The 144,179-nt window shown below is 41.8% G+C and overlaps 1 protein-coding gene and 1 long non-coding RNA gene across 5 annotated transcripts in view; one reads left to right on the top strand and one right to left on the bottom strand.

Annotated features, from left to right (window-relative positions):
* LOC115834676 overlaps window positions 1–2,122 on the top strand; it is a 6,882-nt gene extending 4,760 nt beyond the window's left edge. The window contains exon 3 of the long non-coding RNA XR_004029560.1: window positions 1–2,122. This exon is cut by the window's left edge and continues 1,761 nt beyond it. This is a non-coding gene — a long non-coding RNA (uncharacterized LOC115834676).
* A 53,574-nt stretch (window positions 2,123–55,696) lies between these two features.
* Window positions 55,697–143,937, bottom strand: RNF152 (ring finger protein 152). 4 transcript variants are annotated; one of them, XM_030810308.1, is made up of 3 exons: window positions 143,668–143,937; window positions 142,335–142,458; window positions 60,984–64,227 (listed from the first exon to the last, which is right to left on the bottom strand). In XM_030810308.1, the coding sequence occupies exon 3, from the start codon at window positions 64,090–64,092 to the stop codon at window positions 63,481–63,483; it is 612 nt and encodes a 203-aa protein (XP_030666168.1). In that variant the 5' UTR covers window positions 64,093–64,227; window positions 142,335–142,458; window positions 143,668–143,937; the 3' UTR covers window positions 60,984–63,480. The 4 variants fall into 4 exon arrangements, with proteins under 4 accessions (XP_003264340.1, XP_030666168.1, XP_003264341.1 ...); XM_003264293.2 differs by having other exon boundaries at window positions 143,672–143,937; XM_003264292.2 differs by lacking the exon at window positions 143,668–143,937 and having other exon boundaries at window positions 55,697–64,227; window positions 142,335–143,281.
* Window positions 143,938–144,179: the final 242 nt, after the last annotated feature.

Here is a 144,179-nt window from a genome sequence, read left to right as displayed (position 1 = left end):
GGTGGAGGGGCAGCACTCTACATTTGGGAGGGGACTTCTTGCTGAACTCCTTCCAGTGGGTCAAATGGGGTAGACTGAGGGAGAGGTGTGGGAGGTGATAAAGAACCAGGTAGGGACTGGATGGATCCGGGGAGTTCACAGGGCTGCCTCGGAGGCAGAGGGCACCGAGACAGAGAAGACCCTGGGGGGCACCAAAGCGATCCCTGCAGTCTATGAGTGTAGGATCAGAGAGGGTTAAGGGCCAGAAGCCCCTGTGTGTTTAGGACTGTGGCACCATGGGTGCATCCCCTGAGAAGCAAAGCTCAGGCAGGAGCAGCAGTGGGCAAAGAGCCTGGTGGTGCAGGTGCAGGCCCTGTAGAGGAGACAGTGACAACACCCAGCCCAGGCCGGCTCTCTCTGCCTGTCCCCTGAGTCCCCTGGCACCTCTCCACATCTGCTCAGCCCTCCCAGCTAACCTAGCACTTGTAGATGGTTGATATGATTTGGATCTGTGTCCTCAAATCTCATGTTGAATTGTAATCCCCAGCGTTGGAGGTGGGGCCTGGTGGGAGGTGATTTGATCATGGGGGTGAATCCTTCATGAATGGCTTAGCTTTATCCCCTTAATGCTGTTCTTGTGATAGTGAGTGAATTCTTGCAATATCTGGTTGTTTAAAAGTGTGTAGCACTTCCCCCCGACCCTCTTTTGTTCCTATTCCAACTGTGTGAAGTGCTCACTCCCCCTTTGCCTTCCGCTATAACTGTAAGTTTCCTGAGGCCGTCCCAGAAGCGGAGCAGGTGTCAGCATCATGCTTTCTGTATAGCCTGAGGAACTAGAAGCCAATTAAACCTCATTTCTTTAAAAATTACCCAGTCTGAGATATTTCTTTTCTTTTCTTTGAGACAGGGTCTGGCTCTGTCACCCAGGCTAGCATAGTGGCATGATCACAGCTTGCTGCAACCTCTGCCTCCAAGGCTCAAGTGATCCTCCCACCTCAGCCTCACAAGTCACTGGGACCACAGGCACGTACCACCACACCCAGCTAGTGTTTGCATTGTTTGTAGAGACAGGGTTTCACCATGTTGCACAGGCTGGTCTCAAACTCCTGAGCTCATTCGATTCTCCTGTCTTGGCCTCCCAAAGTGCTGGGATTACAGGTTTGAGCCACTGCACCCATCCTAGGTATTTCTCTATATCAGTGCAAGACAAACTAATACAAAGGTGAATCCATCTGCAGATCCAGACTCCACAGGAAGCCAGCAAGTGTGATCGCGGGCTCTGCTGCATTTCGGGGCGGTTCTATACTTGGCATGTGCATGCTTTCCTCCGCCTAGCATATTAGCTTGCTGGGGCTACTAGAACAAAGTACCACAAACTGAGTGGCTTAATACAACTGAAATGCATTCTCTCACACTTCTAGTGGCCAAAGTGCAAGATCAAAGTTTTGGCAGGGTTGGCTCCTTCTGGACACTCAGAGGGAGAGTCTGCCCTGTGTCTCTCCCCTGGCTTCTCCTGGTTGCTGGCAACCCTTGGCATTTTTTGCTTATAAATGTATCCCTCTTATCTCAGCCTCTACTGTCACGTGACCTTCTTCCCTGTGCATCTGTCTCTTGTCCTCTTCTTCTAAGGACAGCAGTCATATTGGATTAAGGGCCCAGCCACTCCAGTATGACCTCCGCTTAACTTGATGGCATTCAAAGCCATCAAGTTTGGAAACAAGGTCACATTCCCAGGGACCGGAGGCTAGGACTTGAAGATATCTTTTGGGAGGAGACACCTGCAACATTTGGATTGGAGAAGACTCAGTGACCTTCTGGGATGTCATTTACCCTCCCTGGGCTACAGCTTCCTTGTTTGTAGAGGAAGAGGTTAAATTAAACAATCTCTTCCAGGTCTCATGGTCTTCGAATCTGTTTTCTCCTCTGCTGTTTTCTCGGCTTCCTTCTCCCGATGGAAATAGGGGGCCAATGTATTTCCCCTGCCTCCCCTCCCTCTCAGGCCTGCTTTCAAGTCTTAGAGCTGGCAAGGGCTCTGTGCAATATTCCAGGTCCTACCCTCAATTTCTGGTGGAACAACAGAATAAGCGGTCTCTGCGTGCACACAAATCCCTTCAGCTCCGTCTGGGCCCGGCAACAGCAGACCAACCAGCCCATCACACACCTTTCTGCAGGCCCCTTCCCCACCCGGCCTCTTTCTCTACTCCTTTTGTTTATTTTTTATTCGCCAGTCTCTCATCTCTTACCTACACAGTCAAGTTTCCAGCCTCTCTTTCCACCCATTGTTCAGCCATCAGTCAGCCTAAACATTCTACTTTCTGCCTTTCTCCCCACAAGCAACTTTGTTTGCACAGAACACACGGAGCTTGACATGTTGTCTGCAGACTCTCTGTCCACAGGCTGCAGGTGTAGTGGAGCCCGCTCCAGACTGAGAGGCCCAGGTTTTTACCAGGCTGTGCTGCTGCCAGCCTGGTGTGACTACCCATCCCACCCCTTCGATACCTGTGCCTCAGTTTCTCCCATGGATAATGGAGTGGGACTCAATGGGAATAACAGACTCCAAGAACATGAATGGGGGTGAACAGGGACCACCAAACACGTCCTCTGCCCATCCCATGTCCGACCCACTCACCTCCCAAGTAACAGGCACAACTTCACCAAATCTGTGGCCCCCCAACTGGGTGGATAAGGCCAGGACTTGCTTCTGATTTGCACAGCACATCTCCCCAGCACTGGAATAAAAGCTACTCAGGATGGCCCTGGAGATAAGGTTTTCAGAGCTCTAGGGATCCAGACCCAAAACTGCAGGACCTCTAAGGAAGCACAGATTCCTGCACTGAAGGCAGAGCACTGGCCATGTATTTTGACTCTAAATATTAGGAGGAATTCTGTGAGCTGTTTCGTAAGCTGCACCAAGGTAATGCTGTGTCATGGAAACCAGTGCAGGCAAGATTTCTAGGGAGAGGCAGTGTTTACCCTTGTTACAGGGACTAGAGGTCAGCAAAAGCGGAAGCCCCTCAAGAGCGTGCGCAGAGCCACAGAGGTAAGCTGGCAAGTCCCAACCAGTCTCCAGCAAATTTGGCCATGAAATGAGGAATCCCTGGGACCTCGTTTTCCTTGGCCATGTCCCTTGCTGGGCACCTAAATGCGTGATCTCATTTCAGCTTCATGATTCTTGAAGGCATCATTATCAATGTTTTTGTTGCTGTTTTAACTGTGGGGTGGGCGGGGGGAGGGAGAGGGGAAATCACGTTCCCAGAGACGTATAGCTAAAGAGAAAGTGAAGATTTGAGCCTGACACCAGCCATGCTTTTCCTGACATTTCTGGCAGTGTGAAAGGAAGGACAGCAATATGGTTGTCTTGAAGGGGTAACAAGTTTCAGCAAATAATTTTGCTTATATCTTAGGAGAGAGGCATGGATGTTTGCTGGGAGGGAAAGGAGCTACTAGCAAGGGGAAGAGGAAAGACTCCAAGACCAAGAGGAGGGCTCTTCTCTCCCAGAGTTAAGGAGAAAAGGATGGGAGGGAGGTAAGGGTCAGAAATCTCTCTTTATTTGGAATGGTTTGCACAGAGGCTCACACTCGGAGCTTCCCTCTGCCTCAGACAGGCCTCTTCTCTAACAGGTGTAATGCAGTGATGTTTTCCTTTGGCTTCCTTGCTGAGTCATGACTAGATTTGCCTGGGAAAGCTCAGATATTACTGGTTCAGTGTTCCTTCCTTTTTCCTCCTTACCACCAGCCTTCAACACTCCATATGACACCTTCAATAGGAAGGGAGGAAGATCAATAACATGGAAACAGAGAGAAGCACCTGGACCAATTTTGGTATTAAAAAACCTGGAAAAAGCATTACATGTTTGTTTTTAATTTTTCTGCCCTCAGAGTGAATCTTGGTCATCGTTACAGAACTGCAGAGCTCCAAGATGAAACCTTTTATTTCTAAGGCTCCTGCATGGAGTGTGAGAAGCTGGCTGATATTGCTAGCTCCACTTCAAAGGTAAAGAAACTGAGTCAGGCAGAGAGAACACCAGATCTGTCTGAGCTCAGTGGAGGCAACCAGTCAGAGACTCGACTGAATAACAGCCTCAGAAAAAGGATGCAGGGCCGGGCGCGGTGGCTCACGCTTGTAATCCTAGCACTTTGGGAGGCCGAGGCGGGTGGATCACGAGGTCAGGAGATCGAGACCACGGTGAAACCCTGTCTCTACTAAAAATACAAAAAATTAGCCGGGCGTGGTGGCGGGCGCCTGTAGTCCCAGCTACTCGGAGAGGCTGAGGCAGGAGAATGGCGTGAACCCGGGAGGCGGAGCTTGCAGTGAGCCGAGATTGCGCCACCGCACTCCAGCCTGGGCGACAGAGCGAGACTCCGTCTCAAAAAAAAAAAAAAAGAAAAAGGATGCAGTTTAGTCTTCCAGCTACGGGCTAAGGTGTCTTATTTTTTCTAGAGTAATAAAAATCAGAATTTTAAAGTATATTCCCTTACCCTGGAGGGCTCAAGAACTCTTTCTTCTTGCTTTTTATGACTCTGATTTTACCTGTAGAAGTAAGTGGCACTATAAATCCCAAACAGCTTCCGACCTGCTGTTCTTCCCTAGTGAGGCTTGAAGTGATTACTATATATGGTTTCAGGCTCTGCAAAATGACAGGAAACTTAGGGAGTTTGCTTTCTTCTCAGATTTACCAGGAAGACAGGGTAATTTAAATGGCATTTCATTATCTCAAAAGAGATGACAATAAATATATTCTCTTACTGAGAATAGACAAGTAATTTCTATTATTGGAGATCTTTCCGTGGGAATTAGAGTAAAACTTCCAAGTTCAAACATGTTGCCTTTCCTTATTAGAAAATCTTGTACTAAATTGTCACTTTTTAAAACCAGTCACAGTTGAAACTCATCTCTTCCTTAACAATGGGTGGAGGTAGAGAAGAGAGGAATTCAGAGTCCCACAGACCCTAATGCCCATGAAGCCCCCCTCATGCTTGACCACTTTAGAGGCTGTCCCCACTGCCAGATGGGAAGAAACTGGTTGACAATCTGCAAGTTGTCTTAAAGAGGACAGCACCTGCTCCAGGCCCCAAGTTATTAAGAAGTACACATTAAACCAGAATCTCATTACAGCTGTCAGAATTATAATGATTGACAGCTGGAAAATCTTATTATGCATTTCCACAGGATTGCAGCAAAGCTTTGATTAGCATTTAGGCATTCATATTTGCCGAAGCAGCATTTTTATTTGCTCTTAAATAATTTTTTATAACACTCAGACCCAGCACTGAAATGCTATAGTGTACTGATTAGGAGGCTGGTGCCACACAAAACCAAGATGGGCTTTGTTTTGTTTCTCCTCAATATCATCCTGGCTAGCATGACTCTGGTTTTCCATCTCTTGGATAAAGAAGCAGCTGAACAGAAGTTATTCAGCTTGTGATTTGCACCAGGAGATGACACAGACTTGCTCTTGACCTCTAAAAAGCACTTCCGAATTCTTATGTGTAATAGAAATGAACAGCACAGAGGATGGTTTTAAGATAAATAAATCAAAGTGCCATCTGAATTTACAACCAAGAAGGGGCATGTCTATACATTATACTAAATAAAACCCCATGGTTACAAGAAAATAAGCATATGGCCAGTAAAGGTATTTTCATATAATCTCGGCTTAATATTTAAAGTCATTGGTAACTAATGGTGAAAAATGAGATTTTTTTTTCCCAAAACTACTCCTTTTGGCAGAGAATATGGTACTATTGTATCAAAAAGGCTCTGAGCTCCACTTATTGCCATAGTTTTTGGAAATAGTAATTGTGTTGGTTTTTAGCTATTGATTCCCAGATCCAAATCCACTATTCCATACTGTGCTTTATGATTCTGGCACTGGGATGCCATAAATGTCATTTCTCCTTTTTCTATGCTGCTAACTGATATAGAGAGTTTTATCTTCCTGATGCCTATTGCAAATAAAAAGAGATTTTTAAAATCCAATATTTGGAGTGTTTTATTCCCACCAAAACTCTTTCAAATGGGGCATTTTATGGAAATGGGATGTTTGATGAAGCTGCTAGGGTCAGGGACCAAACACTGAGTAGATGAGAATGCAGCAGCTCCCTCTGGGAAAGACCTGCTCATTCTACTAATCTCATGATAGGTAGGTAATCACAGAAAACTATTGCAAATCTCCAAGACTGCAGAAGACTATCTATTGCCTTAAATATGCTGGAAGTAAGTGGCACCACTGGGAGCTGTGGTGCTTGCAAGGCCCTGAGGTATCTCTCTGATGGTCTTAAATAACAGGGCATGATTGCTCAAGTTCCCCTCAAAAGCACCACATACCAGAGCCCTAGGCACCATTCCTACCCAGACTGGGGCAGTGAAAGAAGTCCTGGTGGATCAAATGGCTGAGGAGATATGACCCATTGGGAGCATCAAATCTCATCTCTAAATCCCTGAGCTGAATTTGATAATCTCCATGTTAGCAATTTTTAATATATTGACATTCACGATGGGTAACTCCTGAGACTTTCTCCTGAAATTCCACTATTCATAAATACTATTGATAATTGGCAGGCCACTATAGCATTTTCCCTGTAAAATAAAGGAGAACATGTGGAAACAGAGCCACACTAAGATGCAAATGCTAGTAAGCAACTTTGCATGTACGTGACTGACCTTCACTCCCCAGACTCTTAGGGCCAGAGATTCAGATCATGTCTCAGAAAATTAAACTCTTAAGTCATGGCGCTTCAAGGTCATTTGCTAGTGGTGCCCAAGAATAGGCTAGCAAATAGTCAAAGCCAGGAAAATTAAATCTACAAATGCCAAGGGTCTAGTCTGTATATTTACATTGGTTGGTCTATTTTGATTAAAATCTAGTAACTAAAGCTCATATAAAGTGAGAACAGAGCATGATGCATTGAAAATAGAATGAAATTTGGAGTTAAGTTTTACATGTAAGTCCTTGGGTATAGCATTTGGCCTCCCTAAGTCTTTGTTTCTTCCCAGTAATGTAGAGCCAAGAAATATCTACTTCTCCATATTGTTGTGAGGATAAATGCAACATTTTATGCTGAAACACTCTCCCACAAGGAGAATTTCAGAGCCCAGGAACCACTTTAGAGCTCTTGATAAGCCCCAAGCTAACATAGTGCCTGGCATATAACAGATGTTTAATAAATGTTTGTTTAATGAATGAATAAATGAATGAATGAATTCCATGATTTATTGAAAAGTCCTGACAGCATTGTTGTGTTATAAGAGCGTTTATATATATCTTAAAAGAGCCCATGTCAAAGGAGAAGCAACCTAGACACTGAAAGGATTTGGACAATTTAAAGTCTGAGATTGTGTTGTAATTCATTTAAATATGCTCTTTCTTCTGCAAAGCTTTAAGGACTTTCCAGGAATTATATCATTAATCATGAATCCTTCTGATAAGAAAAAATCATACCAGGTACAGCAGCTGCATGGCAGCTAAAGAAGCTGAAGAACAGCCTTCTTACCTTGATCGGCCATCTTGGACCCTGAGCCTTGTGGTGCTCAGAGATTGGCTGTTTCCAGAAATTAGGGATAAAGAATGGCAAAACATGTCTTTTGGCTATAAATAACCTAACCACATTTCCACTGGCAGGCCATATTCTCATTTCTTCTTCTCTCTTCTGGAGAACAGAAATGGATGTTATCCAATGACTCTTGGTTATACAGTTTGGCTGTGTCCCCACCCAAATTTCATCCCCAATTGTAATCTGAATTGTAATCCCCACATGCTGAGGGAGGGACCTGAGTTTAGGTGATTGGATCAGGGGGGTGGTTTCCCCCATGCTATTCTCCTGATAGTGAGTTCCTACAAGATCTAGTTGTTTAATAAGTGTCTGGCACTTCCCCCTTCTCTCTCTCTCTCTTTCTGTCTCCCCCACCTGCTGCCATGTAAGACGTGCCTGCTTCCCCTTTGCCTTCTGCCGTGATTGTAAGTTTTCTGAGGCCTCCCCATCCAGGCAGAACTGTGAGTCAATTAAACCTCTTTCCTTTATAAATTACCCAGTCTCAGATATTCTTTATAACAGTGTTAAAATGGACTAATACACTTGGTATGGTATAGCCTGATGGTAAAATTTGCTCAGTAAATATCACTGGAGGCTCTGGATCCTCTGTAAAGCAGCCTCAGTATTGAGATAAAATAGGGCAGGGAGATCATTTGACCAATACCCACTCAATCCTCTTATTAACCTCCATGGTCTCAGAGCTGTGTGTCTAATGAAAACAAGACCCCACTGCTTAGATTGCTACTAGGGAAAGTGAAAAGGTGGGCTTGTTGCTGACTACCCCCTCTCCCCACCAGCTCTATTTCACTGCCACTGTGAATCCATTACAGGCCAGATGAATTGACCAAACACTATCAGTGAGAATGCCATTGCTTCCAGGAATCCAAAGATGCTTTTTATGTTGCTTAGAGCACTGGGCATTTCACTTAAATATTAGGCAAAGCTGTAAATAAAAATGCCTGTTTATATGTGACATTATTCCTTCTGAATTTCCTTACTGAGACAACAAGGATGACAACACCACTAAGTCCCTCGCAGCACCTTTATAAAGGGCAATCCAGTACCAATGCCAGCCAGAGATACTCAGAAGCACGAAATGTCACATCAAGGTGATTTGTTATTGGAAATAAAAAGTAGTAAGTAACCTGTGAAAAACTGCAGAAAAAGAGTCACATTTTTTTCTGACTGGTCAGAATGCAATCAGGGATGTCAAAAACAATAGTTTTGGGGTTATATCCTATAATCATGAGAGATTCTGCCAATGTTCAATGGTTCCTAATAATACATGAAATTATTAGGAACATAGGTGGTGAATTCACTTTGTAAAGCACATAAATGAATTATTAGTACCTTCCCACTCGGCATAGCTGGAGGCTCAAATAGAATGAGGAAGAATGAAAGAAAGGAAAGGAAAATTTAAGTAACTGCTGCAAGGGGCATAGTAGAGAAGTCCCCGGAAATCTTCATAGGTGCCCCTCTCCTGAGAATATAAAGGGCCATCTGACAGATGGAAGAAGAGGGTTCTGGGAGGGGTAGAGGGGAGCAATGGGAGGCACATTATCAAAGGTAGCTACCTCTTTGGAAAAGGAGCTCAGAGATTTACACAGGCAGAGGCAATAGAAGACCAAAAATATATATTTATGTTTAAATAACATCTGCTGCACCATCTTTTCAGGGCTTGCCCATCGATAACCATTTCCCCTGGGTTTTCTGGATCTGGACGCTTCTCTCAGCAATTAGGCAGACCAGTGACTGAAATCACCGGAGGGTGCCATGGAATCCCAGATCTGCCGTTTGCTAACTGTTGGCATCTCCTTGAACTTCATTTCTTCAATTGAAAATAAAAATGATGATAACTCCCTGGGGATACTATTAAGTTTCCAAGGAAGTAACTTATAGTTTGTGGCACTCAATTAAAAAGAAACACTATTGAATATGTGCTATATTATAGCAACCTGCTACTGCTATGGGCTGACAGCTGTCAGATGCTGTAACACACTTGGGGTCAGTGGGAAGATGGGTGGCCCAGAAGTGTTAAAAAATAGGAATTACTAGAATAGAATACTTATTAAAATACCCATGTAGCACCATAGTTATCACTCAACAGGTATTATTGTAACTTCCTCAATTACAATAAATGATTATTGTCAACTACAACTTTTTAGGATCACAGAATGGGTGACTCAATGGAGCAAAAAATCCATGGGCACACAAAAGCTCTGTCTCTCCTATAAAAATTCAGACCCAAATCTCACCAGTTTCATCTAGAATGGGCAAATAAAAGAAATATGCATAAGAAGACTCTGTCATCAATATGTTCATTACTTAATTAAATTATCTCAAAGACCTGTTTAGAAGCACTGGGAAAGTGCAGCAAGGATCTGATGAAATAATGGGAGAATAATTATGTTGAAAGCAGTAAGAAGCAGTGGGTATACTGGAACTCACATGGATACTGGACAGCTGGGAAGATGAGCTCCTAGTCAAGCCTTGCTCTTACTGTTTGTGTGACTGTAGGCAAGTTCCTTAACCTCACCAAGACTCAGTTTGTAATCTCTGTAGAATGGGCCCATTAATGCATACCCTGCAAAGCTGCAGGGAGAATTAAATAAAATGAGGCCCATCAAGTCCCTGGCTCATAAGTATTTGTTTTTCCTCCTCTTGAATTCCTCTTATAATAATATATCAGGTTTATACCATATCACCAATGATTAGCTTATTCCATTCATTAAAATATGGGCTAAAAATATGTATTCTTACTTAGGGACAATGTATATTATTATACAGCAGGTAATTCGTCCAAGAGAATTAAAGAGATCTGGCAATGGTCTCAACTGCCCTTCTATGACACAAGCTTCTGGTGGGCAAGGAGTGTGTTTTACTCATCTTTATACCCCCTAAGGTTTCAAACACAGTGCTGGTCACATAGCAGGCTCGATAAGTGTTTGTGGAAACTGATCCATTTGTCTCAAAATATTCACATGTTCTGTTCTATTAGTTCTGCAGGGCATTTCCAAAGTATATCATGGAGACCCTCAATCTTTATAAGACATGCTATGTTCAGTTATTCCCACCTTGAGTTTTTCAACCCTTGGGTTTCCAAAGGGATCTATGGAATTGAGAAATTTGAGAACCGTGATGTCATTTACTTATTCTTTTCATGTTTTATGTCCTCCCAGTTGAGCAAGGCAGTGAGTAGAGCCACCAGAAGTGTGATAGGATCCTAGATCTGCCATTTGCAACCTGTAATGTAGACAAGCAGCATCATTTCCTCAAACCTAAATTATTATGATGATGTTATCCAAACTTACTGAATCTAAACAAAAGAGCTGGATCTATTATCCCAGGGATAATTGTAGTAGTTTCTCCTTCTAATTGTATTAAGCTTCACAGAGCCATTTTTAACTATAAATGGAAAAGGTAGTTTCTACAAGTATCTGAAATGTTCCCTCCAACTCAACTCACAAAAGAATACTTTTTTATTCTCACTAGCTTTCCCAGACTTCTAAAATCGCCTGTACTACAGATTTATTCTCTTGGGGTTAAGGCATCACCCGTCTGCCATCCTCTCATTTAATATCAACCATTAGCTTCTTTGCTTATGAATTTAAAAATAAAAGGTTGGTTCCTCAAAAGATTAAACATAAAATTACCCTATGATCCAGCAATTCCACTCTTAGGCATATACCCAGATAATCGAAAGCAAGGATGCAAAAAGATACCCTTACACTAATGTTTATAGCAGCATTACTCATGGTAGTCAAAATGTGGAAGCAACTCAAGTGTCCATTGACAAACAAATGAATAAATAAACTGGTGTAGACATACAATGGAATATTACTCATTCATAAAAAGAAACTCTGATACATGCTACAATTCAGATGAACCTGGAAAACATAATATTAAGTGAAATAAACCAAATGCAAAAAGACAAATATTTTATGATCCCATTTATGTGAGATACATAGAATAGTCAAATTCATAGACAGAATGCAGAATGGTGTTGCCAGGGGCTAGGAGCAGGGGGGAATGGGGAGTTATTGTTTAGTGGGTACAGAGTTGAGAAGATGAAAAAGTTCTGGAAATCGTGGTGATAGTTGCAACACATTGTAAATGCATTTCATGCCACTGAATTGTATACTTTTAAATAGTTAAAACAGTAAATTTTCTATTATGTATATTTTACCAATGAAAAAAACAACAGGGGCTGGTCATGAGAACCCCCTCCACTTTCCATTGTATTCTAACTCTCTAGATAATTTATATACGGAAATTGCTCCTATGATGAAATTATTTTTGGTTGATTGGCTACAATGATTAATTTTCAAATCCTAATAGGAAAATAAAAGAAATGAATTCACTCACCAAGTTCACCTCAACCTTAAAAGGGGGGGGGTGAGAAATGAAGTCAGATGACCGAGACACTCATTCTTATCCTCAGAAACCACAGCTGTCAGAGAGTGCTTTAATTTATTCATTGATTGGCTGTGAAAACCACAGCTAAATGTCTGAGGTGCAACTTCTCACCCAGAAAGTTCAATTACATCATGTGAAGCAAAGTGAAGCAATTTTTTCTATTGAGGGGATGATGGCAAGGGGAATCTGGTTTAAAATGAATTTTGGAGCGTAAGCAGAATGTGGGGAGTGAGACTCAGACTGAAAAACTGAGAATGCCAGTGAACAACCACCTCATATCTGGAGGATGAAGGGGTTGTTTTATTTTGAAGGAAATTTCAGCAGTCAATAGAAATGAGATCCAAGGAATTCAACTAACCATGGAACCTGAGGTTTTACTGCCTGGATAATGCAGGCAACTGGTTGCTTGGGAGACTTCACACTGAATATTTCACAAATCCCATTTCAAAACATGTGTGTTAAGGTCACAATTTTGTGAAATGTCACACCTTCACTTCTTAGCACAAAGTTAAGAAGAGGTGGTTATTGGAAATAAAATAGGCCATAAATGGAAAGGAAAGTGAAAATTGCAGACTTCTGCCAATGTTTCATACAGAATAAAGCCTGTCCAAAGGAAAAAATATTTGCAATGTTTCCCGTTAACACACTGTATCAGAAATCTCTGCTTCTTGCTGAATTCTTATGTCCTAAATCACCTCTGTTAAGCTGGTTCCATCCCAACTCACTACTGGTTTTCTTCTCAATGAGTAATGTTAATTGGCCTCCTCTGAAAGTAAGGGGGATGCCTGCATTGATGAACAGCCTTATCTGTGGAGCACAGCCTCCCAGGACAGCCAGAAGAATTTGTAGTCTGTGCATTTGCAGCGTCAGCTGGGTTTTGCCTGGGCCTGACTCCTCCACTTCACACAGGGACATGTAAACAGCCTCACTTGCCGTCACTCACCTTCAAAGTTTCCCACAGCCCATTTTTTATGTCCACCTCCTTGCTCACGGACCATGCTGCAGTCCATTTGTTTTTTTTCCATAGGTTCTCTCCTTCTGAAGGCTGCACATATATTTTTGAACAGAAATGGCTCCATTTCCTTATTCTTGTTTTCTCTCTCTCGGCAACTTTTGCAATGGCTGCAGTGACAATGTTTATCTCGGGCCTCCCTGTTCGTAAAAAGAGGCCCCCGTTCCAGCCTGCTAAAAGCAGAGCCAAATCTCAACTTTCCCCACCTGATTTAGCCTTTTACGAGTTTTGGAACACAAGTTTGGAGTAAAAGAGAGTTGGGGCCAGGTGCAGTGACTCATGCCTGTAATCCCAGCATTCTGGGCGGCCAAGGTGGGCCAATCACTTGAGGTCAGAGGTTCGAGACCAGCCTGGCCAACATGGCAAAACCCCATCTCTACTAAAAATACAAAATAAATTAGCCAGGTGTGGTGGTGCACGCCTATAATCTCAGCTACTTGGGAGGCTGAGGCAGGAGAATCACTTAAACCTGGGAGACAGAGGTTTCAGTGAGCTGAGATCTCACCACCGGACTCCAGCCTGGGCAACAGAGCAAGACCCCGTCTCAAAAAAATAAAAAGGGTTATTTGGATTCCCATTCCATCGTTTACTACTTGCCTCTGTCAAGTACTTTAAACTCGCTATGCTTCAATATCCCTTTTCTATGAGATTAGTAAGACCTATCTCAAATAATTGTTGTAAGAATATAATAAAATGGCATATGTCAAACTGCCAAAACCAGCTTAATATCTAAATGGTAGTTCAACCTCCTTATCAGTGGAGGCCTGTTGGTACATTGCTTGCTCTGGCAATTATATGAAAGATTTTGTTATCATTTGGTTTTCCATTTTTTTCATTTTTAGTTGTTTAATTAAAGCCTTACATATCTCAAAAATATGTGTATGTGTAAGGTATGAAGAATAACAACATGATGACTCATTAACCAGTTTAAGAACAAGAGAGTAACTATTACCTCTGAAGCATCTTGAGTACCCTCATTTCAACCCCTCTCTCAGATAAACAATTATTTTTAATTTGAGAATCAACTCCCTCACTTCTTTGTTTATACTTTTAACTTCGTATTTGTATTCCTATGCAATATGTCTACTTTAGCCATTTAAAATATTACATAATTGTAATCATACTGTGAGTATTCATCTGAAGTTTGCTTTTTTCATTCAGTATTAGGTGTCATCCGCATTGCTGTGCGCAACTGTGATTCATTTGCTGCCACTGCTTTATAGTATTCTATCACATGAATATACCACAATTTCTTTAACCTTTCTACTGTCAATGGAAATGATATTTTCTCCCAGATTTTTGCTCTTACAGGGCTGTTATGAACAGTGTTATATGGGTCTTCCATTACACATACACACATACACACAAATTTCTCCAAGGGATATCCTCAGAATGGAATGGCTAGATTATTGGATATGCATCTTTTCAAATTCACTCTAAATATTGCTAATTATTTTCTAAGTAGTTATAAGAATTCACAAATCCACAAACGGTATACAAGCAGTATATGTTCGAGTTGTCCCACATTCTCATCAAAACTTAACCTTTGTCTTATCTAAGAAATCTTACAAGTTCATAAAAATATTTTCCTACTTTGTCTTCTAAAAGTTTAATGATTTTGTCTTCTACATATAAGTGTTTACTCCACCCAAAATGGATTGTTAGGTACTGCACATATATTTACAGGGTACATGAGATATTTTGATTCAGGTATACAATGCATAATAATCACACCAGGGTAAATGGGGTATCCATCACCTCAAGCACTTATCCTTTCTTTGTGTTGCAAACAATCCAATTATACTCTTTTAGTTATTCTAAAATGTACAATAAATTATTGTTGACTGTAGTCACTCTGTTGTACTATCAAATACTAGATTTTGTCCATTCTATCTAATTATATTGTTGTCATTGTCATAATTCTTGATACGTTTCTGGGAGAGCAAAGCACTCGACTTGTTCTTTGGCAGTGTGTCAGCTATTCTTGGTCCTCTGCTCTTTGGCATAAATTACCAAATCAGCTCATCTAGTTGAAACAAAAAAAAATACAAAACTTGTTGTTTTATGTAGAATTGCAATGTCAAAAGATAAATTTGGGAAGAATTGACTTCTTTGCTAACTTGTTCCTTTCCTCTCATTTAACAGTAAATTCTTCGCTAACTGGCATCTTCTTAAATGTGTTTCAATTGTTTAATAATTTTGCCCATAAAGATCTTGCTCTCCCTTTAAGAATTTTCTTCCTGGGGACTTCATATATTTATACTGCTATCATAAATGATATCCTTTATTAAATTATATTTTCTCAATGTTTATGGCTGATGTATAAAAATCTGTTAAGTTTTCGTATGTTGATTTTGTATCAGGCAATCTTTCTAAGCTCCAATTAATTATAATAATTTATTATAGATTCTTTTTGGGTTTTCAATGTATGTAACCATAACATCTGCATAAAAAGAAAATTGTGTCATTTCAAAATAGTGGTCTGACTAGGGCCTCCACCATTGTTTTCTTCCTGATTTAAAGGGAATACAACTGATGCTATTGTTCATAGATACTGTGTTTGTAAATTTACCTACTTGCTGAAACTTTTTCATGACCCAAAAATCAATACCCACAGCACCTTTGGGGTCGTTTGTGGACCTGGAAGCGTGCAGGGCAAGGGAAACATTTGTCATCTGACACACAAGTTCCCAGCTGAGGATGAACAAGGCCACACTCTGCCTTCCTGTTTCAGCTCTGGTATGGTAACCAAGTGATATGGTTTGGCTGTGTCCCCACCCAAATCTCATCTTGAATTGTATCTCCCATAATCCCCAAGTTCCTGGGAGGGACCCAGTGGGATGTAATTGAATCATGGGGGCAGGTATTTCCCATGTTGTTTTCATGATAGTGAATAAGTCTCAGGAGATCTGATGGTTTTCTAAAGGGCAGTTCCCCTGCACACACTCTATTACCTGTCACCATGTAAGACGTGCCCTTGCTCCTCCTTCATCTTCCACCATGATTGTGACGCCTCCCCAGCCATGTGGAACTGTGAGTCCATTAGACCTCTTTTTCTTTATAAATTACCCAGTCTTGGGTATTTCTTCATAGCAGTGTGAAAATGGACTAATACACCAAGTGTCCTTCTCGAGTTCTGCTTAATGCTGCATTTTTGGGTTTTTTGTTAGTGATTCTGCTGCTTAAAACGTTCCCCCACATGGGGTGCTGAAACACTGTCTGGTGTTCTCAGCGCAAGACACTGGGATGTGCCTCATGGAGAAAATACATGTGCTAGAGAAGCCTGGTTCAGGCTCACTTTTCTCTTTCTATTTCTGTGTAAATTATGTTTTCACAGGAACATGTCTATTTTATCTAAGTTTTCAATAGAGTACAATAAAGTTTTTCATTATATTTTCTTTTTTTTTTTTTTTGAGATGGAGTCTCACTCTGTCACCCAGGCCTGAGTGCAGTGATGCAATCTCAGCTAACTGCAGACTCCGCCTCCCTGGTTCAAGGGATTCTCCTCCCTCAGCCTCCTGAGTAGAGTAGCTAGGACTACAGGTACACATCACCATGCACAGCTAATTTTTGTATTTTTAGTAGAGGTGGGGTTTCACCATGTTGGCCAGGCTGGTCTTGAATTCCTGACCTCAGATGATCCACCTGCCTCATCCTCCCAAAGTGCTGGGATTACAGGAGTGAGTTACTGCACCCGGCCATATTTTCTGATTGGTTGATTGATTGATTGATTGATTGATTGATTGAAACAGGGTTTTGCTTTGTTGCCCAGGCTGGAGTGCAATGATGCGATCTCTGCAGCCATGACCTTCTGGGCTCAAGCTATCCTCTCGCCTCAGCCCCACACGTAGCTGGGACCGCCAGCACGTGCCACCACGCCCGGCTAATTTTTGTATTTTTTGTAGAGATGGGGTTCTGCCACGTTGCCCAAGCTTATTTCCGTGTATTTTAAATCTTTAAAGCATCTATTACGAGGTCTCCTTTCGTATTGCTAGCATTGTACTTGTGCCTATCTCATCTATCCTCCATCAATGTGGTGAGAGACCTTTTCGATTGTCTAATGAAGGACCCAGGAGCTCAACTTACCTGGCAATGCATGTAGCAGCGAATGAGCTGCTACTTTCTCAGTGAATGTTGCTATACCCCACCTCAGCTTCCCAGAGTACCCGGGCTCCTTCCCCAGCGGCCCAAATCCCACTTCTCCCAAGGTCAATGGATGCCAACTGCTGCTGTTCTCATATGACTTGTCATGCAGACTGCCTGCCCCTAAGTCCTCTATTTCCTGCACTCTCACTGTTTTTCTTACACTTGCAGTTACAAGACCCTAGAATAGCAGAGGTTCAGTATCTCCAGCCCAAGCATCACATGGTGTGCCAATTGCCTTCATCTCCCTGGCCATAACCAGTATTTCCAGCGGGTTTTCAGTGATAACTCCTTTGTAATCTTCTCTATTGTATGTTTTCTACTTTACTAGCATATACTCTTCTCTTTATCTTTTCCTTTCCTCTACTTTATTAGGGATTTATTCTGTTGATCTTTTCCTAATTCTTAGATTAGACACCCAGCTTATTAATTTTAGGTCTTTCTTCTAATAGAAGTGTTTAAAACTAAAAACTTTCCCTCCAAGTAACATGTTAAATGTATGACACAAGTTTTGATGTGTGATATAATTGCCATTCAATTCTATGTTCTTTTTTCAGTCAGCTGATCTTAAAATAAACAGATGATCCTGGGCTGTCTACACAGGCCCAATCACAAGGTCTTTAAAAGTGGAAGCGGGAGGTAGACAAAGAGAACCAGAGAGATGGCAGCATGGGAAAGATTCAGCCTGATGTTGCTGTCTCTGAAAGAGGAGGAAGTGGGCAGGAACTGTGGAATGTGGGCAGCCTCTGGTCGCTGGAAAAGGCAAGGAAATAGATTCTCTCTCAGAACCTCCAGAAAGGCACACAGCCCTGCCAATGTCCTGAGTTTAGTTCATTTTGGACTTTTGACCTTCAGAGATAATGAATTTGTGTTGTCATAAGCCACTAAATTTGTGATAATGTGTTACAGCAATCATAAGAAACTAAAATACCGTCTTATTTGCTGCTCTGTTTTGTCTGCCTGTTTCTTTCTCTCTGCTTTCTTGCTTTTCTTTTGAATGACAGTGTTTTAATCATTCCATTTTCTTCTGTTAGTTTGGGAGTTCTATATTCATTTAAATTCTTTTAGTGATTGCCAAAGACGTCTAAATTTATCTAAAGTCTAGATTGTTCACTGTCTTTACACTTCTAAGAATAATATAAGGAACTTAAAACCACCATCTATCTACTGCCTTTCTCCTGAATTCTGTGCTACTGTTGAGCATTATTTTAGTTTTATTCTAACCCCTAAAATTAAACATTCTGGTTTTTCTTCTATATAATTAATAATTGTTTAGTCTACCCAAATATTAACAATTTGCTTATTATTCCTTATTATACTTCAGATCACTTCCATATAAGATATATGCTTCCATACAAGATCCTTCCATGTAAGATCACTTTCCTATTGGCTAAAGTAAATTTCTTAGAACTTCCTTTAGCCAAGGACCACTGTGGCAAACTCAGATGGTGTTTTTTTTTGGTTTGGGTTTTGTTTTTGTTTTTGTTTAAAATGTTTTGTTTTGTCTTTGTTCTTCTTTTTCTATTTACAACTTTATTAGAGTATTATTTAAGTACAACAAATTGTACATGTTTAAGGTGTACCATTCCATGAACTTAACAGATACAAAAACGCATGGAACTACCATCACAATGAAGACACATAACATTTCCATCACTCCAAAAGCTTCTTCATGCCTCTCTGCAATCTATCCCTCCTTCCACCCCAGTGCCCTGGCAACCACCAATCTATTTACTATAACTATGGATTGGCTTCCTTTTTCTAGAATTATATATACATGCAATAATTTAGTAAACAGCCTCTTACATCTGGCTTATTTCATTCAATATAATTATTTTGAGATTGATTCATGTTATTGCATTTATCAGCAGCTTGTTTCTTTTTACCACTGAGTGGTATCCAATTGCATGAATCTGCCACAATGTGTACATCTCTTCACTTGTTGATAAACGTTGGGTTGTTTGGGGGCTGTTATAAATATGCTATGGACATTTATGCACAAGTTTGGGGGCTGTTATAAATATGCTGTGGACATTTATGCACAAGTCTTTGTGTAAGCATACATTTTCATTTCTCTTGGATAAATACTTAGGAGTGCAGTGACATAGGGTAAGTATCTATTGAACTATTTAAGAACTATCAAATTGTTTTCTAGAATGTTGGTGCCATTTACATTCCCATCAATAATTCTAGTTGCCCAACATTTTTGTCAACATTGGTACTGTCTTTTCAAAAAAAGTTAGCCATTCTAATAGCTGCGTAGTGATATCTCATTTTGGTTTTAGTTTGTATTACCTAGATGACTAATGTAAGCAGCCTCTAAGATGACCCTCAATGATTCCCACCTCCTCGTATTCATGACCTTGTATCATGAACTGCACTTAATTAATAGGATGCTGCACAACTAACAGGATATCACTTCTGCAATTAGGTTACAAAGAGACTGTGGCTTCCATCTTGGGCTGCCTCTCTCTCTCTCTGTGGAAAGCCAACTGTCATAAAAAATTATCAAACATGACTGTTTCATATCTTTTCTCAATTCCATTATTTTTCACCTCACTTTCAGGAACTCAAATTAGATGTATTTAGAATTTCTTACTCTAGCTTGTATGTATCTTTTCTTACATATTTTCAATCTCTTTGCTTCTCTGTGCTGCCTTTGGGGCAATTTCTATGAATCTTTCTTCAAATTTACCATTCTCTCTCCAGTTGTGTTTACTCTGCTGTGAAACTCAGTGTTTTAATTCTAAGGACTTTCATCTCTGTTAAAAGAAAAACCTTAGACAAATTAAATTTAACAGAGTTTAATTGAGCAGAAAACAATTCATGAATTGGGCAGCCCCCAGACCAGAATAGGTTCAGAGAGGCTCCAATCCTGCTGCACGCTCAAAGATTTACGGACAGGAAAAGAGAAGTGACGTACAGAAAATGGAAGTGAGGTACAGAAACAGCCAATTGGTTATAATTTAGCATTTGCCTTATTTGAACACGGCTTTTAACAGCTGGCCAGCTTTGATGGTTGAAACTCAGTGATTGGCATAAGAGTACGTTATGGTCTGTTTACACATCCAGTTAGGTTACAGTTCACTGCATACAGATAAAACTTTAGGCTGAACTTTTAAACTTTAAGTTTCAAAATTTTAGATTTCTTACTCTCTGTGTATGTTTTTAATTCATTCTCTTATTTCTTTAAACATCCAGCAAACTTACTTTCTGTATCTGATCATTCTAGTATCTGAACAGGTTTTATATCTGCTTCTGCTATCTGTTGTTTCTGCTGGTTTGCATTTACCTTGTTTTGTTTCCTTGTTATTTTGTAATTTTTGAATGTGCATTCATATTCTTTAGAATACGAATTTAAGATTTCTATTTATTTTGCTAAATGCCTGAGGCACCAACCATCCCTGGACTACTTTAACCTACCCTTGCCTTAAGGTTTTAGAAGTCATAAGATATTGTAAATTTTGGCAACAAATACATATGAAGGTAAGCTTATAATTCTGAATTCTCAAGAAAGATTAATTTTTCCTCTATTCAGCTCCAAGATTCAAGATGGGCAGTTCCCTTTATAGTTTCCCCTCCTGCATCAACCCATGTGCAGATTTATTTTCACTTCATTGTTACCCTCAGGACATTGTCCTTTGACTCTCAGCTTTACTCATGAGACCTTTAATCAGACACTCCATGGGTAGTGGGTCCTGGATTTTGTAAAAGTGTCCCCATCCCCACAAGGCTTTGAAAGCCAAGCTCAAATTCACTGGGTTTCAGTAAATATGCTCATGGTGAAAGGGTGATTTGGTGCTTTATTTACTTCTATAAGTTAAAGCTTTAACTTAGCTTTTGGTGTCTGAGTATCTTGTTAGACCATAGATGCATTTGAAAATAATTTTTAAATAGTTTCAGAGGCAGAGTCAGTATGATATCAAGTCCAATGTGTTGCCAGAAATGGAAAGGTACTTTTCATTTTTGCGGTTCCTAATGAAGTGTGAATTAATTTGATAATGTCCAACCATATGTCCAGTAAAATAATTTTTGGACCTCATCTCATGTCTATCCCTACACAGAGCAACTATTAAAATAATTTGGAGGGCTTATTTTTCCCAGTAACTTTTATGTGGTTTGATCTTGAGCAGCTTTAAATCTAGGAGATGTGAAAGGTAAGAGGGAGGTTGGTGTCCTTTCTTGTCATCTTGAGTAAACTTTTCAGTAAGACCCATGTTCTATGCCTCAACCTTGTCTCATGTCCATCCCCAGACAGAGGGAATATCAAAATATTTTCAGGACTGGGCACAGTGGGTCACGCCTGTAATCCCAGCACTTTGGGAGGCCAAGGCGGGCGGATCACAAGGTCAGGAGATTGAGACCATCCTGGCGAACACAGTGAAACCCTGTCTCTGCTAAAAATAAAAAAATAATAATAAAATAAAATTCGCTGGGCGTGGTGGCGGGTGCCTGTAGTCCCAGCTACTCAGGAGGCTGAGGCAGGAGAATGGCATGAACCTGGGAGGCGGAGCTTGCAGTGAGCCAAGATCGTGCCACTGCACTCCAGCCTGGTGACAGAGAGACTCCATCTCAAAAAAAAAAAAAGAAAGAAAAAATTCAGACATCCCTAATGTGGATGAAATGACATTGAATCACTCTGCTTTGCTAAAGCTGAATTTATATAGTAATGTATAAAAATTATTAGCCTAAACTTCCATCGACAGCTTCGTAGGAAAGCTGACCATCCAAGTCATCTTCATAAAGCCCTTCTAGGTTATAGAATCGTGGAGGTTTAGAGCTAGTGGTCATTACTCCAATATTTCATTCAATAGCTAAGGAAGTGAGGTCCAAAAACCTCAGCTGCAGCTAAACCTGAATCTTGTACATTGCCTAGCTCATGGGAAGCCACTAGGTTTAATGGAAGTGGCCTGAACCTCAGTCCAGTTCTCTTTTCACCCAGCCTCACTGCTAACAGCACTATTCACACAACCCAAGTCTCATCCTCTGAAGTGATCTTGGGGGTTTTATAGTGCAAACATCCACCCAGAGGAACTTTTTCCATTGCCTAATAAGGCACACAAAAGTATTGTTAATTTATGATATAAAGTAAATTTCAGCTTTTATTTTAGATCACATCTTTGATTTAGCCACTCATAATTTTTATGTGCCATTTGTGCACTCTATGGGCCATTGGGAGCCTGTCATATAATGTGCGCAGTACATTTATGCCTAATTTATAGGCATTACTACTTTAGTTAATTGAAGAGGTTAATCGTTTTGTATATTTGATTTTATGACACATATTTCACATAGCCATATTTATTTGATATTGCATTCTGGATGAGAAATGCAACCCCAGTTATCACACAGTTCCCATGGGAAAATATAGCTTGCTTTATGACAGTTGCTTTATGACAACGATTTCTAGAAATGAATTATGGTCTACATATAACTTGTAGCATCAAATTTATGGGTAATGGGATTAAAATGTGTGGCTTGTGTGTTATAATTTGGGGGCCAGCCAGTGTCAACAGCAGCAGAATTTTGACAATTTCCCTGGGGGGGAAAACAAACAAGATTTTATGATAACTTGGTGGAGGAGAGGGGATTAGAAATAAAATATTTAAAGAAAGATTATGCATTAACTAATGTGATATACAATGACCTCATCCCACTAGTCAAGAATGCTGAATATGCTATTTTATAGTAGGCTGGCTGTCTGTTGGGGACTAGTAATATTGGTAATATATTTTTTCATGGTGGGACTGGAAAATTTTGTTTACTTACATGATTTGCAATGCTACTTTAGAAAAATAACAATAATGACTCAGATGTTTTACAACAGAGATCTGTTTTAAAACAGAGAAAGCACATTACAGATTTAAAATGTTGGAAAATATAAAACAAATTATGAAAGAAACCATATACAAAAATTAACTCAAGATGGACTAAAGACTTAACTGTAAAACCCAAAACTATAAAAACTCTGGAAGACAACCTAGGCAATACCATTCTGGACATAGGAACAGGCAGAGATTTCATGATGAAGATGGAAAAAGCACTTGCAACAAAGCAAAAATTGACAAATGAGATCTAATTAAACTAAAGAGCTTCTGCACAACAAAGGAAACTACCAATGGAGTGAGTAGACAACCTACAGAATGGGAAAAAATTTGCAAACTGTGCATCTGACAAAGGTCTAATATCCAGCATCTGTAAGAAAGTTAAACAAATTTACAAGAGAAAAACAATCATTAAAAAGTGGGCAGGCCGGTCGCGGTGGCTCATGCCTATAATCCCAGCACTTTGGGAGGCTAAGGTGGGCAGGTCACCTGAGGTCAGGAGTTTGAGACCAACCTGGACAATAGGTGAAATCCCATCTCTACTAAAAATACAAAAATTAGCTGGGCATGGTGGCAGGCACCTGTAGTCCCAGCTACTCAGGAGGCTGAGAAAAAAGAATTGCTTGAACCCGGGAGGCAGAGGTTGCAGTGAGCTGAGATCATGCCACTGCACTCTAGCCTGGGCGACAGAGCAAGACTCCACCTCAAAAAAAAAAAAAAAAAAAAAAGTGGGCAAAGGACATGAACAGACACTTTTCAAAAGAAGACATACATGCAGTTAACAATCATATGAAAAAAAAGCTCAACATCACTGATCATTACAAAAATGCAAACCAAAACCACAATGAGATACTGTCTCACACCAGTCAGAATGGCTATTAATAAAAAGTCAAAAAATAACAGAGGCTGGCAAGATTGCAGAGAAAAAGGAAAGCTTATACACTGTTTGTGGGAGTGTAAATTAATTCAACCATTGTAGAAGACAATGTAGTGATTCCTCAAATACCTAAAAACAGAAATGCCATTCAACTCAGCAATTCCATTAGTGGGTAGATATCCAAAGGAATATATATTGTTCTATTATAAAGACACATGCATGCATATGTTTGCTGCAGCACCATTCACAATAGCAAAGACATGGAATCAACCTAAATGCCCATCAATGATAGACTGGGTAAAGAAAGTATGGTACATATACATCATGGAATACTATGCAGCCATGAAAAAGAACAAGATCATGTCCTTTGCAGGAACATGGATGGAGCTGGAGGCCATTATCCTTAGCAAACACAGGGACAGAAAACCAAACACTGCATGTTTCCACTTATAAGTGGAAGCTAAATGATGAGAACATATGGACACATTAAGGGGAATAACACACACTGGGGCCTATTGGAGAGTAGAAGATGGATGTGATGGTGAATACTGAGTTTCAACTTGATTGGATTGAAGAATGCAAAGTATTGTTCCTGCGAGTGTCTGTGAGGGTGTTGCCAAAGGAGATGAACATTTGGGTCAGTGGACTGGGAAAGGCAGACTCACCATCAATCTGGATGGGCACAATCTAATCAGCTGCCAGCATGGCCAGAATAAATGCAGACTGAAGAACGTGGGAGGACTAGACTTGTTAAGTCTTCTGGCCTCTATCTTTCTCCTGTGCTGGATGCTTCCTGCCCTCAAACATCAGACTCCAAGTTCTTTAGCTTTTGGACTCTTGGACTTACATCAGTGGTTTTTCAGGAGCTCTTCAGCTTAGCCTTTGGCCATAGACTGAAGACTGCACTAGTGGCTTCCTTACTTTTGAGGTTTGGAGATTCAAAATGGCTTCCTAGCTCCTCAGCTGGCAGACAGCCAATTGTGGGACTTCACCTTGTGATCATGTGAGTCATATATATACATATATATATATGAGATTATTAGGATATTAGGATAATAGGATATATATATATATATATATATCTCCTACTAGTTCTGTCCCAATAGAGAACTCATAGAGAACTCTGACTAATACAGTGGGAGAAGGAAACAGATCAGGAAAAATAACTAATGGGTATTAGGCTTAATACCTGGGTGGTGAAATAATCTGAACAACAAACCCCCATGACACAAGTTTACTTATATAACAAACCTGCACATGTACCCCTGAACTTAAAATAAAAGTTAAATTTTAAAAAATGAAATTAAGGAGAACCATCATTGGTTCAAAGGAATTAAGTCAAATGTTGACTTAGCATTAAATACTTCCAGAAGTTTGTATTTGATTCTGTCTTTTGCTGTATCCACAATGGTGATTTCTGTCACCATGTAATGTTAACAAACCATTGAACAAACCTAGCGACATGTTATGGTAAAGCCAGGTTTGTTCTTTCACTGCAAACTCCTTCACATGCAGCGTCTCCAAGAATAAGTGGTTATGGGTGAGCTATGTTCCATGAGAAATGACTTGGCTTCAAATAGTGATCAGCTTAATCTGGTAACACTGGCAACTGGTATTCACCTCAAGATGGATGATTAAAATCCATTCTGTTTTTATAATGATCACTTAATCTGATTATCACCACTCACCACATTCTGGAAACAAGTCCCATGAGACTTTCTAATTTAAACCCATTGGTAGCTAACTTAACATTATTAATAGAGTGGCCATGTAATTTACCTGCCTCCTTGAGACCATGAGCTTCCCAGTGATGGAGGTATTCAAGAAGGAGCTGAAGGATCTCTAGGGACACTTTGAAGACCGTGCTTCCCATTCCCTGAAGGAAGATGTACATGACAATGAGCTACAGTCAGAGATGCTCAAATGGCTGGAGAACATAGAGCACGAAAAGCAATCACAGTTAATTACCACTTCAAGTTGAAGCAAATTCTGCCTGAGAGTTCTGATATTATCAGCAAAACATGAGGGAATCCATGCTAAAAGGAGAAAAATATTTGTCCAAAAGTCTGAAGTTCTGAGTCAAGTCCTAGCTCTGTCACTTAATTGTATGACTTAAGCAAGTTTCGTCACCTTTCTGGGCTGACATGAGATTCAATCATTCTTTCCACCCTCAACAGTTTGCCTATTCCTATTTGGACTAAACTAACCTATTTCCCATTTCTCAAGGGAATATTTATGCACATCAAGGGTCATCTCTCTCAGCTGCTCTAGGTATGGCAGAGAATGCAGGGATGGTATCAAGAGTGATGGGACCTGCCCTCAAGGACTTTATAACCTCACTGTAGATCAGATGGTTCTTATCCATAGGAAAGGAAGAACTTACCTGTACAGTGCTACATGTGACAGTTGACCAGAGAGGAGAATGTGGGAATGTGGTTCGATGGCTGGGGACAACTCCATCAAAGCACAGAAGAAACAGGGCTCGATTGACACTTTAATTGGGCCATCTAGGATGGGCAGGGGTTTTGGGGGGCTGGGAGCACAGGGCAGGTTATTTCAATGTAGGAAAACAGCAGGAGTGGAGTCAGGGAGGTAAGGACGAACAGGGCTTCTGGAGGGATCAGTGATTCACTTGTGTGGAGAGAAATGTGAACGTTGGCATGTAAGACTGACTGAAAATACATAAGTTAGCAATTAATGTGATGATGAGGATGTTGAAAATAACCCAGAGTTCATACTTGTTGCGGGAAGTAGGCAGTAGGCAGGTATTCTCAGGAATGCTTGAGTAGGTGGTGGGTATGCTGAGCCCTGTTTGGGGACACTTAGACAGGTATCTCTTTATAAACTGGAGTTCCTTATAGATGGTGAGGGGAATCATAAGAAAAAAAACAGAATCAGGACAGACGTGAGGAGGGAAGAAAGGGAAGGGAAGGAGAGAAGGAGAAAGTCTGTTTGCAAACACCTAGGCATTTCAGGAAGTGAGACTAACAGAGCAGGGGAGTTGTCAGGCTGAGCTTGAATATGAGAAACATCTTTTATAGAAAAAAAGAAGTGCCTCCCTTGGTCCAGGCCTCTGGATTCCAGCATCTCCTGCCTTCTCAGGGATGTCATTCCATTTATCATTCCATCTCTTTCTCTCTCCCCTAAACCTTTGAGCCCCCCTTTTCTCCTGGTTTTCTCCCATGTACACATAAACGTGCTTAAGCCTTACCCACCTTAAAGAAAAACAAAATTCCATGTTCACTTCCAGCTATTGCTCTCTCGCTCTCTCTCTCACCCCTTTCCAGCCAATTTTCTTCAAATAATTTTCTATACTTTTTATAATCTAATTTTTCATTCCCCAACTGCTACCTTCAGACTCACATCCTTTCCACTCTACCAAGAACCTTATTCTCCTAAAATTAAACGGATGCTTTTTAGTCCGTATCTGGCTGGACAGCTGAGCAGCAGTTTATCCTGGTGATCACCAGCTCCTTCTTCAAACAGCCCATAGTTTCTGTCCCTCTCCTGTCACAACGGACTCCCTATTTGTCTCTCACTTCTTGTTCTCATGCCCCTTACCCGCCCCCCCCACCACCGTGGTCCCATCCTGCAGGCTCCCCTTGGCTGCTCATCCTCCTTGCATGAGTGCTGGTGGCCACCCCAACCCCCAGCTCCATCCCAGCTTCAATTTCATTCTCACTCTGCACACCCTTTGGCCCAGTTACCACCATATGCTGGTGATGCCTAAGTCAGCATCTATATGGGAGACCTCACTTCAGAACTTTAGACCCACAGAGCCCCTGAACTTCCAGACGGCTCCACTTGAATGCCCCATAATGCATTTCAAACTTAACCTGTTCAGACTTGAATTCATTGTAGCCCCTCCCCACTTGTGACTATATATATACACACACACACACACACACACACAGACACACACACACAAGTTTTCCTTCAGGGTTCCTGGCTTCTAACTCTCATTACCCTTGTTATTTCCTAAGTAACCAAAACAATAAATAAACATATCTTTTGTTCAACTATTTGGCCTTTTGTCCTTGGTTCCAAAGCAACTTCAGAACGATAAAGGTGAGAGACAGCCTTTTACCATAATGTTGGGGTGCTTTAGGCCTCAGAAGCAGGCCTTGAAAAGCCGACTCTCTTTCTCTCCCTGATTTTTTTCCTGCCCTCCTTTCACCTGCTTCTTTTTTCCTCCCCAAGGCAGGCCATAGAATCTAAAAATATGCTCTAATCTTCCCCTGCGGTTTTATCTTGGAATTGGTCATAAATTCTCTGACCTACCTGGTCTGATTGTAGGTCATGAGACCCTCATTTCAGAAGAGGTCTTGCCCCATCCCCTGGAGGAGGAACACTGCACAAAGAGGCCAAGAAGAATCTGAACAGGGCTTGCTGGGTTTCCCCGACACTGTCCATTAGTATTAGCTCCTACCCTGTCTGTCCAATAACAGCTGTTCCATCTTCAATCACGCCTATACAGCGAAATCTCCATAAAAGGCCCAAGCGGACGGGTTATATAGAGAGAGCATCTGGACAGATGAACTTCTGGAGGTTCCCAGAAGGTGGTATCCCCAGAGGGCATGGAAGCTCTGAGTCCCTTCGCCATACCTTGCCCTATGTGCCTCTTCATGTGTGTTCTCTGTAACATCCTTTATAATAAGCCAGTAACTGTGTTTCCCTGCATTCTGTGAGATGCTCTAGCAAATTAATCCAATTAATCAAAAAGGAGATTTTAGGAATCTCGATTTACAGTTGGTTGGTAAGAAGCACCTGGGATTTGTGATAGGTATTGGAAGTTGGGGGCAGTCTCATGGGACTGAGCCCTCAACTTGTGGGATTTGACACTATCTCCAGGTAGACAGTGTCGGAATTGAATTGGAGGACACCCAGCTGGTATTCCCTGCAGAGTTGATTGCTTGCAATCATAACCACAATGTGATACCACCTTACTCCTGCAAGAATGGCCATAATCAAAAAATAAAAAAACAGTAGATGTTGGCGTGAATGCAGTGAACAGGGAACACTCTACACTGCTGGTGGGAATGTAAACTAGTACAACCGCTATGGAAAACAGTGTGGAGAGTCCTTTAAAAACTAAAAGTAGAACTACCATGTGATCCAGCAATCCCACTACTGGGTATCTACCCAGAGGAAAAGAAGTCATATGAAAAAGATACTTGCACACGCATATTTATAGCAGCACAATTCACAACTGCAGAATCACGGAACCAACCCGAATGCCCATCAATCAGTGAGTGGATAAAGAAACTGTGGCATATATATATATGATGGAATACTACTCAGCCATAAAAAGGAATGAATTAACAGCATTTGCAGTGACCTGGGTGAGATTGGAGACTATTATTCTAAGTGAAGCAACTCAGGAATGGAAAACCAAATATTGTATGTTCTCACTGATAAGTGGGAGCTAAGCTATGAGGATGCAAAAGCTTAAGAATGATACAATGGATTTTGGGGACTTGGGGGGAAGAGCAGGAGGGGGGTGAGGGATAAAAGACTACAAATATGGGCTGGGCACCATGGCTCACGCCTGTAATTCCAACACTTTGGGAGGCCGAGGTGGGCAGATCATGAGGTCAGGAGATCAAGACCATGCTGGCTAACATGGTGAAACCCTATCTCTACTAGAAATACAAAAAACAATTTGCCAGGCATGGTGGCATGTGACTGTAGTCCCAGCTACTCAGGAGGCTGAGGCAGGAGAATCACTTGAACCCAGAAGGTGGAGGTTGCAGTGAGCCAAGATCACGCCACTGCACTCCAGCCTGGGAAACAGAGCGAGACTCCTCAAAAAAAAAAAAAAAAAAAACAAAACAAAACACTACAAATATGATGCAGTGTATACTGCTCAGGTGATGAGTTCACCAAAATCTTACAAATCACCACCAGAGAACTTACTCATGTAACCAAATACCACCTGTACCCCAATAACTTATGGAAAAATAAAATAAAATAATAAAAACAGAAAAAGAAAGAATTGATTGCTTGCTTGGTGTGTTGGGAAACCCCCCCTCCCCAAACTTTGGCATGAGAGCAGAGGAAAAACTGTTTTTTCAACATACCTCCACATGCATACCAACTCCTCCTCCAATATGCCATCTGTTGAAATGGCAAATATACCATAAATTACCCAAACCAGAAAGTCCACCTCATCTTTTACTTCGCCCCCTCTCTCATGCCCACATCCTGTCAGTTATAATCACATTGATTATACCTCTCCTAGGCATTAGAGAATCCTCAGGTAGGCCAGTGCCCCTGAGAAGAAAATGTATAAGCTCTGCCTATCTGGTAGGCCATTGATAAGCTGAATTGTATGTAAAAAGCAAATGTTTTAATGGTGGTCAGATCTGTGTTTTAAGAAACAGGACTTGAATTTTCAAAAGAATTGACATGTATTGGTAATAAAGAAATGTTTAGAGGTAATGTAGTATTCCTGCTGTTGTGTATGTTCTTGGAAGTCTGCTTTTGAAGCATTTGAATTGTGTTTGTTGTAAAAGTGTAAGTTTAATATTGGTGAATGTGATGTTACTTCTAGAAGCCCCAGGAATAACATCTGCTGTTAGGTGATAAGGCATCAGTTTTAACGCCCCAAAGCCCTGACAAAGAAGCAAGGAGCTGTTGGCTGATGCTTGCCTGTGAGAGCTGGTTAAGGGAGTGCCCTGTTGCCTCCTGCAAAGCCTGTGAGAGGCTGATCCAAGTTTCCAGACTCTCTTCGATGCTCAGACACTTGGGGCTCACACAGAGGAAGTGTAGACCCAAGGAGGGTGGCATCATCCTACCTGCCAAGACCCTCCTTCCCAGCCTACCTGGGGCAAAGGAGGCATCTAGCAGGTGATGGCAGTACAATTCATGAAAGCAAAACCATGCCATTGGCTACTGAATTGTTTCTGCTGTGACTGGCATTCTTCTTTTTTTTTTTTTTTTTTTTTTTTTGAGTCAGAGGTTTGCTCTTGTTGCCCGCAATGGCGCAATCTCAGCTCACCACAGCCTCCACCTCCCGGGTTCAAGTGATTCTCCTGCCTCAGCCTCCCAAGTAGCTGGGATTACAGGCATGCGCCACCAGGCCCAGCTAATTTTTATATTTTTTTAGTAGAAATGGGGTTTCTCCATGTTGGTCAGGCTGGTCTCGAACTCCCGACCTCAGGTGATCCGCCCGCCTCCGCCTCCCAAAGTGCTGAGATTACAGGCATGAGCCACCGCACACGGCTGTGACTGGCATTCTTAAAGGGTATTGTAGGCAGGTTGAGCTGTGTCCCTCAAAAACATGTTCAAGTCCTAATCCCTAAGTCCTATAAATGTAAACTTATTTGGAGAGAGGGTCTTGCCGATATAATCAAATTAAGATGAGGTTATGCTGGAGTAGGGTAGGTCTAACCCAGTGGCTGGTGTCTTTATAAATTTGGACTAATGTATATATATTTTTATAGAAATTTGGACCCAGAGGCACACAGGGAAGGAGACCATGTGAAGATGGAGGCAGAGATTAGAGGAATACAGCTCCAATCCAAGGAATGTAAGGATTGTCAGAAGCAAGAAGAGAAGTATGGGACAGATTCTTGCCTGGAATCTTAGAGAGAGGCTTGATTTCAGACTTCTGGCCTCCAGAGCTGTGAGGCCACACATTTCTATTGTTCTAAGCTCCCTAGTCTGTGGTTACAACAGCCTTAGGAAAGAAATACAATGGGGGTTCCCTAGAAAGGACAGAGTCAGAAGCCCAAAGGAAGACCCTGAAGCCTCCACCATGGATTAAATGGCAGCCTAACCAATGCTCTGTATCTCACATAGCTCTCAGATCTACCCACTTCTCCAAACTAGGCCTCCATGCCATCTTGCCTGGATTCTGTAATGGTCTCCTAATGGTCTCCCTACCCCTGTCGTAGGCCAAGGATAAGAAGAAACCTTAGCAGCAATAACAGTCACATTTATGGAGAACTATGTTCCTGACAGTGTCTAAAACAGTTTGCATAGAGTTTAAGGCACAGGCAGAATCCTAACCATCCTTTACCTTAATCTTCACAACAGCCCTGTGCGATGGGTCGTAGGATAAACCCCACTTGGGGGTGTGGTGTGGAGGGGGGTTCTGCAGCCCAGACAAGTTGAGTCATTAGCCTGAGGTCACAGAGCTAGAACCTGAACCTAGTCAGACTAACTCTCACACTCCTCACTGGTACTGGATTGCCTGGGAGGAAACCACATTTAACGGCTTGAAGGAGCAAGTGGACCCCCTAAGAGAGGCAGAGTCCCCACCTTGAGACAATCCCTTGAAACTGGGAAGAGACATCATCCTATTTCTCAGTGGAGATGCTGAAGTCTGAGATTTGCCAATGTTGAGTCAGAACACGGACCAGAATTACCACTTTCCACACTTTCTCTTTTGCTACAAAGCACTGCTCATTCCTTCCTCCTGCCTCCCCCAGGCTGGGCTGTGAGCAGCACCTGAAGGATCTGGAGCAGTAGCAGCCGGATCTCCTGGGGTGACCCAAGGCTAGGGCTTTCCCCCATTATCAGTAACTTTCCTAAGAGTGCAGTGAGAGTTAATGTTTATAAAGTGCTCCGAGAGCTACTGATAAAAGACGTTAAATGGCATGAATAGAACACATTCTGTGGGCCCCAAGCTTCACTCAGACTTGATGAATACGCGTCTCTCTTGTGCAGTACGTGGACTTTTCGCTTCAGATGAAATGAGCTCATTAGTTAGAATACGACCTGCAGTTTATTTTGAAGGATGCTCGGATATTACCATAATTAGGACCCTAAGCCAACCCTTAGGCTATCTCACTGTAAACATATGGGAACAGAGGGCTGTGCCTTTGAACACATTGTGCACATAGTTGCTAAATTCAGGCCCATTGTCTTGCACAGACAGGCAGCAGAGGCTGTTACACAGTAAGGAGATCACTGATTTCAACAGTGCTCCTTCTTAGAAGATTCTGTGTAAGCACAGTTGTGATTAATGATCTACTGAGTAGTGCTTCCCTATTTTCAGACATTAGCACAGTTCTAGGCCTGTAACACTTCTATCCATCATTTCCGTTCAACATCCAATAGACATTTTAAAGCAAAATCAAACTCCTTTACCCATTTGCCATCAAGGGGCTACTCCCTTAGCCAGAAAAGCTACGGTACCTTTAAGGCAATCCTTCACAAACCTAGCTGCATATTAGAAACCTCTAAGGAACATTAATAAAATTCCAATGCACAGATCCCAGCCTCTGAAATTATGATACATTTGGTTTGGAGTGGGAACCAGGAATCAGCATTTGCATGTGTGTATGTATGTGTGTGTGTGTGTGTTGGCATCTTTCTTTTTTTTTTTTTTAATAAGTAGACTTCATTCTTTATAGCAGATTTAGGTTTACAAAACAATTGAGCAAAGAGTACAGAGTTCCTATATACTCATACCAATATAACATATAGAATATTTTTTAAAAACACTGAGTGATTCAAATTACACAGGCAGTGCTAAGAACTCAGTTTCAGTTCCATCATTGCCTACACAGATGGAATCCAATAGCCTTTTAAAAAATATCTGATTAAACCACAGCCCAAATGCTTCTTTGTTTTCTCAATACTCTTTCTTCATAGAGCAGCCCATGCTTGAGAACATGATTGGCATTCATTCAGACAAAAATGACTTTGCTTACCATGGTGGTTGGTGCCTTCGGATTGCATAATTAATGGTCTTATCAGGTCTTGGAGAGTTTGCTTCCTCGTTAAAGGGAATATAAATACAAGTAGTGACAGTCTAGAGCTCTTTTGGAATGGTTGATGACTTGCAGAACTTAAGGAAATTAACATATTACTTCTAAAAAAGTGTTATATGAATATTTTAACCCTAGTAATCATGCTGAAAAGATAATTAAGCAGTGTGAAGGCAGCAATCAATCCATTTGATAAATAATATAAAAAGTCTTAAAATGTTCTATAGTACCCTAAAGGAGCTACACACTTAACCAAATCATTTGGGTCCATAATCACTCATTTATTCATTAAACAAATACTTACTGAGCATCTATTCTGCTACAGATTCTAGGTGCTGTGGATAAGCAATGACTCAAACAGGCAAGAGGGCTGCTCTTATAAAACTCTTATTCTGATAACATATTAGAATATGTATTTGTATCTATTTATCAAAATACTGTTAGAATTGTCTAACAGCAGTTGGGTATTTTTGGCAATGTAAATATTATCTAAATTGTAAATGTCATCAATACTGACATTGCTATGTCCTTTTATCATACCAACAAGAAGATACAAAAGAAACTCCAAAATTTCCTATGAAATATTCTTACTTGTTGAATTTTTACTTTGGAAAAAGTTAGTATGCTTTAATATTGGTGTGCTGTAACAATTGGATTAAGTATAAATCATAAATTACATAACGTATAGAAAGGAAATAAACTCAAGTTCCTTTCTTAAGGTTAACAACTTGTGGTTATCTTGGGTCTATTTTAGTTGATAGACATCTGTTTTAGAAACTTGCTGGGAAGAAACAGTATCTTTATTTAATGAAGGGCAGTGGTATCTATCAGTTAGCTTTTGCTGCGTAACAAGTATCTCTTAAATGAAGAAAATAAACAACATTTTATTTAGCTCGAAATTCTGTGGGTCAGCAGGGATTTTCTTCTGGAATGGCTAAGCTAAATCTGTCCAGCACTCTCATGCACTGTGGCCAACTGGTGAGATGGCCTCACTCAGATTACTGGCAGTTGGCAGGCTGATTGGTCCAGGGTCCTCCACTGAGATGAATCATCTCTGCTCCAGATGGCATCTTTTAAAAATTTTTTTGATTTTTAATTTTTGTGGGCACATAGTATGTGTACATATTTACGGGGTACATGAGATGTTTTGATACAGGCATGCAAAGCATAATAATTACATCATGGAAAATGGGTTATTCATCCTCTCAAGCATTTATCCTTTGTGTAACAAACAACTCAGTTATACTCTTTTAGTCATTTTTAAATGTACAATTAAGTTATTATTCACTATAGTTACCCTGTTGTGCTATCAAATAGTTGGTCTTATTCATTCTTTCTATTTTTGTGTGTGCCCATTAACCATCTCCACATTTCCCCAGCCACCCACTACCCTTCCCAGCCTCTGGTAACCATTCTTCTACTCTCTATGTCCATGAGTTCAATTGTTTTGATTTTTAGATCCCACAAATAAGTGAAAACATGTGATGTTTGTCTTTCCGTGCCTGGCTTATTTCACTTAACAGAATGCTCTCCAGTTCCATCCATGTTGTTGCAAATGACAGGATGTTCTTTTTATGGCTGAATAGTACTCCATTTTATATATGTACCACATTTTCTTTATCCATTCATCTGTTGATGAACGCCTAGTTTGCTTCCAAATCTTGGCTATTGTGAATAGTTTGCTCTAACAAACATGGGAATGTAGATATCTCTTCCATATACTGATTCTTTTCTTTTAGTTATATACTCAGCAATGGTATTGTTGGATCTTGTGGTAGCTCTATTTTTAGGTTTTTGAGGCACCTCCAACTGTCTCCATAGTGGTTATACTACTTTACACTTCCACCAACAGCATAGGAGGGTTCCCTTTTCTTCACATCTTCGCCAGCATTTGTTAGTGCCCGTCTTTTGGATATAAGCTATTTTAACTGGGGTGAGATGCTATGTCATTGTAGTTTTGATTTGCATTTCTCTAATGATCAGTGATGTTGATCACCTTTTCAAATGCCTGTTTCCTGTTCGTATGTCTTTTGAGTAATGTCTGTTCAAATCTTTTGCCCATTTTTTGATCAGATTATTAGATTTTCCCTATAGAGTTGTTTGAGTTCCTTATATATTCTGGTTATTAATCCCTGGTCAGATGGGTAGTTTGCAAATATTTTCTCCCACTCTGTGGGTTGTCTCTTCACTTTATTGATTGGTTCATTTACTGTGCAGTAGCTTTTTAACTTGATGTGATCCCATTTGTCCATTTTTCCTTTGGTTGCCCATGCTTGTGGGGTATTACTCAGGAAATATTTGCCCAGACCAATGTCCTGGAGATTTTCTCCAATGTTTTCTTGCAGTAGTTTCACAGTATGAAATCTTAGATTTAACTCTATAATCCATTTTGATTTGATTTTTGTATATGCCAAGAGATAGTGGTCTACTTTCATTCTTCTGCATATGGATAGCCAGTTTTCCCAGCACCATTTATTGAAGAGACTGTCTTTTCCCCAGTGTATGTTCTTGGCACCTTTGTTGAAAATGAGTTCACTGTAGGTGTATGAATTTGTTTCTAGGTTCTCTATTCTGTTCCATTGGCCTATGTATCTGTTTTTATGCCAGTACCATGCTGCTTTGGTTATTATAGCTCTGTCGTATAATTTGAAGTCAAGTAGTATGATTCTTCCAGTTTTGTTCTCTATGCTTAGGATAGTTTTGGCTATAGAGAATAGAGAATGCAGAAACAAATCCTAAACTTTGGGATTTTTTTTCTAGTTCTGTGAAGAATATCTGGTATTTTGATAGGGACTACACTGGATCTGTAGTTTGCTTTGAGTAGTGTGGACATTTTAACAGTATTGATTCTTCCAATTCATGAAAATGAAACATTTTTCCATTTTTTGGTGTCCTCTTCAATTTCTTTCATTGGCATTTTACAGTTTTCATTATAGAGATCTAGATGTTTAATTTTGTAGCTATTGTAAATGGAATTACTTTTAAAATTTCTTTTTCACATTGTTCACTGTTGGCGTATAGAAATGCCAATAACTTTTGTATGTTGATTTTGTACCCTGCAACTTTACTGAATTTTTTAATCAGTCATATTAGTTTTTTTGTAGAATCTTTAGGTTTTTCTAAGGATCAGATTATATCATCTGCAAACAAGGGTAATTTGATGTCTTCCTTTCCCATGTGGATGCCTTTTATTTCTTTCTCTTGTCTGATTGCTCTAGCTAGGACTTGCAGTACTATGTTGAATAACAGTGGTGGAAGCAAGCATTCTTGTTTTGTTCTGGATCTTAGAGAAAAGGCTTTCAGTTTCTCCCCATTCAGTGTAATATTAGCTGTGGGTCTGTCATATATGGTTTTTATTATTTTGAGGTATGTACCTTCTATACCCAGTTTTTTTTAATGTTTTTATCATGAAGGTCCATGTGGCCTCTTATCCTCCAGTAGGCTACCCTGGGATTCTTCACATAGCAGTCTAAGAATTCCAAAAAAAACAGAAAGAAAGAGCAGGTCCTAACATTCAGTGGGACTACTTTTCTAGTTTCCAATTGTGTTTGCTACTGTACCATCAATCAAAGCAACTCATGTGGCCAAACCCAGAGTTAGTGTGGGAGGGTGCTACCCAAGGACAGAAAAGGAAATTATCGTGCCCATATGCACAAACAATCTACCCCAGAATCCCATTGCTAGGGTACAGATTTTTTAGGGGAGAATTCCCCAGAAACTGCTCTTTTATAGGAGAAGTTCCCAGTTTGGTCCTGGGCCCCATATACACTGAGTTCACATTGTTCCTGGTGAATATAGTCCAGGGAAGATGGCACCTTTCAGCATCACCATCCTTCATGCAGTTCCAGGATCTGGAAGGGCACACCCCCTGCATACCCTAGACCATACTAGTTCCATCTCAGAAGCTGAGGCTTTCCTATATTAAAATGGCTTTATAAATTGTATATATACCCCTAATCTCCAAGGAGACTAAGCCACTATGTTTTTAAAAGAAGAGAAATATATTTGTGATACTATTGTGAATGTCCCTATCCCAGGACTCAAAAACAAACTGTCTTCTCCTTTCTTCAGCCAAAAGTATGAGTGAGTCACTGTTAGAACCATTTGTAGGGAACTGGAGATGCAGAATCCATGGGAACTGGGTCAAATAAGGAGCTCAGGAAAAAGAGGCAACTAAACCTCCTGGGCAGACTCAGATTGGTGCTCCTGCCTCAAAGAGAAGAGGAGGCGTAATCAGGTGAAGAAGGCCAGCAGAGTCTCTTCTAGTATCTACATCTCTTTGTTTGGAATTTAAAATTCCTTTAATAAATTTTCCTTATCTGGGCTTTGGATATAGAATATAATTGCCACTAATCACTCTCTATCCATGTACAGGAGGTAGCTTAGTCTAGCTGTTAGGAGACTAGGCTTTTGCAAACAGAATCCCTTCAAGTACTGCTTCTGCCATTTTTTACCTGTGTTTCCTTGAACAAAATGGCCTGTGCAGGCCTCAGTTTCTCCATCTGTATTAGTCATGGATCTTCAGAGAAACAGAACTAATAGTGGGTAGATAAGTAGGTAGATAGAAATACAGATAGTTCTAGAGAGAAAAAAAAGAGGCAGAAAGAGAAAGAGAGATTGATGTGTTTTAAGAAATTGGCTCGCACAGTTGTGGGTCCTGGCAAGTCTGAAATCTGCAGGACAGTCTAGCAGGTGAGAAGTGAGTATAAGAGTTGATGTTGCAAGTCTTGAGTTTGAGTTCCACAGGGCAGCATGCTGGAAACTCAAGGCAGGGTTTGTATGTTACAGTATTGAGGAAAGTTTCCGCTTCCTCAAGGAACCTCAATCTTTGCTCTTAAGATCCAATTCAACTGGTTGGATGAGGCCCACGCACATGATGGAGAGTAATTTGCTTTACTCAAAGTGTACTAATTTAAATGTCAATCACATCTACAAAATACCTTCTCAGCGACATCTAGACTGCATTTGACAAAACAACTGGGTACCATAATCTAGCCAAGTCAACACATAAAATTAACTGTCACACTATCGTTAAGGGGAAGAAAAATAGTACCTATATCATAAAATTAGGAAGCCACAATGCATACAAAGCAATGAGGATGGCTCCCAGCATTAATCCTAGTCATTATTATTGTTGCCCATCCCCTACAGTTACAGTAAAGGATGCTTGTCCATGAAAATTTGGGGTGAACGGAAGGTTTGGTGGATCCGCAGCAGGCAGGCTGTCTTATTCCATGTACAACTCGAGCAGAGCATTTGGGGTTAGTTTTAAATTGATGTTTGTTTTCAAAAGAAAAGGTATTTAAAAACAGCCCTGTTCCTTTAAGACTGAACTATTGCTTCAGAGACCCATCACCTAGCAACAGGAAGATAATGTCTCTCTCTTCCAACAGGTAAACCTCCAGCTTATCCAATTGAAATTTCAGGCTACCTGCCACACTCCTAAAAAACTATCACTTTAAGGGGATCAAATCACACAAGCCAAACAAAGTCAGATTTGAATGTGCTACTTTTCAAATGGTAGGCTAATGAGATTTTCATTGGGAAAAGAGATATGAAGCTTTACAGCTCATAATTTAGGTAGCTTTGTTCCATTGGCATTCACTGAATCTCACAAAAGAAGTCTGCAATAAAATTCCGATTTGACTTCTGTCTGGGAATCAAAGATAAATGCTAAAGCAGAAACAAAGTGTAAATTGGAAGAAAATAAAGAATTAGCTAGACTTTTCACCAGGTTGAGTTATCTTTTATTCCTCCCTCCCTCTTCCCAGACCCTCCCCTGCCACAGTCATCACAAATGTCATCCATTCTGCCTCTCATTTCATGCCTTTCCATTTCACTGCCACTGCCCTTTTCAGGGCTCCTAATTGGTCTCTCTGACCAGACTGTCCTGATCTAATCCACCCTTCGCATAGTTGGCCAGTGTATTCATTGCAAGACACAGCCTTTCCTCATTCCACCTCTCTGCTCAAAATTTTCAATAGCTACTATTGCTTGATTTCAACGAAGTTCAAACTCTTTTGCCTGGCATTTAAGCCTTCTTGTGTGATCTTATCCCAAATTTTCCTTCTAAGCTTATTTGTACCTTTTTTTATCCCCCAATTCCAGACAAGCACAAACTTCTTGTCCTCCCTAAATGCATTCTTAAGTTTTTTTTTTTTTAACACCCTGCCTCTGTTTATACTAAAACCTCTTTGAATGTCCTCTCCCTGAATCCAAGTAATTCTGCATACAGCAAAATTAGAGTCAAATGCCACTAGTGAGGCCACTTCCTCCAAGAAGCCTCCCTTAATTTCCCTTCTCCTAAGTAGAAGCAGACTCTTGCCTTCCAGTTACACCTTTGTCGTGATATTTATCAGATTTAGACAAGTCAACAGGGCACAATGGTTAAGAGCACAGCTTTCTAGCTGTGTTACCTTGGACAAATCATTTACCATCTTTAAGCCACATATTATGTTTGTTTGTTTTGAAAAAGGAGGTACCCAGTGGTTGTGAAAGTTAAATAAGTTAAATCATGGAAAGTATTTAGCCCAGAGCCTGGCATGTAGCTGACAGTAAATATTAATTCTTATTGTTAAAGAAAATCATATTTAACTTGTATTATAGTCCCTTTGTATATTCTCCATCTCCTTCCTTCATTCTAAAATTCCTCCCTTTGGGGGCAAAATTTATACCATAATCCCATCTTGTCTCACTCCCCACAGTGCCTTCCACACATGAGGACTATAAAACATTTTAAGTGAAAAAAAAATTTATTCAAAATCACACTAATTGGGGCCATGCAAAGCAAGGACTTCCTGTATTTGACTTTACTAGAAAGTATTAAACCACACAGGGTCAAGACATTGAAACTCAATTTTTGCAACATTTTATTTAGTTTCACAGTTTTTCTTTAAATTTCAAGAATGTTTTTCCTATTAATATAAATTACCGTGACTTCTCAATAACAATGAACTTCATTTACCCTGTCTTAAAATTTCTGTTTGTCACAGCCTCCCTTCTTCATCTCGGAGCCACCGTTCTTCCTAACACATAAGTCATATCAGTTACAGAGTTATAACCATAATTAAACATTGATTCACTGAAAATGCCACAGCATGAACTTACACAGCTGCTATCTTCTTTTGGTAAAAATGCCTTTATCATCTTAGGAAGAGCCTCCTTGTGCAAAAATAATCAAGTCAATCCAGAAGCCATGAATTCCTCCCCCAGGACTGAAGGATGAATTTGCATGAGTCCATCACACTTTCTGCCCTTTAAACAAGGACAGGTATTGGCAAAAGGATGAGACATGATAATTTAATGCCATCGGATATGGAAAATGCCTTGACTTCTCAAGAGATGAAGTCCATTTCTTCATCTATGCTCTAGCCATTGACAATCTAGCCAGTCTGCATTCATGAGTCATGTTTGTTCTTAAAGACAATCCCAAACCTATTGATTTATTATTGACAACAACCCAATCTATGCTTGTGCAAAACAAAAAACAAAACAAAACAAAAAAAACCACATGTCTTAAGGTGTGGTCTACGCACTTGAGGGTCTTAAAATCTAGCTGGGGTCATGAGACAGATACATTCATTGACTATGTCTTCAGAAACAGAGAGTGAGGCAAAATAATTAAATTTGCTTTTTTAGAAAATATGGAACTTTCTGGCATGCCTACATTACATTATAAAAAATAATACGTGATAAGAACCAACAGGTATAGACATAATAATTACTACAGGAATGAAGAGATACCAAGGAAGGAAGTTGAAAGACGGAAAAGTTTTACTAAGGAGGTGAGATAAAGGAAAGCTAAGGCCAGGCGCAGAGGCTCATGCCTGTAATCCTAACACTTTGGAAGGCCAAGGTAGGAGGATTGCTTGAGGCCAGTAGTTCGAGACCAGCCTGAGCAGCAAAGCAAGAACCCTATCTCTACAAAAAAAGGTATTAAAACAAAAAGGGAAAGGTAAGACTTAAATCTGATATAGGGAACTCAAATGGCCACAGAGGCCAACCAGAGAGCATAAACGAATGAGACTGAGTATAGGATAGAAATATTAATTCTGCATGTCCAGGGCAGATGGGGAAGAACCACTACCCACTCTATGATACTGGTAACACACATCTTCTGATTTTTCAAGAAAAGTTAGAAATCCAGATATTTGTAAGAAATAGCCAGATTTTAAAATATTGGCAACTAAGAGAAACATGTTTGCAGGTCAAATGAAACACAGTTTCTGGCTGGATGGGACTACCGCTTTGCAGCTCTGACCCAGGTCAGCTAAATGAGCAGCTTTTCCTCTCACCCAACACTTTGCATTTCAAATGACTTCAGTTTTAGTGTATGCAGAATATATTTAACCCCGGTTACCCTGATATAGACACAGTGCATTTACTCTGGATAATTCCCTAATTTTAAAGAGGAAACTTAAGATATTTTTCTCCCTACCACATGATTTTGCTGTCAACAGTAATTGTTCTGAGCCTTTGGTGCACTGCTAAGAGCTGGTGAAAAAGGCCTTGCCCTGATTAATTAAACTCTGTTTGCTGAGAGCAAGTGTCAGAGTCTCTATTACGCTTCCCACCTCTTTGGCTGCCTCAGGAGGAAGCTTTGGTCTTACAAAACTGCTAGCATTCCTCCTCATTTACTTTTTATCTTAATTTTTTTTTTTTTTTTTTTTTTTGAGATGGAGTCTCACTCTGTCACCCAGCCTGGAGTGCAGTGACACAATCTCAGCTCACTGCAACCTCTGCCTCCCAGGTTCCAGCTATTTTCCCACCTCAGCCTCTGGAATAGCTGGGATTACAGGCGTACGCCACCACACCCAGCTAATTTTTGTATTTTTAGTAGAAATGGGGTTTCACCATGTTGGCCAGGCTAGTCTCGAACTCCTGACCTCAGGTGATCCACCCCCGTCGACCTCTGAAAGTGCTGGGATTGCAGGCGTGAGCCACTGCACTCGGCCTATTTTCATTTTTTTTATTGTGGAAAAATAGAAATAATATTTTCCATTTTCACCATTTTTGAGAGTTAGTGCCAAGTCAGTGGCATTAAGTATATTCACCATGTTGTGCAACCATCACTACCATCAATTTCCAGAACTTCTTCATCATTCCAAACAAAAACTTGGTACCCACTACACAATAACTTCCTATTTCCCCTCCCCTAGTCCCTGGTAACCTCTATTCTACTTTCTATCTCTATGAATTTGCCTGCACTAGAAACATCATAGTAGTGTAATCATTCAATATTTGTCCTTCTGTGCCTGGCCTATTTCACTCAGCATGTTTTCATGGTCATCCATGTTGTAGCATGTATCCCACTTTTAAAAAATATTGTTATTTTCTCCCATATTTCCTTCACCATTTGCTCTACTTTAGTTGTAAATACATACAAAAGGAATAATGCTTTTGGCATTAAAACTGCCTAATTATACATCGTTCAAAGCTTTAATTCTCTGAAAAGGAAAGGATATTGATTTATCCAAATCTATGGTTTTCAGACAGCTTGGATTTTAACCTTGCACCATTAGCTACCTATAAGGCCCTAGGAAAGTTATTTAACCTTTTTGTGACTTAGCACCCTCATCTGAAAAACCAGGATAATAATAATTCTAATAGCCAATGTCATATATAACATGCATATACATGTACACGGTAGCATGCATTTATTCAGAAAACTTATAGTAATTTCATTCCATCTCAGGGACTGGTTATAGGATAGAGAACTATTGATCTTTACAAATATGTAAGTATATTTCAGTACCCTATATAATTTATTTAAATTAGTCCTTATTAGTTAATTCAGACAATTTGCTAACCAGAGACTGATGATTGATAAAGGATTATTAATGGTAAGGATAAGAGCTACCCAAGTCCAGGCACATTTCCCCGTAAGACATACAGTGGCCTCATCTTCAGCCTTCACACTGAAAGTTGGAATCAGAGGACACTACACAGCAGGCTCACAGGGACAACTCTCAGTAGGGAAGTTGACAAAAATATTTGGAAAGAAAGAAGGAAAAGAGGCAGGGAGGAACAGAAGAAGGAAGGTTGGGGAGGAAGAATCCAGCCTGGTGTGGTGGCCCACACCTGTAATCCCAGCACTTTGGGAGCCCGAGGTGGGAGGTTGAACCCCTGAGTTCGAGACCAGCCTGGGCAACATAGTGAGACTCTGTCTCTACAAAAAATCCAAAAATTATCTGGGCATGGTGGTGGGGGCCTATGATCCCAGCTACTCATGAGGCTGAGGCAGGAGGATCATTTGAGCCCAGGGGGTCGAGGCTGTGATGAGCCATGTTTGCACCACTGCACTCCAGCCTGGGCAACAGAGTCAGACCTTGTCTCAAAAAAAGAAAAAAAAAAAAAAAAAAAACCAACCAACCAAACAAAAAAGAATCCAAGCAGAACAAGCTGCAGCCATTCAGTGTAGGTGCAGAAATCCTGACTTGCCTTTCAATGGCCCCTGAGAGCATCAACTTTTCTGATAGCCAAGGACTAAACAAGGTGGTGTGGACAGAAGGAAAAAATGTAAGTAAGATCCTATCCCTCTTTACAGGCAGATCACAATCTAGTAGTGGACAGAGACACATAAGCCAATGAATGCTAAGATGATAAACACAAGAATACAAATCCTTAACGTACCAGGGAACCACAGAGGAGGGACAGCTGAGGTCTCTCTTGTAGGGTCAAGAAAGCTTCCTGGTGCATATGACATCTGTGCTGGATTTTGAAAATTGAAAGAGAGTTTCCCAGTCAGACCAGACTGACAGGCAGGGAGAAACAGCATATGGACAAATGCATCCAGGGAACATTTAAAATAGTTTAAGACTGCTGGAGCTTAGAAATAGACTGGAGGGGTATGTAGGTAGGAGGAGTTCCATAAGCAACCTGGGTGTTATTATGCTAAGTTACCTGGAACCTGGTCTTCTTGATGACAAGGAGCCAGAAAAGGGTTTAATGAGAAGGGCATGCTCTGAGATCTGTGGTCTTTGAATGAACGCACAGCTTTAGTAAAGAGTCAGTGGTAGAGACAGAGCAGAAGACAGGGCCATTAGTCAGGAGGAGATTGGAAATTCCTGATGAACATCTAAATCAGGGCAGTGGCCATAAAGAAACAAAAGAAAAATAAACAAATACAGTGTTTCTTTTATTAGTCTTTATAGTCATTCATTTAACAGGCATTTAATGAGCATTCACTGTTAAGGGAAGCATTTCATTAATATATATTATACTTTTCAGCTTTTTGAAGCATTTTTGCAAGCTTCATTATATTTCTTGATGCCAGAGTAATTAGGTCAGGCAAGAAGTATAGGTTTTATCATCCCCATTTTGCAGATGAAGAAACTGAGGTTCAGAGGGATGAACTCATTTTTCCCAAGGTTAATACAGATCACACAAAGTATGAGTTAGACCCAAATCTGCTTACTGTGGTCCAGGTTTCCTTCCACCATCACTCCATGGAATTATCAGCTCAAAACAATTTCCTGGCCAGGTGTGGTGGAGCTCACACCTGTAATCCCAGCACACTGGAAGGCCAAGGCAGGAGGATCATTTGTGGTCAGGAGTTTGAGACCAGTCTGGTCAACACACACAGTGAGATTCTGTCTCTACAAAAAATAAAAAAAAAATAGCCAGGTATGGTGGCACACACCTGTAGTCCCAGCTACTCAGGAGGCTGAGGTGGGAGGATTACTGGAGCCCGTGGATTGATGAGCTGCGTTTGCACCACTGCACTCCAGCCTGGGTGACAGAGCAAGACCCTGTGTCAAAAAAACAAACAAATCTCCCCTCCCCACAATTTTCCTACTTATGCATCCCCAGAAAATTAAAGTTTGCCCAACAATATGCTATCCGTCATGGGAATGAAAAATTTTAAAGAAAGTTGAAAGTTTTAGCAGACTGTAGGAGTCTCAGAGTTATTGATCTAGACACAAATGGCCTGGCAAATGGGAAGAAATGCAGGAGTGCCTCTGGTTTGCTTTTTAAATAAGCAGTGAATCCACTTGCACAGACACATGGCTCTGGCACAGTGAATGAGGATTTATGAGGTGCTTGACAGGATGCCTTCACCTCCTCTCTGCTGCCTGGGTAAAATTTCTGCTTTAGATGGAAAGGCTAAAAGCGCTGTGAAGATCTGTCTCCATCACTAAGAAAACCAAAAAGCATCTGGTGACCTTTTTAGGCTTAATTTGCCTTTAGGCTTCTCTGACATCATGAGAAGTGTGCTGTTGTTTGGCACATTCATATACACTAATTTTGTTTGGTGTCTCCATTCTCCTGCATCCCAAATATGAGTGCATTCAAAAGGCCAAGGTCACATCTTCCCCCTCTTGCTAAGCACATCATTTATTTATTGCTCCCGGACCTACTTATTGAAAAATATTTTCCATTCCGAGTTAAATCTGGCTGATTCTGCCAATGTATTTACATGACTGGGTCTGCGTTTATTGCTATAAAAAGGGATTAGTCCTTCTGTAATAATATTTTCCATTTAGAGAGCACTTTGGGCTGAGAGGCCCATTCAAAGCCTCATTGTTCTGAGGCTGCCTTTTCAAAAATCAGCCGCTTTATCCCATCGAACTTTGACTGTGAAGAAAACAAAAGGCCTTTGACCCACCTGATAGAGGGAATGAACTTAAAGAAGGGTATGTTGGCAGTTTCTTTCCAGAATCCCTTTGAGAGAAGCTGCCCAAATCCACATTTGGATCCAAACTGGTTAACCAAATTTTTGGGGAAAGACTGGGAGAAAAAGTATAGTAGAACTGGAAAGCACCTTAGAAATCACCAAGAGGAGTGATTTTCACATTTCCTTTTCCCAGCACAACTCCTTTTCCCAGACAAAAAGTATGCTGGATTGGTTGGAGTGGCCACAGCCTTCCCTAGTCATTCCCTAGTGGCTCCTAGGGCTCTCAGGGAACATCTTTTGAAAATTACTGCAGGGCAACCTTGTCATCTTTCATATAAGAAAAGGGAGGTCCAGAGAGCTAGGTGGCTTGCTCCAAGACTGACAGCAAGTGACAGGAACAGCGTGGTATCCCCAAGGTCTCCTCAGCCCAGGAAGGACTTAAAAGAAGGACCAACAACAGCATTCTGGTTTTATTTCTATTGTTTCAATATTAGTGCTTTTCTCCCAAATGGGAATCTTCAGACGATCTTCAACTCTGGTTCCCTTCAACAAGGGAAGAGTTTTGTTCCTTCCTGGACTCTCTTTAGTGTGGACTAGCATCTTTCCCTTTTTCTCCTTGAATCCAGGTTGAAACTACTAGAGACCTTTGGAGGACACACAATCATCCGCCTCAGAGCCTTTCCCTTATTGAATCACAAAACAAATAGCCCTCCAGGGGAACAGCCCAGGCCTTTGCAGGGCGGGTGGCAGGTGCCCCTGGCCTCCCGTTGCCCTCACACTGCCCCATGAGGCTCCTCTCTGATTACTCCTCTCTTACCCTGGGGCTTAGCAACACTTCTCTTGTGCATGTCAGTAAAAAGACAAGCAGTGTGAGCCTAAAATGTCCAGATCCAAGAAAACTATAAGACCAACTTGCTTAACCAAGCATTTCTAGAAGGGAAGAGTCCTTTTGACTAATGTTTTTAGACTGTTTGCTTACTCTTCATCTATCACCAGTTCTTGTTTGCCATTCTCAAGCAGATCATTTATATGTGCCCAGAATCCCTGGGTAGTGGGCAAGCTGTAAGAATCAATGGAATAAATAAATTAGTTCCTAAGCTTCTCAAATAAATCCAGTTGAATTAGATGTATCTAAAGTCACTCAGTCTTGAAGAATAAAGTGGAGATGGTAATGAAATGAGAAACAGGCTCTTTATTTGAGGAAAAAGTAAGAAAAGGGGGAAAAAGCTCTCCAAAGGCATGAAAAATTCAAGGAAGTCATATGTGCACAGAGAATCCGTCATTGTTATTTTGGGGGCTTTGTCTCCCAACCGCCTTTTCCTTAGCCTCAATTCAGCTTATCTCTCTAGAACCTCCCATTGAGATTTCAACGCAGGTCTTCTCAAGTAGAGTCAGTTGGTTGCTTGATAAATACTGTATATTCCCCGAGAAAAGGGAAGGTTGTTTACCCTCAAGATCTCACCCTCAGAAAGGAAGAGGTAGCTCTCACTTACATCATCATTGCCCTTTCTAGTATGAGGTTCAGATGCTTTGAACAACAAAGTTCTACCTGGGTTAGACACATGGGCTAGAAACACCTACACGTGTGAGCACACACACACGTAGCAATGCTTTGCTGAGACCTCCCAATATGCCAGGAACTGTCCTAAGTCTTTTATTTGCCTTAATTGTTTTAATCCTCACAACAACCCTCTAAATCAGCTACTATTACTATCCTGATTGTAATATGAGGAAACTGCTAGTTTTATTTTACCTTATTTATTTTTATTTTTTTATTTTTTGAGACAGAGTCTCATTCTGTCAACCAGGCTGGCGTGCAGTGGTGCCATCTCAGCTCACTACAACCTCCGCCTCCCAGGTTCAAGTGTTTCTCCTGCCTCAGCCTCCTGAATAGCTGAGATTACAAGCACTTGCCACCATGCCCAGCTAATTTTTGTATTTTTAGTGAAGACGGGGTTTTCACCATGTTGGCCAGGCTGGTCTCGAACTCCTGACCTCAGATGATCGGCCCGCCTTGGCCTCCCAAAGTGCTAGGATTACAGGTGTGAGGCACCCCACCAGGCCAGAAACTGCTGGGTTTAGATCCTTATACAGGTCACCTGATATAATTGGTATTTTAAAAAGGCAAATAGAAAAACATAAGATTTAAAACCTGTTGCACAATGAAGGTGAATTATATTTAAAGTGAACATTTCACATCTACATCTACAAAAGTTTACATCTTCAAGCTGGCCTAAATCATATTTTGCTTTGTTTGTTAGGTCTTCTCACTGGGAAGATAAAGTATCACCTTGTAATTTGGATTATTTTACGCTTTGGCATATGCCATATTTACTGAGCACCTACTATGTAGAGAAGACTGCTTTGGCAACTGTTGGGAAACCAATGATGTATATCTGATCTTGCTTTTGATCTAGTTACAGTCAAGACTAACACATGCTCACACACACTCAAATCTTCCCCCTCCCAGTGCCAGGATGGGGTGAGGAAAGGGAGACCCCTGAAGGAGTGAGAGCGCCCTAAAATGTTCCACCCTAGGCGCCTTGCCTGCCTCACCCCAGCTCTGCCCCCTGCCTCTTAAACCCATACCAAGCAAGCACCATAATTGATACAACAGAATGGAGTGTAATCATGTATTCAAATTAATGGACTATGGGGAAAATGCACAGCATCTGTAGATGGTCAAAGTAATAGGGCAGATAGAGACTTGACATTAGTTAATTCTGATTTACAACCCAGTTGCCAAGCCAGTCAGCCTTGAGCATGAACATTTTGAGGAAGAGAAAATGATTTTATTTCAGGAAGACAGCCGAACAGAAACAGCTCATTAAAATGGGTTTGATGGGAGGGAAAGAGAAGGTGAACTATTCCCCACAGCATTTGCAAGACTCTAAGTGCAGAAAATTATGAGATCTGCCAAGAAAAGAGACCCAACTACCCCGAATATTCCAAAACCGTTGGTGCATCCCGAAGCCTAATAATGTTACCCAATTGTCTCAGCAGACAATATGACATAGACACTCATTCATCCAGCAAATATTTACTGAGCAGCAATTACCCTCCTAGGTGCCGCGGGATGCAGTAGTGAGTGGCAAGAATGGATAGATGCAGTCTATCAGTGACATTGCAGGTAGGAGCAGCAGGCTCTCCCCTGCCAGTGGGGCCAACTTCAAAAGATCTCATTGGAAGTCTTCCCCATTTCACCCCACGTTCACTAATTCTGCTTCTCTGCAAAATTTACTATTTAGTCTATCCTATATTTTGTAAGCAAAACATCACTTACATAAACAGAAGTCATTGTAAAATTAATAACCATTTCCATATAAATATACAAAACTATCAATATCTTCTTTGTGAAGGGCTGGAGAAGCTAGCCTGAAACTTAAGGAGGTACAAACATTTTACATAGGAATGAATTTTACCTCTCCAAATGTGGGTGATGAGGCAACAATATGGGATTTTTAAAAAGTAGACAATTTCTTGGTTGTCTGACATAAAGCTACGAAGAAGGTGTGATTTGTCCTAAGTGGTTGGGGCAGGGGTATAATTTAATAGGAAACTTAACCAATGCACAGTGGGATCTCATGTGTTTAAAGTACATAAAAACTGATAGAAATTTATAGAACCTGGATAGTTCTTGTCTTGACTATATCCTGAGCATATTTGAAAGTAAATAGTATAACTATTGATTTTATTCCATGAAATTTTATTTCAATTAAAATAACGTTTTATGAAATGTATAATTGCTTTGTTTCTCATTTATATGTATTGCCCATGTTCATAAATTCCTTTTTTTGTTTGCCTAATCTTCTAGGGAGTGGTTCTCAATGCATGGCCCTCTGCCCACTTGGGAGGGCCAATAGGTTTTATTAACAGGTTGCCTACCAATCCCAAAACTTCTTAAATGCCTGAATGAGATCAACTCATTAATAACTGCCTACAGATGATTTGCTAAATTTTGCATTTTTTGAACCAAATGAGTGCTTCTCAGAGCTTAGAGAGTTTAGCAATTGCTCCAATTCTGTATTTTGCTAATTCAATATTTTCCCAACATTGCTAGGCTCCTACTGCATGTGCAAATAATTGAAATTCCTACAATTTGTGGGAAGGATATTTATTATCAGTACTGTCTTGAATTGATCATGTTTTTCATAATTGCTGTTCTTCTTGCTTAATAGCAAATTATTGTTGGTTTTGCTCATCATTATCAGTTTAGTTTGTTGTGGGTTATTTTTAACCCCACAATATGTAGCAATGAATATTTATAAAATTTAGGCTATAATTTTCTAAAACTAGACTCTGATATGTATGCACTGCATTTAAGTATGATTCATCCATACCCTTATTGCTAAAGCAGATGTATATATATTTCCCCCACAATTTGCTCATGTAAGAAAATTTCATTGGTAATGTGTGCATTACATTTTAGCTTGCAAATTACTTACAATATACCATCAAGGCAAATCTAAGTATTGGGTTATTTTATGTTTACATGATATTGTTTTAAAATAAAAAACAAACCATGAGCTAATGGTTCAATCTTCTTTTGTAAATATGAGCACTTAATTTATAGGTTGGTTGGTTGGTTTGCTTTGGGCCAGCCTTTGATTATCACTTCAACCCAGAAATGAAAGGAGTAAGTCAAAATAGTGAATTATCATTCAAGGCCAGTATTCCCCCAACTGTGTTCTACTAGACATCAATAGACATTCTGCAAATGATGGATTCTTTACTCAAATAAATTGGAAGAAAGTGTTACATATTATGTTCCCATTTTAGAGATTTCCAGGGCCCCTTAGCATATTGTGATGGTTAATTTTATGTGTCAATTTGGTTAGGCCATAATACTAAAATATTTGGTTAAACACCTTTCTGAATGTTGCTGTGAAGACATTTTTTAGATACGATTAACATTTAAATCAGTAGACTTTGAGTAAACCAGACTGCCCTCCATTATGTGTGTGGGCCTCATGCAATCAATTGAAGACCTTAAGAGAAAAAAGACTGACCTCCCCCAAAGAAAGGGGAATTCTTCCAATAGGCTGCCTTCGGGCTCAAGGGCTCAAGCTGCAGCATTATTTTTTCCCTGGGTCTCCAGCCTGATGACCTACCCTGCAGATTTTAGACTTGCCACAATCCACAATCATGTGAGCCAACTCATTAAAATCTCTCTCTCTCCCCTTCCCCACCCCCACGCCCAACACACACACAATTGGTTCTGTTTCTCTAAAGAACCCTGACTAATCTACATATTAAAGGCTCTGAAAAGTTATGCAATTAAAAAAAAAAACTGTTTAACCCAGTTTTTTCCCAGCTTATTTAATCACAAAACATTTTTCATAAAATACCTACTGTTAATAATATCTCAAAACACAGCTTGGAAAACGCCCTTTTCAAGACTATACCTCAGACAGAGGTTTATTTGCAGCCCGTGTCAGCAATATTGGAGTCTGAATCTGTCTAATTCAGAAACTAGTGGCACAAATATTGGAATAAAAGATTCTGTGCATTGTTTTCTTCTGCACAGAGCATAGGCAGAAGAAAATAATTACATGTTACATGAACATGATGAAGCAAATGTCCATTGCAGAGCCAGTTTCACACGTAATTATGTCTTATGAAAAAGTATCTACCTATAAAATCAACCCTATAGTTGCGCTTTTGTAAAATGCTCTTCTATGGGTGCCTTAGTCTGTTTGGGCTGCTATAACAAAATACTACAAACTGGGTGACTTATGAGCAAAAATTTATTTCTCATAGTTCTGGCAGCTGGGAAGTCCAAGATCAAGGTGCTGAGAGATGTGGTGTCTGGTGAGGGCCCATTTCCTGGTTCATAGATGGTGACTTCTAGCTGTGTGTTCACATGGCGGAAGGGGCAAAACAGCTCCCTTGGGTCCCTTTTGTAAGGACATCAGTCCCATTCATGAGAGCCCTACCCTCATGACCTAATCACCTCACCAAAGGCCTCACCTTCTAATAACATTATCTTGGGGTTTAGCATTTCAACAAATGAATTTGGAGGGGGACACAACATACAGACCATCGCAATGGATATTCTTGGGGACTGGCATGTCACACTGAAACATCATCAATTGCAGTGTAGTTGGCACAAGACAATGTACAAACAGCAGGGAGGCTAACAGGAGAAGTCAACTTACCCCAGAGAGAAGTCTCCATGCCCTATGCCTCCTTTTTCTTTTGTGATCCCTTCTTGAGTGTGTTTCCAGAAATGTTCCTCACTGATCCCAATTCATCCCTCAGCTCTTATCCTAGAAGCCACTTTTTCCAAAACGCCTTTTCTGACTCTGCTCCTACCCCAAACCCATCAGGGAAGCCTTCCACCTGTCTTCCTTGTTATATGCATTCAAATCCCCTGCACCTCTGCACTGGACCTGGACATTGTTTATTATCAATGCCTGTCTTTCCTACAAGACTCTAAGGTCCACGTGAAGTCAGGGTTCAGAACATGATACCCCAATGTATGGCACCTTGGCATACTGAGTATTTTAAGCTGAAGGAAATTGAGAAAGCTTCAAAAGCAGGAAGGTCTCTCTGACTTTCTCCACCCTCTTTCTCTTGAACTGGGCCATAGAAACTAGAATTCCACCTGCCCCTTCTTTTCTGAAGCAGACCTTAAAACCTAGGAAGCTCACTCTCTGATCTTCTTCCTCCTTTCTCCCCTGAAGATCCCTGTGTGACAGATGTGTCACCCTATAACCAGAGAAAAGAAATGGCATGCAGGGATGCCAGGAGGAATCTGAACAAACAGGTCCTACTAAGTTCCCCCCAACCCCTAGTTTATTACCATAAGATCAGGTCCTTTTGTCCTCCAATTATATTTTTGCATGACTGTCCATAAAAATAATTTCTTCTGAGTCTTTGGGTCTTATTTCTGAGGGCTTCCATGTCACATAAAACTTATATTAAATAAATGTGTTATGCATTTCTCTTATTAATGGGTGTCAGCCATAACCTTGTGATGGGTGAGAAAAGAAGTTTCTCTTTCTCCCCTACATGGTCAGGGACTGTTCCCACCTTGCTCATCTCAGCAGCCATAGTGCCTGGCCATCATGGAAACTCTCAGTGAAGTAACAAAAGGTTGAAGGGACTTTCCTTCTCCCTAATTTTCCTCACGATTCCATAGAAATAATCCTTTCTTGGCCGGGTGCAGTGGCTCATGCCTGCAATCCCAGCACTTTGGGAGGCCAAGATGGGTGGATCACCTGACGTCGGGAGTTCGAGACCAGCCTGACCAACATGGAGAAACCCCGTCCCTACTAAAAAAATACAAAATTAGCCAGGTGTGGTGGCGCATGCCTGTAATCCCAGCTACACGGGAGGCTGAGTCAGGAGAATCACTTGAACTCAGGAGGCGGAGGTTGCAGTCAGCCAAGATTGCACCATTGCACCCTAGCCTGGGCAACAGGAGCGAAACTCCATCACAAAAAAAAAAGAAGACGACGTAATCTCAAACCAGAGTGTTTTCCTGATCCCTCTTTAAAGATCTTCACCCTCTTAACCTCGAAAAAAATCTATGCCAAGAGTCCATGAAATGTTCACATATGCACTCGTATACACACACATGCCCACGCACATGTCTATACATTCACTTACTCTTGCAAATAATAAAAACAAATAGGCATGTGCCAACACAATAGTGTAAAGAGGGGATTCAAGGAGCAGTAGTTTTGGGGAGTGAAAGAGACTGAATCCAATTACAGCTGTGTCACTATATGGGTCAAGTAAAATTGTGCAAAAGTTTTCAAATCTATAAAAAGAAAAGCAGAGATTCAGTCTTGATTCTAGAAACCCTTCCCCTTCTCCCCTGCCATTTACGCAGCCTAGTGCTATATTGTGTACACTGAAAATGGGTTTCTCTTCCAAGAATTATCTCTGAAAACAAAAGCATTAAGAAAAATATGTATTGGCAGGTAGACGGGCTTTCATTTCAGGAAATTTGGCGGAGTGTTGGAGAGCTGTGTGTGTGGAAGGCCTGAGGGTGAGGATGGCATGCAGTGAATGCCAGACCTGGTTACCCTCTCTCTACACCTTCATATCCCTCTGCCTGATCTTCAGCTACTCACACACATTCCTCCTCTGCAGGGAGCTGGCATGGCCTCAGCCTCTCCTTCCAGGCCCACATCCAGAGGCAGAAAACCTGTGCCACCACCAGTAGTGTCATCTGAAGAGGTTGCCAGTGTGTCTATTCCCAGGCAAGACGCACCTATAGGGCTTTCCCAAGAACCCCCTCTCCTTTGCTGTGTCCCCATCAAGTCTACAGGTGAGTCTTGATAACATAAGACTATAGACACCATTGGCTCCAGGCATGAAGGAGTTAATACCTGGAGAAGTCAGGGTATCTAAATGCCTTCCTTAAATGCCTCTCTGCCTTCTTCCAATCAAGTCCTTCTGTAGCTGATAGAGAGGTTCAAGCATGAGTAACCAACTCTAACAAAGAAATTCCTACCCACCCACCCACCTCTGCCCCATGCTACTTGAAACCAGGGAAATTCACAGATCAGAAAAGTTTAAATATGCCAAATAAATTTTGCACATTTAAAAATACAGAGTAATACAATACTCCTTGCTTTTTTGGTATAAGAAGTGGGTATTGAATCACAGTAATGTCTCTTATTTATTTATTTATTTAGGAGACAAGGTCTCACCCTGTCACCCAGGCTGGAGTGCAGTGGCACAGTCAGGCTCACTGTAGTCTCAAACTCCTAGGCTCAAGCGACTTCTAGGCTCAGCCTCATGAGTAAACTAGGACTACAGGTGTGCACCACCATGCCTGGCTAATTTCCTCATTAATTTTTGTAGAGACAGGGGTCCCACTATGTTGCCCAGGCTGGTCTCAAACTCCTGGCCTCAAGTGATCATCTAGCCTTGGCCTCCCAAAAAAGCTGGGATTACAGGTATGAACCACTGTGCCTGGCCACATCTCACTTTTAAAACTATGGGGATTACTTTATAATTTCCCAGAAAGCCAGAGCATGCTTACACCTGCACCCATGCATATCAGGTCATTGATAGCCCTTAATTAGGAATAGGCTACCTGTTAAACTAAATTGAAATTCATTGATATGATCCAGTTATCGAAAGACAGGATGCTTTTTATCAAAAAAGGCTCTCCAAAATACCCTATTGATGAGAACATTAATTGAAGGACACCTTTCCAGGCTCAGGGCCAAGAGGCCAAGTCACTCTAACCGACTTCACAGGGGCTGCATGAAGTTGTTCTGTATACGGTGCAACAAGTTGTTCTGTATATGGTTCACTTGGGGCCTGGGGCATGCAGCACAATTTCTAAACAGTGGAGGATAAAGGAAGGGCCACCAGAAGCCATGAAAGCCCAAGTTGCAAAGACAAGCTTGGGCTTACTCATTAAAGATGTGTTTTTGGCCTCTCGGAGGAGCTACTTGAAAGTCACCTCCACTTAAAATCCTTGGTTCAGGATCTTCTTACTGCTTTATCACCCAAGTCTACTAAAATCCTTAGAATAACTGATGATGAAAATCTCAGCCAATTTTTTTTCTTTTCTTTGGGTTAGAAGGGGGGAAAAAACCAATACATGAGTCTATTTGAAATCATTTTATGAATTTTAATCATAGCAAATGTGTTTTTACAGTAGTCATAAAATCAACATTACCACATATACAAAGGACAAGACACCAGTTTGGCATACAAAAATACCATATATTAAAATTGGGTTCATTGGAAAACTCAGGGCTGGCTAAGATACCATCTATAACAGAGAGAGCAAGCAAGAACGCTTTTAAGACATTCAGATTTATAAACAGCAGCTTGATATCCCCTTTACGAAGTCAATATTTGGCAACATTTGGACAATATTTTCTACACAGCCCAGCAGCTCATTTATCTGTAGGGCTATTTGGCCCTTAAAAAAAAAAAAAGCTCCTAAAATAAATAATCCACATAATTGTAAATGAAACACACCAAGGATTTGAGTTAATAGCCTCTGAGCAGCATTAATATAGCCATTAGACTGGAGTATTTGTTATCAAGAGGGCCAGGGAACCCACCGCTGAAGCCGCAGGGTGGGAGGAACCCTGGGTTGCAGCTACATGGCTTATGTTGGGAGTTCGTAACAGCCCCAAGCTGAAACCAGCTTCTATACCTATGACTGTTGAGTGAGGCAAACACAAACAAGTGGTGAAATGAAAAAATATATGACAGCAACCAGGATATATAAACTGAAATATCCTTGAACTCATTTTCCCAACAGTACTAACATACTCAAGTCAGGATAGATCCACAGGAATAGGCCTTGCATTCCATGGTTAAGAGGATTCTAGAGTCTGTCTGCACTGACGTGGAAACCAACTCTAGAGCAGGCTCTGAAATTGCCTAGTGTGCTAACAGTCCAAACCACAAGCACAGGACAGGGTGATAGGGAAAATGGGGCCTCCTTGGACCCTCATCAGCTGAGCACATTACCCCACATGTCTTCAGCTGAAGCATCCTGAATTGAACTTGATAGTCCATACTGGAATGACAGATTGTGCTTGACTAAGTTGTCCTGGTTGTCATGTGCTTCTTTCTCCAGCTGGTTTCTGCCATGTCTGGCCTTCAGCTCCTATATGTCTTGTTTTGCAGCTATACTCTTCCTTTATTAAGTATTTTCTCCCTCTGTGGGTATATCTGCCTGTCCCTTCACATAGACCCAGTGCTTCACGTCTCCCTTTCCCTCTCCCTCTCCCTCTACTTAATAGTTGGGTTGTCCCTCAACCCAGAAAATCCTATGAGGATTTGTAAATGAAATCTTCATAGGATTTTCCTAAAGCACAGTGTAGGGTACCAGCTACTGTGTTCTCCCACTATTTAACAGAGGTATCAACTAGATCCCCTTTAAGAGGCATTTGTCATCTCTATTTCCTTCTGCTTACAGCCCATGCTCTTCCACCACTATTATATCCAACTGTCTACTTCTGGATTTTCAAAAAGCAAATGTTGAATTACAAATGGCCCATCCCTTTGGAAAACTCCTGTTAGAATAACCCAATAACTCATACCCCAAGGAGATTACAGAAGATTTTCACATGGGCTACTAGCCCTACATCCCATGGCAATAAATTTAGAGCAGTGTTCTAGAACAAAGACAGCTACAGGGAAGCACTCCCACGAAAACAAAGAAAATGCATGCTGTTGCAGACTTCAAGAGGTCCCTCAGTACTCTGCCTCAAATATTACTGATTGTCCCTAAAAATATCATAGTATGAATAATATAAAAAACCTTAGATTAGAATAATAAAATCTAGCTAATGAGATGAATGTTTCAAGCACCACTACATCATAGGTGAGATACATATAGTGGGATAACCCAGGCAGTGAATTCTGAAAAACAACAAAAAAAAAGTCATTGGCTTGACTGAGCAAGAAAATTTGTGCAGGAAAATGGGAACCAAATTGCAGGGGTTCAGGAATAATGGTGCATTCGCCCTAACCACTTGAGCAGATCCAAAAAATAAGGTATTTGGAAGAAATTAAATGCCCCATCTGCTTATGTTCTTCAATGATCAATGGTTTTCCAATAAAATGTATACAGTAGAACCTACCTCTTCATATATTTGAAAAGTTTCAAGTGTTTATATAGACACTCCCAAATGTAGTTAGTTTGACATAATGCATGCAGCCCATAGCAACAGTTAAGAAATTAGTATCTAATCCAATATTGTATAACTCACAAATTGGAAAACATGACTAATAACAGTTTTTTACTGATTTTTAACTCCAATTACAGCTAAATCGTGGTGTGTGTGTGTGTGTGTGTGTGTGTGTAGTAAGTCAGTTGTGTCAGAAAAATCAATGGCTTGAATTTCCACTTATCTTTTAGAAGTGTTTCATGTTGGCTGAGGGCAGTGGCCCATGCCTGTAATCTCAGCACTTTGGGAGGCTGAGGCGGGTGGATCACCTGAAGTCAGAAGTTGGAGACCAGCATGACCAACATGGAGAAACACTGTCTCTACTTTAAAAAACACAAAATTAGCTGGCCATGGTGGTGCATGCCTATAATCCCAGCTACTCGGGAGGCTGAGGCAGGAGAATAGCTTGAACCTGGGAGGTGGAGGTTGCAGTGAGCTGAGATCATGCCATTGCACTCTGGCCTGGGCAACAAGAACAAAACTCCATCTCATAAATAAATAAATAAATAAATAAATGTCTCATGTTGAACAAAATCCAGCAACTGAACATCATTGCTTTTTAAATAGACTATTACTTTCAAAACAGCTACTGAATTATCTTGACTATCTTATTCTTCTCAATAGTTTCTGTTTTGGTAAGAATTACCTTGTAGGTGACAATTTACTGAGAATGATGGAAACGTCAAGGAACAGCTTCTCTATCTAGGTCAGGGATGACAAACTGACTACCTGACACTTCTTATGTGGAAACAAAATGCTGACTGGTGGGCAGCATCATTTTTCTGAGAAAAGATAGAAATCGAAGTCTTTTCTGTATCACTCCTTTTGCACCAATAACTTTTGAACTTCTATCTTCCTATTAAGGCTAAAGAAAGATTACTATCTTGGCAAAAAAAAAAATTAAATGATTTTTAAAGGCAAGCTAAGGAAAGTCTTGCACATTGATCACTTCTAGAAAACAAAACCAACCCATTTCTGCTAAAATGAAGTAAATGTATTTTGTATATATTCCATTTGGAAAACGATGAAAAGCAGACTAACCAATTTTGAAACAACATAAGTTTTCAAATAAAGGGATGGGAACTCTTCAAATCAAAATCTAGACTGGAATAAATACCAGATTATCAGTAAGAATCTGGTCTTTATAGGAAAATATATCTCAAACCGAATTTTCTGCTTCCTTTTATTTAGCTAAAAAATAATTATTGTATCTTTAGTAACCTTCAAGTCTTTAAATTTCATGGGCAATATTTTTTACTGTTAAAAAAAGTGCTTTTGTGCAAAGCTTCAAATCTTCAACTCTTTCAGGGATAACTGAAATTTTGCTTAAAAAAGAAAGACACTAAAACAATGTCAAATCTCATTCTAAAAATAGTACCTACATTTTAGTTTGGCATCTGAAAAATGATGCCCACATATGCCTACACCAAATACAATGACAAGCTGGCCGACTTCAAGGGCAAACAAAACCAGTCTGAACACTGCAAAACACGCTTGCTCTTATATTTGCACCTTACTAATACAGCAATGAAGTTTGGATAAGATATTGGAAGTGAACAGGAATTTCATTAGGCTTTTTTTTTTTTCCTGTAACATTTACTTTTTGGCCACAAGACCCTAGACACAATTTCACAGTACAGGTCATGCATAGCTTGCAAGTCAAACGTTTTACAGCTACTGTCTAACTACTATTTTTGGAAAACAGGTTAACATGCAGCTAATGATCCCAGAAAAGGGACTTAATAAAGCACTCTTTAAGCTTCACTGATCATTCCTTGGCCTAAAATCTATAAGCAACAGTTCCAAAGGGCAACAATGAATTTTTACTGTCATTCTTGAGATCACATACTTTTTAAGCCCAGAAAGGAATGTTTTGCCTTTTGCCAACTGCATGTCACTAGCCCACAAACTCTCATCTTAGCCTCACTGTTACTCCATTAATACCTTGATGCTGGATCCCCAAGCGCTATCACCTAGAACTGCGTCATTCAATATGGCAGCCACTAGACACATAGGGCTATTTAAATTTCAGCTAATTAAAATTAAATAAAATTTGAAATCCAGTTCTTCCCTTGTAGTAACCCCATTTTAACTGCCTAAAAGTCAATGTGCCCGGTGGCTACTGTACCAGACGGCACAGGTTTTCAAGCATTTCCATCATCACAGAAAGCCCTATTGAACAGTGCCAATCTAGAAGATCTCACAGGTTATACCATCACATGGTTTAACCTTCAAGAGACCCAATCTGTAAGCCATGCAAAAAATTAAACTTAATTCTATTTTTAAAGAAAATATCTTAGAGCTTTCTGATCATTAAGTATGACTGGAACCAAAAACCAAGTTGCCTTTTCATCACAACTTATGCCCCAAGTCATTATACAAAATTTTTCCAAAGACAATGCTTCTTAGTAGCATTCTTGGCTCTACTTAACATATTAAGCATTCTCTTCCTTATTTCAAGGTCATTAATAAAGATGAAAATTCATGCTTCTTATAGTTTACTATTTACACAACACTCACTGTCCTTTACATACAAGTGGGGTGGGAGGTTTGGACACCAATGTTTTACAATCTTCAAAATTCAAACCACATGGTTTGATAGTTGTCTTTCAACATCTATACTCATCCCTAAGTCAACCCTCCTTTCATTTTCCCAGAGAGGTAGATGCTAACTAAAATGAGTACATAAACCTACAAAAAAATCCATTAAAGTAATAGTTGACTCAGTAAAGGGTATTCATCAATCCTAGAAAGGATCGTAGCCAGATAGAGATGTAGACAGACCTAGGATGGAGCAAGAAGACACTGCAGTGTGAAGTTCATATCCCCCCTTTCCTGCAGAATTACAAAATGGACTCATCTACAAAATGAAGCCACCGGAGGCTGCTTTCAGCTCTAACTTTCTGTGCTTTCCAGTTGTGACTTTTCATTAATGTGCAAGTATGAATCTTGGCCTCTTATGTCAGTGGACTTTGGTCACATGGGTAGATGTGTTTGTTAAGGGTCATTGGTAAATGCCAGAAGAGGCCAGAGCAATGGGATGCCAAGCAACATTAAAACATCATTAAGCCTCTAAAATTATATCTGGCAGACTGAGATTCTCTCTCTCTCTCTCTCTCTCTCACACACACACACACACACACACAAGAATGCACACCCCAACAAACAGGTACACAAATAACTGCAAGCAGATCCATTTAAACAATTTAAACAATGTTTCTTAGGTCAGTAAGACTTACAAAAAAAAAAATCTGATTTTGGTTGTTATTGTTAAATTTAAGGTCAAGAATCTACCATACAGCCGATTAATTTTGCACTGCTTAATGGCAACTCTAGCATGGGATTGTTTTTAAGTAAAAGTTCTATGGACATTTTTACTGTACAGATTTGCACTAAGAAATACAGGACACTATCATCACACACATTAGTGTCTATATCTAACCTACTTTAACAAGTGGAACTCTATCACGTACTACACTACAGGGTCAGTCATTTCATACTGTACAGAAACATATGCAGATATCACTCACAAAATTAATCTGAATATGGCATAGCTTAAAATTGCAAGGGCAAAGTCTATTTGAAATGTAGCATTCTTAATGCAACACTTCTGTGGGGTGTGTGTGTGTGTGTGTGTGTGTGTGTGTGTGTATTTTCCTCCAAGAGAAATAGAAATTAGGTCAGACATGCATTACGGCAGCCTGGGAGAATTTGAGAAATTGACACTAACCCAACGGTATATTATGTTATGTAATAGAGGATAGTATTCAGCTAATATGATACCTAAATTATTAATACCAAATAAATCCTAGATTATTTGTTGTATAATGCCCAAGAGCTTACACAATAAAATGGCATTTTAACCTAATTTCTATTTTGAGCTTTCAAATACATTTCCTAAAGGTTTTATGACAAATTTGAAAAATCAGAGCTCACAATTTTATGTTGAATTCTCATGCCAATTAGCAATATTAGCTTTGTATTCTAGCCATTGTATTTTTGTTTTATTTCACATTAATTCCATCACTTTCATATGCATATTTTGTGCTGCTTGAAGATAACAGGTAGCATGTAAATAAATTGAATTGTCTTGACCTCACAGGGCTATTTTGTAGCCTTGCTTTTTGGAATTAGCCCTGCTTGTCTTTCCTTCACTTCCCCCCACCCTCCTCACCATTTTCAGGGATCCAGTGGAACATAAAAACAGTTATATTTATAAGTGGAGTCCTTGTCACATACCACTTGCTTCATGAATTCCATAAAAGAAGTTAGATGAGAACTGTAAAGCTCACAGCTCTTTCTGAATGCGCATGCACCCAGGGATAGGAATTTATCACTTACTTCTAGCAGATCTTTCTTCATGAGCATCTATAGATCATTACACATTTAAGAATATTTGACAGTTTATGAGGAACCGGTCCACTTATATTGGGAATTTGAGCTGTTAGTTTACCTTGCCACCTTTCTCGATAAAAACGTGTTAAAATACAGGAGATCTTCTCTCATATCAACAAGAAGAAACTGGAATTCTAACTGGCTTAACTCTTGTGGAAGAGCATCTTTCAAAAAAGAGTCACAGATCATCTATTAAAATGTCCGCCCGGGTTGGCCATCAGTCACAAACTCATGGCCAGCACAAGACTCCAAAACCAGGAGAAAAGACACTCTTCTGTTATTCTCCATTTGCCTCTTACAAAATGCAGGACTTAAATACACAGAAGAGGAGAGAGTGTTGCAGGTGACGTGTAGGAGACTCCTCGCTGGGTCAAGATGTCCATGAAGTGGCCACCGCTTCAGAGACTTGACTCATTCATGCCCATTGAAGTTTTAATCCCAGGATTCTTCAGCAAAGACTCAAACACCTGAGGTAAATCAAATTAGACACACATACATACACACACAACTACACAATATTTACATTTGAAATTCTTATTTTGTGAGATGGCTTGAGGAAAATCGGCATACAGGTTTCCTGTGGGATTAGACGTTTCTCATGATTTCTCAGTTTATTGCTCCCCTGTTGAGCTTTCAGTTTCATAAACACGTAGCGAGCTCTAATTACAAGTGAAGAAAAGGAAGGTTCATGACAAAACACAACACATTGGAGACACTTGTTCAAATATTTTCTCCAAAAAAAATGACTGTCCATTTTGACTTATTTTGTTTTGGTGCCATTCAAAATGTATAAAAAGCCTCAGCAACTAAATGAAGACTGGGTTTCAATAAAAAGAAAAAAAAAAGTAAAGAAGCCAGCAGTGCATGTCTTCACTGAATTTTTACACAGATTTGCAGGTTTAATTCTACTTGTCTACATAGCATCTTTGTTTGAATCTACTGCATTTAGAGAAGGTCACATTGTATGCACTTGTACAGTTTAACGTCTAAGTAGAATATGTCTATCTTGTAACATGATTTTGAAAAATCATAAATTACAATCCATTGAATACATGATTATGAGGATGCATGCAATCATCTTCCAAGCTGTTGCCATCAACACTCAGAACAATTCACCTGGTATCTTGTTGAGACCTCACCTTCTGCCCTTTGTGTCTGTCTTGGGGTAATCAAGAGGCAACCCAGAGGCCAGCGCTCAGCACCAAATGGTCAGTGTCGCCCCCCATCTTCTCACTGGGATCTCATCATCAACCTGCTCAACCCCTAAGTTGGCACCCACAAGAGACTTCCCTGCAGCCCTCTTCAGCCACAGGATATCACAGTGAAGCGCTTAGAAATGCAAGACATGTTGTGAAGCACGATGCCGAGGAGGAAGACCAAGACGCAAGCCACCAAGATGACAGTGCACACCCCCGACCAGGTGGAGCTTTTCACCACGCCCCGCCTGTCCTGCTCCTCCTCTGCCGCCTCCTGGGGAGCCCCACCTTGCAGAGGCTGCTGTTCAGCAGGGATGGTCACCACGGTGACGGACTTCTGCTGGCTCCCGGGCAGCAGGCGGCAGCCCATGTCTCCAGGCAGCAGCGCACGCTCCTTGGAGATGGGCAGGGGCAGCATGTAGCACCCATTGCTGGGAAGTTTGATGAAGACCGGGGTGTGTTCAGAAGTGTGTGGAATGGCGATGACAGCCAGGACCTCCGGGTCGTCCGGGAGCTGCGACACGGAGAAGCCAGGGGGCAGCTTGGTGACACCACGGCACCAGGGGCACCGCACATCCTTCTGGCTGGTCCTCATCTGCTGGAGGCACACTGAACAGCAGGTGTGCTTGCAGTCCAGCAACTTGGGCCTGCGCCGGGGGCTGTAGTAATTGAAACAGATCTGACATTCCAGCAGAGAGTCCTGGGACAGTGTCTCCATGGTGGACCGTGAGCAGGAAGGGCAAGGCCAAGGTGAAAGGGAAGGAGCTGCTTGTCAGAGGCCACCGCCCTGTGCCTTTGCAGTGCAGGTGATGGCAAGCTCACAGGCATCCAGTACTCGCAGGTGTGTTCATTTCTGAGAGAGACAAATAATGCAAACAATCTTAATTATTTCAAAGAAGTTGAGATGTCAACATATCTAATGGATTTATACCATTGCTCAAAAGTCTTGACACTGGGCCAAAAGCCTAAAATTTTACCATTCTTCAGACTACAGGATTCCCATAACGCCCAGTGAAAGGTGAATGAAAGTTGTCTCAGAGAGCATGTCATGGCAAATACTTTGTTCAGTTCTAAAAAAATGAACAACTCCAATAGTTGCAGACGATGCATCCATATTTCATAAAGAGGGAGTCTTTCGTTTCTGTTTTGTACATTTCAGCAAACTCTGGGTCATCCTTCTAAAATATACTGGAGAAACTCTCCTGCTTCCAATAAGTTCATAGCATTTCCTAGAAGTAAATTTCTCTCCTTAGATCCTCTGACCTTTTTTCCTGACTCTACTTACCCACTTGTAAGTCTTAATTGCAAGATTTAGGCAACTTCACAAACCTAGGTACTTCCTGTAACTAGCTCGCTCAGTTTACATATATGGGTTAGGATTGTTCCTCTTCACAGAGGAGTAAAGTGACACTGCAGAAGAAGCACACGAAGGCATCTTTCATCTTTCCCAACAAACCATTTGAAGAGAACAAAACAAAAAACCCCAAACAGCAACAAAACCAAAAGCAGCAGCGAACCTTAAGGTGGTGTGGATCACAAAGGCATACTCCTCACGAAGGCATCACTGACATTTTCCAGTCAGTTCTTTTTGTTTCATTACTACTTAGGCTTGTACCAAGTAACACAACTAAAAGCAAGTACGACTGACCCACGAACAACACAGGTTTGAACCACATGGATACACTTAAGTACAAATTTTTTGAATAGATACAGTCAGCCCTTTCTATGAGTGGGTTCTGCATCTGCGACCAAATGACTTCAAAAATACAGCGTTCTCAGGATGCAAAGCCCCTGTATACCAAGGGCCATCTTTTCATATTCTTGGGTTTTATAACACCAACTGTGGGCCTTGAGTATTTGCAGGTTTTGGTATACATGGGGATCCTGGAACAAATGCCCTCAAATAGATAGATGACTAAACCATTAATTCCCTAATTGAAATCAAATATTCTATAGTTAAGGGTTGTCAGAGAAGACTGGCAAGCATTCCTCATTGTAAAAAAAAAAAAAAAAAAAAAAAAAAAAGAGCGGTGTTAGCATCCTGGTATAGAGGGGAGGCAGAGAAACTTATTTCAACTTCACTGAAGTTTGGGAATGTCCTCTAATGCTCCACTGGCATTTCAATAGAGGCTGCCTGACTCAGTTTCCCATTGAAAGCATCCAAATTATGTGTCCCTGGATGGAGCCATGATGACTCTAGAAAGAATTACTCAACCAATATTGCAGAAAAAATTGCTAGTCCTAGAACCCCACCAACACCTAGAGACGGGAGCTATAACAAATAGATAAGCTCCTTCACATTTTTCTTAAAAGTGACCCTTCTTTTTCCTTTCTAATTTCCTTTGTGAAATTAAGAAAGCATCCCCCCCATGATATATAATGTGTTAACAATCGAAATTAAGAATGCACCAAAAACCAACCTGGCCGGTGTGGGGCTCACACCTGCAATCCCAGCACTTTGGGAGGCTGAGGAGGGGGAATCGTTTGAGCTCAGGAGTTTGAGACCAGCCTGGGCAACATAGTGAAACCCTATCTCTACAAAAAATACAAAAACTAGCTAGGCATGGCGGCAAGCACCTCTAGTCCCGGCTACTCAGTAGGCTGAGGTGGGAGGACCACCTGAGCCTGGGAAGTTGAGGCTGCAGTGAGCCGTGTTTGCATCACTGCCCTCCAGCCTGGATGACAGAGTGAGACCCTGTCTCAAACAAAACAAAAACAGACAAACAAACAAAAAAAAAGAAAAAGCAAACCAGCTCAAAGACAAAAATAACCACTGTTAAAAACTAGTAACAATCAGAAGATCAACATACTTTAAAATATATTAGCTATATTAAAAAACACTTAAGTTACTGAAAGTGAAATACAGTAATGTAGCATTCAGAAAGTTCGTATCAAGATCAACTACATAGCTATCCACTAACTCAAAAAATATTCATGGAATATCTGTTGTGCACAAAGCACAATGCTAAATACTGTAGGATATAAATCAGACCCAGATTCTACCCGAAAACAACTCACACTTAGGTAAGAAGGAACACATGAATATATATTTTTCTTTTATTCATTTATTCATTCAAATTTTCATTGAATATCTACTATGTGTCAAGCATGATGTTTCTTTTTGTCCCTTGTAACTAAGATCTTGTCATTGCCCATAAGAAAGTCCTGGCCTAGAGATAGGAGTGCTAAGCACTTAGACAATTGTGACGTAAATACAAGGTACCCTAAGGGAGCCAAAGGAATCAGGGGGAGTTTAGTGAAAAATCTGGATTATGGAATTAGACACAAAAAATCAGAGGACAGGCTATTTTCAGGTTATGGAATCAGCATGAGCAAAGGAAAGAAGGTGAGCAATTACAGAATTATTTCCTATTCTACCTGGGACACTGGCTAGAGGACTGGTTCTAATACTAGAGTAACTTACAGAAGTCTTCTCTAAGAGTTTGATCGTTTTAGCCCTTACAGTCTCTGATACAGATGTCTTTTAAAGAAATAAAACTCTCAGAGAACGTGCAAGCACTCTCCCGAGACCCAACCAGGGATAGCAGATCCCACAGGGAGGGGAGAAACGAGCTTAGTCAGGCACAGGCCACAGACTGTGGACTGTGGGCAGCCCCCAGTGCCAGGCCAAGGATTCAGGAGTTTAGAGTGAGCAATGGGAAAACACCAGAAAGGTTAAGAGTAGCAGAACAATTCATTCAAGGGAAGACTGGAAAGACCTATTAGGAGGCTATTACATTAGACAAGAGTTAATGAGTAGCTGAAGTGAATAGTGATGATTAGGATGGAATGATGAGATGTGAGAAGAGGTTCACAGAATTCCAGCAGGATTTTGCAGGGTATTGCAATGAGGTTGTACAGTGAAAGAAGCCAAAAATGAAGCCTTTAGAGGAAGGTAGCGTCATTATGAGAAATAAGGATCAGGAAGAGAAATGCAATGAGTTCTGTTCAGCCCATATTCCACTGGAGGTGCTGGGGAAGGTATTTAAGTTATTCAGGAAGATATTAAAGAGTCAAAGAGAAGTCACGCACAGTGGCTCACGCCTGTAATCCTAGCACTTTGGGAGGCCAAGGCAGGTGGATCACTTGAGGCCAGGAGTTTGAGACTAGCCTAGCCAACATAACGGGATGCTGTCTCTACTAAAAATAAAAAAATTAGCTGGGTGTGGTGGTGCACACCTGTAATCCCAGCTACTCAGGAGGCTGAGGCAGGAGAATTGCTTAAACCCGGGAGGCGGAGATTGCAGTGAGGCAACATCGTGCCACTGCACTCCAGCCTGAATGACAGAGTGGGACGCTATCTCAGAAAAAAAAAAAAAAAAAAGAATCCGGCCGGGCACGGTGGCTCACACCTGTAATCTTAGCACTTTGGGAGGCCCAGGCAGGTGGATCACAAGGTCAGGAGATCGAGACCATCCTGACTAATATGGTGAAACCCCATCTCTACTAAAAATACAAAAAATTAGCCAGGCGTGGTGGCGGGCTCCTATAGTCCCAGCTACTCGGGAGGCTGAGGCAGGAGAATGGCGTGAACCCAGGAGGCAGAGCTTGCAGTGAGCCAAGATCGCGCCACTACACTCCAGCCTGGGTGACAGAGCGAGACTCCGTCTCACAAAAAAAAAAAAAAAAAAAAAAAAAAAAAAAAGTCAAAAAGAGTAGGATAAAATTCTTCTATAATTTTATACGCAAGGTAATACATTTTTTTTTTCTTAAAACAAAACAAAATACAGGGTTCGTTGGTGAATCCTGCTCTATTTCTCTCCAGGTTAAAGCGCACAGACAGCGATCGGGTGAGACTATGATTGACTCTACTGAGATGTAGCTGTGCCTGTGGGGAAGGATTGCTCACGGTGAGCTACAGGTGGGTAGGAACAATAAAATTGAGGCAGGGTACAAAATTTTACAGACTCCTGCAATTTTATGAATTTGGAGAGACTTTTAACAGGAAACCCCTCAATTGCAAATGAGGTTGGGGACAAAAATGTTTCATGACATCATATCAAAACAGTGACCACCGATTTATGTATTAACCTTCTTCCTTTCCATACTATTTACCTTAACTTCTACATCACAATGTGGGAAGCAGCTCAGCAGAGTGGGAAGAATGGAGGTTTGGGACTCAAAGAACCTTGGGCTCAAAGCCTAGCTCTGTCACTAACCAGCTGTGATACCAGGCCAAAGTCATTTACCTTCTCTGAGCCTACTTTCTCCCTGGCCAAGCAGGGATGATGGAGTTGTGGCTGAAGATCAAGTGAGCTCAGGGGATCCACATACTTCCACACAGTGAAAGGTTCAGAGAGGACAGTGCTTGTTCTCCACTTCCTCTCCACTCAGTCTAGTGCTCTGCACTGAGGCACAGGTCTGCCCAGAGGCACTTCCTGGCTATCAAAGAGCTGCCACTTGGAACAGCTTGGGAGGAAGCATGCAAGTGTTCTTCCTGGCCCTGCCCCAAGACCTGCGTACCATCATTTGTCAACAAAACCAATATGCAATTTTATTCATGAATTTATGTTCCAAGTAATGTTCCCTTAATTTGTGTTAAGCTCCCTTAAAATTAGATTATCCTATTCAATTTCCAACTCTATCCAAGTAAGTTCTAGGCCTTGCAACTCAAGCTGAACACAAAAACAGAATGGGAAAACAGTTCCTATTTTCCATGCTCAGCCACTTAAGCCATTTTGACAGCAGCCTCTCTGATTTATGCACTGATTTGTTCTACGTGAAGCCAGCCTGACTGCATTCCAGTTTATTTTCCGGAGCATAATTAGTAATGATGATGATTCGTTAGGTAAAGAGAAGGAAATTTATGAGGCTATGGAGTGAAGCTAATGATGGATCATTCCTTCCCCCTTTCATCATAAAGTCTAAAGATGTGTGTCAACTATAGAAGAAAGAATGGAAACCAAGTCCATGTAGACCAGAAAAGAAATTCAGAGTTCCCTGTCAAGTGTGTTATAATAAACACGTATCAGTGATTACTTTAGGGCAGGGGTCTCCAACCCCCAGGCCACCAATCAGTACCAGTCTACAACCTGTAAGGAAGCGGGCTACACAGCAGAAGGTCAACAGCTGGTGACAGATAATTATCGCCTGAGCTCCACCTCCCATCAGATCAGCGATGGCATTAGATTCTCATAGGAGCACGAACCCTATTGTGAACTTCACATGCGAGGGATCTAGATTGCACACTCTTTATGAGGATCTAACTAATGCCTGATGATCTGAGGTGGAGCAGTTTCATCCTGAAACCATCGCTCCCTACCCATCCGTCCTGTGGAAAAATTGTCTTCCACAAAACCGGGACTGCTGCTTCACAGACCGGTGTTTGGCCTTGTTTTCCTTACAGGAAGAGCAAGATGTGATATTCCAATAAAATACTCATTAAGATTTAAAGGGAAAGAGTACTTCAGTAGCATGCAGAAGAACATGTATATAATAAAATATATGAGAACAATTTTTAAATGTCACCACAATTTATTTGAAAAAAACTTAAAGTCAAGATCAAAGAGAAAAACAGACCACAAAGAGAAGAATAGTGGCTCAGGGAGGGCATTCTCAAAAAATAGATGGCTCCCAAGATAGAACTTATTTCAAACATAACCTCATGAAACAGTACATAGTTACATAAATAATATTAATTGAACAATATATAGATAAACAAAAAGGGTCTTTGTGTTGTTGCTGTTGTTATTTTGAGGCCATAGATATTTGGTGCTTTTGAAAGTCCTTTACAATCACGATTTACTTTCACAAAATAAAATTTCTTTTTAAAAAGTATACATAATTTTATGCATCTTTTGAAAAGGTACAGGTGTGACAAAGTGCGCCCATTCATTTGGTAGATGGTAAAATAGCAAAGATCTCCAACATTGAATTTTTATAATCCCAGTTGCTTTTAGAAGTCTAGGCATATGAGCCCCAGGATAAAAAAAAGCCAGTGAAGTAGATAATCCAGATAGTTTTACTCTGCTTACACTCTTAAGAATCTTCATACATTCTGCGACAGTGTGGTTAATTATGAAGCCTCTCTGTGGAATTGTGGCCTGAGCTGATATTGATTACATCTGGCTGACCTTGAAGTGTTCCATTTGATAGTCTCTATGAGGACCTTAAATTCAATGGTTGTGTTGAGAAAAAACTCAAATGCAGAGATTAAACTAGGCACTACATTGCTTTTCTTTTCCTAATGAAATAGCACATCTTTCTGATACAGGCCATCTACTTAAATCTTCAACAAAATATAAATATTTGAAATGGGATTAAACAAAATAATCACAATTCCATTTCATCTGGTATTTCAGCTGGCTTGCCAGCCACTTAGTTATATTGGATCTTAGCAAACACTCCAATTAGTGGCAAGAATGGGAATGCCCAGTGACAGATGTGTCATTGATTTTTTGTCCTCTGGTAGCAAAGAGCAATCCTTCCAGGACACAACTGCTGCATACATGCATAGTCCAATTGATGTAACTACAGTCATTGTTTTAATGGAGCAGGACTTTGACAAATCTCAACTGAGAATTCCACTGGCTTGAGCTCTAATATTTGCACAGTTTCCTCCTGTGAGCATCCTGGTTTGCTGTATTTGATGAAGCAAAGAAACCCGAAAGTGAAAATTGTCATTTAAACATGTTTTTTGTTTTTTTGAGACGGACTCTCACTCACCCAGGCTGGAATGCAGTGGTGCAATCTTGGCTCACCACAGCCTCTGCTTCTTGGGTTCAAGCTATTCTCCTGCCTCAGCTTCCTGAGTAGCTGGGATTACGTGCACCACCACATCCGGCTAATTTTTTTGTATTTTTAATAGACATGGGGTTTTGCCATATTGGCCAGGCTGGTCTCGAACTCCTGACTTCAACTGATCTGCCCGTCTCAGCCTCCCAAAGTGCTGGGATTACAGGCGTGAGCCACCATGACTGGCCTTTTGGTTATTTAAGATGTTTAAATATTTAAACAGGGAATAGGGCAGGCGATGCTGACAGTGCTGGAGGCCAACTGGCCCAGGTGGCGGAGGCAGGCAGGATGGGACAGAGAGAATAATACTGGCTGAACCAGACAAAAGCAGCACACCATCCAGAAGGCCAAGGTCACCCCAGGGACTCACCACACAACTGAAGGCCTGGCCCTGCCAGCACAGCCCACTAAGACAACTGTGGGCCCAATTGGCCTGGCTGCAGCCTAGGTGCTGTCCCTGTCTGGATGTGCCATGGAGCCAAGGGCATCCTGTGCCAGGGGACTCTGCTAGGGTATGTGCCAATTCTGTCACTACAAAACTCAACTAACTAAGCGCCATGGTCACCAGAGAGGTATTTACCCAGCCCCAGGTGCATTTTGTTTATGTCAAATTAACAAACAATGAATGAATTTGACACCTCCATGGTTTGGTGATGCATATTTAAAAATCAAAGTATATTGGAATCTAGACATTTTTAGGAATTAAAGCCACATGTCAGTATTGCAATGAGTGATGATAACTACTGGTGTTTGTTTGGATATCTGCCAATCATTACTATTAGGTATCAGGAGACAGGGATTCTAGCTCTTATTCTGTCATTACATAGATAGGTTACCTTAAGCAAATAACCTCTAGATGAGCCTCCTATTTCCTCCCCTGATAAATGAGGACTCTGGATTAGATGGTCCCCTAAAGCACCTTCTAGTAAAAATATTCTATGACCTAAATAATTGCTGAAAACACTGCTGGGTTTCCAACCGCACGGCAGTACTGCCAGGCCACTTATTCTATGCTTCTCATCCCTGACAGATCATTTACAAATATTATCTGTTAGTGATCTGGCAAGAATGCGCATTTATGTGAGATGGGGGAGTGGGCATATAAACTACTTAGAAATTTCTCCCCTGATGCCTTCAACCTAATGAGTGCATCTAGCTAGAGCCCATATCCTAACAGAAAATGCTACAACTTCAACTTGTTAGCAACTATCAAAAGAAAAACTCTTTCAAGTCTAATCAGCAGCCTTCCCAGATCAAGAAAGATATTCCTATTACCCAAACTTGTTACCAGATGAAGGGGGTCCCAACTCTACCTTGAAAAGAAGCTGCACAGTTTTCTGTCTTCTGCAGGAAGCCAAGGTTAGCGCTGGCATTCATCAAACACATGGCTTTATCTTCATTTGTTCTGATCGCTCAGTGACAGTCAAGAAAAAGTTGCTCATGGTCATTAAAGCAGGAAAGAGCTATAAAAGACTGTCAGGAGATCCCCAGGCTCCCTGGAAAGAGGGAGTGATAAAAGATGCTGACAAACAGACAGACAGACAGGTAGAGCAAATAAAGATGATCAATTACCCTGACTGCTAGAATTCTGAATAGAGTTGAAATAACTGACAAATCAAGCATACAGGGAAAGCCAAAGAGATGAAAAAACAAAAATCCTCCTAAGTCTTACCAGCTGCTGAACAGCTACAAAGCACACAGTGGTGAGTAAGCAGATATTTATTGTGAACTCACCTTGTGTACTATTCAAGGCACTGGGGTTGCCATGGCAAACAAGAGTCCTACCCTCAAGGAGCCTGGATGTACAACCAGAAGGAAAGAACCATATAAAGAGAACCATGGGAAAGAGAGAAGGGTAGACAGAACACTGGATGGAGACTCTTCTTCAACTGAGCATGTATGTCCAATTGATCATATACAGGGATTAAACAGAACCTTTAAACAGAACTATCATTGCCTGTCGCAGCCAGAAAGGACATTTGGAATTTAAGGAGCCTGCAATCTGGCCCACTGTTCTTTCCACTCCAGAGATACTGGAGAGAGAAGAAAACTCAAGGGAAGGACAGTGGCATTACCTGTATTTGATTAAACATCACAACTGACCCTGTCAGCATCATACAGGCAGACTCCAACCACAAACCTCAAGAGATGCAAGATATTAAGATGGTAACTTAAGGTCTGGGGGCAGCTGCAGACCAGGGAAGCACGCAGTCATCACTGGAGGTGAAGGGAGGGTTTGAGGGCTGAGAGTTGTGCCTTAGGGGCTGCAAGGGCCTCCAAGTAGCCAGGCTCCCTTGGAGAGCAAAGGCCTCTCTCTGCTACAGCCCTCCAGTGTCCCTACTCTTCATGTCCAAGATATACAGGACCCCCAAAGGCCCAAAGTTCCCATGTACAAATTTATATTTTAATAAAATGAACTACACATGTTCCCTACTCCTAATTTTTTTTTACCAACCACAAATTCCAGAACAAATTGAAACCTTAAGTCAATTTGTTGGCTTTTTAAAATATTTTCCCATTATATTTTATCTACGTCAGGGACCCACAACATTTTCCTGGAAAGGGGCAGGTTATCCAGCTTCTAGGCTTTGCAGATCCTACAGTCTCTTTCACAGATACTCAACTCTGCCATCAAAGTGTGAAAGCAGTCATAGACAATATCTCAAGGAATGAGCAAGGCATGTTATGTGGGGACCCACTGGAAACCCCAGAGTTGGTATAAAGACTATTTTCAGCTGGAGGCATTTGAGACTCAATAGATGCAGAAAGAAGTCTTATGGGGCATCCCTTATCTGACCAAAGGCAGAAACTGCTGAGAAATGAGAACTGCCATAAATTCCCTCTGTAGGGCAGGTCTATTTCCAGGAGGGAAACAAAGAGAAACCCACCATAAATCCCCTCTCCAGGGTAGTTTCATGGCCACAAAGAAGACAGAAAGACCACTCACACATGCAAACACACATCTGACCACAAACATTCTTATCTCCCATTTGAACTCCTGAAAACCCATTTATCTTTTCTAAAGATATCTATTTGTTCTTCCCATAGAGGCCCTTCTCAACCCCCTCCCTTTCCCCTACTAAGTTAGATATGTAATCCTTACATTCATCTGGGCACATGTTGTATGCATATATAAACTTTTTCTCCTCTTTACATGTTTTTGGTTACTTTCATTTGCGTGTCCGTGATACTGAACCTAAGACAAGAACTTTTCCTCCCGAACAGTTCTAATAAAACTGCATTTAGAAAAACAGGCTATTATTTGTTGACCTCAGATCTACATCATTTTCCATTAGCCCGTCCCTGATTCTCTTAAATTTAGTATATTACTCTGGAGACACCTACCTCGAAATCAGCTTGTTGCTCTAACAGTGGTTACCTTACCTGAGTTTTCTGTCAAGCTCCAGAATGCAAACTGTTTTCAAAATTATTGTGCATTCTATTTTGGAGATAATAAGGCTTACAGACGCAACTTTGTTTTTAAATAACTGTTTCCAGACAACCAGAAAGAGCTGAGCAAAGAACATAAACAATGGCCATCATTTACCATTATTGAGAACATACAGGAAGGGGTCAAAGCTTTCTTCATTCTTTGAAATATGGATCTATTATTTCAACAATATGGGCAATGACACCAAGAGTCATAATGATAGCTCCAGATTAAAGGTAATTCCTTATTTGATGAAACTTCACAAAGACATGATGATAAATTCCTCCTTATAGTCTGAACTTTGGCCATAATTCCCGTGTTCCTTTGCATAGCTATAGCAGGCCACAAAGTAGCTGAATAAATTTCGATTTGGCCAGGTTAATCTCAGTCTACACAGCAGTATCGTATGGTGGTTCATCTTGACCATTAAGAAGGGACATTGAATAAATTGCCCAAACACATTCAGTATTCCTTCAAAATACTAAAGAACATGTATGATTTATGATGAGTAGAACTTCATTAATTTGAGGTACCCTAAGGCTGGAAGGAGGTGCATGGAGGGAAAATCTTGGCTCAATGAAAAAACAAACAACAACAACAAAAACCTACCTAATTGTTAAGACTCATTTACTTTCACACATTAAAAGATATATATTTCTTTAAATTTCCTCAAATTACCCAGAGAACATTCTATATTAACACTTGGAAAGAATGGTAAAGTAAAAGGCCAGTGGGTTTTATAGATATCTCTTTAAATAAGTCTATTCGAAAGCCATTCACAACATTATTTTCTTTGAGCACAGAGTGTTTATTGCTGCAATTTCTCTACCTACCCTCAATATCGATGATTCATTGCATGAGTTAAGCCTTACACTGAAGTTGCAAAGAATTCCTAAAGGCATTGGTACTAAAATTAAGCACTCCAGGGAGTCAGCTGTCAGTCTGCTCATTACTTCTGCTTTTTCTTACTTCCAGCTGCAGTAACTCAATGAGGGCTGATTTTCCATTTAGGCAAGGTAAGAAGGAAAGAAAAAAGTACAAACCTGGAAACTAGATATGGAACAGCGGTGCAACCCAACACCATCCATCATTAATCCACCTTTTCTAACCTAACAAAAAAATCCAGAAGATTCCTCCTCTTGCTTTCTTAAATTTATTTTGTAGTCAGCTTTAAGGCAAAGTGTATCAGCAATAAAATGCACATATTTTCAGTGTAAAGTTCAACCAGTTTTGACAAATGTACTCACCTGTGTAACCGCTCTGCCAATCAAGATATTTCTGCCACCCCAAACGTCCCCTTGTGCCTCATGCATTTCATCCATCTGCCCTTATATCTGCCACTAATAGCCACTGCTCTGCTTTCCAGAGAATTTGAATTTGTGTTTTTTCTTCCTTCCTTTCTTTTTTAAGAGACGGAGTCTTGCTATGTTGCCCAAGCTAGTACAGTGATTATTCACAAGCATGATCATAGCTCATTGCATCCTTGAACTCCTGGCCTCAAGCAATCTTCCTGCCGTAGCCTCCCGAGTAGCTGGGACTACAGATGCACACCACCATGCCCAGCTACTTTTCCAAAAGACATTTTTTTGTAGAGATGGGATCTTGCCATGTTGCCCAGGCTGGAGTGCAGTGACACAATCATGGCTCACTGCAGCCACCAACACATGGCCTCAAGTGACTCTTCCACCCCAGCCTCTGGAGTAGCTGGGACTACAGGTGTACACCATTGCACTTGCAAATTTGTGTATTTAAAACCCAATCCATAGGTATTGGTTTAGAAAAAAAAGTGGTAATATTCTCAGTACACTTTAATGTGTTTTTAGAAACAAAGTTTTCATCCAACTTCATATTTGTATTTCCCAGAGAAAGCCATAGAGTAACAAATACTACTATTAACGTAGGCACATTCAAATACATATTGAGTATAAGGCACTACTCTAGGTTTGGGGAATCTGAAGAGAAAAAGATAGGGCCCTCTCCTGCTAAGGCCGGTGGGGAATACAGGCAGCCATGCTCGACATGAAGAAACCGCAGTCGTGTGATTGATACTTCATGCGGGAGTATCAGATTGAACTGGAAGAAGGAGCACCTATGTCTGTCTGGGGCAGCCAGGAAGGATTTTTCAAGAAAAAGTGCCATTTCAATGTCAAGGGTGAGGACTCAGCAGACACAAAGGCACAGAGACCAAGACGAGGGGAGGCAGTGCCCAGGGTGGTTACGGGTAGGGACCAGAGCCTGGGACCTCCAGTAAGTCAAATCCCCCTGCAATAGAGTTGTTAAGATTAACATGCATTCATACATGTTGAGCATGTAGGGCGGCACACGGCAGGTGGTTTAGCTCTTCTCCTAGCGAATATCACTGTAAGGGGAGGCGGGAAGGAGACGCAGGGCACAGCCTGCAGGACTGGCCTGCCCAGCGGTGTGCGGTGTGACAGTTCTCAGGATGACTAATCAGCCTGGCCAGAGGAGGCACAGATCCAGAGACAGATGGGGGTTAAGGTCCACTCTGCAGGCCCCAGTGCTCTAAAGCAGGGGTGGTCCCAAGGACCAGAGCGGCTGTCCCTGCAGCCGGGATGGGCCAGGTCACTAGGGGGCAGCAGAAGCAGAGAGCAAAACAAGGCCCAGGGAGAGAGGAGAGAGGGGAGAGAGAGAGAGAGAGATCGAGGGAGGGAAGAGAGAGAGAGATATTGGGGGGAGAGAGAGAGAGACTGGGGGAAGGAGAGAGAGATAAGGACAGAGAGAGAGAGAGAGAGAGAGAGAGACATCGTAGGGCGGTTGAAGGGGAGTGAAGAGGGGAGGACCAGGAGGTGAGGGGAGAAGGAGCAGGATGCCATCCAAACCTTTCCCCTCCTCTTCCAATCCAAAGCAACGGGTGCTGAGAAAGGCCAGGCCTCCAGGAGTAGCTGGAAGCGGAAGTTCTTACGTTGTGAGAAGAAGTGAGAACCTGAGGAATGGAAGAGAAAGGCCGGTCCCCTCCTATACTGTAATCTGGGTTTTGTCCTGTAGGCTGTGGGGCTTGTGAAGACTTCAGGGGGGCAAGTGTAACCATTATAACGGCGTTATTATTGCTATTAATATTCTTACTATTTTAGCCATTTAAAAGTGTACAATTCGGTAGCTTTAAGTCACCATCATGTGTAGCCATCGTCCCCATCTATTTCCAGAGTGCTTCTTTTTTTTTGGGACAGAATCTCACTCTGTCGCCCAGGCTGGAGTGCAGTGGTGCAATTTTGGCTCACTACAACCTTCGCTTCCCGGGTTCCAGCGATCCTCCTGTCTTAGACTCCCAGGTAGCTGGGACTACAGGCACACGCCACTGTAGTCTGGCTAATTTTTTGTATATTTAGTAGAGATGGGGGTGCCTCACTATTTGACCAGGCTGGTCTTGAACTCCTGACCTCAAGTGATCCACCCACCTCATCCTCCCAAAGTGCTGGGATTACAGGCGTGAGCCAAGTGCCCAGCCCTTTCCGGAGCTTTTTTATCATCCCAAACAGAACTCCATCCTCATTCAACAGCCGCTCCCCATGTCTCCTGCTCCCAGCCCCTGCTAACCTGTCACTTTTCTGGCACTGTGAATTTGCCTGTTCCAGGTACCTCTTAAGAGTGGGATTGTACACTATTTGTCCTTCAACCACTGTCCTAATATTTGTCTGGCTTATTTCACTAAGCATGTCTTCAAGGTCCACCCACATTGTAACATGTATCAGAATTTCCTTTTTATGGCTGAGTAATATTCAATTGTGTATTATTTTTTCTTTTTAAGCCACTCTGGCAGTAGAGTGAGACATGAATTGGCAGAGGCTGAACTAAAGGAAAGAGGGGCAAGGCCGGAATGAAGGTAGGGATGAAGGAGGAGGAAGAAGGCTTGGAGACTGGCTGGAAGTACAGAGAGCTGAGAGCGAAGGAGGAGTATAGAAAAGATCCCTGATTTCTCAGTGAGGCAACTGGATGGAGGAAGCATTTTTGAGGGGCACAGCTGTGACAAAGGTCAGTGAAGAGAGTGGCATCTGAAGGTTACAGAGATGGCCAATACTCTTCTGAATCTTGAGATTTTGTACCTAGCAAAGTCCTGACTTGTATGTGTAATTTAGACAACTATTGGAAAACTAGCTTTACCCTATAATTTTATTTATATGAAGTTATATTTCACCAAGTGTGTTATTAGACAATAAAGAAATAGGTATTTCCATTAACAGGCCTTCTAGAAAGAAACAAAGGATGTGGAAGAGACTATGAATCACGAATATTTATGTTTATAGAGATTAAACCTTAACAGCACTCAAATTCTTCTCATCTCTGAAAAGCTGCAGCTAAGTACTTAGAAGCGGTTATGTGCACCAGGCTGGAGCTGGTCCCTAGGTCCTCAGATCACCACTGTCTCTAGTCCACAGCCACTTCTCGTCTTGTAAATCCCTCCCACTCTAAACCCTGGGCTGTGATTACAGCATCAGCTTGAGGAAATGCTTGGATTCATCATCTTTCCCTTTGCTGCTTATTTAGCTTGAGCTCCTTCCTCCTCTCTAAGTGGACATATTTTTTAATTACCCAAATTCTACCTATGAATTAAAAAAACAGCCTGATTTGACAGACTAATGAAAGCTTGCCCAGCACAGTAGATGGCACACACTGGACATTAATTTATTCAATAACGCCAGGATGAAAATGCATCCTGCTCTTACTGTCTCCCTCATTATCTCCATAATAAGAATATTCAACTTTCTAAGCAGCCAGGAACTGAAATGTGAGGTTATGGATTATTCACACTTTTATATCCAAGACTACACACAAAGTACTTAAGATGTAAGATTAAAAAAATAAGCAATTTAGAACACAATGCTCACTTCCTACTGTCACTAACTACCCTCAAAGCAGAACAAACAAACAAACAAAAACCACTGTAAATACAATTTCTATGTCGGGTAGAAAGCAATAATTCATTTAATTAAAAATTTTACATGTTAATGACTTCTGTTTTAAAAAGTGTCCTGTCAAATGGTAAAAACTTAAAGTCCTGTCACCAATAAGAAACAATTTACTTCCAGAACATTTTTAAAAATTATGTAACCTATTTAAAATGTAAATAATATTATAAATATAGTATTATGTGTGGAGGGGTGTGGGTGTGTGTAGGGGTGTGTGTCTTGATCTGTAATCATACTCACACATATAGACCAAATAAAATCCAATTCATTTTCTTGAAACCAAGAGACACAGTTCCTAAGCCTTGAACTGGTTTTGTTAGAGTCGTTGCAATTGTCCTTCATAACATCAAATGTATTCAATTTTAGGGGAAGTAAAATATTCAAGTCACATTTGTAAACGGTTGAGAGCCACTAAACATCTGAATTAATCGATAATGATCAACACTTAATAGTAATTTCTACCAATGCAAAAGGATATATTTTTGATTGGGGTGAATTCATTCTAAAGCATTTCAGATGTGCACAAGTAGGAAAGTCTGTACTGCTGTTATTCATAGTATATGGATTTTTGTTTTTAAGTGCACATGTATATATGTACTACTTAACTAAAACTACTTTAAAAATAAAAATGTCTATTTTTACAATATAAAATATTTATTTGTCCTAAGCTAGTCATTTTAGTTAAAGTAATTAAGTTTCATATGGTAAAAACTGCTATCCTAATTCAGTAAGACAAAAATATTTCCCAAATAGCTATGCATACCCTGTAGAATTAAGCCTGTTTAATCCACAAATAACTTCTTGAGTTTCAGCTTTCATTTCCTTTGTGAAAAAAATTCTCAATAACTTATCTTTCTCAGCATAGTCATGAAAAGTATCTAAAATCAATAAGTTAATATTTTTTAATTACCCAAATTCTACCTATGAATTAAAAAAACAGCCTGATTTAACAGGCATGCGTTTTATAAGCAGAAAATCATTACAAGAGTCTTCTGGGCCAGCAAATAAAATTGACAGGATTTTAAAAGCCACCCTGTGTTTAGAGCCCACCATATTATTAGGTCTTGCCAGATACAAAGAACATGGTTTCAATCACCAAATAGTAATTACATGATAACACATCTTGCCAGTCGGCATATCACGACCTTCACTCCACACAGGGATATTGCTATAGCTTTTGTCAGTCTGTTCCCATTTTATAAGTACCTATAACATGGAAAATCTGTATCTGCTTAATTCAAGGTATTTGTCAAAGCAGAAGAAACAGTAAGGCATGTATTAATTCAGTCACTGTGCCAGTTAAGGGATGGTAGCGTGCTTTCTTCCGTTCCTCAACCTGTACCTCTACTAAAATTCACTGACTTCTACCAACAGAAAATTATTATTTCCTTGCTTTATGCATATTCTGACACCTTTCCTGGAGATGTAGCAATACTAGGAGTAAAACAACAAATACAGATTTAAATGAAGATAGATTTGTCACAAACCATTAGCTGATGTAGGTCGCAAAAATCAGATTAAATTGGTTTATTGAGACAGCCAGTCTATTTCAGAAAATAATTCTCTAACTAATACTCTCAAGTTATTGAGTAACTTAAAATAAAACAAGGTCAAATTTAACCTACATTCAAAAGAAGGTGGAGGTAGCAAAGCCTCAAAGAATCCAAATTTAAGGTGATTCACAGTGCCCCACTGCTACAGCTGCAAATCCAATTCCAGCTTCCACCGAGAACTCCTGTCCTTCAAATGATCGTTTTAATTGTTGAAACTCCTCTGCGTTTCCCTCTAATGGAATATCAATGAAACCACAGAACCGCAGACACACACAAACACGATTTCCTGAGGAAGTGATTCTAGGGCTAACATAACTGAACACGAGGGCCGTCTGTTAGTCTCGTCTGTTTGTTTTTCTTTAGCTGATGGGAAACATTACAAGAGCTCTCAGGGCCAAAGGGACTATGCATTTTAAAAATGTCATCCATCCCTGAAGCTGGATTATAATAAGCAGATAAAGAGACAAAAGCATTGTGACAACAATTTGAAGAGATTTTTCTTTCTGTCCATAGATCTAGAATGGGGTGATACATCACCTCAGGTGACCTCTCTCAATTATAGCTACTTTCATAATCTTGTTGCCATTTGGGCTTTAAAAAAAAAAATTTTTATCCACGAGATAAAATATCAGATACGCTAAGAATACCAACTCCTTTAATTATGTGTGGTTAGCAAAAATCTAATGCAAAACTGCTCTTTTCCACAAATCAGCAAGTCGTCATTCACTCAATCAACCATCCAATGCTTTATTAAGCACCTACTATGTACCAGACACTGGAGCAAAAGATGTGACCCCTGGTTAGTTGTCCAATCTTATTTTTGTTATGTCCTGGCTTGAATCCCACACTCCAGCCACTCTGAGTCACTTGCACATCTCTAAAAGCAACGTGCCTTTCTCATCTCTAAGCCGTTCTTTCTCTTAGCTTGGGATGCTGTCCTTTTGGTCTGGAACCAAAAAAGAGAAGGACAGCATCCTGAGCTAAGAGAAAGAATGGCTTACAGATGAGGCACATTGCTTTCAGCCCAAATGTCTATCACCTAATCCAAGAAGCTTTCCTGTTCCCCTCCAGCTGGCTTAGACACCGCTTCTATGTTCTCCCTAGGGACCCTTTCTAGAATGATCATATTCTGTGTCCTTATGTCTCCCACACTGAAAAGTGAGTTCCTTAAAGGGCAGGCACCTACACACACACCCAGCATCTAGCCAACTGATGGACTCCATTGACTTTTATTTACCTTCATCTCCCTCGGCTACAAAGAAGACCCCAAGGACAGGGATCTGGTCTGTCTTGTATTCTTTCTGCAGTACCTAGGCAATGACTGGCACTCAGTAAGTGCTCAATAAATGCTTGTAGAAGGGGTGAAAACTAACTGAAATTAGGCCATTTAAAAACAAAATTAAGCATATCTGGCTACCAGTATTTGCAGGCAATTCAGAAATCATGAGTATAGTAAGATTCATACATCATCAGTATGCTTTTATTATATCTCTTCGCAGAATGGTAAGTTAGTTAAAAGAAAGAGTTACTAGGTAGGTAACTAAACTTAGATGTTAAACTAGTACTTCTACAAAATAATCTGAATCCATGCTTCATAATGTCCACTGAAAACCTGATAAATCAGCGTCTGGGGGTAGGGTCCCACTGCAAAGATCTGCAAAAAGGCAAGGTTCCCTGGGTGATTCCAATGTCAATTGAGGGTTGAGAGTCACTGATAATTTCTCACTCTAACTAAAAAGGGCTCTAACAATTTGCCCCAAAATAGGCACTCTCAAACACTGCTAAATGGGAGAACAAAATGGTAGCAGGGAAATGTGGCATTATCTGATAAAGCTACATATGATTTAACTTTTGACCCAGCAAAAGTATCTGTAAGTATGCATTCTGAAAATACAGCTCCATAGTACAAAATAGCATATTTACAAGGTAATTCATTTCACCATTATTTGCAATAGGAAAAAAATCTAAATTCCTATCCATAGGAATCTGACTAAACTATGTCTCTCCACCTGATGGAGTAGTATGTGTTTGTAAAACAAGAATGAGAAAGAAGTTTATGAATGGCTTTGGAATAGGAGCCAGGTTATATTGTTACATGAAAGAGTTCACCTTAGTTCAAGGTGAAAGAGTGAGAATCTATATTTGTTTATTTTTACAAAAATAAACACAGAAAGGACAAATCAATTAAGGGAAAGGGTTATGAATAAGGAAGCAGGTGGGAACAGAGAGGAAAGGCATGGGAGACCTCTCTCAATATGACTTTTTTGAATTTTTGACTTTTGATCCATGTAAATATATTACATATCAAAAATAATAAATTTAAAAGGATAAACAAAATCAAACCCTAAAATTAAATACAAACAGAAACAAGTAAACTGGATTCAATGCAACAATAGAACCACATTCAAATCCCTTTTGAATACAAGCACTCCATATGCCTTTAGTGGGGTACATTCTTTAATAATAATAACTGTAAAGCAGTCTTAAACTTTACCTAGTTGGTTAGTTGTTGGTATTGGTATTGATACTAGTATAGTAGTAATTCTGAAACTATTTTGTATAGACCATATGCTAAAACAAATAAGCAACTAGATTGATATTGTCAGAAAACAAGGCCAAGGCTTTCTCACTGTGGAAAGAGAGACAAAAATTTTAGAATGGGAGAAGGTGAGAAGGAACATAGTTGTATGGAATTTAAATTGGAACTATCAGATTACACCCATGATTTAAAATAATACATAAATTTCTAAGCCTTGTCAACTGAAAGGCCTAGAAACAGTGACAGTCTAGTAACAATAAGCACACTTAGTTCCTAGATCTTGGTGTCTAAATAGCATTTCTCACTAAAAAGAAGCTGACATCTTTGGAGAAATGGTTTATTCCAGGTCTGGGGCAGGGAAAATACAAAGTGAGCCTGGAATGTCCTTTTGTGCCATCAACTGGGGACATGGGGACATGTCAAAAGGCCCCAGGAGCCAGCTCACAGTGGAGTGGCCAAATTTGGAAACATTTGAATATTTAAAAAAAAAGTGCTATAGACTGAATGTCTGTGTCCCCCCAAAATTCATATGTTGAAACCCTAATCCCCAATGTGATGACATTTGGAGGTTGGGCCTTTGGGAGGTAATTAGGTTTAGATGAGGTCATGAGGGTAAGGCCCTAAGATGGGATTAGTGCCCTTATAAGAAGAAGAAAAGATCAGCGCCCTCTCTTTCTCCTGCCAAGAGAGGATACAGCAAGAAAGTGGCTCTCTGCAAACCAGAAAGAAGGTTCCCACCCGAATCTGACCATGGTCAGCACCTTAATCTTAGACTTCCCAGCTTGCAGAACTATGAGAAATAAGTGCTTGTTCAACCCACCCAGTCAATGTTGTTTTGTTATGGCAGCCCAAGCTAGCTAAGACAGATGGTAATGTTTTATAAGACATTGAATTTAAAAAAAAAGAAATCCTTGACTCCATAGTAACACTCAAAGGGGGAAACATACAGAAAAAGAAGGGGAAAGAAAGGCAGGAATAGAGGGGAGATTACGATTGACTAAACTTTTTGAAAGCCACCATTTTACCATCTCCAATGTAATGACCAATTTAGGCATAAATCATCAATAGATGCTAAAATCATTGGATTAAAGGCTTTGAAAGACAGGATATTTACATGTCTCAAAATATCAGCTCACAGATTGCTTACTAAATGATAAAGAGAGTTATCTTTACAGATATCACCTTAACCAAAGATCAACTTTAGCACCCTCAATAATGGAAGAGCTGACATCATGCTTCCCAAGGTGATGCAATGGGAAGAAGGCAACATCCCTTATGAAGTATCATGCCTAAATGTTCGTCTTGCATCCAGTCATGACAGGGATGATGAGACATGTAGGACTAGTACTGGCTCCTCAAAACTGTCAATGTCATGGAAAGGAAAACAAAAAGCAAAGAGATTGTTCTAGATTTTAAGAGACTAAGGAGATGAGGAAACCAAATTTAATTCATGAACCACAATGAGATCCAGGATTGAGTGGGGAAAATGCCCACAGTGATACAAGGCATTTTAAAATATGAACTGCATATTAGATGATATTGAATTAATGTGAATTTCTTAGGTGTGATAATGGTACGATTATGTAAGAGAATGTCCTTATTATCAGGAGATATTTACTGGAAGTATTCCAGGGTAAAAGGTCATGATGTCTGCCAATGAAATGAAATGTTAAGACTGCTGACTTTGTACCAGTCTCTCCACATTTCTGCGTATTTTACATTTTTCAAAGTATTTTTTTAATTACTATGGACTTATCTGCATCCCCATATAACAAAATTCCTCATACAGATCTCCATTCCACTTGCTCAGTTGTTCCTTTTATTTCTAAGATTCTTGATAGGAGAAAGCCTCAAAAAAGGGAAAGCAAGCCTCTTGTGCTTCTAGAAAAGCTGCCAATAGCCCTTTAAACAACTTGTGTGAGGATCCACAAAAATAACGCTTCCTAACTTAGTGCTGTTCTTGATATAATTTTTATTTTGCACAGACAAAGTGTCTAGCAGAGTTCCTGGCTCATGGCACCCAAATGCACTCTTTCCTTCAGACTTTGCAGGGATGGCCCACAAGGTCCTGGGGATCTGGATCCAACAAAACCCAGGCCTCATCTCCTGCCCTCCTGTCTTCACCAAGGATCCACACACTCTTCAACTTCTGATTTCTCACCAGTCTTTGAAGAAACACACATATGGTTCCTCTGACTTGAAGGCTTCTCGCCCCCACATACAAAGGTAGAGGTTCTTTCCCTCCCAAACCCTCAGCCCTTTATCAGTCCCTATTAAACAATTCCCAAGCTGCATTATAATTACTTGTTCATTCACCATTCTCACCCACATCAGACTTTGTTTCCTCTAGAGCAAGAAACACATGTTCATTATCTTTGCAAACAGCAGCATCCAAAGCACATATTAGCCATTCATATCCTTCGGTGCATTGAATTAATATGAAACACGAACAATCCTAATTCAATTTCAGACTCCTCTTTTGACTTTTCATTTGGTTTGGCATGTTCAAGGGACCAAAGCAGCAATCACAAAAGACTCCAGAGATCAGCCCTGTAACCAGAGATGGAGGAGTCATACTTACATCCTCCCATTTTGGATCTGCACTTCCAGCCAGCCAAATTTTCATTAACATTAGCAGAAACGAATCTCAAAGAACAAAGATTCAATGAAATGGTCCTCAGTGTGAGCTTAAACCAACCTCCTTTTCTAGAATGAACAGTCATCATTCCTCTGAAGTCCCTGGCAATCCTCCAACTTGGTCCCAAAGCATCTATAGATAGCCACAGATGGTCCCCAGACAGCACTAACATTCACAGCCAGGAAGAGAAGGAAAAGCTGCGTTTATCAGGATGGCACTAGAGGGCCGACAAAGATTGATGCACCTCCCTCCACTGTTCAAAGTGCGACTGCAGGCCCAGCTTTCACCTCCACGTTCAGATCTATCAAAGTCTTCATCCAGCCTTTTCTCGTGACTTGACTCCTTGACGCTCTCCTTTTGTCAGCTGATGCTTCTTGACCCTAAACTGGCTACAGCATATCCCACCTGCCCTCTCATCCTCCTTGTCCCTGGAGAACCTGTTCTCTGCTGACAATATTAGAAACTGCCCATTCACTCTCACCTTCCTTACACTTCTCCAATCCAAGCTGAACTTGGCCATCATCTTCTACAAGTTCAATAAAGATAATGTTCATCAGATCCCATTTTGTGGCCAAAAAAAAAAAAAGTACTAATAACTTTCCCTCCTTGAATGATTTGATAGTAAGCTGCAGGCCTGAGGTCCCGTTATCCCCATATGCTCCAAGTATTTTCTACATAACTGCAGTGCAGTCATTAAAATCAGGAAATTTACTTTGGTACACTACCACAGATCTCATCCACATTTCACCCAGTGTTCCTCTAATAATGCAGAGGGATAGAGCCTAAGAAAACAGGTTGCATTTACTTGTCACAACCCTTTAGTCTTCCTCAATCTGCAAAAGTTCCTAGTCTTTCCTTGACTTTTGTAACGTTGACAGTTTTAAAGATTTCCAGAAGTTATTAATATTTCATAGAACATCCCTCAGTTTGGGTTTGTGTGATGTTTTCTCATGAATGGATTCAGGTTACCTTGGTTTTTACTTTTATTTTGGAGAGGAGGAGCTATTACTGAAGCAATGCTATAATGTTCCCACTCCATCCTAGCAGGTGGTTGTGTTGTAGTAACTTTGATCACCTGTCTCTCCTTGGATTCTCCTTCTCTTTTTACATTTAAGAAGTATTTTGTGCGCTGGGCACGGTGGCTCATGCCTGTAATCCCAGCACTCTGGGAGGCCGAGGCGGGCGGATCACGAGGTCAGGAGACTGAGATCATCCTAGCTAACATGGTGAAACCCCATCTCTACTAAAAATACAAAAAAATTAGCCAGGCGTGGTGGCAGGCGCCTGTAGTCCCAGCTACTCAGGAGGCTGAGGCAGGAGAAAGGCGTGAACCTGGGAGGCAGAGCTTGCAGTGAGCCGAGATCATGCCACTGCACTCCAGCCTGGGCAGCAGAGCGAGACTCTGTCTCAAAAAAAAAAAAGTATTTTGTGGAACAATACCCTGACTATGTAAATATCCTATTCTTTATCAAACTTTTGCCCACTAATATATCATTCTTAAAAATGTCTCGCCTAATGGGCCAGGACTTCATGTCTAAAACACCAAAAGCAATGGCAACAAAAGCCAAAATTGAGAAATGGGATCTAATTAAACTAAAGAGCTTCTGCACAGCAAGAGAAACTACCATCAGAGTGAACAGGCAGCCTACAGAATGGGAGAAAATTTGTGCAATCTACCCATCTGACAAAGGGCTAATACCCAGAATCTACAAAGAACTTAAACAAACTTACAAGAAAAAAGTAAACAAACCCATCAAAAAGTGGGCAAAGGAGATGAACAGACACTTCTCAAAAGAAGACATTTATTCAGCCAACAGACACATGAAAAAATGCTCATCATCACTGGCCATCAGAGAAATGCAGATCAAAACCACAGTCAGATACCATCTCACATCAGTTAGAATGGTGATCATTAAAAAGTCAGGAAACAACAGGTGCTGTAGAGGATGTGGAGCAATAGGAACACTTTTACACTATTTGTGGGAGTGTAAACTAGTTCAACCATTGTGGAAGACAGTGTGGTGATTCCTCAAGGATCTAGAACTAGAAATACCATTTGACCCAGCAATCCCATTACTGGGTATATACCCAAGGATTATAAATCATGCTGCTATAAAGACACATGCACACGTATGTTTACTGTGGCACTATTCACAATAGCAAAGACTTGGAACCAACCCAAATGTCCATCAATGATAAACTAGATTAAGAAAATGTGGCACATATACACCATGGAATACTATGCAGCCATAAAAAAGGATGAGTTCATGTCCTTTGTAGGGACGTGGATGAAGCTGGAAACCATTCTGAGCAAACTATTGCGAGGACAGAAAACCAAACACTGCATGTTCTCACTCATAGGTGGGAATAGAACAATGAGAACACTTGGACACAGGGTGGGGAACACCACACACCGGGGCCTGTCGTGGGGTGAGGGGGGGTGGGGAGAGATAGCATTAGGAGATATACCTAATGTAAATGACGAATTAATGGTTGCAGCACACCAACATGGCACATGTATACATATGTAACAAACCTGCATGTTGTGCACATGTACCCTAGAACTTAAAGTATAATAATAATTAAAAAAAAGAAAAAAAAAGTCTTGCCTAAATTAATTATAACTATAATAATTGCCAAATGATTTTTTAAATCCAAGCCTTTCTTCCACATTTATTTGTTGGCATTCTAGTGAAGTTAGAACATTCTCACTTGTTCCTATATATTTATAGTAACATGGACTCACAGAATTCAGTGAGTTATGATCTATTACACTATCTTTATTCTGATGCTAAAACTGTCCCAGGTTTCAGGTTTCAGGCCAAGGTGCTTGGGCAGGGCAACCACCTCCAAGCTGGCTCCTGTGTGCTTTTGATATGTCCCCATCATTCTTTGAGCACTGCCTTACTTTGTGACACGAAAAAATATTTCAGGCTCAACTTGTATTTCCCCATCCCCAGGCCCAGATTCAGCCATTTCTCCAGGGAGCCCTGGCTCCTTTAAGTGAAAAATGTCAGTTAGAAACCAAGGCCTGGGTAACAGGTGTGCTCACCGCCATTGGGTATCGCTGCTCCCATGCATGCCCATGGGCACAGCTAGAAAATAAATGTAACCTAAAGGCCCAAGGGAGCTTATTTGCTCTTTCCCTCATGTGAAAACACAGCAAGAAAATACTGTGTGTGACCAGGAAATGGGCTCTTACCAGACACTGAATCTGCCAGTACCTTGATCTTGGATTTCCTAGTCCCCAGAACTGTGAGAAATAAGTTTCTGTTGTTTATAAGCCATCCAGTATATGGTATTTTGCTATAGCAGCCTGAATGGACCACAGTGTCCAAAGTCTTGCTCTCACAAAGCAGGCAAGCCTCAATATCTGTAAAATCTCCTAGGATCCTGGTCTATCTTTCCTTCATAACCCAGAACCCAGGGCTGTGGTACAGGGCAGAGGATGGGGGTGGGGTGGGTATTCTGTCTCTAAGTGGTCCTTCTTCTCTTCACATTTTAGTCTGGAAACTCATAGTTCTATCTGATTGCATCATCCTTGCCATACTCTGTGCATATGCTTCTAGCTTGTGGCTTCATAGATGGATTTTCAGAGTCCCTGGGTCCCAGGGAGCCTGAGAACTAGTCCTGCACCTTGCACAATTCCCTTCCAACTCCCAGAACCCATCTTCTAGAATGGGGGCCTAGCGCCCAGGGACCTATTTGTTCTAGAGAATTCTCCCATTGAAAAATCCAAAAAGGATGTATATTTTTAATAGCAATAGTCCATCTTTCCCTACGTTAATCTCTAATGGATAGACAGTGTAGCATGTACCTTTCTAGGTTTGTGGAAGTGACAAGATCTGTTCTCTTCAGCTAGTTTTGCATTTCGGAGCCTTTTCCTTTCCCTACCTGTGAAACCACAGCTTTCTAAAAGCACCATTGTTATTCCTCCCTTGACTGCTCTTCCCAGCTTCCATCTCCAGAAGCACCTGTCCACCTAGGTAACACAAAACCACATATAAATTATCTGGTTCCTACCATCTACTGCAGGAGGCTGGCATGGGGTGATAAAGACCCATGGGGCACATGGAGCAGCAGTTCATGGGGAAGCTGATCAGAAGTCAGGCTCGGTCCATTTCAGATTTCATCTTCTGCTTTTTAGAAATTCCTGCAGGGTTCCATACATGATGGAAGTTTAATAACACTGTCAAGCTAACTAGCAGTGATTTCTACTTTCCCATTAAAAGTCACTACAAAGGCCTAAAATTCTGGACATTAGAGAGCTTTCACTTTATCAAGGTGGGAGAGGCATGTAATAAATATCTCCAGACCCGCAACATAACATGACACTAGTTATTAAGGCACAAGGAACCAATATTCATGAAATAGTCCCTTCTCCATTAATAATAGTTACAAAATGACATAGCCCACCTCTGTGCTGTGCTGCAAATTTATACTCTTCATTTAAGAATAATGAATAAATGAACTTGAGCTGGATCTATTTTTGGTGTAGAGGATTAAGATCTTTCCAACCATCATTTCAGACATGAACCCATACTGAGTCAAGGCCACCCTTTCTAGTCTAGGGATTCTTAACTTTTTGGGGTTACAAGTCATTCTGAGAAAGTGATAAGGCTTACAAACCCCTCTACCTCTGAGTGGGTAGAGATGCAGAAAAATACACATCTGTACAAAAACAGAATTATGCGTATAATTTCATGCAGTGCAATCACTTAAGCCTCTCCATGAAACCACAGGTGAAGAACTGGTCTTAGACTAGTGCTTCTCAAATTTCAACATGCCAGTGAATCACTAATCCTGCTTTCAGTGGCAAGGTTGTAGAACATGGGTCAATACACTCTTTGTACAGGGACAGATGGTAATATTTTAGGCTTTGTGTGCCACACAGCATCTGTTACAACTTCTCAACTCTACCACTGTAACAGCAAGCAGCCATTGACAGTACGTAACAAATGGACATGACTGTGTTCCCATAAAACTTTATCTACAAAAACATGAGGTGGGTTGCATTTGACCCCAGGGCTATACTAAAAGGTATCACTTTAAAGCCAGCATAAGGAATCTAATAGCAAACCACAAAACTAAATTCAGCTCTGAGTTTTATTAAGGGTTCACATGTATTTTTACCACAAGTTTATCATATTCACTTTGTTATTTTCTTAACCAGCAATTCTGCTTATGACATTTTTTCCTACTGAACAATTTGTCGTGAACAAGCCATTGTTCCATTTTCTAGCCGACACGGTGAGTGTCAGAATAATTCCACATTATAAACATTTCCTGAAAGCCCCTTTGTGGCCTAGTTTTCTAACTCACAGCACAGTTCTATTAATTGACAGCTGACCACACACCAGACATAAAAGCAAAACACATTCTTTCACATTCCCCAGTGGCCCATTTCTCTTCTGGAGGCTGCTGTCATTGCTGGAACAAGGCTGGCAGCTGTCACACCCAAGCCAGTAGTCACAAGGGCTTTGTTTCCCTGGAGACTTGTTTTCACAAAAGTTAGGACCTGCAAGAGGCTCTTCTCTGGCCTCTCTCTTCCTTCATGGCAAAAAGTCAAATGCTTGACTATTGAGCACCTTCATGAGTGAGTTTCTGTCTCTTCCCGTGTAGTAGTCTATTTTTACGCTGCTGATAAAGACATACCTGAGACTAGGCAATTTACAAAAAGAAAGATGTTTAATGGACTCACAGTTCCACATGGCCGGGGAGGCCTCACAATCATGGTGGAAGGCAAGGAGGAGCAAGTCACATCTTACGTGGATAGCAGCAGGCAAAGGGAGAGCTGGTGCAGAGAAACTCCCATTTTTAAAAACATCAGATCTCAGGAGACCCATTCACTATCACAAGAACAGCATGGGAAAGACCCACCCTCATAATTCAATCATCTCCTATCAGGTCCCTCTGACAACATGTGGAAATTATGGGAGCTACAAGATGAGATTTGGGTGGGGACACAGAGCCAAACCACATCATCCTGTTTCATGACTGGTTCTGGTAACCTCTCCATTCACAGCAACCTGACTCTACAGAATGGAAGTGGTTTAAATGTGTTTTCCTTCCAAGTGTCTTGCATTTTAAAGTTCAGAGCTAGCCAGTTATTTGACAACCTGCTTTGTGGGAAGGATTTTAGAAGGCCAGGTATGTGCCAAGAGCACCTGAACAACTGTTGCTGAATGACTGAGAAAACTATTTTCTTTTCAACTCATGCACACCCTACAGAAAAGCCATCTCTCACTAGAAATGACTACAGCCAATGGTGTGTTTCTAGCCAGTTTCACTGGTTTCTTAGGTCTCACTAAATTAGATATTAACATTCTTCAGGATTGTTGGCTATTGTTTAAAAATCTATAGCAATAACTGTTGTTTTAAAACAGTATGTCAGTTCCTCAAAAAATTAAAAATAAAATCACCCTATCATCCAGCAATTCCACCTCTGAGTATTTACCCGAAAAAAATTGAAAGCAGGGTCTCGATGAGATATTTCTACATCCATGTTCATAGCAACATTATTTACAATAGCTAAAACATGGGAAAATACCCAAAAGCCCATAGACAGATGAATGGCAAAGCAAAATATGGTATGTCCATACAATGGAATATTATTCAGCCTTAAAACAGCAGGAAATTCTGACACGTTACAACATGGATGAATTTTAAGGACATTATGTTCAGTGAAATAAGCCAGTCACAAAAAGACAAATACTATGTGATTCCACTTACATGAGGTACTTACAGTAGTCAAAATTATAAAGACAGAAAGAATTAATAGAATCATGGTTGCCAGGGAATGGGGAAGGAGGACTTATTATTTAATGGACATAGAGTTTAAGTTTTACAAGATGAAAAGAGTTACAAAGATGGATGGAAGTTATGGTTGTACAACACTGTGAATGTATTTACCGCCACTGAACTGTATATTTAAAAATGGTTGAAATGCTCAATTTTATGTTATGTGTATTTTACCACAGTCAAAATAAATAAATAAATAAGCAAATAAGGAGAATGAGAGAAAAGAAAGAGAGGGAGAAAAAGAGAGAGAAAGAAAGAAAGAAAGGAAAGAAAGGAAAGAAGAAAGAAAGAAAGAAAGGAAAGAAGAAAGAAAGAAAGAAAGAAAAAGAAAGAAAGAAAGAGAAAGAAAGAAAGAAAGAAAGAAAGAAAGAAAGAAAGAAAGAAAGAAAGAAAGAGGAGAAAAGGGAGGAAGGGAGGAAGGAAGGAAAGAAGGAAGGAAGGAAGGAAGGGAGGGAGGGAGGGAGGGAGGGAGGGAGAGGGGAGGGGAGGGGAGGGGAGGGCATGCCCCATAGTATCTAGGAATCTAAAAAGCTCAAAGTTTAAAACTCTACAGAGCACAAATGATAATAATCATTTTGTATGAAAGCCAAAGTCAAATTCATGAGCAAATATCTTTTATAAAATCTCACACAACAAACCTGAGAGGAGTTATGAGTAACAGACTATTGGAAAATCATAAAAACAATACCTTACCACTATCCTTCACCTTGGCAAAAGAAAACCATCCATTATGTCAATCTGGTGGAAAAAGCCACGCTGGCTCTGGTGGGTTTTATGTGCTTGTTGGTATTATTGTTTGTGTGTAAGAAACATGTTCAGGACTGCAGAATATTTACAGCAGCATTTTTTTTTTATCTAAAAGCTAAGCTTTTAGCACAAACAGGCCAACAAATTATTCATCTTGTGTCTACCCAGTGACTGGGGTTTAGGAGAGAATAAGTGTAACCATAGCATGGGTCGGTAGGTCATACGTGCTTAAAACCTGTATCTCTAATGAGGGCAGTAAGATGCAATGAAACTTGATTTATCAAGGGAAGGTGCAAAATGCATTTTAACCTAGTTTTAAAAGGCTCTGATGACCTTTAGATATTCACAATAGCCTTGTTAAAAAAAAAAAAAGGCATTTATTCACCTACTCGCCCCAGTGATTAATGACTTATGGAGGGCAACTAACAAAGAGCCTATTTCATTCATTTTATTCCTTCCATTCCTCCGGAGGGCCATAAGTGAACATGAGGGCTGAAAATGTTGGTGCCACTGTAGGATTATTATATAAGTGTGGAGGCTGAGTTAGGATGATTTTATTTCGTTGGTGGGTGGTGGGTTTTTTGTTTGTTTTTACAGACAGGATCTCACTCTGTTGCCCAGGCTGGAGTGCAGTGGCCTGATCATAGCTCACTGCAGCCTTAAACTCCTGGGCTCAAGCTATCCTCCCCCATCAGCCTCCCAAAGCAATGGGATAATAGGCATGAGCCACTGCACCCACCCAAGACGATTTTCTTATTCACTTGTGGAGGTGACAGTTTTGGCTGTGCTGTGTAAGAACAGCAATGCTAGGGATCTCAAATAAAACCTCATTAAACAATGAAGTCCACTCAGAGTGCCAGACCTCTCGCCAAGCCCACACATCAGCCCCAGCCAGCTGGGCATGCAGAGCAAACCACTCAGGCCGCCGCTGCTCGAACTGACTCAGCCACCTGGGATCTTTTGTGCTAGGAAACTATCAGTCTCTCTCCTAGTTAGGTGCTGAAGTTTGAAATTCATAGCCAAAACAGTTGCTTCCCTTAAAGCAGGTTTGGAAAGTTTTTATATCGTTTCATTTTAAAATGGTGGATACATTTGTACTTTAAGACATCGAAGGGTTTATGTGAAGTCAATTTTCCTCCAAAACAAGGCTGCAGATTACTGCCCTATAATGCACTTGCAATCTTCAGTCTTCAAGGAACTGACCTCCCATAGCAGAGGCAGCCCAAATAATAGTACTCCTCATTGAAACCCTCCTCTCAGGAATCACTTTTGTTTCATGAACCTGACCATAAGTCTGTTCAAAAATTTAGTCAATGCACACTGCTACAGTCTGAATGTTTGTGTCTCCCCAAAATGCATATGTTGAAACCTAATCACCAATGTGAAGGTATTAAGAGGTGGGGCTTTGTGTGTGTTGGGGCGGGGGTGGTGATGAGGACTCAGCCCTCCTGAATGGGGTTAGTGCCCTTATAAAATAAGTCCAAGAGAGCTCACTTATCTCGTTCCACCATGTGAGGACACAGCAGATGCCCTTTATGAACCAGAAAATGGGCTCTCACAAGACACCAAATCTGCCTTGATCTTGGACTTTCCAGCCTCCAGAACTGTGAGCAACAAATTTCTGTTGTTATAAGCCACCCAGTCTATGGTATTTTATTATAGCAGCCTAAAAGGACAAAGATACACACTTCATAATTCTCAACCCAATCAGTCTCTCTTGTTCTTGCCTTTTCCTCAATCTTTTCTTTCTTTTTTAATAAAAAAAAAAATCCCAAAAAACTATCTTTGGGGAGCTTCCAAGGTGTCATGTAATAAAAACTCAAAGGTACAACAGTCTCTTCTTACCAAATAATAGGCCCCCTTCTCATCTCCCTCTACTCACTGTCCCTGTGCAATCTCATCTCATTCAATCTCATTGCTACATTGAGCCTCTGTTCATGTTGCTTCTGCTGCCAAGAGTTTCTTCTCTACCTCCCTGACCTGGACAATTCGTTGTCTTACAGGTTGAGGCAAGGGGAAAAGTGGTCCCCAACTCACAGATGCACACTCGTTGAGCACCTACTCCTTCCTTTCCCCGCAACACTCTTCTCCTGAGTCATTCCTTACTAAATGTTTGCTAGGGTGTAAGCTCCACGAGTACTTGCTGCCACCAACTCAACACTGAGCAAACACCTGGCACCAGACAGGTATTCTGTACATTCTGGAAAATTCATAGAAACATTTATGAAAGAAGCACCAGACATAGAAATATTAATACTGCTCTCCTTACCTTCATTAGTAAGAAAGCCAGACAGACAATGCAATGCACTGATATCTAGAAGCACTAAACAGCCTGCAGAGAAAGCTTTGCTTGAGCTGTGGAGACTCCAGAGCTTGGAAATCCACTAGTCTGGATTTGAGTCTCAATTCTTATCACCAATTAGTAATGTAGCCTTATGCAAGTTAACCTTACTGAGTATCTGCTTCTTCATCTGTAACTCAGGGACAATCACACCTCTATCAAAATATTGTTGTGAAGATTAAATGGGGGTAAGTAGCAAGGTATCCAGCCCAGTAGTGCACATAGTAGCTGCTCAGCAAACACTGGTACTCCTCCCCCATACTCACAGTCTCACCTCACTATTCGGAGCAACTGTAACATTGCCACCAAGAAAACAGAACTTTCAGAAATAAATAAAAAGAAAGAAGTGGAGAGAAAAACACACAAAAAAGAGGTACCAGAGTAACATTTAAAAGCAAAAATACATCTAACAGGGCAGCAAAGCTTTAACACACAAGCAAATTGGGGCTTTGAGAAATGTGCTATTTCTATTTGCATGGGGTCTGCTTTTGTGGGCAACTTGAAACTTTCATTGCATAATGCCATAAAACACAGCTCTGCTCTAAAAAAAGGTTTGGTATTATTACAGTCAGAGCTGGTCAAACAGTGGCAAAAATCTCTCAGCTCAGAAAAAATTCCCGCAAGCGTCCTTGAATCTGTTAACTATGCAGAGGTGGTTTTTGAATCAAGAGAAAATAGAGGCATTGCATATCCTGCCCCTAGGCTTACTCTCAAAATCACTACCAAAACCATGGTGTAAACATTTATTTTTCTTAAAACACACCTCAGAGAAAGCAAGCCACCAACAGTGATACAATTTGAAGCTTAAAACTACTAAACATTGACAATAGTCATGCGTTTGAGATCACTCCTTGGGTTTCTCACAGGCGTCTCAAAGCTAAGATTTCCAAAATGGAACTCCCGGTCTCCCTCCCATTCACTTCCCAAACCTGCTCTGCCCACAGTCCTCCCCTTCAGTCAATGGCCTGGCCTTCACACCTACTCTTCCCCCTGCTTGGAATCTCTTCTCTCAAATGCTGATGTATTTTTCCTTTTCACCTCCTTCAAGTCTGAGCTCAAATATCACTTTCTTCAGAAGGTCTTCCTTGACTGCCTTTTTACACATTGCAAGCTCTCACAACACTCACGCTTCCCTTTCTGTGATTATTTTTCTCCAGATGCAGATCATCTTCTAACACCTTACGTAATCTACCCATCTGATTTTACTTGGAGTCACCTGCTATCTCCCCAGAACATAAGCCCCGCTGTGTGTTTCATTTGGGGCTGCATTCCCAGCATCTAGAACTGTGCCTGGCACACAGTAGACACCTGATTTCAAAAGTGCCTCTGGGCTCCTCTCACATCAGCTAACTAAAACCCTATGAGGTAGCAGAAGAGTGGGCTCTTACTAACTATGCCCTGTCTCTCCCTCTCCCTCTCTCTCTGACCCACCACAACAGCTAAAGTTTTCTAGCTTTCTCAATATTTTTGCAAGATATCAGTGCTTCCACGATTTTTCTAACCATTAGTAATTATGCCACACTTTTGAACGATTCCATAGCCTAAAAGAGAAGCTCTAAGCTTATATGTCAAATATAGTCAAAGAAAAAACATTCAATACCACCCTGCTACCATCACCTTCCCCCAGATAAAACCAGAAGTCAGTAACAGAATAGCAAGCAACATCCGTATGCTTACTACACACAGCCCCCCAGACTGTACGTGGCCTCAGACTAACACAGTTACCTTCCTAAGTAGTATTTGCAGAGAGGCTTCGGAAGGAACTATGTGTAGGTCTATGCAGGGTTAAGGGTCCAACAAGGCCCCCAGAGACCAGCACCTGTGAAAAGCCCCTACTGACCTCAGGATGGAGGGGGCAAGACAGCAGCTATCATCAGAAGCAGTGAAAGTTTGGAGCCACAGAAGAGGCCTGCCCGGCAGGAGCTGATGTACAGATGGGGACAACGGGCTGAGGCAGGGAGGAGGAAAGTACTCAGAATTCTCCATCTTGTCCTTCAGTCTCCTGCCAGTGGCCTAACCCAACATGAAGCCAGAGGGTAAGAGAGCCAGGACACAGCCCACAGAGGTCTCAAAAGGCTGGAGAATGATCCACAGGGATGCAGAATCTCCAGCACAAACCAATAGCCCATGGAGATCCTGGACTCTGCACCAGCCCAGGGAAGAACAGGGAAGGGGAGCCTGGAGAGGGTCTTTGAGCATTCCCTACTTTCCCGTCACTGTCAGCTGTGAATCCCCCGGGACTTGGGAGCCAAGTCTGTGTCAACCCGAGCTATGACTCGCTGCCTCCTCTCTCTCGCTCCACTGAGGGGAGATGGGTGGAGAAACGGGAGAGTACTGCCCTGTGGGGGCTTTACCAGCTCATAACCTGAGTACTAAATCCTTTGTCCAGGGCAAATGGTCTCCAGTACACAACACATAAAAACCAAGACCCAATCGCTATGTGGCACGGCCAGAAATTTTCCTTTTTAGAAAATCTACATTTTTGCTACCTTGAAGTTAACCCTGAGGAATTTCCCTGGACCCATAATTACTTTTGAGAACTTGGCTCCCTTTTCTAAAATTATGTCAAAACTGTCACAAGTGGCCAATCCCTGAGCAATTACAACGAATACCTACAAAGCTTTAGGTGTCATTAGCACCTCTTTCCCCCAACAGCCACACGAAGGGGATTGAAGTAACCTGCCCAAAGTGGCCACTGAGCTAATGCCAAACCCTGTGCACTGTTCCAAAATATGCAGAAAGAAATTTCAAAATTTAACCCAAATGGAAAATGCTTAAAACTATGGTTTTAGATTATCCAAAACAAAATGGATCTCTCCTCTATCAATCAGTCTGAAAGCATGCAATTATATGGACTGAATCCTCATTGAATGAGTGTTGTTGCTGTTGTTGTTTTGGTTTGGATTGGGTTTTTTTTTTTTTAAGAGAAGGGGTCTCACTATGTTGCCCAGGCTGGTCTTGAACTCCTGGCCTCAAACCATCCTCCCACCTCAGCCTCCCAAACTGCTGGGACTACAGGTTTGAGCCACCATGTCCTGACATCATCAAATGAGTTTGAAGAGCACCTGGCTTCTGGGTTAAGTTCTATCAAGTACTATGTGACCTGAGGCAATTCTCATTCTCAGTGCTTACTGCCTATCTCTAAGATGTCTAAATATGGTTCCTCTTCATCCAAACCTGGCAGGGACATATTGGGGTGAATTAGCCAATATTTTCTTCTTGTCTCTTTTAGAGCTTCTTCTTTCTCAATCCACCTAACTGTGGATTCTACCCAAGGCAATAACACAGTAGTGTTGAAAAGATACAAGTCTGGAATCAAATGGAAGACCTTCCGCTGACAAGCTGTTTGAACGTGGGCAAGTTATCTAACCTTGTTATTCTTCAATGCTGCTTGTCAGTAAAATGTGAACACTAAGAAAGCACGACCTCATACAGTTTCTGGCTGATAAAATGAGAAATGTGTGCAAAGCCCTTGACATATCATCTGGCACAGAATAACTCCTTGAATGCAGAATGCTATCATTATCATCATTACAATCCTCTCATTTTCCATATGTGGTTTTTAAGTGAAATTGATGATAGAACAAAATTTCTTTGAGCACTTGCTAGAATTATTCTATACCCTTAAAATAATTCTTTTCTACTCTTGAAAAGCAGAGTTAAAAATAACACATCGCTATTATGATCACCATCAAACTCAGTTAACAGTTCTAATCACTGATAAATTTCAAGTTACTGAGAGACAGACTCAAGCTCCATATACTTGATTAGAGCACAATAAATATTTACTAAGGGAATCTTGGAAAAAGGAGGATTTCAGTTTGGACCATTTGCTATGAAAAAGATATAAATTCAGGACAACAAAGTAAACCTGTATTGGAATGCTACCCCAAAAACAGGGAGGTTAAAATATAGACAATTTTATGGTTTCTCCAAACTGCTTCTTTGAGCTCAGGGAACGATGAGAGCTTACCCACCTCCTACCTTGCATCCTCCCCCTAAGCACTTCACCCTTAGAATGTGAGGTGTGCACGTACTCAGGAAGCTCCATCCAGGCAGACAGCATGCACCCCTGAATGGCTAGTGCAGCTCTGGGCACATGGAAATGCCCAATCATCATGTTTGCTTTGATACATGATTGGCTGTGTAGCCAATTAAATCAGAGAATCGTGGCCACTCCCCAGGGTACCTACCACCAGGTGCATCAGCCAGCGACCTTTCTCTGTTTGGTCCTCGAGACCATCTGCTGATATCCACAATGATTAAGAAAAAAAATCTTATGATCTGACTCTGGTTGGTGCAAATCATTTGAGGTCTTACCTTTCTGACCCATCAGAAACAGACAGGCTGTACTCACCTCATCCCTCCCTCCCATCACTACTTTGTGCCAATATTTTAAATCAAACTTTATTTTTTAATTTTCATTTTTAAAATCAAACTTTAAATCACTACAGTCCTTCACAAGGGTGTCCACTTTGCATAAACACTGCATCTATACCATTTTGCTACCAGTAGTAGGTGTCCAGTAAGTGCTTACTGAAGAGAGGAGGGAGGACGGAAAAGAGGAGAAAATGCTCACCCAAGCGCCTGAGCTGCCCCAGCCTCGGGGTGAGGCTACAGTGAAACTCTCAGGAACTGTGCCCAGTGTTCTCCGTGCCTTATCTCATCCTTACAACAGCCCTGTGGGAGGGTATCTTATTTGCCCATTTTCTACAGATGAGGAAATGGAGGTATACACAAGTTAAGTAACTACCTAAGTATCCCCCAGACAGTAAGTTTCAGAGCCAAGGTTTAAACTGAGACAATATAATCCAGACTGTCTGGACACCCAAATTCACCCAGGGCAACCTTAAAAGAGCCAAGCATTAATATTTCCATTTATAGTTGAGAAAATTAAACTCAATTGCTTAAATAACCAGTAAGAAGTTATATGGCACTACAGCCTCTACTTGGTCGATACCATAGGATACTAGAAAATAACAACCCCCATCTGTTCTTACACAGTAGTACATGAACATAATAAATTTATTCTACAGGCTTTCTATCACCTTTCCAACCTCAACCTAGAAGTCTCATTGAAAATATAACAACGACATCTGCACAGCACCTTGTGGCTTATTAAAACAATTTTATCTATAATATCCTCCCTGTGACATATATAAGGCAAATGACGTCACCTACTGTCAAAGGCCAGGGTGCTCTCAGTGACAGGCAGCTCAGAGCCAGCCAGGGGGCACATCTGCTCTCAAAACACCCAGGAATATGACGAGGCCAGCAGCGATGGCAATTTTCAAAAACCGTGGCTTCTGGCAACAGTGGTTCCAAAGGAAAACATTCCAATATGATTATTTCTCCTCCAAACTGGAAACATAAGGACATAAGACAGAAGTAAAGACAATATTTGGCAAGTCTCGAAGGACTTACCCATTTGAGGAAAAGGCGTAGACATCTTCCTTTTCTCCCCTCACTATAGCTTTTTTAAAAACCTCTGGGCAACAAGAGGAGGAAAATGTTGGCTGATTGAAAATGTGTTTGTCACCAGGACATACCAATCTGTGTGCTGAACATACTCAAGAGTGTTGGGTAACAAATACTTTTGTATTTCCTGCCACAATAACAGCATCGCTCATACACTGATCTGTGTATATCATTGAAAGATATAAGACAGAGTCCTCAACAGACCACCCACTTCCCCTAAAACTCAAAAGAACATCTAGATTGTCAGTCTTCAAAGAGAAACTGATTTACAATCTTATTCAGCAAACATAATACCTCTGCAGTGAGTCTCACCTTAGCTGCACACTTCCATCACCTGGAGAGATTTAAAAAATTCCAGTGCTGTGGTTTGGCTTCCTGAGGTTCTGATTCAATTGTCTTGGGGGTGCTGCCTGGACATCAGGACTTTTTAAAGCTCTCCAACTGACTCACTGAGCACACAAGGTTGAGACCCACAGCTACAGAAAGTAAGGCACACACCTGCCTGCTCCCCTAAAAAGTGCCTCACAGGTACTAATGGCCATGAACAATTTCACAATGAAGAAGTATTCAATAACATGGATTTAACATTTTCAGACACAATCTGCTCATTGCCTAATTAAGAAGCCCTTTTTATTGTTCTCCTGGTCTTCCTGACTTATTCTAATCACAACTTGGAAACCTAGATAAATACAAAAAGATCCATTTAAAAAGTGGTGACATCTATGTAGCACTTTGAAATGTATAAATACGTAAGATACGGCCGGGCGCGGTGGCTCACGCTTGTAATCCCAGCACTTTGGGAGGCCGAGGCGGGCGGATCACGAGGTCAGTAGATCGAGACCGCGGTGAAACCCCGTCTCTACTAAAAATACAAAAAAAAAAAAAAAAATTAGCCGGGCGTGGTGGCGGGCACCTGCAGTCCCAGCTACTTGGAGAGGCTGAGGCAGGAGAATGGCGTGAACCCGGGAGGCGGAGCTTGCAGTGAGCCGAGATCGCGCCACTGCACTCCAGCCTGGGTGACAGAGCGAGACTCCGTGTCAAAAAAAAAAAAAAAAAAAATATGTAAAATACAATGTCCCACGTAACTACTACAAAAACTGGGATAGGCAAGTTTATTAGTTTCCTTTTGCCACTGTAACAAATTACCACAAACTTAGTAGCTTAAAGCAACATGAATTGATTATCTTATAGGTCTGGAGCCCAGATGTCTGAATTGGTCTCCTCGTGCTAAAGCGAAGGTGTTGGCAGAGCTGTTTCTGGGGGCTCTAAAGGGAGAATCTGGTTCCTTGCCTTTTTTTCTTTTTTTTTTTTTTTTGCAGACAGGTTGCCCAGGTTGGAGGGTAATGGTGCGGGATCACAGCTCACTGCAACCTCTGCCTCCCAGGTTCAAGCAATTCTCCTGCCTCAGCCTCCCGAGTAGCTGGGACTACAGGCACGTGCCACCACGCCCAGCTAATTTTTTTGTATTTTTAGTAGAGATGGGGTTTCACCATGTTGGCCAGGCTGGTCTTGAACTCCTGACCTCAGGTGATCTGCCAGCCTCGGCCTCCCAAAGTGCCAGGATTACAGGCTGAGCCACCACAACTGGACAGTTCCTTGCCTTTTTTTAGCTGCCAGTGGCTGCCTGCATTCCCCAGCTCACGAGCCCTTTCCTCGCATTACTCGTTCTGTCACTATATCTCCTACTACTAACCTTGACTCTTCTACCCCTTTTTCAGAAAAACCCCTGTGATTACATTGGGCTCAACCAGATATTTCAGGATACACTCACCATTTCAAGATCCTTAACCTTATCACCTCCTTGAAGTCCCTTTTGCCATGTAAGGTAACATATTCACAAGTTCCAAGGATGAGTTTCCAAGGATGAGGACAAGGACTTCTCTGGGGTCCGTTATTCACCACGGAGTAAGGCAAACATCGCCACCCCTGTTGTGCCCATCCTCCCTGCCCACCTGCCCATTTTTCAACTAAGAAAACTCAGGCTCAGGATTGCCTGAGGTCCAGGGTTGACTTGCCCAGGTCCACATCTGGAAATGGGCCAAGCTGATACCTAATCTTACAACTCCAAGCCCCACGTTCTTTCTGCCACTGCTTATTGACTCCCTGTGATAAGGTGATGTTTGCAATATTTTTTTCTTTTCTAAGCTTCCACTATACAGTTAACAAGAAGTGTTTTTACTTTCCCTCAGTTATCTCTGCTTCTCAGCCAATGCATAACAAATGGAAACTAACCAAGCCTTTCCCTAAGGTTCAAAGGAACCAGAAAGCCCACCAAGGCAGGAATTCATTATACAGAATGCAATGTCACAACCATCTAAGAGATTGGTCACACAAGGAAGTATATGGGGGAAAAAAGCAAGCTCTCAGTTTTGAGAGTGCAAAATAATCTGAACTTGCTAAGACATACACAGCAACAGCCTTGAAGGAAATGCACAATAGGTAACACCGGTGTTTTCCATGTTCAACACAATCTATTCAAAATTACACAGGAAACCATCCTCTCGATGATTTTCCATAGTTCCTTCCCCCTTCCTCTTTCTCAACTGAGCGAATTAAAGAGGGTTGGGAGGTGGTATTTGGAGCCTCAATTAGTCATCTTTTGAATGAGGTATTATTTAAGCTGGGGTAATCAGAAGGTAGTGACTACAATTTTCAGTTTTCTACTATGATGGTCATACTGCTATTGGTAACCTGGAATTTCCTCTCTCTCTCCTTTCACTAGCACATCAGGGAGAAAAGAACCCAGTGCTGAATCATGGCCACTTTACCAATGAGAGAAGTAAACAAGCCAAGCAAAGCTCGCTGCCAAGCTTATATTTCGCCTATGTCTGTGTTCAACCTGACGTGAAAATAGCAGGCGGAAAAAAATCAATGTCACATCAAAATGCTACTGGTATAATAGCAGCAAGTTACATGATTTTCCTGAACTACAGATAACTCACAGACTGTCTCAAATACTATAAAATACCAGCAATAGGGCTTTTAAAGGTCATATGGAAGAATTCAAACAACCTAAATAATATATTTTAAATAAGCTAATGGTGGTGGGGAGAGGGAGCTGCTGGCTTGTGTTCATGCCAAAGCTGTGCTCTGAAGCTATTATCTTACACAATTATAACCAGTGGGAGGAAGGATTTGAAGGACAGCAAGATTCCCCAATATCTAAGAAAGAGTCAATTGTGGTCACTAATTCAGAAAAGTAAAACAATGCATTTTGTAAAGCTTTTCAATAAGGATGTCATTGTAAGAGAATTCTGGTTTACCAGGAGTCAACCTTAAAAGTTTAATAAAATCAGGAAGTTCTGGTTCATGTAATTCATTATTTTGATGATATCATAGTGATGGCAGAAGCGGCCTGTCTGGAGCAGCCACTGCAGGGACAGCAGCTGTAGCGGGGGAGGCATGGCCAGGACTGTGCGCTCCATAGCCCATACTTAGGGGTTCCCCAAGCCAGGACTGTGACACCCCCTTTGGGGCTCTGCAGTTCCTGGCATCTCCAACCTTCTGGGTGCCACCGTGTTCTCATCCAGAAGGTTGGAGATGCCCGCAGTAGAAGCCACGTGCAGTACATCTGGTGCAGCTGCAACTTTGCATGGAGCCAGCACCTGTGCCAGCGCCTAGAGCTGCCTGCCCCGCCGTAGCCCCTGGTGTGCCTGGCTGTGCACAGTGGCTGGACCCCACACTCGTTCACCACACAACCTCATCACTCCATTTCTGGCTCGCCTTTGGCAGTTGTGGGATCTGGGCTGGTAGCATGAACTGAGTGCAGCTAGCCAGGCCAAGTGGACAGAATGAGCCCAGCAGGTACGAGCAATACCCGGGCAGAAGGTGCCATTGGCCACAGAGGTTTCCGGCTGGTGACTCCCAAAGGATCCCGTGACAAAAGCCTCAAAAATAAACTCAGTAAACTGAAAGAGAGTACACCTGCTAAGTACTCACTACTCCACGTACTTTAATCTGACCACGCCATATTTCCCCACAACCAGGTACTTAAAGGACTCTGTGTTCTAGTCCTGACTCTGACACTAACTCACTAGCCTAGTCACATGATTTCTCTGGGTGTCAGGGTTCTCATCTGCAAGGGGAGAGGGCTGGATGAGATGACCTTCGAAGGTCTTTTCCAATTCTGACTCTAAAAGCTTCTAAAAGATCCATTAACAAAATTCACTGGCTGATTTCTATCTGAAATGAGATTCTAATTGAGTTGGTGAGTAAAGTGATGACAATGAAGCCAATGTCGAAGACTCTTGAAAACTAAATGCTGGAGAACAAACATAAGCTGGAAAACGACACGGGGAAATACACAGTGGCTTCCTGTCCCGGGAACACTACAAGGCTGGGGATCCCAAGAGTTAATTTTAAAGATGCCTGTTGGGAACTCATCTGCCACAGCACCTACTTCTTTCATGTCAGCTGTAGCACTCAGGGCCCCCTGAGCATAGACACAGAAAGGATGGAAGGGGATGGGAAGACAGTCTTGAGATGCAAATCCCATATAAAGGGTCATAGCTAGGACCCTTCTAGCCACCAAGGACCCAGCATCACCTTCCAGGTCACTCGGATCCAAGCATGGCTATTCCTGGGAGTTGATAACTGGAGTGTTTAGATTTGATACCCCTTCTTTCTGCTGTCCTTACTCATTCCACATCCTTACTAGAGGTGAGGAGTTGGGGGAGGGGTGGTCGAGCAATCTTTTGTACTTTTGAGGGTCTGCAAAGTTAGGCACAGAAAATGAAAAGTGGATTCACAGGGCTGCTGACGTCTCCTGGGATTCAGTTCCCCGAAAAGCTAGCTCCATGTAAAAAATGTGCTCACTAAAGTGGGAGAGCCCAGGAAAAAAGCGACAGGAAAATTGAGGACTAGCTATAAAGCTCATCTTCAAAAAGCCGTAATTATCACAATAGTGTCACCTGAGCATTATTTACAAGCATCTGTACACACAATCCCTCCTCTTCTAACAGCCCTCATTTAGATACAGAGCTATTACCCAGGGCAACATTTCAAATTAATTAAGTAGTAAAACAAGGAGAAACCAGCGTTATTCAATCAAAACTCTCGAGTGAATATAGTTAAAATACAGGCAGGGGAACAGGCATAAAAGACACAGAATCTCACTTTTTACTTTGTGCTGATAATTCCTACCCTGACTTGCATTATACGTCAGGGTTCAAGCTCTGTCTCCATTATCCCCAACACTGTAACACTTTTCTATTTTGCAGATGAGAAAACTGAGACTTAAGGAAATTAAATGATCTGTCCAAAGTCAATTCATGTCAAAAGCCCAGATCTTCAACGCCTGCTCCGGGAACCACACACTATGCCCACATGATTTTATTTTCATGGTGAAACTGAAATAATTTTTATACTAAAAGCTGTCAAATATTTTGCCTTGGAATTGCTTTAGAACTTTTAGGGCCTCAGAATAGTCTAGTTTGAATCCTGGCAGAATGAAGCAAATTTTCAAAAGCCATAAAAATGGCTTTTTCTCTTCAAACAGCAACAGGAAAGAGAATGTTCCCCACAGTCTATTGTTATTGCTATAATTTTTCTTCAAACCTACTGTTACTTCCTTTAAATGAGCACACCTTCCATCTCATGGCCATGTTCTGATGATACAGGCACACAAAAGTAGCAAATAACACAAGTTCCATATCCTTCAGGGATTCGCCAGTGATTAAAAACAAAAAAACAAGAAAACAAAACTGTGGGCCTTTGGTCATTCTAGTTTCGGATAATAGCCTATCACAAAACATCTTTCAGCCTCAGTCCTGTTAATCAATAGTCATTTAAAGTAAATTTGTCATGGAAGTGTATAAACATCTACATTCAAGAGCATTTTCCAAAATAACACATTTGCCTTGTGATTATATAAATAATCAGACAACTAAAACAATAACAGCAGGAGCAAAAAACAACTCTAGTCAATCTGAGGTAGTGGGGATGGGTTTAGCTTTATGTTTGGATCTCCTCTGCTATAATCAACTAAAATAAATGAAGCAGAGCCACCCCAGCAGGGGCTGAAAAGGACAATTGTCTGTCTTTCTGAAATCTCCCACTGCAGCCACATGCAAACCCTCTACCCCAATTTCCAGGACCAGCCCTAAACTTAGTAGAGACATTTAGGTAGTTTGGTATAACTCTCTGGGACTCCACCCAGGTCCCACTGACTGTGGGCTCGGCTGTGACCTCCTGCCCAGAGCTCTATGACATTGAGTGCTTTCTTGGTTCCTTAGCTCTTTGAATCTGACACTTGTTAGACTCCGGCCAGCCCCTCCCTCCCTCAAGCCCCCTGGACCTATCTCCCCTGGAACCGTATACCCTAGGATGAAGAATCTGCCCCTGAGATCCAGCCACTTGTTAGATTCCTGCCAGCCCTTCCCTCCCCCAAGCTTTCTGGACTTATCTCCCCGGCAACCGTATACCCTAGGATGAGGAATCTGCCCCTAAGATCCAGCCACCTCTAGAAATATTTCCCCCGATACCTTCTCCCTAGGCTTCACATCCCAACCTATCACCCTGAAGGATGTCCTGGGCCCCAACTCTACTGCAGCCCCTCCACTTCCCCCATTGGTCGACTTCCACTCAGGGCTCCCACCAAGCCAGTCCACGGTACTCCTTCCTAGGTCTGGCCTTGTTCTTACTGAAATCCTGCATCCTAGCCTAAAACTTCTGTATTCCATGGAGACAAAGCTGGAGAGTGGCCATCCTCATCATCACCCCTGGCTATTTACTTGAGGTCTGCCAGCAGTTTGCATTCAGCAGCCTATTAATTGCCTTGCAGACATCATGATGCAGCAAATTTCACTATTTTCACAAAAACAGAGATCCCTTTTTAATAGGAAATGTGCTTAAGTTCGGTCAGCAAGCCTGAGACAAAACAAAAACTAAATTTGGGGTCCCCTGGCTTTGTTCTTACTGTATAAATCATATTTGGGGAAACTCCATGTTTCTTACACACTGGGTGATGTCAATACCCAATTACAGGAGGGTGAAGGACACCCTTTCTAACCCACATGGGCCCATCTGATGTCCCTCAGCCATGACCCCATATTATAGACGAGGGCTGGTGGCTTCCTACAAGTCATCACCACCATTCAGATGCCACTGTGCACTTGTTCCACCTCGCAGACTGGGACAAGCATGCACTTGCTCAAATTCCCACCTCGGTACTTCTGACCGAACCAATTGTTTCAAATAAAATTGGAAGGACTTTTGTCCTTCCCACGGGTACCATCAAAGCCCCTCGGTTTCCGGCTTAGTTGACTGAAGTGAAACAGGCAACAGAGCGTGAGAGGGCTATTGTGGCGCAAATTCAAACTTGACATGCTTCAGAAACGTCATGTCAGTTTCACACACTGTTCCCGGGGCTCCCAACACATGCGTCAGAGACATAATTGCAAGGCAAGGGTTCCGGAGAGTCAGGGAGCTGCATTCCCATGCAGAGCAGGAGATGCTGCCCTTGAAGAAGGGCCTGGAAGCTACAGAGCAAAAGAGCATCGCCCACCTGTGTGGGGCAGGGGAATGGGTTGAGTTGTGTCTCCAAAAAAGATAGGTTGAAATCCTGACACCTAGGCCAGGCATGGTGGCTCATGCCTGCAATCCTAGCAGTTTGGGAGGCCGAGGCGGGCAGATCACTTGAAGTCAGGAGTTCGAGACCAGACTGGCCAACATGGCAAAATCCCATCTCTACTAAAAATACAAAAAATTAGCCAGGCGTGGTGGCAGGCGCCTGTAATCCCAGCTACTCAGGAGACTGAGGCAGAAGACTGGCTTGAATCCAGGAGGTGGAGGTTGCAGTGAGCCGAGATTACACTACTGCACTCCAGCCTGGGCAACAGAGACTCCATCTCAAAGAAAAAAGAAAAGAAAAGAAAAGAAATCCTGACCCCTAGTAACTCAGAATGTAGCCTTATTTGGAAAACGGGTCACTGCAGATGTCATTAGTTAAGATGAGGTTATACTGGAGTAGGGTGGGCCCTTAATCCAACATGACTAGTGTCCTTTAATACAGAAAAGACTCACAAGGAGAGACAGCCATGTGATGACAGGAGTCGAAAGCCAGGAATGCCAAGGACTGCCGACAGCACGAGAAGCTGGGGAAGGGAGGAAGGTTTCTCCCCATGGGTCTCAGAAGTGCATGGGCCTGGCGACACCATACCTGTGGACTTCCAGCCTCCAAAACTGTGACAGAATTTCTGTTGTTTGAAGCCACCTACTTTGTTAAGGCAGACCTAGAAAACTCATCTAAGGGGGAAGCAAGCAACTGAGGAATCATAAAACCCTCCCGATTTAGAAGCAGCACCAAATAGCAAAGAGAAAATGCAGTCATGCACCACATAACGTTTCAGTTAATAACAGACCACATAGAAGATGCTGGTCCCATAAGATTATCACGGAGCTGGAAAATTCCTATTGCCTGGTGATACAGCCATCAGAGCATTGTTGCACTGCAATGCATTACTCACATGTTGATAGTGAGGCTGGTGTAAAGAAACCTACCGTGCTGCCGGCTGCATAAAAGCCTAGCACACACAATCACGTACACTATATAATACGTGATAATGATAATTAACAACTGTTACCGGTTTCTGCATTTACTGTACTATATTTTTATCAGTATTTCAGAGTGTACTCCTACTTATTTTTTTTTTAAAGTTAACTGTAAAATGCCCCAGGCAAGTGGTTCAGGAGGTATCCAGAAGAAGGTACTGCTGTCACAGGAAATAACAGCTCCATGCGTGGTATTGCCCTGAAGACCTTGCAGTGGGACAACATGTGGAGGTGGAAGGCAGTAATATTGACAATCCTGACCCTGTGTAACCCTAGGCTAATGTGTGTATTTGTGTTTTAGTTTTTAACAAAAAATGTTTAAAAGGTAAAAGAAAAAAAATTAATTTTACAAATAAAAAAAGCTTATAGAAGAAGGATATAAAGAAAAATATTTTGGTACAGTTGTACAATATTTGTGATTTAAACTAAGTGTTATTACAAAACAGTCAAAAAGTTAAACAAAATTTAGACATTTATAAAGTTAAAAAGTTACAGTAAGCTAAGATTATTATTGAAGAAAACTATTTTTTTATAAATTGAGTGTAGTCTAAGTGTACTGTGTTTGTAAAGTCTACAGAAATGTCCTAGGCCATCACATCCACTCACCACTCACATCCTGAGTCACTCAGAGCAACTTCCAGTCCTGTAAGCTCCATTAATGCTAAGCGTCCTATACAGGTGTACCTTTTTTATCTTTTATACAATATTTTTATTGTATCTCTTCCAGGCTTGCATAAACAAATACTTATTTGTGTGTGTGTGTGTTACAATTGCTTGCAGTATTCAGTATAATAATACGCTGTACAGGTTTGCAGCCTTGGAGCAATGGCTATACTGTATAGCCTACATGTGTACTGGGCTACACCACCTAGGCTTGTGTAAGTGTACTCACTTCATAATGTTCACACAACAAAATCACCCAAAGATGCATTTCTAAAAATATATCCCTGTCATCAAGCAAGCATGACTGTACATGTTACACTCAGTGTCTTAGTCCATTTAGTGTTGCTAGATAAGAATACATGAGGTTGGGTAATTTATAAAGAAAACAGGTTTATGTAGCTCCCAGTTCCACTGGCCAGAAGGTTCAAGACTGGGCATTTGGCGAGGGCCTCAAGCTGCTTCCACTTATGGCAGCGGGCAAAGGGAAGCTGGCGTGTGCAGAGATCACATGGCAAGAGAGGAAGCAAGGGTGAGGAGGCAGGCTCTTGGTAACAACCAGCCCTCATGGAAACTAATAGAGTGAGAACTCACTCACCAACCCACAGAACATTCATCTACTCAAGAGGGATCTGCTCCCATGACCTAAACACCTCCTATTAGGCCCCAACCTCCAACACCGGGCATTAAATTTCAACATGAGATTTGGAGGGCTCAGACATCCAAACTATACCACTAAGGAACATCCTTCACAGCAGTGGCTTGGTTAAACTGGAAAAATGAATACAACTCCCTGAGGCCCTCAGAAGAACCTTCCTTCCCAGAAGAAGCTGGACATTCTATCTAATTCAGGTCCTAAGTTGGGGAAGGACCATGAGTGGGAAAAGATGGGAATTGAGGCTTTTTTCTCCCTATTTACATGTTAATACAAAGCCCTGCCTCCTCCATCCTGACCCCCCTATCTCCTCTCTGTCTCATATGCTTACAGAAAGGCACTAGGTGCAGTACTTTCATGTCTATCACCTCATTTAATCTTCATGACAATGTGTGTGGCAGAGAAGGAGGGAAAAATTCTCATTCCCATTTTACACATGAGGAAACTAAGGCTCAGATGGATCAGGGACTGCCCAGAGAGGAGATGACCACCCCGAAAAGAACTTCAGCTGACAAAGCAAGAGCAAGAGGTAAAGTAAGAGCAAGAGGCTTTTAAAAAGGTGGGAGGGAAGATTTCTGATTGAGGGTCTTAAGACACTCCCATGAGGGGGTCCCACCCTGTGCCCTGGGGAAAGGAATGCTAGTGTCATGAAGCTTCGGTAAAAAAACCCAAGCGGACAGGGTTCAAGGAGCTTCCAGACAGCTGAACATGCTGAGGTTCCTGGAGGGTGGCACCCAGGGAGAGCACAGAAGCTTCACACCCTGTCCCCCATCCCTCACCCCATGTGTCTCTTCATCGGTATCCTTTGCAATATCTTTTACAATAAACCAGTAAACATAAGTAAGGGTTTCACCAAGTTCTGTGAGCCACTCCAGCAAATTCATCAAAGCCAAAGCAGGGGTTCTGGGGACCCCAACTTGAAGTTGGTGGGTCAGAAGTTCTGGGGAGGCCCAGACTTATCACTGGTGTGCGGGTAGGGGCAGTCTTGGGGACTGAGCCGTCAATCAGTGGGATCTGACATTATCTCCGGGTAGACACTGTTGGAACTGAATTAGAGGATACTCAGCTGGTGTCTCTACCTGGGTGCTGATGATTGTTGTGGTGTGTGAGAACAAAGACAAAACAGAGTTTTCCCTACACACAGCCCAAAATACTATCTTAAAAAAATTTTGAAGACAGGTTAACCAAAGGTTCTGGAAGCCATCCATATCCAAAACAAACCAAATGTGTTGCCCGTAAAACACCTGCTCTTGAAAAGTAGTCCCTTGGCCAGGCGCGGTGGCTCACACCTGTAATCCCAGCATTTGGAAGGCCGAGGCAGGCGGATCAGCAGGTCAGGAGATGAAGACCATTCTGGCTAACGCGGTGAAATCCCGTCTCTACTAAAAATACAAAAAATTAGCTGGGCGTGGTGGCACGCGCCTGTAGTCCCAGCTACTCGGGAGGCTGACGCAGGAGAATCACTTGAACCTGGGAAGCGGAGGTTGCAGTGAGCGGAGATCGTGCCACTGCACTCCAGCCTGGCGACAGAGTGAGACTCCGTCTCAAAAAAAAAAAAAAAAAAAAGTAGCCCCTTGACTTTTTTCAGTTGTTCAGGTAACATCACTGTAGACACAATCTGTAGATTCTCCTACTGACTTTTTACTTGGAAATATTTAATATCTTTGAGGATAAAACTAAGCACATTTTCCAGGCTGGAAAAGCCAAGGCTTCAGCTTTTGCATTCTGTCTCATTTTATGCTTCCAAATCTTCAAGCAATCCTGTGTACTGTATGGCCTGTCCTCAACTAGCATGCTGTACAGTGTTTTCCTGATTCTGGGCTTCGAAGAGTGCTTGAGAGGTGGGGGCATTACACACTAATGTCCGAGGACATCTGATGACCGGACAAATCTCTTCCCCAAAGCAACACCTGACAAGAGTAAGGAAGGCAGAGCCAGGGCGGAGTGGCAGGTGTCTAAGGTAATGACAGGACAGAAAGGGTTAAGCTGAACAGCACTGATGATCAGGAACTTGGGTGGTGAGCTCCCGCTCTAATCGGCTGCCTTTTCCATATATTTTAATCTTCCTCTTTCTGAAAAACACCCAGTCATTGGTCATCAAGAGAACCTGACTTCATCTTTCCTGCCCCTTACAGCCACAATCTGTTTCTACCCATAGAACATTTCTGACATCAAACACGTGGGTGTCTTCCACCTCAACAACCAAGTCTCCAACTCTCCAACACCAATCGGGTGTCCCAGAATTCAATTCCATTGTGACCCTAACTACCCGGAGTCAGCACAGACCCCACAGGTCAGGGGCTCAGCCCCACAAGTCTGCCCCCATTTCAGACACCAAGCATAAGTCCCAGGCCTCCTGTGCCTCTGACTGACTGGCTATCAGTGGGGTTTCTCACAACCCCCTCTCCGGTTTAGTAACTTGTGAAAATGGCTGGCAGAACTCTGTGAGAATGGCTGGCAGAACTCAGGAACAGTTGATGACTATTACTGGTTTCTGATAACACATACAACTCAGATCAGCCAAATGGAAGAAATACACACGGCAAGGTTGAGTGCACAGAGCTTCCATGACCTCTTGGGAGGCGTCACCCTCCCCCAGCTCCTTGAAGTGTTCACCGACCAGAACCCTGTCACTTAGGGGTTTGATGGAGGCTCTGCTGTGTAGACATGGTCGATTAAATCATTGCCCACTGGGGACTAACTCCCTCTTTAGCCCTTCTTCCCTACCAGGAGGTCTGGGATGAGGCTGAAAGTCACAACCCTCTAATCACAGAGTTGGTTCCTCTGGCGACCAGCTGGCACTCTGAGGCCAGCTAAGAGCCCACCAAGAGTCATCTCATTAGCATAAGCTAAGGTATGGTTGAAAGGAGTTAATGGTCGGGCACAGTGCTCACGCCTGCCAAGGCAGGTGGATCACCTGAGGTCCCAGACCAGCCTGGCTAACATGGTGAAATCCCGTTTCTACTAAAAATACAAAAAATTAGCCAGGTGTGGTGGCGCGTGCCTGTAATCCCAGCTACTCAGGAGGCTGAGGCAGGAGAATCATTTGAACCCAGGAGGTGGAGGTTGCAGTGAGCTGAGCTCGTGCCATTGCACTCCAGCTTGGGCAACAAGAGGGAAACTCCATCTCAAAAAAAAAAAAAAGGAGTTTATGATGAAAAACAAAAGATATTCCTCTAACCTCTATCACTCAGGAAATAACAAGGGTTTTAGGAGCTCAGCACCAGGAAATGGAGGATGAAAACCAAATATATATATCTCTTATTATATCACAATATCATACCCCTAGAACCTTCAGCCAAATTGTCTGGCACATATACTCCGATACCTACCAATAATCATTCTGGGGAAACCACATCTACAAAATGCCATGCCACATTTTGTCAGCTTGAAAATATTAAACACTACTGAAAAAATGTAAGGTTTCTTCTTCAGATTTAAATGTCTACTTATTTCAAAATGAATTAGTAGTTCTCTGGGTTTCATAATGTTTAATTCATTAATAACTACAGCTCGAGAATTTGAAAGGAAATTGCTTCCAGGATAAAATTAAATGCAAAACTCTAAGCAGTGATTCATGGCTGTTCCTATCTAAATTACTAATCCATGTGACAAACCTGGTTGGCAGCACAAAAAAAGCAATACTATTTGTTCCCCATTGCCTTTATAGACTTTGCTGAATTGTTTTTGCAAACTTCCTAAATCCGAGTACTAGATAATCCCCTGCTAGCAGCTTCCATCCCGTTGTGGAATTTCGTTTAGAGTCTCTGTTGCCACAAAGAGTTTCACAATGGACTAATACTTTGTACCTCAGAAAAAAAATTTCTGAACACTAGAGTTTAGACATAGAGCCCAATGGACTTCCAAGGAAACTCACTTTAAGTTGAAGGCAAATATTCCCATGAAAGCTGTCCCAATCCCCAAAGAAACCTACAAAAAATCTGCTTAAAAACATTTTTTTAAATGCCTATTTTCTTTTAGTTTGCAAGGAAGGCTAGTCAGCTGAGTGTCAATTACATATCTCTCTGTTAGAACAATCAGGCACTAGAGTCGCCATGTTGTCCAACAGATGATATAAGGCTTCTTAAATTTCACCAAGCCCTGGTTATTCTGTCTCCTAAAATTTCTCTCAGGTCTGTTCCTCCCACTGCCTGGGTTCATTCTTATGGCTGCGTGGAGGAACAGGCAGGAATATTCCTGGGCATATACTCCCACCTCCAAGGGAATTTGGAGGGCTGAGTGGCACAGCGCCCCGCCCCCTCTGTTAACCCCTGCCCAGATCATCACAAAGCCCTGCAAACCAGGTTCTCCCTGCCTCTCATCTCTCCCCAGTGCCAACCATCCAACCTACTGCTTCTAGACAGCAAGTCGGGCCCAGGCAGCCCCATGGATGGCTACTCCCCACCAGATGCCTTATACACAGGGACTCCTTTATCCTCAGGACAACTTGAGGAAGTCACCCTCATTGTCTTCTTGTTACAGACGAGGAGCTGGCAGCAAAGATGTTCAAACACTCCCCCAAGCTACAGAGTGAGGATCTGCAAGGCCAAGATTCACACCCACACTCTCGGCCCGCGTTTCTGTGCTTTGAGCCACCTGATCATGCCATCGCAGGGCTCCTTAGTACTAAGAGTGAGGCCACACACCCCAGCAGGGCCTCCGCGTCCTTTGGTGACTTGGCTACGTTTCCAGCCTCATCCGACCCATGCCCTCCATCTGCCCTCTATCTCCGTCAGTTACTTGCACATGGTGTTCCCTGTGCTTCTCCTCTATGTCTCCTCTCCCTGCTGTGTGCTCCTACAGTGCCATGTTCATCCCTTCATCAACCATTCACTACTTCCTCCCAACATTGGTGGTGACACTGGGGGTATGACCTCAAAGCAGCAGCTCTGGCTTTCCCCTAGTTGCCTGCTGTCCCCACCGCTGACCAGCACATGACAAGACAGCCTATAGCTTTGGCACCAAGGAATGCATTAAGGCAAATCATCGGTGAAACTTTAAAAAGCAAAACAACACAAAAAAAACAGACTTAGGGGCTTATCCCAAAATGACTGTTAGATCCCTTATAAGCAGGGGTGGAGGGATGGGAAGGGGCTTATGTGGGCTTATTAAACACTGCACATCAGGAATTTTTTTTTCTCACCAAACATCAAACATTGCAATCAAGTGAGGGGAGAACACCTAGAAGCGCGCCAGCTGAAGTAGGAGGAAAGCCTGTGGCAGATTTTAAATCAGCAAGAGGTGGGAACTCAAGAGTTACCCATGCATTACAAATACAAAGAGATTGGGGACTGGGTGCAGTGGCTCACACCTGTAATCCCAACACTTCGGGAGGCAGGTGGATCACTTGAGGTCAGGAGTTCAAGACCAGCCTGGCCAACATGGCGAGACCCCCATCTCTACTAAAAATACAAAAAATTAGTTGGGTATGGTGGCGTGCTCCTGTAGTCCCAGCTACTCGGGAGGCTGAGGCAGGAGAATCACATGAACCTCGGAGGCAGAGGTTGCAGTGAGAGGAGATTGCACCATTGCACTCCAGCCTGGGCGACAGAGCAAGACTCCATCTCAAAAAAAAAGAGATGGCAAACTGAATCTTCAGCTCGGTCTGGTTTTTGTAGTTGTTTCCTGGGAGGAGGGGGAGCAGGGGCAAAGAGATATTTGAAAGGAGTTTGGTTGTTTTGTTTTTTATTTTTTTCATTTTAAGGAGGGAGAGCACCCACTGTTGATGAAACTGTTATGGCAACCCCCAACCCAGGGTGAACCGTATGTAAACCAGGCTGAACTCTCCACATCGCCAGCCTCACCATCTTGGGATACAATTCTGACTATAAACTCAGCATCAGATAAACCTAGATATTACCAGAAATGCAGCAGGAAAAATAAAAATAACAACTGAATTCACAGTAATCATTTAAAATGTAAAATACTGCTCCTAAATCCTATAAAATGGCCATGAATGTCCAGCGCACACTAATTCTATAAGGAACCCCCCCATACTATAAAAATACACAAAACGCACATAAAAATACAACTTTACTATTATGTAAATTTAACCTTAAACGAATATGCTAGCTAACACAAACAATATATTGAATCAATTTTGCTCACCTTCTTAGAACTTAACGAGCCTCCTAGGGGCAATTCAGATACCCCAGCTCCTCACTTAGAAAGCTGTCCGAGGAGATTCACGGTAATGTGTGCAGCTGGGCTTTTCCTGGCTCCTCTCTCCAGTCATTCTCCTCGTAGCCAGCACAGGCATTCAGAACGAGCTACCCACTGTAGAGGTTGGCCTTCAGGTGTTGCTGTAGACTTACAGCATATATCTGTGTTATGTTTCAGGGATGTTTAAAAGCATGTTAAAAATATGTCCCAATATTTCTCTTTTCCTCCCAGCTTATTCCAAGTCTCAAGAGCAGCTACACTGCTCTGTATCAGTTCAGAGACCACAGAACGGAGGTAAACCCAGCCCAGCCACCCCTCAGCTGATTCTGCAGGGCACTGGGAAGCCACCAAGTTCATTAGAATAAGAACAGGTTTTAGGCCGGGTGCAGTGGCTCACGCCTGTAATCCCAGCACTCTGGGAGGCCAAGGCAGGTGGATTACCCAAGAGTTTGAGACCAGCCTGGCCAACGTGGTGAAACCCCGTCTCTACTAAAAATACAAAAATTAGCCAGGTGTGGTGGCAGGCGCCTGTAGTCCCAGCTAACCAGGAGGCTGAGGCAGCAGAATCTCATGAACCCGGGAAGCAGAGGTTGCAGTGAGCCAAGATCGCCCATTGCACTACTGCCTTGGCAACAAAAGCAAGACTCCGTCTCAAAAAAAAAAAATAAATAAATAAGTACAGGTTTTAGAAGGAACTTCAAAGTAAATGAATGTCCAGGAAATGAATGAAAAGCATTCAATCAGTAGTGTGCCTTGTAGTTATGTGGCAGAAGGACAGAGCAGGGGAGCGTGTAGTCAAGTCAGGAGCAGGCATTACAAAGGCAGCTATGTGAAAAGACCAGCAGCATCCACACATCTTCATAGATGACTTAAAATCAGATGGACAATAAATTGCCTATACTTGAGGTTCTTAGGGTTCCCAGTTTCATGATTAGAGTAACTAAAAAGCATTCACCATTTGTAAGAACACAGGTTTTTCATAAGCATTTGAGGTTATCAGAAAAGATTCTGAGAATATTCTAACATCTCAGAGGTAATCTCGATTGTTATATAGTTCACCATGTCTTTTTAAGTAGGATGAGCTAAAGGAAAGCCCAGTCTTATTCATTTCACTGACCACAAAACCTTAATTAGTAAAATCCAAAGAAATAGGGAATGTCTATCCTCAAATTTCAACTGCTAACTCCACAAAATCACCAGGTGGGGTCAAAAGTTGTCAGGGGCCTTCTTCCAATCATACTTCCCAACTCAAGTGTTCAAAGAAAACTGGCCTCCAAGATTCATCTTTTAGGATACATAAAAACAACCCCTACTTCCAAATAAACGTGGGCCATGGAGGTATTGTCTCCTGCACCTGACAGGAGATTCTGTTACTGGAAAAGAACTAAATGTGGAATGTCCTGTCACCTCACCACAGACGGCACTAAAGATGAACACCCAGAGACCCACTTGATAAAGGAACACAAACTTTTGTGTCATTTCCATTTGTTTAGGTTTACTTTACACTCACACCTTCAATAAAGGATGCAGCAAAGTTTGGCATCAAGAACTTAGCTGATCCAGGAGGGTGCCAGGAAGACACCAGAGACCATTTGAATAAGTACAGGTTTTAGAAGGAACTTCAAAGTAAATGAATGTCCAGTAAATGAGTGAAAAGGAAAACTCATGTAATCGAGTGGGCACACACACATGCACGCGTACACCTGCACACACCCGGAAGCTTATCATCTTCATAAACTCAGACAAGCCACTTACCCACCAACTTCCTCAGCTTTCATGCATCCTTGAACTTGGCACAACAACGATGTAAAGAAAAATGAGAAAGTTTATAAGCAGATGTACTTTGGACAGGAAACCATGAGAGAAACAGTGTCACTAGGATTTGCTAGAAGCATTTGTATTTCTTGATAGAGGCTTTTACATTGGGCTTGTTGACTCTGATTTTTATCCATGAAGGAAAAGACAGGCAAGTCACCATATAACTTGTTATACCATTAAAAAAGTATTTCCATTTATTCCAAACCTCACGCTCTCTTGGAAAGAAATAATTGGAAAACATGGAAATATTACGTTCCTGCACCCACATTTATCATGAATACCTTGCTTTCGGGATTATAAAGAAGCTGTGTTGGGTTGGGGTGTGGAAAGCACAGCAGGGAGCTGTTGGTGGTCAAACCCCATTGCAGCTGTGACGTGGCCTCCGCACTCCAAAGAGAAATAGGCTCTCCTGATCCCAGCCTCTGAGGGTGGGATTGATTACTGTAAACACTCACAGGCATGGAAATCTTCATGTCTGATGCATTTCCTGTCCTCATCTCCCACGTGGTATTTTCTTACTCTGGGATCTCCCTTGCTCCAGTTTTTTTCCACCCCAGGAAGAAAGGGGAGACCACGCCTGTCACCTTACCTACTAGCTTGCTGTCCCTCGAGAGAAGACTTCAAATCCCTGCCGACTCTGTGGTTCCAAAGCCCGCTATGCTGTTTGCCTCTTGGCCAAGCATGAACTCTGAAAGCTACTCCCTGTAGGTTTTCCATCAGGGCATTCTTCCTCTCCTTTTTTAGGATACAGGGAGAAGGGGAGTTCTTTCAAGATTAACCAAGAAAGAAAAAGGATCGACGTCCTATTTTCCTACTATGGTTTATAGACCTCACTTCTTTGGGCCCAGGAAGAAAGGAAGTGAAACCCACATAAGGCTCCAGCTCCAGTCCAGGCAAAACAGTTCAGGGGAAACTGAGCATCCCTGTTTCTCTCTGTTCCCCTAACTCCTTCTCGACCTCTGATGCCCACCTGACTTCTAACCCATCACACACATCACACCCATGATTCCAGCCCCAAATCAGTTCAGCCCAGCTGTATAGATAATGTGCCACCTTAGTCTTTTCCATATTCCCTCCATCAGACATCCCCAACCCCATCCTGATAATGGCACCCCAAGGCCCTGCACCTGCTTCCCAGAGAGGGTGTTATTAGAATTTACTAGAAGCATTTGTATTTTCTGATAGAGGCTTTTATCTTGGGCTTCGATTCAAATCATTGGCTACTACAACTGCTTAGAGGTGTGTGCGTGTTACCTTCACAAGGGCACTGCCAGTTTAGTATAGGACTCACAGTTAACTGCCTCCCACTCCCACCCAGCCCCCCCCAAAAAAAAACAGAAGGGAATTGATTCACACTGAATTGTCCACCTACCAGCTTCTGGACTCAGACACATCATTTCATTCCTCTGGGCCTGCCTCTGGATTCCCACCTTAGACTACTATTCTGAGAATTAGGTAACACATATACAATACTTAAAACAGCACCAGATACCTTGCAAGTGCTCCAACACATCAATTACCAGGATTCATCATCTCCATGACCTCTCGAGATAGATTTTACTGGTCTCATCTTAAACCAGAACACAGAGGCTCAGCAACGCTGAGTAATTTACTTAGGATCACAGGGCTGATAATAAAGAGAAGGGTTATTGCCCTCAGCCAACCAAATGAACAAAATTCGTGCTGTTTTCACCACATCATTAAGAAATGACTCTCTAATGGTAAAACCAGGCTATTCTGCAGGTTGTGGGATTGTATGGCAGTGGTTCATGGTATCCCGAATGCCAAGCCTTCAGAAGGTAAGGCTGGGCTTTGGAGCATGAACAGCCTGGCTTGTTCTGGTAGGGACAACTCATGGCCCACCTCAGAGCTGCAGAGCCCTTGGTCTATCAAGTTACCGCTTTTAGTCTCAGGTTTTCCAACTATAAAATAAGAGCAATTTACTTGAGAGGTAGTAAGCCTCTGATAGCTACATATCTTCATGGCAACAACTAAAATTACTTGTGAGGGAGCCTCCAAGAAAGGATCCTATATTAAGGGCAGTATATGGGTCAATTCTCACATTGCTATAACGAAATACTTAAGACTGGGTAATTTATGAAGAAAAGAGGCTTAATTGGCTCATGGTTCCGCAGGCTATACAGTAAGCATGATGTTGGCATCTGCTCCGCTCTTGGGAGGCCTCAGGAAACTTACAAACATGGTGGAAGGCAAAGTGGGAACAGGCATCTTACATGGCAGGACCAAGGGTTGGGGGAGGTGCTATACACTTTTAACAACCAGGTCTCGTGAGAACTCTATCAGGAGAACAGCACCAAAAGGATAGTGCTAAACCATCATGAAGGATCCACCCCCATGATCCAATCACCCTTCACCAGGCCCCACCTCCAACACTGGGGGTTACAATTCAACATGAGATTTGGGTGGGGACATAGATCCAAACCACATCAGGTAGCAAACCTGATGGTTGAAGTTCCTTCCAGTCCTAGAGGTGGAAACTTCATAGAGCAACAGGCTAGAGACTAACAATGCTTGTCTAAGAACCTTACTATCAGAGCCAAAACTGTTGCTAACGAGCTTGAAAATGTCTGGTTAAAAATTAGAAATTAACTCCTTGCAGTCCAATTTTTAATCACCAAAGTATCATGAAACCATACCCCTCTCCCAACCCCCCATTTTCATGATATATTATAAACCCAAAGTTAGGCCTCTTTCCCTTCTGGCTTGCCCTACATTTGAAAAGCATTTTCTATTCTACTGTAGTGGACTTCCCTCAAAATAACCTCATTATTCTCTTCTTCCACAACTACATCATTGATATAATCACTACCATCATGATTTTCGCAGGCATTTTTGTTGTGCTATAATTTCCAGATGAATTTCTGGTATAGAAACAAAACAACCATAATAAGATTTTACAACTCTATTATTACTAAAGTATACCATGGCTGAAATTAAAACTAAAATTTTTAGTATTTCATTTTTAATACCATGCTCATTTTTGTAGTGAGCAAATAATTACTCTAAAGATGTTTATTATTAGTTTATTTTGTTTCTGATAATAGCTTCCTTTTGTTTCAATAACTTACTGCAAAATTTTGCAAGATTAATATATTTTAATGGACTGCAACATATCAATGCTTCTACTTACCAGATTTGGGGTTCTGCCCCGGTTCTGCCACTTGCTAGCACAATCTTGAGCAAGCTACTGAAGTTCACTGTGCTTTCTGTCTGCCCATCAAAAAATACAGGCAAAGACAGAACCTACTCCTAATTATTATGAGAATGAAATTGGGTAAATTCTGCAGAGTTTCACAAAATGCTTAAAAGTTAATTATTGCCAAGTATATTAGCAATTTTTTTAACTTACATAAGTACAAATATCAGAGATATTTAATATTTAAAATTGTACTCAAAATTTTGCAGTCTCCTTTTTTTTGTTTGTTTTTTGAGATAGAGTTTTGCTGTTTGCCCAAGCTGGGGTGCAATGGTGCTATCTCAGCTCACTGCAACCTCCACCTCCCGGGTTCAAGCGATTCTCCTGCCTCAGCCTCCCGAGTAGCTGGGATTACAGGCACGCCACCATGCCTGGCTAATTTTGTATTTCTAGTAGAGAGGGGGTTTCACCATGTTGGTCAGGCTGGTCTTGAACTCCTGACCTCAGGTAATCCACCCACCTCGGCCGCCCAAAGTGCTGGGATTACAGGCGTGAGCCAGCACGCCCGGCCTCAGTCTCCATTCTTAAACACGGGCAGCCCTCACATCTTACAGCAGTGGGGTTACCACCACCATTTGTTTTTTTTTCTGCCCACATAGTGAACTCTAATTGTTCAAAAGTCCATTATGAACATCAGTTTACCTGACATATTTTCTGAGGAAATAACACTTCTTCCCCCACAACCCAAGGAAAGTGGACTTATTTTCCAAGAAAACAGAACATTCCAAGCCCAGGGTAGCAGATCTTAGCTAATCAGTACTAATTACTGGGCGTTTGTTGAGGCTGATGGAGATGAAATTTTATTAGTAAACAAATCTCATAAAAGGAAAAGTAAACCCCTTGCATCCTCTAAAGTATTTTCCTAATCTATCTTAATAAGCATAGTTTCATTCTGTTTATTCATGATCATTCTTCATACCATAATAAGTGTACTTTGTCTAATTAACTTAATTTTAAAAATATAAAAACTAATTTTATACTTTAGTACTGTTTTACTTGTTTGGGCTTGAGTGTATTTCAGTTCCTGAAAAGCTACCCTGACATCTTAGGTAAAACCAAAGGCAAAATGACATAATTATTTCCCTAATATTACTTCCTCGCTGCCGCAGTTTAACAGCGCATGACCTGACCAAAGAGAAGAATCCTTCAAGGAAGTCAATGTGTTTTGAAGAGCAGACAAATATAAACCAAGTCACTGGTGATAGCCAACATATTGTATTTCTGATTACAGATACAGGATTCAGCTACCAAAGTGTAGTTAGAGTGCACACGGTGGAAAGAACATTTCTTGATGAAAGAGCCCTCAATCAACCAACCAGGGCCACTGAAGAAATCATATTCAAAATAATGTGGGACTATTTTAAGAAGCATTAGATCACCAAAGTCCTTAAGGAGGCAGAACTAGGAAGAGACATAACAGTTCTCATGGTTACTTTAAGGCCTTTTTAGGATTTGCTGACGGTGGCGGTACATAGGCTGAGTGGCAAGAGATGGTGAGGTATATCGGAGTTTATCAATTACAGAACAGGCTCCTCTAGAAGTATATAAAGCCCTGCCAAGTAGTTTTAAGCTGTTGTTTGTAGTTCTCTGGTGAATAGTTTTGTTAATTTAACTACTTGGATTTAGGACTAAGCATAGTGGGATAGCTAATCCCAGCCTGGTTCTTAGCTATTGTGTTTTCAGGATATTGAAGTCACTTCCATAGTGTATTTTATTTCACCTGGGGTTTTTTAAACTTAGATGAAGTTTAGCTTTATTGGGTGCAGACCTTAAACACTCTTTATGCTGACCTGGTGAAAAAAATAAGTAAGATGCTTGAGATGCAAAGATGAATAAGATAAGCCCAGCCCTCAAAGACCCACCTGCATCACCAGCCAGCACCTGGCCATCCCCAGGGATATGCCATGGTCTGCAAGATGTTGGAGGCAGCAAAGGCCATTTCCAGTTGGAATCAGGGATTCAGAGATGGGATCTGAACAGGGTATTGAAGGAAGAGTTAGGGTTTGAATAGAAGGATAGAGGAAGAAAGGGAAGGCAGGCATTCTAAACGAGGCAACAACTTGGGTAACACCTGGAGGCTAATGAGTTAACCAATTTGTATGAGAAGGGATTTTCCAACCAGATTCCCAATATTCCAGACAGGGTCCTATATGGAACAGTCCTTAAGCACCATCTGTAAAATCTTTTCAATATTTTAAATCCAGTTGAAATCATAACCAATTTGGGAATAATAAATATAAGTTAAGCTACATCCTAACTTTAAATAAGACATCAAATTTAATAAGACATCAAATTTAATTGTCAGTGCAGGCAAGTGTCCTCTGTTCCAGAAAACGAATTTATTTTCCTCGTTTCTACAATCCTTCAGACCTATGTCTTTACATGGTCAGCTCTTTAGAGGGCTTCTCTCCCTGATGGCAAGGTGTTTAAGCCTCACATTCATAATGACCATTTGTGCGTGGATTACCCACGAAGGCAAAGCTCTGACCTGTCTACTCAATGCTATTTCTAAAGCAAACTCTTAATTTCTCCCAAATCTGTTTTTTTCCCTGCAATTTTATATCTGTTAAAATTATTTACCCAATACCTCAGACTTGAAAACCTGTGTATGTCTCATCACTCATTCAATTAATCTCCGAACTGCTACTAGTTCTGTCTCTGAAATGTTTCTTGCATTCATTCACCTTCCCATTCCTGCCACTCTCCCCAAGGGCTCAGGTCTTCATTACATCTCTGGACCTCCCCCACCCACCTCCATGGTCTCCCCACCTTCGTCCCTTCCTGCTCCAATCCATATTGATGACTGCCAGATTAAGCTTCTAAAAACACAGCTTTATGACCACATCCTCCTCCAGTCCCGAAACCATCAATGGCTTCCTGTCAAATAAATCCCTAAGTCCCCCTCCCACCAACTTTTCCAATCTTTTTCATACTATTCCTACTCCCATACTCCCATACTCCCAGTCCCAGTCATAAAGCATTACTCACTGTCTGGAAGACAGGAGACACCTACCCCCGTGCTGTCACCAATGCCATTCCTCACTGCCATGTGTCCAGACAATTACTGTCTACCCTTCACGGGCATTGTCAAACACTACATTTTTTGTGAAGACATTCTGAATCCTCTGAATTCCACTACCATTTCGTTCCTATACCACCTGGCAATTGCATCCCTTTGTACACATGTTCTTACTCCTGCAGGGTAACCTTCTAAAGGAGCATCTTGGTATAAAAATAACCAAATCAACATGCTAATGAACTACTTTCTGACATGGAAGCATTATGCCAAGAGTTAGGGAAGATACAAGAGCATCAGCTGACAATGAAGTTGAGAAAGTACACTCAGCCCACAAAAAAACCAAGCAATAATATCAACAACTCTTTTTAAGCATCATATACAGATGTTAGTCGAAGTCATGAAAACACAGGAGATCTCAGATAAAGCACATCTCCTTAACAGAATGACAAGGCTGCGGCAGCATACTGCAGTGGCTTACAGCATCAATGCTGGAGACGTCTTGACTGGGTTCTAATCCCAGCTCTGGCTTTTACTTGCTTTGTGACCTCGGGCAAGTCATTTAGGCTCTCTGTGCTTCAATTTCCTCACCCATATAATAGATATATTAATAGAACCGTCTACTCTACCCCATAGGATTGCTGTAAGGAGTATGCACGCACTGTAAGCAAAACCCTTAGAGGCTGGCACACAATTCATGGCATAAGTGTCAGTCTCATGCTCATTATTGTGCAAATGCTTTATATGGGGGAACAAAACACTGGACTCAGATATTTGGAAGTTAAGACACCTAGCAGGATATTTACTGGAAAAAGAGACTTGACCATTGTATCCTCAAGCCAGATTTGCTATATTTCGTGGAGACAGGGATTTTGAGTGACAGGTATGGTGAAACTCAGCTGGGGTGGCTCTTTGTACAAAGGATTGAATCCTGTGAAAATAGAACAGGCACACAGACCACTGAACCAAACACAAAGCTTCCAGCCATCTAAAGACTCATCCACAAACAGCCATTGTCTCCCACAAACAACTCGGCTGTTGTCATCCAGATGGGCACCAAATGAAACCATTTGACTTATGTATTTTGGTCAGGGGTTCTGCGTAGACACAATGACAAATACAATTGATTGAAGCAGAATAAATTTAGAGTGGTGCACTGAATTTAGTCTGATAAGCAAGTTCTCGGGTTCAGCATTTTACAGGACACTAATCCATGGCATTCAGCTGGACTAAGCATGTAAGAGTCCATTTCAAAGACTGTCATATTATACAGTGATTTATTTATTAATGTTGTGGGAAACAGCTGTGACTGCAGGGTATCCACATTTGTCACTGTTCCCAAAAAATGTTAAAATGCATTATACATAAATTGCCACAAATATCTCAACTTGAAGTTGTGTTGCAGACACATATACATACACAGTGAAATGAAAACTGCCAGTACACTTGAGGTTTTATTACTTTCTACTGAAAGTATTTATAGCTCAAAGCTGCTTGTTAATCACACGTCAAAATTATTAGAGTGGTAGGAATAACAAATTTTATCATCATCTCATTTTCTGATAAAATATAGAAATTACAAGAATTATAGCAATAAGACTGATGCTACACAAGAAAAAACAAACAAAATCTGTCCCTTTTTTTGTGTTTGGAATCTCTATTTTTACTCACTACCAGGAATACTGGCACGGCTGCTTCAGCAAGGTCCCTTCATCCCAAATGTCAGGGAAAGTCAGACAGTAGACTGCCAAAATGAACACCCCCAAATCTGAGTGGCCAAATGCAGTAATGGTTTCTCTCTTCTTCACAGTGTATTCCAATGACACTTGGCAAGGGAGGATCTGCTCCACAAGGTCTCTTAGGAACCCGGGTTCTTTCTGCCATATCCTAGGACTTCAGACTTCTCCCCTGGACCCTTGAAACTGACCAGCAGATTAGAAAGAGAACGAGGGTAGAAAAGGCATCCCACTCTGAACTGCCTCTCATTTCCATAAACTCCCCATTGGTGAGAACCAGTCACATGGCCCCACCTAGGTACAGAAAGTGGTATAGTCGAGTGATTGTCAACTAGGGATAATTTTGTCCCCTAGAGGACATTTGGCAATGTCTGGAGACATCTTTGATTGAACTGCGACAACTGATATCTAGTGGGTAGAATCCAGGGATGCTCCTAAACATCCCACACTGCACAGGATGGTTTTCCCACAATAAAGAATTATCCAGCCCCAGAGGTCAAAATGCCGAGATTCTGGTGAGCATCTATCTAGCCAGCCTCTGCCACAGTCACAGGTCCATGCTCAGGACTAACATCTTTGTCCACTAACATACACCCTAAGCAATCCCAACAAACTCACATGTTAATCATTTGTTTGTTCATTTGCTTGTTTGAGCCTCCATTCATTCATCCAAACTCCTGAACAAGACAAGATTTCTGCCTTAGTCTGTTTGTGCTGCTACAACAAAATACTTGTGATTGGGTGATTTATAAATAATAAATATTTATTTCTCACAGTTCTGGAAGTTGAGAAATCTAAGATCACGGCACCAGTGGATTCAGTGCCTAGTGAGAGGCCTCTGTTTCCAAGATGACACCTTATTGTTGTGTCCTCACGTGGCAGAAGAAACGGAAGGGCCTGGCAGTTCTCTAAAGCCTCTTCGGGCATTAATCCCATTCACAAGGGCAGAGCCTTCATGGCCTAATCAACTCCTAAAGGCCCAGCTCTTAATACCATCATCTTGGGGTTAAGTTCCAACATAAATTTTGGAGGGACACGTACATTCAAATGATAGCATTTCCTACAGCTAAAGAACTTACAATAGAGCTGGAGAGGCAACCATATGCAGAATTATCACGCACAGGGTAAGTGGGATTAGAAAGAACAAATGGAAAGAAAAGTAAGTCTGCCTGAGGGAGCTGGAGGAGGATCAATAGGACAAGTGAAATGGGAATGAAGTATCGAAGAAAGTACAGTCTGCCCTCCATATCTGGGTCACACATCTGTGGATTCAACCAACCATGGATCAAAAACATTCAGGAAAAATAATACTAAATGGTTACCTCCACACCAAATGTGCACAGACTTCTTCATTTTGTCATTACTTGCTAAACAATACAGTATAACAACAACTTACATTTATATTGCGTTTAATTTACATCATGTTTACATTACATTTGCATAGCATTTACATTGTATTAGGCTTTATAAGTAATCTAGTGATGATTTAAAGTATACTGGAGGGAGTGCATAGGTGATATGCAAAAACTATGGCATTTCATATCAGGGGCTTGAGCACGCGTGGATCTTGGTTTCTAAGGGGGTTCCTGGAATCAGCGCCCCATAGATACCAAGGGATGACTGTATATATGGTACTTACAGCTTTCCATCACTATGCTATGTTTTGCGGGAGGGCAGAGAGGAAGGATAGGGAGAAAGCATGTTCCAGGGAAAGGGAACTACACAAAGGAATGGGAATACAAAAGGGTATGATTTATTCCACTTTCTGGTATGGGGTCAGGGAGAAACAGTAACTAGGGAGGGAGGATTATAAAAACATTTTTTTGAGGCCAGGTACGATGGCTCACACCTGTAATCCCAGCACTTTGGGAGGCTGAGGCAGGCAAATCACCTGAGGTCAGGAGTTCAAGACCAGCCTGACCAACATGGAGAAACCCCGTCTCTACTGAAAAAAATACAAAATTAGCTGGGTGTGGTGGCGCATACCTGTAACCCCAGCTACTCAGGAGGCTGAGGCAGGAAAATCACTTGAACCCAGGAGGCAGAGGTTGCAGTGAGCCGAGATCACGCCATTGCACTCCAGCCTGGGCAACAAGAGCAAAACTCTGTCTCAAAAAAAAAAAAATTATTTTTTGTTCACAGCTTTTCAGTAGTATATTCTGAAAAATCCTAAGCTTCCAGCGTCTGACAGAATCTCTCACATAACTATATATACTGGTGTTCAATTAAGTGGCCCTTGTAGAAACAATTCACACCCTGACTTCACAGAAACCTGAATTAGCACAGGACAAAACTCAGGTAATAGCCAGAAATCTCGCTGCAAGTCTCCCAACAAAACTTGACACCCATGCTTTCAAACAACCCATTCTCTAAGTCAACATCAAACACATTCAACAGATGGGTGGCCAAAATTGTCCATCTTTGTTCCCAAAGACAGGTCAGCAAAGAAGTCAGATCTCTTCCTACATTACGTTACACTGAACCAGTTTTCAAAATGCTGTCGAACCCTAATCCCAGTTGTGAGTGTGGCTCACAGGCAGTTAAGAGGAAGGACTCAAGCCAGACTGCCCAGGGTCACATATCCCAGTTCCACCTCCAGTACAAACTTGCCACGTAACCTTGGACAAGTCACCTGGCTTTTCCAAGTTCCACTGCCTCCCAGATAACATGATTAAAGCACTTTAAACTGAAAGCACAAAAGCGTCTAATAAACACTATCTACTACTATATTTGTACTACAGTTATCTCCTCCACTCTCCCAAATTATCTTTTGGTTGTCATGAAATACACTGTGGAATCCAAGATAGTTAGGAAAGGAAAATATCTCATAAATTTCCATGTCATTTTGTAATACATTATTAATAATAACTTCAATTTGCATTAGGCAAAATGTTTTTAATTACGAAGCCAACACCACCATGTAAACAACAGTTGTTCTTCATTTTGACTAAAATCGAATTTTTAAAATACTGTACACCTACACAATTCTTTACCCTTATTCTTCTCTTTACTCACTCCTCCTCCCTCAAACTGTTGTCTTTCTCTCTCTAGTTTTCTTTTCTTTTTTTTGTTTGAGACGGAGTTTCGCTCTTGTTGCCTAGGCTGGAGTGCAGTGATGCAATCTCGGCTCACTGCAACCTCCACCTCCTGGGTTCAAGCAATTCTCCTGTCTCAGCCTCCCAAGTAGCTGGGATTACAGGCGCATGCCACCACACCCAACTAAATTTTGTATTTTTAGTAGAGATGGGGTTTGATCATATTGGTCAGGCTGGTCTCAAACATCTGACCTCAGATGATCCACCCACCTCAGCCTCCCAAAGTGCTGGGATTAGGCGTGATCCACCACGCCTGGCCTTCTCTCTCTCGTTTTCTTATTTTCACTGTAATCAGCTTGGGGAAAACAAAGTGTATTTAGCTGTTAAGTACTATAGATTATATCGAACGACACCAGTCACCTGGCACTAAAAAGCCTCATAAAAGGAAGAAATTTGTTTCTTTACAAGTCAGAATCTCGAGGGAGAAATAAAAATGAGGGAAGCGGACTCCAGAACCCAGAGGACAATGAGCCTGTTCAGAACTGCTTCCTCTGATGGGAAGAGGAGAATTGCAGATTGCAGGCAAACAACCCATTTCCAGGGTTTCTGTCTCAGTAAAATCACATTCACCTTTACTAAAAGCGGTAACAGAAGCTAATACTGTTGCCCTTTGCAATAGCCAAAGACATGAAATCAAATAAACGCTGAAGCAACTAGAACTAGGCTGACTCAGGTTTAGAATCCAGAATTGATTATCACTGTCTTCCTAATTTATAAGGAATTCTAAATTATCTAGATGGCATCTATTTTTCAATCTTCATTGCAAACTAGATTTGACCCCAAGAGAATGTTATTTTAAGGAGCACAAAGAGAGGATTTAGCATCTCCACGCACAAGTTCTACAAATAAGATGAAATAAATTTGGGGTGAAATCTGACATAGTCTTATTTCCTTCTCAGTGAAGACATTTTTCCTTGTTAATTAACAGACTTCTTATAGGGCAGTGTGGACTGCCTTGAGATGCAATTCTTAAATAACTTATTATTTTGTTGTAAGATGTAGGGTGTATGAACAATTAATTTTTAATAGATCTGACACCTCCGTTGGAAAAAAGAAAACTACAGTTGAGCATTCAAATTCAAATATCCAAAATCTGAAATGCTCCAAAATCAGAAACTTTTTGAGTGCAAACATGACATTCAAAGGAAATTCTCATTGGAGAATTTTGCATTTTGGATTTTCAGATGTGGAATGCTCAACCAGTAAAAATAATGTTTGAATATTAAGTGTAATGCAAATATTACAAAATCCAGAAAAATCCAAAATCCAAAACATAGATTAGCCTGTACTTAATCTGGAGAGAAACAAACTTTTTGTACTAATATTTAGCACTTTGTGTGTAAAAATAAAGGCAATTTATTAAATGCATTCTGTTTGCCTATAAGATTCCCCTTCCAAAAACAAGTCATTTGCCTTTTTATTCGGTGAAGTAATAGATTATGAAGAAATCTGGCTTGCCAGGAACACAGTGAATACAGTATCTTGGTGTGCATGATGATTGCATGGGAAAGAGGCACGCAAGTGTCTGGCAATTGCCTTCAGGAGCTCTGTGCATGAGGTTACAGAACTGGCAACCAACAAACTAATTGTTTGTTGCTGGCAATTTGCTAAGGTTCCAAGGAGAAAGAGAGCACAAAGGGTTATCATTTGAGGCATCAGCTAAATACTAGAAGAATTGGTGGCTTGGCTAAGGGCCTTATCAGTCTCCATCAATCCCACATGTTAGTAATGGAGACTCAGAGAGAGGAAAAGCTGGCAAATTGGAGGCCAGCTCCTGAGATCTCTAAGATATCTGCTATACAGTGGAGCCAGGCCTGGTTCCCTTCCCAAACCCCACTTGGTATTACAGACTCATCACTAAAACCCTCTGGAATCTTTGGAAAGAAAACACTGGGTGCTGAGTACACAATGCCCCCCTCCACCCAACCCACACTACCATCATGTTTACAACATAGGAACGTTCCAGAGGCATCCTAGCTTCAAACAAAAGACAAAGCAACTTGTCTGCTAGCATCATGCGGTTCCACCAGAAAGAAAAAAAAAAACACAGTCATGAAGAGCATCAGCTCGTCCATAAACACACTCAGATATCAGCACAGGAAACCCAGAGCACATCTAGACGCGTGCATTTTCAAATGAGTGATGGAAGGGCCCAGAAGAGTGAGGCGCAGACTGGTTCAAAGCCCACAGTGTTCAGCCCCTCAACCTGTCCTGGAATGCAGGTCTCAGAGGCCCCTTGCACTTCTCTATGCAGCTTTCAAAAGTATTTCTGAAGAATAAATTGATGCCACCATTTCAGTAAGTCTTTACTGAGTGTCTACTGTGTACCGGGCCCCAAGCAGCTACCCCTTTTTAAGAAGAATTTCTAAAAGGTCTCATTAACTTTATATTTATATTGTATAGCCTAGATTCCTTGCCTTTATTAAACAGTTTTCTTCTTTTTAATAATAATAATAAATATCCCATTCCAAAAAGCAGATTCCTAAATAAAGGGGTTCACAAGGCTACAGTGTTTTTTTCCATCTTACTCTGCCCCGTTTGCTCCTCTCTTGTAGGATGGTTGTACCTCTACTAACAATGTTAGATCTCTACAAAGCCTGCTTCAGGATGCCAAACAACAATCACAGAACAAGACTGGAGGGTGACCAGCTCATCCCAATTTTTCTGGGACTATTTTAAAATGGAAAGTTCCATGACCCAGGTATGCTCTCAATCATGGGCAAATCTGGGGGTCACTCTACTCTCAAGAAAGCAGACCCTGAGAAAGAGGATGTCCTTCATTTCACTTGGGAAGAGTGAGGCCACAGGAGAAAGGCGACTCATCTCCTTTAAGGAAGGCTCAGGTTGCCTGTGGGCTAGCTCAGAACCCTTTCTCAGACTCCTCTCCACCAGTTGCTTCCAGCTTTTTCCCACTTCCTCCTGAGAAGGTCTATCATTTTAAACTCAGAGCCACTTAAACAAAGCTTTACAAAGACTTTCCAACCGAAAGACTCTGACAATAATGACAGGCAAAGGAAACTCCCCTGTAAATGCTGAAGGCTGTAATTATCTGGATGTTGTTACCTCCTTGGCTAGCTCAAGAGCTTCTTCAGGTTAGACCATGCCTATTCATCCCGATATTTCCAGAACTGAGCCCAGTGATTGGTGGATGGTAGATGCTGGATACAATGACGTTAGCAACAGCTGCCATTTATTTCGTCTTACATTGTGGGGGGCAACACACTAAGCACTTAATATGTAAGTCTCTCCTGTTCTCACACTAACTGAATGAGGTTGGTTCTCCCCCATTTTGCAGCTGAAGAACAAAGCTCAGTAAGACCTTGTGCACTCAGGTCACATGGCAGACATGAAATTTAAACCCAAACCCATCTAACTTTTTAAAATTCCAGTTCATAATGACTTACCTGAATTAGAGCCATGTAAGGCAGGCATATATGCTAAGGTATCAAGAATTGAGAGAATATCAGATACATTTCTTTTATTCTCTACCCTTTTAGCTTTGCCGTTACAAAAAAAAAAAAAAGCAGAAAACCCAATTAATTATGAGTTAAATACATACAGGAAGCTAGAAGGCAGGGATTTTTGTTAGAATTATGCCTGGTAAAACATAGGCATTCAACATTTTTTTTTTTTTTTTTTTTTTTTTGAGACAGAGTCTCATTCTGTCGCCCAGGCTGGAGTGCAGTGGCACAATCTCAGCTCACTGCAACCTCCACCTCTCAGGTTCAAGCAATTCTCCCTGCCTCAGCCTCCAGAGTAGCTAGGATTACAGGTGCCCGCCCCCACGCCTGGCTAATTTGTATCTTTTAGTAGAGATGGGGTTTTGCCATGTTGGCCAGGCTGGTCTTGAACTTCTGACTTCAGGTGATCTGCCCGCCTCGGCCTCCCAAAGTGCTGGGATTACAGGCGTGAGCCCCCATGACCGGCCATTCAAAATACATTTAATGAATGCAATTGTTTGCCCAATAAATGGTTTAAATACCTGATGCTCAGTGTTTCAAATGCTATTTTACACACCACCATAGGTGAATAGATGGATCTGTACCTTCAGTTTCTGAAGTACCAGTGCGAAGGAGTGGGAGTGGATGGAGTATTTATCCCAGTTAAGGATGCCTCTTTACCTGCATGGTTGAATTAACTATTACTCACTTAAAATGGCAGTAATCTTATGTCTCATGCAACAAAGGGGTAAATTCTCCAAAGTACACAGATTTGTCCATGTGCTAATCTCATATTATTAACCTTCGAGGAAGCAATTTGCAAACCTGCCCCAGAGCAACACAACTGCAAAACAATATCACAACAAATACTTGGTTCCTGAGACATTTATCTCAGCCCTATTCACTACCCTTTAAACTGAGAGTGTTTCGTTTGTTTGTTTTTTTGTTTGTTTGTTTGTTTGTTTGAGACAGAGCCTCGCTCTTTTGCCCAGGCTGGAGAGCAGTGGCGCGATCTCAACTCACTGCAACTTCTGCCTCCGGGGTTCAAGCAATTCTCCTGCCTCAGCCTCCCAAGTAGCTGGGATTGCAGGTGCACACCATCATGCCTGGATAATTTTTGTAATTTTAGTAGAGATGGGATTTCACCATGTTGGCCAGGCTGGTCTCGACCTCCTGACCTCAGCTTCCCAAAGTGCTGGAATTACAGATGTGAGCCACCATGCCCAGCCGAGAGCGTTATTTTAATATTAATGTATTTCTGGTCATTTTCTTCAAGCAGCTGAACAGATTTCCCTCTTTCATAATAACACTCTTATAATGATCAAGCATTTTGAGTATCAAAGAAGAGTTTCTATCACGTGAATGAGTATTCCAAAATCAAAAGAAGGGAGGTAAAACAGCTGTATATCACAAAGGTATTGAAGCCTTTAATTATAAAGGCAGGTGGGGCAGTCAGCAGTGGGCAACTAACTACACTCAGTCATCACAAATCCAGGCATCAATGCTTGCTCCTTTAGATTGTGGGGTGGCCTGGTAGGCCATAAAGTCCTAAAGCTGCTTGTTATATGTCATCAAGGAGAGGGTTTTTTTCTTTTGCTTTATTTTTCTTTTTCTTTCTTTTTTTTTTTTTTTTTGTGGGCAAAGTAGGAGGCAAATGGAAGTTGAAAAACAGACTTTGAGTAACAACTAATTTTGTTAGAATGATGACCCTCATTGAGAACATTCACCTCCGAAACATTGGTATTCGCGCTGCAGCCTAGTCATTATAATTTGATTCAACATTTAATCATTATTAATGCAAGTAGGGGAAGCTCTTAAAAATAAGTTTCTACCTTCTTAACTTCCTTTAAGACTTCAAACTAAAAGGGTCTAAAATTCCTTTAAATCACTGTAAGTCAAAATCGTTTTCTGTGTTGACAAAGAGTCACCAATGATTTGTTTATTGAGCCCTTCCTGTGTACAAACATGGTGGCAAACACACAATGGTGTAAAGCCTCATCTAGTCATCTTTAAGGAGCTTGCAAGAGAACTGAGATCTCTTTGAGTGCCTATACAACCAATCTGTTTTTCACTTTCAATACAGTATTCAATAAACTACATGAGATATTTGATGCTTTAATACAAAATAGGCTTTTTGTTACATGATTTTGCCCCCATTGTAGGCTAACTGCGGTCACAATTGCTACATCAGCCAGCCACAGGCCCCCTTGGAAGGAACTGTGCCCCCAACCCTCTCCTGCACTAAGCAGGTTCAGGGTGAGCGATAACTGGAAGGGTCCCATTCACTGGAACTCTTGGGAAATGTGGCTTAATGACAAGACATCCTGGGACATCTTTTCAATTCACCTCCCTTTTTGCAAACTAGCTTGAGTGAATTTCTATTCTTTGCAATTAAACAGAAAGAAAAAGATACTTCAATCTTAGGTGATAATACAAGACAATCTATGACAAGTGCTCTTTGTAGAATGAATGAATGAATGTTGAATGAAATGAGAGATGGAGGCAATTTTGCCAGAGAACTTTGGATTATAAAGAATTTCTAAAGGCTAACGTGATCAAGTTAAATTTTTCAGAAGAGTTCAGAGCTGAACTGGGGCTTTAACGATAGGATAGAGGCAGAGGAAGGAAGAGGACATTTTAGGCCACAGAATGTGCTAGAATAAGAAAGAGGCAATGAAAAACATTTTGGGCAACAGTGGATTAACCATCCCAGCTAATGTTCAGTTTTAAAGTCAGGCAGAGGAAAAGTGAAGGTTGGAAAAGAAGTTTGGGGTCAACCTGGGGAAAACTTGAAAAGCAAAACTGAAGAATATGAGCTTCCTCCCACAAGGGCAACTAAAAGTTATTAAGTGAGGGGATGAAGGATTAATTGGCCTAGTGGTCTAAGAGTGACAGCATTTTCCAAACTGGAGTGAGGGTGGGAAAGCCAGAAAGTGAGCAAGATCATTGTCATAGCCCAGAGAGAAACAACGTTCTTGACTAAGATGCAGCAGTGAGAACTGTCACTAAGGGGGAACAGTGAATCTGTTAAGGAGCAGAACAGCAATAGTAAGAAGAATGCTCCTGGCTAGGTGTGGTGGCTCACACCTGTAATTCCAGCATTTTGGGAGGCCAAGGCAGGCGGATCACGAGGTCAGGAGTTCAAGACCAGCCTGGCCAACATGGTGAAACCCTGTCTCTACTAAAAATAGAAAAAAATATCCCAGTAATCCCAGCTACTCGAGAGGCTGAGGCAGGAGAATCGTTTGAACCCAGGAGGCAGAGGTTAGAGTGAGCTGAGATCATGCCCCACTGCACTCCAGCCTGGGTGACAGAGCAAGACTCCATCTCAAAAAAAAAAAAAAGAAAGAAAGAATGCTCCCTATTTCCACAGTATCTGTCAAAGCTTTTACCAAAATCTCTTCAATTTTTGTCAAACCTCAGTGAGGAGTGCACCAAGTGTGATTATCTAGATGTCTAAATCAGAACTGAGCCGGGAAAGTTACACTTCCTTGGTAGGTGGGAATGCGATAGTGGCAGGGGAGAGGAGGTTGTACAAAGAGAAAATACAAGCACAGAACACAGCATTTGGAGATTCCACTTCCTCATAACTTTGCTCCCACCAGCAGCACATCTTCATTTGCTCAGCCCCTCCTTTGCATGAAAGGCAGGTAACCAGGAAGTCTACGTGATGTTTGAGTAAGTTTCATCATGCAGGATGTTTGCAATGAGTTTTATTTATGCAGGCATTAATACATCAAGGGGTAAATAAGGCATCCTCTCCACTCCCAGGAGATCACAAGCAGCCCCCTCACAACTCCACAAAGAACGTAGTCCAGGCCTTAGCAGCCAAACATGATCTAGGCCAAGAAATTATGGACATCAAGAACCACCCAAAGGAGATGCAGGTCACAGATACACTATTTGAGGCCTCCCTCTTTAAATCCTACAATGACAGTGAGTCAGTTAGAAACAGAAAATCCTTAAGCATGTAACAAGCACAGATGGTTCCCTACTTACAACTGTTTGACCTACGACCTTTGATTTTTTGACTTTACAATGGTATGAAAACAATACACATTCAGTAGAAACCGTACTTTAAGTGCCTATACGACCAATCTGTTTTTCACTTTCAATATAGTATTCAATAAACTACATGAGATATTTGATGCTTTGATACAAAATAGGCTTTTTGTTACATGATTTTGCCCCCATTGTAGGCTAATGTGCATTTCTGGGCACAGTTAAGGTAGACCAGGCTGAGCTATGATGTCAGTAGGTTAGGTGTATTAAATGCATTTCCACTTACAATATTTTTAACTTATGAGGGGTTTATGAGGATGTAACCCCACTGTAAATTAAGAAGCATCTCTACCAACTGTATCCCAATTGTGATTTCAATCATGGAGTCAGACTGCTGGATCACACAGTGTAACTCTCAAAGCCATGGGGAAAGGAGCAGGAAAACTAATGCCTTCTTCCTTTCCAGTTTCCATGACATCACAATGGGCAGTGCAAGAAACCACTTTCATGCCACAAGTGTCCTCTATCTGACCAGCTGACTTGGGTATGAAATTAAAGTGGTAGGGACCCAGAGGCCAGAGAAAATATAGAAATGCATTTTGGGGCTTCCCAAATATAGTTCAAGACTAGTCCCTCAGGGCTTCATTTTCCTTCTCCCTCAGTCTGTGCCTGGCCCTCGGCCCAACCCCAGGCACCCTGAATGGGTTTTTGGATGGTCTATATCTGGTTCTTCCTGCTGGTCTCCAAGCTGCTCATCTCCCAGTTCAGAAACACTTTGGGTGCTACATCTTATCACTTGAATGAAGCCGGGTGGTCTCAACCTCCCTAGGTTGATACTGATATCCCCTCAGTCACTGGGACTTGGAGACTAACACAGTTTACCATACCACTTCCTTATTTGGAGAGCTATCTTTATAAAAATGACTTTGCCAAGGTGATTACTGAACCAAAAGCAATATCATTTTGTTAATTTCTATGCTTATGCTTAAGGTATTTATCAAATCTTTAAAATGCTCATCCATGCATGCAGTTATCACAATGTGAACAAAGATATATGAGTGAACAGCTCTTCCCAAAGCAAAATCTCTGCAAGGCACCAACTGGTGAATCCAGAGTACTTTGCAATGCCTATTCCATAGCATCCAACTCTTTTTAGGGAGAGTGAGGCAAAGAAGGCTTTAAAACTCACCACCCTCCTAGTCAATACAGTTGCTGATGGAAGCACAAATGTCCCCAAACTCTCTGGGTGTTCTACTAGTCCTGTGACCAGAAAAAGCCTCTTGTCCAAATTGCTTTTTCTAAACATCAAAGTAACAAAAGGGTGACCCAAGGTTACCCTAAACACATTCCTGTCCCCTTTAGATCTTATCTGTTGCTCTGTGGTCTCTGCTGCAGGAGGCCACCTCCTGGGTGGCCCTAGGCCCATTGCCACTCTTTTTCTACCCTGGGCTGTTCCAAACAAACTCAGGAAGCCTTAAACAAGAGGCAGATGGTGAGGAAGAGAAAGTCTGTAAGTAACACCACTCTATTACATAATGCGAAGCTCACAACCTCCTACAATCAGCCTTGAAAATACCTAATGGCCTTTCACTTCAGAGTAAACATGTACTTGAAATAGGCAAAGAGAGGATTATAATTATTTTATTTGATGACCAGTGTACAACCATGTTAGTAAATGACATATCAACATATTAATAGTACATTACAGGTTGGGGTAGGACCATATATTAGTAAATTACAGGTTGGAGTAGTAAATATGCAGGTTGTAAATTGCAGGTTGTTGATTCAATCAATACTCTTGTGACATCCAGTACCCACCAAGCACTGAGCTAGGTCCCTTAGGACACACTTTCTAACCTCACCTAGACCAGATCACTGTGGAAGTCACTAGTGCTACTCACCCATATCCACTTCTCCCTTTTTCAAGACAAGAAATATTGAATTGTGATTAAATAGGGTCATATGCCCAGTTCTGGCCAAAGTGATGGAACTCACCTCAGGGTGGGATCACATAATTGCTAGAGCAAGACCCTGCAGCATTTCCTTCCCAATGCTGCAATGATCTTGCAAGCTCACATCAAGACCAAGACTCCATCAGTCTGAGTCCTTGAGTGACTACGATGAGCAGGGTCCACCTGCCAAATATACTGGATACAGCATGGGAAGGAAAGAAATTGTATTTAGCCATGGAGACTTGGAGGTATTTGTTACTGCAGCATAACCTCACCTATCTTGCTGGTGTGTCACTGTTTAAAAAAGAGAAAAATCTGCAAAAGCATCCCATCAATCTGTTTTCTAAATCAGATAATACGGAAAAGCAGCATTTGTTTCAAATTCACCTTCATCAGGAACTGAACACTACCTTGAAAAGCAGAGGGTGCTGACAGTATAGGTGGGTTCAAACAACTCTGAGGGAATTAGAAATGAAAACAGAATGACCCTCAACAATGTAAGGATCGAACTCTATGGAATTCAGCTAAAAAGACTACAATGAAAAGGCCACCTTCTGACAACAGGAACAGCCATTTATGAAGCAGTGAGCTCCTCAATGAAAGAGGCATTAAAGTCGAGGCTGGATGACCATATTTTCTCTCCCCAGAAGTCCAATCCTACCTCTCTTGAGCTTCCATTGAAGTTAATTAGAATCAGGTCTTCCTATAGGGAGTTCAATTTTGTGTCTCCCCCTACAGCCAACCCCAACCCCTTGAGTCCATTATCTATCACAGAGTCCACTATCTATCAGGTGCCAATAAACATCTGCTAAATGAATAAATGAGCATTGTAGAAAGGAAGCAGGCATTGGAGGCAAAGATCAGTCTAATAGCCTCTAGGGATCCTCCAGCCTAAAGCTAAACACATCTGAGGGTGGGGAGCCTCCTTCTTATATAAAAAAAAATTAAGCATCAATGGACACTTTATTATGATTTATTACTGTACACAATTTAAAACCACAATGAAACCTAACACTGCACCGTGGCTATCTTTGTTCTTGGACGTGCATTTACATGTGCAGGCTACTGTTTTGCCATGTGGAATTTTGCGTGTGAAGTGTTTATTCTATTAAAAAAAAAAACCACGCCCTTGTTTCTATTGCATTATTACATTCCCTATTATCCCATCACATGTTTTTTCTTCTTGCAGCAACACAGTACACACCCTGTACTATTGCTGACATAAAAATTACTTGTCAAAAATACCTCTATCTTAGCACCATATTACTCATCTGATCTTTGCAAAGCACTGGCCTTTGTTTCACCTGGGACTAGATAACTCAACTACTTTTACTAGTGACTCCTGAATGCTTGTAGTAGAAGGATAAATGCTAGTGTCACCTATGTTTTTAAAGTCACCTTCCAAAACAAAACTACATTAGAGGTGAATAATAAATCTTTCAAGTTTTTAACTTCATTTTTCAAGGGATTTGGAGGAAAATGGTGAAGACAGAATCTGTCACAGATACCAAGGTGCTGCTGCAGTGTAAAAGAGAGTATACCAGGAGCCTTTGGCCCTCAGCAATCTGTCTTCCTACAAGAAAAATCGAAAGCCCATTTCCATAACCATTCTTATTCCCTGCTACTAGTGTAGGATGCGCAGGACTCTGCCCTCTAGGAGAAAATGCTAATACCAGAGTGTCCTGCTAAGTCTGAAGGTTACGTTTTTTCATTGCACTCTTATCAAGATAACCCCAGATCTGGTTAGGCTGACATCAAAACAGAACTATCCTTGGAAAGAAAAGAACAGGCCAGAGTTTTTGGAAAAGCCCCAATAACCTAAAGATAAAATGCAGAATGAGTGTCTACTGGTTCATGGCTATCTAAAGGGAAACTTCGCTCAAGCTGTTTTCTCTGTTCTCTTTCTGCTGCCCCCAACAGCCCTCCCTTCCACCTCCCAGTACTCACTGCTAGCATGTCTCTCTTAATATTGCAAACACTATTACAATGAAGGAACAGGAGAAAGACAGTATTTCATAAGAAGGTCACTGCATTTGACCAGTGCTCAATTAGAGCACTGGGCAAAAGTACAATCAGCCTTCCAATGATACCTTTTCAACAAAGGATACCCCACCTCTAGACTGAAGCCTAAATATATTACTACAGATAAGAAAGCAGGCATCTATGGAAACCTCACATTCAGATACAACTGCCTGTGTATTAATTATATCAAAATTCCCATCAAAGGAAACCAGGTGGGATTTCTACATTCCCAAATTCACCCTGCACCTACCTCCAATGGCTTCTTCAAACGGAAGGTATAAAGTCATTTGCAATTTCTTTCTTTGAACCAGGAGTTTTAGCAGCCCCCACACCTTCTCACAGATAGGAACGATGTTGATGCAGAAACCACCCAAACAGCCCTGTGCCAGCACTGTCGGCCCAAATGACCCAGAGACACCCAGGAGGCTACCCAGATCGTGGGGGATTACCTGTATCTGTCACCGAGTCTCTTTGACCCCCTTCTGCGTGATGACATCAAGTGGAAATGGTACGCGTTTAGGAGGCAAGAGGCTGACAGGCAGGAAACACAATTGAGACTGAGCTTTCTTCAGCCTGCAGTGAAAATACATGCAGGAAGGGTTAGATACGCGCCTCGGAGAAGGAAATCCAAGCGCCCTCCCGGCCGACGGGGCTGGAGAGGGTGCACTAGGGAGGTGGAGGAAGGCAGTTGAGGTGTGGAGGGCTGGCGGCCGAGAAGGGGGCGTCACGGCTCCTAATTATCTCTACAGGATAAATAACCACCTCCCCCCTCCTCCGCAGTCTCCCCCGCCCACGAGTTCCCCTCTGGTGGCAGAGCGTCTACTAGCAACAGTAAGCCCTAGGAAAGAAAGAAATCGGAGCAGGTGGGGAATAACATCTTGGGACAAAGACACAGTGGCAAAATCTACTAGGTAACCCGGTCATTTGGGAATGCGGGGCGCCTAGTCACCCGCGCAGACAGACACACAGCGCGGCAATCCCGAGCATCTTTCTTTCGTTTGCCCCTGTCCGCCACCTCATCAAGTCACCGCCACCTCATCAAATCACCGTCACTCTGCTTTGGCAATTTCTCTACTCTCTCCAGACTCGGGCAGCGCTCCCCAAGCCATGCCCCCACCCCAGGCGGCATTGGGGACCGCCGCTTCCCGAGCAGCGCCCCACGAGTCCAGCTGGCTTTGTCCTGCCGCTGTCCTTCCAGGAGCAAGCGCCCCAGGCGCGTGTGTCTGCACAAAAGACCCCCAACATCTGGCCCGTCACAGGGCCCACTCCTCCCGGGAGGGGCCCTGGGGCAACTTCTAGGGGTGGAGAAGGCGCGAGACTAGGGGACCGGGAGAAGACGAGCCGGGGTGTGTGCGGGCCGGGGGCGCAGCTGGGGCGGGCGCGCGCGCACGTGCACACCCAGGGGCGCGCGCGGCGCGGGCACGAGGCGAGCTCCCTCGGACCGGAGCTCCAGGGGCATCCGAGGACTCTGCCGAGCCGCCGACAGCGCCGCTCCCCGCCGCGGCCGCCCGCCCAACTCCGCCAGCTCTCGGGAGACACGCAACTCCCGGGACCACCTCCCCCGTGCCCCGCCAGACCCCGCGCTCCCCTCCCCGGGACCCCTGCGGCCCCGCTACCCCTTCCGCGGTCCAGAAGATCACCCCAGTTACAGCAGGCGGCAGCTGCCCTTTCCCGCTTCCACGGCTTTGGCGCGGCCGCCGTGGGGGCGCAGACATCCCAGCGCTCCCCTCTGTCCGCCCCCGACCCGGAGCCGGCAGAGCAGAGAAACAAACCGAAACTCACCGACCTTTCTCCGCGGCGGGCTCGGGTGCTCGCTACAGAGGCGGCGGCGGCGGCGACAGCATCGCCGGGTGGTCCCGTAGCGCCCGCTCCGCTCAGCCAGACGCGCGCCCCGGGCAGGCGGCCGCCGCTCCTCCCGCCGAGAGCAACGGGGCGGGCGCTGACAGCGCGGCGGCGGCGCCTGCAGCCCGAGCTCCCGGCCCCGCCCTTCGGGCGGCACCCGCACCTGCCCGGCCGCCCTCCGCGTTCGCGGTCGGACACCGCCGCCAGGCGCTCGGCACCGGGCGGGAGCTTTTTGTGTCACTGAGACTCCGGCACCAAAGGGGGTGGGGGGAGAGGCTGGGCTCCGCTCCCCGCGGCACCGCCCTCCCCGGCGGCTCCACCCCCTCCTCCCCGCCACCAGCCCGGCGGGCCCGGGACTTCTGTCCGTCAGTCCCGAATCGCCCACCTCCCCCGGGGTGAGGGGCTGCCGACCCTCTCTCGCGCGCTCCCTCGGCTTTGCCCCCAGTGCCCAG

Source organism: Nomascus leucogenys, chromosome 4 (assembly GCF_006542625.1).
Source record: "Nomascus leucogenys isolate Asia chromosome 4, Asia_NLE_v1, whole genome shotgun sequence".
NCBI classification, from domain to species: Eukaryota; Metazoa; Chordata; class Mammalia; order Primates; family Hylobatidae; genus Nomascus; species Nomascus leucogenys.
Note: the sequence above shows the minus strand (reverse complement) of the source record. Positions and strands in the feature narration are given on the sequence as shown.

Coding starts and splice junctions, on each gene's coding strand:
- RNF152 (XM_030810308.1), bottom strand. CDS start 64,092: ATGGAGACACTGTCCCAGGACTCTCTGCTGGAATGTCAGATCTGTTTC.